Raw genomic sequence first — 144,179 nt, forward strand, 5'->3', positions numbered from 1 at the left:
GTGTATGCGCCTCCGCCGTCCTGTTGTATGTGGAGTCCGAGAATGCGGACGCGGTTTACTGTGGATATTTATTTGTCGTCGAGGGTGAGTGTGATGTGGGGTAGTTCATTGAGTTTTCTTCGCGATTTCTGTCGAACGACTAATAGTTCTGACTTCTCGGGGGAGCACCCGAGACCACTTGTTTTTGCATATTGCTGGACGACGTCGGTCGCTTGTTGAAGGGCGTCTTGTTTCTCTCCTTCGGAACCAGTGGTGGTCCAGATAGTGATGTCATCAGCGTATATTGCATGCCTGATTCCTGGTATTGCGTTGAGTTTGTCAAGTAATTTCATCATAGCAATATTGAAAAGGGAGGGTGATAGAACAGCACCTTGTGGGGTTCCTTTGTTGCGAGTAGGTAATGTCGGGGTTCTGAGTGAGCCAATGCCTATTGTGGCCGTGCGGTTGCTTAGAAAGGCGCGTATATAATTGTAAGTATTACGATTACAGTTCGTGAGGCTTAGGTTTGTAAGGATGGTATGGTGAGCCACATTGTCGAAAGCGCCTTTGAGATCGAGTGCTAAAATCGCTCCGGTGTTGTGCGGTGAGATGTGTTCAAGGACTTGCTCCTTCAGCTGAAGAAGGATGTCGTGGGTAGAAAGGTGGGGCCGGAATCCGAACATTGTTTCGGGAAAGAGGTCGCTGGATTCTTGGTAAGGTTGAAGCCGGTTCGGAATTACATGTTCCAGAAGCTTGCCTTGGCGTGAAGTCAGTGAGATTGGTCTCATATTTTCTAAGCTGGAGAGTTTGCCAGGCTTCGGAATGAGTATGACGTCCGCGTGCTTCCAGTCTGCTGGTAGCGTACCCGCTTCCCAGTGATGATTAAAGAGGTCAGTAAGAAATTGAACGGTGCCATCATCCAGATTGCGCAGGAGCTTGTTATTTATTTTGTCCTTGCCTGGGGTGGTGTTTCGTGTGAGTGCATGGAGTGCTTGTTGCACCTCAGTGATAGTGATCGGCTTGTGGAGGTCGTAATTGTCGCTCCCGCTGTAGGTTGGAGGTTGTCCTTGTGCGGGTTCGAAATCGCCTATGTACCGCGCCCGCAACTCCTCCAGGATTTCGTCATCAGAACCCGGATGGTTGTGGAGGATACGTTGAATTGTTTGCTGGCTAATTGCCTTGCTTTGTGTGGGGTCAAGAAGATGGCGTAGCAGCGACCATGTTTTGGCCGTGCTAAGATTACCCTGCAACTTGTTGCATAGTTGTCGCCAGTTGTGACGGGTGAGCTCTCCAGCATAACATTCCGCGGTTGCCATGAGTTTCGCTATACGTAGTTTCAATTTACGATTATGTTTTTGGTGCTTCCATCTCCTAACAAGGCCTCGACGTGCTTCCCAGAGGTGAAGAAGGTGCGGGTCTACGGCCGGTATGTCTGTGGTGAGTGTGAAACACTACAGGCATTTTCCACTACACATGGTGAAGCGACACGGACGTAGCGGATGTCCTTGCTTTGTTCCTTCGCAGACGCTCCCTGTCACTTGAGAGCGTAGAACTGTCAGCTCTTTAAGCAACGCAATACAGTGTGCTTGGAGATCACTGGAATGCGTATTTCTTGCCCGGGGCCAAAGATGAGGGCGACGGTGGTGGTGATGCTCCGGGGGAGTTGCCACGTCACACTGCAAGAATGTTCTTCTCTAGTTCTTCTCTAGTTCTTCCAGCGCGCCACGCACGTTCCGATAATGGGTCGTGGGATGCAATACCGGCGTCATTTCTGCCTGGCCACCTACGCGACTTCATGTACCGTCTAGGGTGGCAAGTGCTGCCAACGCGTGACAGACTGGAACGGTCGGCATAGTCCCGTCTTCGCGGTGCCTTAGATGCCCCCTTCAAGAATCCAACAAGCATGTGCTGCTGCAATGCATTGTTGCTAGAGTATTTTGGAGGACCGTCCATGCTCGTTTCCGTAGCATTGGAGTTAACCGCTTTATTAAATCTGGCCGCTGCTCACGTTGCCACATTGCGTGACTTTTGATTGCTGCGGGCGCTTTTTGTCTGTGGCGTAACCGGTGCGAGGCAGTTGCCACGGGACATCGTCGCCGCGCTCTGTTTCCACTTCTGGAGAGGCTCTACTATGAGCTAGTTTCGTTTCTGTCAGAGAAGTTGTTCTTCCTTGGGTAAGAGCAATTCCTTTCAACAGCGGTAATGCCGTTTCCTGTCAGTGGCCGATGAACACGTATGGCTTAATTTTTGACTAGCCTGGTACTTGTAGCCCGGCTATCAAACGTATTCAATGAATTTACATATATGTGGGTGCGCAGGATTTCTGTGTGCTCTCGTATGCACAATCATCATTGTGTATACACCTCTCATAGCATCGCTACAAAAGTATGTAAAGTCAAATCATCATTGTACTTAACCATTGTGTACACTGTATATATTAAACATCATTTTGTGTAACGTAAAAATTACTTTATGTTTAACTGTTCGTCTCCGTGGGTGGGCAAGCAGGGAGGGGATAAGGGTAAGCGTTTGGGAGCGATATATATCTTAAAGGGTGTAAACCTTATTCACAGTGTAGCCTTAAGATGATGTTTTAGCTCGGGTTAGGCCGACCGATTGGACATGTCTGGCTTTTTGTGGCAATATTTGTGGACGTTGCTTTATTCAGTAGGCTCGAAAAAGTAACTACTGCGCTAATACATAAAAAACGCAGCGTAAATGTACCTTTGGACGTTTCTTTCTCGAATCGTGGGCAGAAAAACTTAAACGTTGATGAAATAAAACAAAATGCGAGCTAAAACCACCCATATGTGGATAATGTGCTCCGTGCCAGACGCCATAATTTCTTTCACCCTAACCACGACTCTTCCATAGGACTCACACCCTACGTGGGCTCGATCGAAGTGCTGAAGTAGGATGTGTGTTACAATTGAGAGAAAAGAGTTGGAACTAGCACGCAGAAGTTGAGGTACAGCACTCATCTATAGCAAGATGTGTTGCTGCTGGCACACAAAATGTTCACACATCTCTTCACAGGAGCACAAACGCCGTCATGGTTTTTTCAGAAACAACACGCATAGATGTTGGTACAAACGAGGTTATAAATGCTACTTGAAGACGATGCAACAATCCGTGTACTTTCCATCTAACACCCGTGGTTCCACCCACGCAGAAACGAACAATAAGCTTTTCGTTAACTCATGTCGAACGGCCGTCGTCTCACTGGTGTCCTCACGCACGCACTCGCATCAAACACACAACTGCTCTCCTCACACAAACGTGCTCGCACCCTTAGTAACGCCTTGTGGTGCTTCAAACGGTGCTGAACCTTCAGAATACTTCGCGTAACATCGATTCCCACAACGCGTGAAATCTGCACCTCAGTTAAATGTTGAGGAAATATTTCAATGGAATCTCCTCTAAACTGCTGTGAAGCTCCTAAATGTAATTAAACTCCGGAGTTTTTGCTTGACAATTCAATGACCCGCATATGATGCACGCCGGATTAATTTAATGAGGGCTCTGGAATTATTTTTACCATAGGATGTTCCTTATTTTTCTTGTTGTAAGGAAACAATAGGCCAAAGAACCTTTACCCCATGGTCTGGGATTGCAGAAAGAACCCATAGGCCACTCCTATCCGAGCACCAACAGAAGACCAGTGGGACGCCCAGCTGACAAGCTGAAGCCTTGCGTCCCAGCTACGGCTGTTAAACAAGGCCACAGGGCCACAGCTACCTGGAATAGGGTGGACGACCACCATCGGGCATTAACAGCTTGGTCTCAGAAATGCAGTATTAATTCAAGTCCTCAACATCAGGAAACTCGTGACGCCGAAATTTGTGTAATTACAAGCCCTTGATAGAAAAGCATCCCGCTGCCAAACACGTAAATCAGGAGAATAGTTTTCCACGAAAAGCCTCATTTCACTGAAAAAAAAAATATTTCATCCAATGCGCGGTGCACGGACGCTTGTGCATTGAGCTGCCACTAGCGACTTTGTGCTCAGCAGCGCGACACTATATTTAATCAATGAGCTAACGTGGTAGATCGTGTGAGGCTGCCCTGGTGGGGCTGGTGCTCTCACCAGAACCAACACTTGCAGCTTAACTGTGCATGCAGTCGGTTATCGATGGTCAGTTAACCTGCTGGCGACAAGTCGAACCATTGTCACCAAGGAGTGCCACCGACGAAGCTCGGAGCAGTACAGAAGACGACGACGCTCACTGATGTTGCGCGGACTGGTTTCCATCTTGTGCGCCCTGTATGCCAGTGGACGGGTTGTGAATACCCTGCAATTATATATTAAATCTCTCTTCTCACCGTAGCAATATTGTCCCCGCCATTTTCGACAATCAAGTAATGAAACTGAATAGCGAAAGTTTCGAGGAGAAAGCTTTGGGGATGAACCTTAAGGTCAAGTCTTCAGCATCGGTCGTCTTTTTTTGTAACCCGACAGACGAGAGTGCGTGCTTTACATATTGTCCACCAAACTGCAGCGCAACCTTTTATTTATCGAACGTGTAGTGTTGAAAGTGTTCCTTTGATGCGTCTGTTCCGTGCTGCTGTTGCTAGTGCTTTTGGGTCTCTTCTAAAGCCATTAGAGTGATTTGAAATACTTTCGTAAAAAATAAACGTAAACAGCTTACGTGCGTAACAATATAGCGTTGTGCTCACCCCGCGTGCTCAGTACGCTCAGTACGACATTGTACAGTTCTAAAAAAACTGAAACCCGAATAACGGCTATGTGCATACGCTAAAAGAGCCTTGTTGAGCATTGCGTACACGATTGCTTCGCATATAATGCGGATTGATCCGACGGCTGTATTCTCACCGTCGTTAACCGCAAGTAAATAGTGAATTCCGCTTTTGTTTTACTCTCTGCTCTTCTGAATCGCAAGATATAAGCGGGTCAACCGAACCAATTCCGGCGATCCTATGGCGATTCTGGCGGCCGTAGGCCTTACGAGAGGCACCGGCGTAGGAATGGTAGCGTCTGTGGACACGGATGGTTTTGGTTTGTAAACATTTGACGCAAGGCACCCGGTGACCCTGAGGTTAAGGTTCTGTGATGATTGCGCTCCAGCACGTAAACTACATGTCATCGTGGGGACAACACCATGGTTTCTCACAAAGAGCTTGGGCTTCACGCAAGCTTGAAGGGTGAAACGTTATAAAAAAAAAGTTTATTTGTTTTGCCTATATCTTCTGTCGGTATCCGGCGTGCTGCTTTCTTTTTCTTCCGTTATTCCGTGGCTTTTCCCGCAATCTCTTTGGGCAACCAGCTGCTCTGGTAGCACACACATAAGCTTCAATCGCCCGTCTAAGTTTTCCTTTAAAAGGCAGCTGAATCTCAAGCATAAAACAACACAACGAAGCATAGTCAGTGAGCTGAATGGACGAGAAGCCAACGAAACCTTTTATTTACAAAAACAGTGAACGGAAGTGTGCGACACTTCGACTTCGAGAAAGAACACAATCGTGCACACAACACGGAGTGACAACACCAAGAGGCGCCCGCCACAATGGCATAGAACTTATTGATTCTTGTGAAAGACTGATATTTTGAGGAAAAATGGAGTGTCTACGAATTTTACGCAGTGGTAGAGATGTGTCAAGTATTCAGAAGTTAGGTAGGATTGCGTTTTCCGTATGCTTACTGAAGAAAACATGTTCCACGTCATAGCCTTCACTAGTTTCTAGTCCCCCACATGGCATGTGACGCAATGTGTGCTCGTGGAGCCAGCTGTTCTAGTCACTCTGCCGTTAGCGGCCAGAGGGTAACTTGTGATGCAAAATTCCTAGTAACTACGAGCATTAAAATAAGTTTCCCGCAGACAGATGTTGAAATTAAGAAGACTGTTACTTGGAAAGCTTCGTTACGGTAAAAGAAGTAGCTAAACATTTCCTAACTGACAAATGACTTTGGAAAATATGTGTAAATGTTACCGCAACTTTCGCACTGCTTAAGATATGAGGTTGCTTGTGTAGGATTAAAATGTTCAGCGTACGCATAATGGCGCCGTGTAAAGACCACTTGCTGCGTTCACCTGCTGGTGAGAGGAAACACTTTTAATTTGTGCACGGGATTCACATTTCTCCATTTGTCTACTCGTACGTTGGTTGGTTAGTTTGGGTTTAATGGCACAAAGCCAACCATGGCCATGCTGCGCCAGACACAAGACAAAATGAAATGCAACTTTAGAGTAGGTAAACCTGCGTTACATTATAGTTGGTGTAAATAACCAGATTTCTCTAAAAAATCAAACAGGTTAGTAAGTGACACTAGGGGGTCATCTGCTAGTAATAGGGCAGGGTGTAATAGAGTGTGCAAATTATAGAGGCTGTGTAAAAACCTCCCTCTCAGTGTGTCGATGTGTGGACATGTTATTAGGATGTATATGACTGTAAAAGGTTCACGATTGTCTATTCGTCTCCTCGTATGGTGTAGGAAAGCGCACACTTTTCTCGTTAATCTTTCTGGGTGTCTCATTCTCTTCTAATGTTGCTGCAGAAGATAAAATTCTTGGCATCTCTTTTATAGAGTGAAAGCGTTTCTTCAGCACCATTTCTTGCGTTAGTGCCAGGAAATATGTCGTATACTCAAGACTCGCGGAAATGAGTGAAATGAAACCAGCTTCAGAAATGAAGTAGTTGAGGTACCTATAAAGACACGGTGACTAAAATATACACACTGTCGTGAGAAAAAATAGGCTGACCCTGCAAGCATAAAAACAGTGCTCGGCGATCTTAAGAAGCGGTTGTGTGTCGGCATTTACAAGAGTGCACTATAAATCATATCCCTCTATAAAGCACTGAGAAAGCTAGCACTAACACTGCATTCCGATTCTGGCAAGTCGGAGTCCGACTGATGGTGAGAAATTGCCGACGACTTTGAAAGCACAGTAATTACGCGCCAGTAACGGACTTCTACTTATTGCGAAGAACAGAGGCCCGTGCCCAACTTATGCAGCTTATTTCTCTAACGTGAATGCATGTTTTTCTTAGAAGAATCATCCGTGTAAAAAAAACCATCTATACCTAACCTTAAGACGTTCGGTAAAGCGCGACCATCCCATAACCATTAGTTCAACCACCAAGACGATACCACTTGCCGCCTGTAACATGGCGTGCTGTATAAACAAACCGTTCAGGTCGAACTGAAAGGTCTCAGTTGCAGCAGCGTAACTACATTCAGCCTCATTTACCGAAAACAGCCGGCCTTCTTGAGTGGCAAGAAAGAATCTCTTCAGAGGTTTGTACGACGGCAGAGACTTACGAACTCTCAACCCGCTCAGAAGCATCTTGAAGTGCTGTCTGAACTCTCGAACGCCCGGAAATCGCTTGAGTATGGCGCATGGTTGTTCAAACGTGGTGTAACATACTCGGTCCTCTCTGTAAGCACAGGCGAGACAGTCTTGATCGCTTCTCGTGCTTAGTTCCTCGCGATCGTGAAGCACGAAAGCGGCTCGAAGCTTGCGTATCAGTGATCCGTGCGCCTCGCCGCCCACGTCGTCGGTGAGCTGCACGTAAGCGGCCGTGTTCACGGACGCGCACGGCTTCACGGCACCTCTGTCAAGGGCGTCTTCCAGCTTCTCCAGCGTGTCGATGCGGTCAGCGGGACGTCTGAGGGTAACGATCGAGGTCAGCTCGCTGCGGAAGTAGGCCGAGAGAGGCAGTATAGCCGCGAACCACAGCCCGAACAACGCCCTGCGAACGAATCTGCCACGCCGAGTGCTGGCAGGAGGTTCGGCAGCCGAAGTCCCTAGCACGGCAGCCAGTAGCAGCGTCACCGTGCCGACGGCACTGCGAGCTCTGGGGCGTACTCCTTCCTTAAGGAGTGTCTGGGTCGCAGCGACCAATCCGAGGAATGTCACCGTGACGGCCACGAGTCTCCAGGATTCACGACCAACTTCCCAGAGAGTGACAGTACGATGGGCGCTTTTACGCGAGAAGAATGTCTCGTGGTCTAAAACGACCAAGGGGAAATCAAAGCCAAGGACTTCGTTCTCTTTCATGAATGCAAGGACGTACGCCATGTCAAACCTGTGAGTGAACGTTCCGCGCACCATTCCTTCGGGCGACAACACCTTGTAAAAGTCAATGGAAACGTTTCTCTCTTTGAGCAGCCGAAAAATAGTCCATGCTGACGGATGATAGCAGGAATCTTGGTTGTGCCCGTAAAAATTCCGCTTGGCGCACGCCACTGCCAGTTTATGCCCGGCGAGCCGTTTTACTCCTGCTCGATGAGCTCCCTTATCCAGGAGCACACCTCTCCATTGAGGATTTGGAACAGCAGACGATGGCTTAGGCCACAATGCTTGATGAATGACGGTGTCGTTCGGGGCAATTAGACCGAGCGCTTGGCAAGTTAAGAGAGGAGGCCAAGAGCTGAGTGGCTGAGAGATGATCTCGGAACGAGGTCGAACGAAAAGCCAGGACACGCAGTGATGATGGAGCCCCGTGGCGTCCACAAGCTTTGGTATATCTCCGAGAGGCGTGGTGGGATCTGCGCCAACGAGCACGGATCTCTTGCCTTGCATGAAGTTTCTGGAAACCTGCTTAATGAGCCGGTCCTCTGGGACGTGCCACGTGGTGACTGTTCCGCCTAGCAGTCGGGCAAACAGGGCGTTTGCTTCGTTCCCGTGGTTTTCGAGAGATACAAGCATGACGTCTGCATTTCTGGTTGATAGCGATAACAGGCTAAATTGCTCAGTACTATTTGGCGTCGCTTCGGTGGTAGCTGCAATGCTGGCGAAAACAGGTATAAGCATCAGTGACAGAGACATTCCTGCTCGTGAAGCCCCAGCCACCGGGCTGGTGATCGCCACTGCTCCGGTGCAGACTTGTGCTAGATACTATACCTTTAGGTCGCTAATGGACGTCAAGGATATCACTCCTACAGCATGCGCCGAATCGCTGGCGTCTCTTGTTCGTTCTTACCAAAATCTGGTATTGAGACTCAGTGACCACCAGCAACACGCCGCCTTGACTTCGTTGCCGAAACAGGGTGCCCAGGAGAGGAGATGCACACCGTGTACGACCTTGATGAGAGAACTACGTTTAATTGAGCTCCTTTTGAGGACTCCGATTCACTTTCTGCTACTGAAATGAGCACCCCAGCACTGGCTCCTCATTACTGTCCTATCCCCTGTTGTACGCTTTAAAATAGTGCTGCCGTCGTTTGCGAACACCTTAATCGAAATCGTCAGGACGTTGTTCTGCGCGCCATGGTGTGTAAACACAGCCATGAAGTGCCGTGATGAACACACGTGCATTTTTCTTGTACGGAAGTTAATCGTAAACCCGGAAAATACGTTGGTCGCAATCAAAATACCCAGAAATTGCTAAAAATACTTAATTGAAAAACACCGCAACCATGACAACGACTCGCGACACCCAGTAAACGCCGAGAGATCGATGATTCCTAATTCAATTCGTCAGAGTTGTGAGACGCACTTTTGCTTGCACTCTCATCAGGCGATGACAGCACTTGACACAAAGTTGTTTGAGATAAGTCTGCTGGTGCGTTCGTTCACTGAACACGGAAATGACATTTCTCGCCTGTGTTGTGTACAAGGGCTTCGATTCTCCGTTTAAAGGAGTTGTCGCTCACGTATGTCTGCCGTAACTCCTGTTCCCGCTTGGCGTAGCTTACTACGCTCACGTTACTTCACTAATTTGCCCGCATTAAAAAAATTACGGGGTTTTACGCGCCAAAACCACTTTCTGGTTATGAGGCACGCCGTAGTGGAGGGCTCCGGAAATTTCGACCACCTGGGGTTCTTTAATGTGCACCCAAACCTAAGTGCACGGGTGTTTTCGCATTTCGCCCCCATCGAAATGCGGCCGCTGTGGCCAGGATTCGATCCCGCGTCCTCGTGCTCAGCAGCCTAACACGATAGCCACTGAGCAACCACGGCGGGTTGCCCGCATTTCCCATACGTAGGTGATTTTAGCGATCCTTGTGAAATTGCAATCTTGTAACGGCGCAGTAGGGATGCTATCGACAGCTGTCTTCGTAACCAGAATGATCGTAGTATTGAGAGCATAAATGTACGTCCGCACTAGAGGGAAAAACGCGCGCGGCTTACCGCAAGTAGCAGAACGTGTTAGCACTGGCACGGTCTCATTTTGCGGGCGTCAATTTACCAAGGTAAATATACCTCGTTCCTTGCATAGACGTCGATACGTTCAAAGCATGGTAGTTCATCGGGGTTCCATAGGACTTGAGCGCCCTCTGCGTTACCGAGGAAAACTTCCGGTGGAAGAAAAACTAATGTAACGCCATATCCGTTAAAAACAGATTTGACGTCACTTTTGTTCTCAAAGACGCTAAATTTGTTTTGGTGGTAGTCCATGAAAGCTGTATCTTCGAGTGCGCCGTAATTCGACACGATGGGCGTTTCGAGCTTGCTCGCAAAACGATGCAGCAAAGGGTCAGCCTAGCAAAGGGTCAGCCTTACGGGTGTCGAAATCGCACGCCTGCACGAACATTGTTTCTGTTTTGCAGGCCGACGGAAGCTTTGGATGTTAGTCGCATCGTCAGACGCGAAGCGCGCTGTCCAGCGCAGGCGCACGAAAAACAGCTAAACAATTATCTGGCGCTCGTAACTCACTACTTTTGATTGAAGACATTAAAAAAAAGATGCAACTAGATGCGCCACCAGAATTCAGACATATCATTGACAAGAGAAACAACACAACGTGTAAGGGGGGATACTGTTACAAGTGAACTGCACGAGCGAGCCTCTCTTCACTTTTCAAGAACCGCATTTCATTGCAAGTGATAGTTGCGTCAACGACCTCTTTCATAGTGGGCGTTGAAAAAGATGTATTCGTTGTTAATAATACGGTAACATAGCGTTGCCTTTTCTTTCCTTGCCGCCAGTACATAACATGGATTATGAATTTAATTGTCGTCGAATGAATCGAACTGAGCCTCGCATAAAATAAAAAATGGCAACCATTCCACTCTGTGAATATGAAATAGCAGCTAAAGCTGATGAATGTCAAAGCTCTCAAACGAAAAGAAGAGTGCTTTCGCTGCCATGCCATCTTCAAAGAGTGGAATGGTTGTCCACTGTTCGTTGGGGATCGCGGGAACGTTCTTCGTCGATGGTCGTTTCGCGCCGGTGTCGTTTACATTATCATTGTTGTTCCCTCCGGCGCTCCTCGTACGCATGTTGTTCTTCGGGTGTACGAACTGTACGCGTCCTTCCCCTCGGTAACTCAGTGGTTTTTAGTGTCGTTACCTCTCCTGCTTATATGCTGCAACAACCTTGACGTCACGCTATTTTTCATGGCGAGCGTTCTAATCTGTTCCGCATTTTGACATTTGCGCCGCCGCACTGCACCCGTACGTGATCACACACAAAGCAAACGACGAAAGCCATTGTGTATGGGTTTTTTGGAAATCGCCATGTCCGTTTCTATTGCCGGACACCGAAAAAACTACGGAAGCTTAGTCATATACAGCTTTCGCTGTAAAAGGCGCTTTTTCTGAGAGAGGAGCTATCGTGGAGGCCATGTGGCCGCAATGCGATTAGCCTACTCTGCCAGCACGACTTGGCGTTTTGGTCGCCAGTATGACTTCCTCCAGCCGCTGAGGAGAGCGAAGAAGATAATGAGCCTTACATCGTTGTTACAAACTGCAAATAGAAAGAAATGCTAATGCGTTTGAGCAACAAACAACGCGGGTATGTATAGAGCTATGTTGCTGATGATTCATAAACTTTACGTCTGCTCTCTTCTCGCATTCGACTGTGTTGTCTTTTTCAGGATGTGGAGTATACAAGCTGAGGCCTTTAACATGTATAGAAAGGCAAGTGCTGAGTCTTTGTCTTGCGCTGCCAAATTTTGTGGCTAAGACGTGCTTCATCTGGAGGCTGGGATTCTTCCACTTGAGTACAGATTTAAGGTATTTACTGTCCTGGCTTTTCCCGAAGCTTTACGTTGCATACGTTGGCTACGCTATCGACAACCACAAGTTGTTTGTATTGAGAATATGTTATCAAAACTGCATGCTCGGCTACCGTGCCTGATTTTTCCAAAAAAAGGTGTAAAAGTGTAACTGATTTTTGATATTTTTCTTGCAACTTCTTCCAGCGCGCATATTCGAATGTCTCCTTAGATCATCTTAGTTTATTTCCGTCTCACTTGGTGATTTCTACTCATGCAACACAAAATTTAGAGAAGGCCCAAGTTGGCACCTTTTCAAATAAGCTTAACGGGTCTTTTGTTCTCCTTGTTTCTAATTACGCCGCAGTATTTCTTGCACAATTTTTGGCAAATATTCTGGCCATCAGAAAATTGGGTCCACAGAAATTTTAATTAAAATACAGGGGTGCTTAGAAATTTCTAAGGACGTGAAGGCGAAAGCCTAGTTGGAGATTTTGTTGATTTGCTGCTTAACTTTGTGTTGTGCTTTCTGCTGATCTACTGTTCGAACTTTCTGTTTAATTTTATGCTGATCTGCTGTTGAACATTGTGATGAACGCTGCGTTGATGTGCTGTTGAACTTTCTGATGAACGGTTTGCTGATCACGTGGTGCCCTCGCTGGGATGCTTCCGCATCATTAACCATAGCCGATCCCTCCCGACGGCTGTTACGACGAGTGGAATTTCGAGCTGCTCTAGCCTCTTACGCCGTGGCGTACTTCCTCGGACTTCACCCCGCGTGACTTGGGCCTGGTGTTTCGTCACATGTAGCGCCTAGGAAGGAAGCTCTGAGCCCACGTGGCGACGTATAGAAGGGTGGCGAGCGCGCTGTGAGCGTGCTGCGTCCGTTTCCAGAACCTTCTAAGGACGCCGTCGTTGACATTTCCCGCCCCCTCCCCAGCGCCGACACCGGGCTTGACCTATAGCGCTGCAGCTTACATTTCCCACCTCCTCCCCAACGCCCACGTTGCCCGTTTCCTCAGGGCATTCCCTCAGCGCCATAGCAGAGCCACGTGCCGTGGCTGTGCTACAGTGGCGACTAGGATGGGATACCATCCATTCGGTGAGAGCACATCAGGAATCTACGGCCGCGAAGGCAGCCTTGCCGGTTTCTAGCATGGTTGATCATATGCACTCTGCATTCAACGAAGACGCAGATAAGTGGAAGTCATATCTCATTAATGCAGATGCCTACTTTGAAGCTAACGGAATCATCGATTCGGTCAAAAATGTGAGCACTGCTCGTGGCAGCATTGAGCAGGCAAACCTTGCAAGTATTAGCTAGGAAGGTCGCACAGCGAGCCCCAAACGCTTCGAGCAAGTTGTCGAGGTGCAGAACGAGTACTATGATCCGAAGCAACATGAAATAACGGAGAGCTTCAAGTTTTTTAATCTTTGCCAGATGAAAGGGGAATCAGTCACGCAGTTTCGTGGGGAAATGTGCCGCATAGCCGGTAAGTGCAATTTTGGCAACGCCCTGGATCGGATGCTAAGGGATCGTATTGTGTGCGATTGTCGGTCAACGACCCTAAAGAAGCAACTACTGGCAAAGGCCGACCTCACGCTGGTTGAGGCCGAAGCGCCCACTGAAACTGCCGAGAAGGACGCTTTGAAAATGTCCTCCGAGCTAAAGGCTCTATTGAAATTGCAGGCTGCTCTAAGAACGCCCTCAAGGAGAAAACAAAGGCCCAAGAATATCTGGAATGTGGAATGTATGTCAGATCAAAACATGATGTAAGTTGTGGATGGGCAATTGCTCGTTGCTATTGGCGTGGACGGCGGCGACACATTGCTAAGAACTGTCAAGGCCGCCCTAACCGGGAAAGCCTAATTGCCAGAGCGATGCACCCAAATGAACTGGCTATAACGGAAAACCCCTATGGATGATAGCAGTGACGAAGTACACCTTTGAAAATAGGTGTGGGAGCGTAAAAATATTCTCGAGTGACCAATACACCGCTAACTTATATTGGGCGGCGTTCAAGTAGCGAGGGAACTGAACACCGGGTCGCCAGTATGTGCCATTTCTCGGGAACTGCACAAGGAGCATCCGTACAATTGGCCGGCCCTGACGCCGTCGCACGTGAAGATGTCTTGCTACGCAGGGCGGTTACCAGAGTTTGGCGAACTGACATTACTTGTGGGCTTCAAAGACGTGCTCGTGAACTGTCCCCTCGCAGTGCTCGACTGAGCAGGGAGCTACTGAAGCTGCTGGACAACGCTGGCCCTCCGGTGCTACATGCGACTCCGGCCTGCGGAGCCACAAGCACGAGCAAAAGGGACACCTGCAAAGTTAAGGCGATTTTCGCGGACTAAGCGAGAAAATCTTCACTACGGAACTCGGCTCAATGAAGGGCCCTCCGTTATTGGAGGGCCCTTCATGTAGCCGAGTTCCGTAGTGCACCTCAAAGATGGGGTGATACCGAAGTTTTGTAGGACGGGGTCACTTGCTTATGCTCTACGCGAAAAAGTAGCTTTAGAGTTGGACCGACTTGTTTGCTTTAGTGTCTTTTCGCCAGTCAGCCATTTGGACTGGGCAACGCCCATGGTGCCGGTGCTAGAGAAAAATGGCTCAGTACTTATTTGTGGCAAATTTAAAGTTACATTGAACTCTATTTGCACAGTCGAACAGTATCCTACTATCGCAATCGAGGATATGTTCAGTTTGAACCGGCTGTGTGTGCCTCAGCACCCTCGACTTGCGCGAGGCTTACAGTCAGGTGCCTCTAAACGAAGCCGCTCGCAAGCTTTGCGTAATCAATATGCGCGAAGGCTGAGCAAACGTCGTCTGCGCCGTCAGTTTTTCAGAGAAAAATGGAGACGATGATTAGTGATTTATAGGGTGTTTAAACCTACCTTGATGATGTAATCGCGTCAATGAGAAAAAAAGCGATAACGAAGTTCAATTGGATGGCTTCTTAGAGAGTTTTCGGGAGCATGGTGTTAAGTTATGGCGTCACAAATGGAAATTTCGACAACCGGCAGCCATTCGCCTCGGATATATCACTGACAACGAGGACCTACATCTCATAGAAAAAAGATGGAAGCTATTATGCGCTCGCCTTATCCGCGGAATGTGGCCGAACTGCGGTCATTTATCGCAATGTTGACTTTCTACGCGAAATTTTTGTCAAACATGTCAACGCACCTTGCACAGCTGTCTTCTCTGTTTGGAAAACAACGCGCGGTGGCAATGAAAAGCACCGCCAGAGGCTGCATTCGATGAGCCAAAGGAAAGTCTGAAAAATGCTAGAATTCTTTTGCATTTCAACCCTGAAAAAAGAATTCAGGCTAAAGTGCGATGCGTCGTCAGTCGGCGTCGGCGCAGTTCAGTTTCACTCTATCAACAACGTACATACACCTATTGGATTTCGCTAAAGGACACTGACCTTAACTGAGCGGAACTGCTCCCACTTGGAACGTGAAGGGTTGGCATTCATTTTCCGTGTAACGAAATTCCGGAACAATCTTTTAGGTCGTGAACCACTGGTGGACTTACAGAGACCTGACCGCCAGACACCGACCGCAGCGGCGGCGCGAATTCAACGCTTGGTACTGTACTTCGGGGGCTACAAATACAAGCTTCAGTATGTTTCCGGGAAACAACTGCTCAACTCAGATGCTCTCAGCAGGCTACCACAGCAGACCTCCGCCAACGGAGGTGAAGGTGAGCCCCCTAAATATGTCCTCGCCCTCGAAAGCCTAGGTGAAGGGGGCGTCTCAAAGCGTGAACTGAAGGACCTAACAGCTGTCGATTCGGCATTGCCTTAGGTGCAACATTACGTGTTACGTGATTGGCCACAGAGCAAGACAAATATACAGCCTGATTTAGCACCATATTATGAACGTAGGCTAGAATTGTTATTGGCCCAAGACCTCGTATACTGGGGAAATCGCGTCTTCATACAAAGTGATGCTGAGGGGCGTTTCCTGCAACTTCATTACGAAACCCGCCAAGGATCATCGGCGATAAAAACCGTGGCACGCTCCCTATTGTTGTGACCAGGACTTCACCGCGACAGAGCTGTACGCACGGCGAACTGTGAAAATTGCATAGCAAATGTGCTTATGCCACCGGCTGCACCTCCTGTGAAGTGGCCGAAGACGCAAGAAAGGTGACCTCGGATCCATATTGATTTCGCAGGACTCGTAACCGGAAAGATGGTGCTAGTTGTATTGGACGCGTACTCCAAATGGATTAAAGCAATTCCTACGAAATATGCAAACTTGGAAAGCACAATAAGGGGTCTGAGGAGCATATTTGCCCGCTTTGATGTGCCACTGAGAATAGTATCAGACCACGGCACACAGTTAACGAGCAAGGAATTTTTCATATTGCGCGCCTGTGCACGGCACCGTTTCATCCACAATCGAACGGAGCTGCCGAAAGGGCGCTGCGAAAAATAGAGGCAATTCGGAAAACAAAGGGATGTGATCTCGACGAGAAATTAGCGCAATTACTGCTCAATTATAGACGAACATCTCTGAAGACTGGGCAATCACATTCAGAAATACTCCTCGGGTATCAAATAAGGTCGCATCTATAGACAGCTGCTTCTCTGTGAATGTTGCAGGTCCAGCTGAGGAGAGCGAGGACTGGACGCTACCGCCAGACAGCAGCGTGTACGTCCACAATTACGGACAGGGAGAGACGTGGATATCGTGGTCATGTCACTTCGGCGACAGGGACTCCGTGGAGACTCCCACATTCATAGTCAAGCGGCACGTCGATCAGGTGCGGCGCCACTAGGATTCATCACCAAGGTTTCCGGTCACCGATACGACTGCTTGTGGTCCAGGGTCCAACCAGACGCCTGGTCCCAGGACGGCCACGAATGGAACGATTCCCTCAGACGCGGCGGCCCCAGATAATTCTCGTGATAGAGCCCGAATTGCAGGCAAACCCATTCAATCTCGCACTCCTCCTCTCACAATTACCGCGAGTCCGGTCCAACCTTCGCAGCAAGTTCTGTGTCGGTCAACATGGCAGCACACGCTACTGCAGTGGTTATATTTTTGAGGAGAGGGCAGTGTTGTATTTACGTCATACAAGAGTACTGCGCATGCGCAGTACATTTCCTTTTTTCCTCGATCCCACTTCCCTTCCCACTTCGGGGAGATGTAAGTAATGATACGGTCCAAAATAAGCGCCCTCTATGTTCGAGCTGTCTGCTAGGTCCATTTAAATAGGTCGCGAAGCTTGGAACGAAATACGTGCCAAAACCTATCGCCAGAGATATATAAGCTTCAGCATACTGCAATGTCGATACCAGGTTTCAGTGAACATTACCACATCGAAACCCAGTCGCGTAAAAAGCAGCTCGAGATCGGCTGTTCAATGTTGCCCTGATTTGACTGGCCCAACAACTAAACCAAATCGACGGCGTACGCCACGCCATGTACGCCGACGATATCACTGTATGGGTCACCAAAGGCTCACTCAGGGAAAAGGAAGAAAGATTACAAGAAGCTGTGACATGCGTAGAGGAATATGTCAAGGCAAGAGGTCTAGCCTGCTCAACGGAGAAGTCCGAGCTCCTAAGAGTATGGCGAGGCAAGAAGAATCGCACCGTCCCAGAGGAAGTAAACATGAAGTTGAACATCCACCTCGAGGGACAGCCAATCCTGGAGAAGACGCTCATCAGGATATTAGGAATGCAGATACAATCGAACCAACGATGTACCCACACCCTAACACTACTTAAAACTGCAGCCAACCAAGTGGCCCGCATGATAACGTTGGTCTCGCGGAAAAGACACGGCATGAAGGAAGCAGACACACTCAAACTGGTCCGAAGCCTGGTGGTCAGTAGAGTGACGTACAGCCTCCCGTACTACCACTGTACGAAGCACGAAAGGCAACAGGCGGATAGCAATCCTGAGGAAAGCCCTCAAGACGGCGCTCCACCTACCGCAGTCAACCTCGACCGACAAACTCCTGGCCCTGGGGCTACACAACAGTCTCGAGGAGCTCCAAGAAGCGCAGATAATCGCGCGAATGCAAAGACTAAATCTATCGGCAACGCGCAGAAGACTCCTGAGCATATACGGCGGTGAAGCTACCATAAAGGAGACACAAAGCACGGAGACGATACCGGACGAATGCAGAAACACCATCAAAGTAGCACCGATACCCAGCAATATGGACCCGAACCTACACATGGCACGAAGACAAGCAAGAGCAGAGTATGTAGAAAGAACACTGGCAACTAGACACGACACAGTGCACGTAGACGCCGCTACCTACACTGAGGGCAGAAACCACAAGAAAAGCAAAGTCGCAACGGTGATCAACTCGGACCTGTAAGAAATCACCAGCGCATCAATTCGGAACTGTACGGTAGTTGAGGCCGAAGAGGCAGTCGTGGCTATAGCGGCAGCGGAGGGCTACCGATCCAACAGGTCCTTAACCGTACTCACAGACTCACAAGCAGCATGCCGCAACTACCTAAACGGCAGAATCAGCCACAGCGCGCTCCGCATCCTCCGCTCAAGTGGCAAAACCATCAACAACCAGGCCAAATACACGATAGTTTGGGTGCCGGGACATACCGACATTACGGGAAATCAGGAGGCGGATAGGATAGCTCGAGGGCACGCAACAAACCGAGCATCCAACAATCCCGACCCCCCTGAGGAAACCGAGCCGGTACTCCAAAGCTATTTAGAGATGCTAAACTACTACAGAGGGATCAGACGAAAATACCCGCCCCTTCACAAACAACTAAATAGAGAAGACGCCGTAGCATGGGCAACAGCTGCAAACGGGAACATTCCCGTGCCTGAACATGCTAAGCAAAATCTACCTCACGCAGTACGAGAGCAAGTGCCCATGGTGTGGAGACAAACCAACCCTATCCCATACGACATGGGCTTGCCAGAAAATATATGGGCTAGCCATAATAAAAAACCCGAGTGCGGAACAGTGGCGGAGGATGCTATCCAGCGACATCCTGAAAGTCTAACGAGGACTAGTAAGGCGTGCACGCAGGGCAGCTACACTCAGCGGAGCCCTGGACTAGGGGAACCAACCCTGAAAAGAAGATGGAAGGCTCCATCTGAAGCGGCAAAAATCACTGCAAAATAGAGCAAATAAACGTTTTTCATGATCATCATCATCATCATAATCATCATCATCATCATCGAGATAGACTTTGTTAGATACCGCAGACGGAGCATTTAAATGAAACACACTGTAAGATTGCAGTGTCTGCGATCTAGAAACATCAAAAAATCACGTGGCATTACACAAAAAGTTGCATTTACCGCCATGTGCAACGACGAAAGTACACTTTGCGTTGTAACTTGTGAAAAACTGACAAACAAGGAACAAGGAAGGAAACGAGACTATGCTATACAAATCTGCTGTCCAAGCAATATGAACTGCGTTTCTTCCGTCTCGTTGTCTCAAAAAATTTCTCCAATTTCTGTGCCACACATACTTAAAGTTGTTGTTCTTCGCCCAGTTCATTGCGTCTTTAAGCAACTCCTTGTTCTTCTTTGTCAAATTCTCGTTCATAAAACAGTTTGTCTTCAGCTGATTCAGTTCTCCCTTCTTGCTCAAGAACAGATCTTTCTGTGAGTGTCTTGCAAACCAGACAATAATCGCTGGGACCCTATGTTTAGGCGCTGTGAGCCGATGCACAGAGGCCATATCGTTCATAGTTAGCACGGGAAGCTCCTTACTTCCGGAATGCCATGGAATTAAAGGTTTAATTTCCTGCTTTGCCACTCCAGGTCATTGATATCCTTCGTTATCTGCTCAGAGTCAAGTGAACGTCCCCTACTCTCTATGACGTCCACTCGTTTCCTTAGCTCGGCTACGTCCTTATCTTGGCGGGTAATGTGCTGAATAATTGCGTCGCACTGATCAGACATTGTCTGCACTGACTGTTCAATGGTCTCCACCGTGTTTTTCAAAGTCATCAGCTGTGCTAGCTTGTCATTTATGCTCAGTATCTAGCAGGTATAATCAGTGTCCTGTTCAGTGTTCGACCTGCAACTCTGGTGGCTCTTTGTGTTTGCGGTCCGACATGTTGGACAGCGCCACGCTTTACGCCATGTTTCGCTTTTTGACCTGAACGTCGATTGCGCACCTCCCGCACACTTTCCGAAGTTATATACATAAGTACAACCCCCACACGCAAAACTCTCATCTGGAGAATCCTTACTGCAGGCAGGACAGACTTCCGGAGCCATGACAACGTAGGGCTGAACACAAGTTCACAAACGTGCTTTCTAGGAACGCACAACGAGAAGGCAAAAAAAAAAAAAACAGTGGCGGCGACAGCAGCAGCAAAGGTAACTAACTAAAGCAAAAAAATGATGCGAAGAAATTTCCAACTGGCGTGAGAAGTGCAGTTGAAATACTGTTGAGAGTCGGTCGATAAACATGCTGCCGCTGCTGCTGCCAAAATGTCACCAAACTGCGCCACTTTATTTTTATTTATCAAATTTGTAGTCTTGAAAGTGCTGTCTTGATGCATTTGTTACGTGGTGTTGTTGCCAGTGCCTTTCGGTCTATTTTAAAGCCATTAGAGTGCTTTCAAATACTTTCGTAAAAAATAAACGTAAACGTCTTACGCACGTTACACAACAGCGTTGTCCTCACCCCGCATACTCAGTGCGGCGTTGGGTTTCTGTGGCTTAGTTACGGTACGACATTGTACAGTGCTAAGAAAACAGAAACGCGAATAACGTCTGTGTACACACTGAGAAATAGCATGGTAGAGCATGGCGTCAACGATTGCTTCCCTTATACTGCGAATTGATCCGATGGCTGTATTCTCGCCTTCGTTCATCGCCAGTAAATAGTGAATTCATGTTTTGTTTTCTTCTCCACTCTCCTGAATCGCAAGCTATAAGCAGATCGGCCGAACAAATTTCTGCGATACTTTGGCGATTCTGGCGACCGTAGGCCTTATGAGAGGCGCGGGCGTATGAATGGCTGCGTCTGTGGACACGGATGGTCTTTGTTTGTAAACGTTTGGCGCAAGGCTCCAGGTGGCGCGCTGGTTAAGGTTCTTTTACGATTGCGTGTCCGCAGGTTAAAGTAAATGTCATCGGGAGCACACCACGGTTTCTCAAAAGAACTTGGGCTTAACGCACGCTTGAAGGGTGAAACGTTACCGAAAAAAGCTTTATTTCCTTTGCCTATATACCTTCGCAGGCGCTAGCTGTCCGTTTCCCGTGCGCTGCTTTCTTTTTCTTCTGTTGTTCCGTGGCTTTCTCCCGTAACCTCTTCGGGCAACCAGCTGCTCTCGTAGCCACACACAGAAGCTTCAATCGCCCGTCTAAGTTATCCTTTAAAAGGCTGCGGAATCTCAAGCAGCAGAACGAAGCACAGTCAGTGAGCTGAATGAAGGAGCAACCGACGAAACCTTTTATTTTCGGATACAGTCAACGGAGGTGTGTGACACTACGACTTGTAAAAAGAACAAAATCGTGCGTACAACACGGAGTCACAACAGCAAGAGGTGCAGGGTACTGTGGCCTATAACTAAATGAGTCCTGTGAAAGGCTGACATTTTGAGGAAAACGGGAGTGTCTACGAATTTTATGCAGCGGCAGAAATGCGTCAAATATTCAAAAGTTAGGTAGGATTGCGCTTTGTGTATGCTTACTGAAGAACACATGTTTCACGTCATAGGCTTCACCAGTGCCTACTTCCCCACAAAGCATCCCATCCACTGAGTGCTCGCGGATCCAGCTGTTCCAGTCACTCTGCCGTTAGCGGCCGTAGGGTAACTTGTGATGCAAAATTCTTCGTAACCATGAGCACCAAAATGATTATCCCATAGACACATTTGAAATTATAAGAAGAGTTTTCCTTGTAACGCTTTGTTTCGGTAACAAAAAGTAGATAAACAGCATTTTCTAACTGATGTCCTTGGCAAATCGCGTAAATATTACCGCAACTTTGGAATTCCCCAAGATATGAAGGTGCTACTGTAGGATTAAAATGTTCAATCTACACACAGTGGCAGCGTGCAAAGACCACTTGCTGCGTTCACCTGCTGGTGACAGGAAATACTTTTATTTGTGCGCGCGACTCACGTTTCTCCATTTGTCTACTCGTACGGTGTAGGAAAGCGCAGACTTTTTTTGTTAATCTTACCGAGTGTCTCCCTCTCTCATAAAGTTGCTGCAGAGGATAAAATTCTTGACATCTCGTGTAAAGAGTGCATGATTTTCTTTAGCACTATTTCTTGCGTTAGCGCCAAGAAAGAAGCAGTATCCTTATGACTCGCACAAATCAGTGAAACGAAACCAGCTTCAGAAATGAATTAGTTGAGGCGCCTATACAGACACAGAACTAAAAGATACACACTAGCGTGAGAAAAAGGAGGCTGGCCTTGCTGGCATGAAAACAGTGCTTGGCGATCGTAAGAAGCGGTTGTGTGTAGCCATTCACCATGGTGTATTATAAATCATACCTCTCTATAAAGGACTGAGAAAGCTAGCACTAACACAGCATTCAGATTCTGGCAAGTCAAAGTCAGCTTGATGGCGGTAAATTGCCGAGGACAGTGAAATCACAGTTATTACCTGCCAGCAAACCACTTCTGCTCATAGCGAAGAACAGAGGCTCGCGCCCGACTCACCCAGCTTATTTCTCTAATGTGTATTCTTTTTTTTTTCTTAGAAGAATAATCTGAGTAATAAACTCTTTATCTATATGCGCTCATGAGACGTTCGGTAAAGCGCGACCATCGCATCACCATTATTTCAACCAGAAGAACGATACCGCTTGCCGCCTGTAACATGGCGTACTGCATAAACAAACCGCTCAGGTCGAACTGAAAGGTCTCAGTCGTAGCAGTGTAAGTACATTTAACCTCATTTCTCGAATGCAGCCGGCCTTCTTCAGTGGCAAGAAAGAATCTCCTCAGAAGTCTGTATGCTGGCAGAGACTTGCGAACTCGTAACCCGGTGAGAATAATTTTGAAGTGCTGTTTGAACTCTCGAACGGCCGGAAATTTCTCGCGTAAGGCGCAGGGTTGCTCAAGCGTGGTGTAACATACTCGGTCATCTCTGTGAGCACAGGCGAGGCAGTCTTGGTAGCTTCTCGTGGTTACTTCCTCGCCATCGTGTCGCAGGAAGGTGGCTCGAAGCTTGCGTATCAGTGATCCCTGCCCCTTGTGATCCTTGCCCTCAGTGAGCTGCTCGTGAGCGGCCGTATGCACGTATGCGCAGGGCGCCACCTCGCCTCTGTCGAGGGCGTCTTCCAGCTTCTCCAGCGTGTCGATGCGGTCAGTGGGGCGTCTGAGGGTCACAATCGAGGTCAGCTCGCTGCGGAAGTAGGCCGAAAGAGGCAGTATAACCACGAACCACAGCCCGAACAACGCCCTGCGAATGAATCTGCCACGCCGAGTGCTGCCAGCAGGTTCGGGAGCCGAAGTTCCTAGCACGGCAGCCAGTAGAAGCGTCACTGTGCCGACGGCACAGCGAGCACTGGGGCGTACTCCTTCCGTAACAAGTGTCTGGGTCGCAGCGACCAGCCCGAGGAGTGTTGCCGTGGCAACCACGAGTCTCCAGGATTCCCGGCTAACTTCCGAGAGCGTGACGGTACGATGGGGGCTCTTTCGTGAGAAGAATGTCTCATGGTCTAAAAGGATGAAAGGGAAATCAAAGGCAAAGACGTCTCTGGCTTCCATGAAAATAAACCCGTACGGCATGTCAAACCTGTGAGTGAACGTACCGCGCCCCATTTCAGCGGGTGACGACACCTTGTGAAATTCGACGGAAACGTTTCTCTCCTTGAGCAGCCGAAAAATAGCCCACGCTGACGGGTGGTAGCAGGAATCTTTGTTGTGCCCGTAAAAATTGCCCTTGGCGCACGCCACTGCCAGTTTCTGCCCGGCGAACCGTTTTACTCCTGCTCGATGAGCTCCCGTACCCAGGAGCAAACCTCTCCACTGAGGATTTGGAACTGCAGACGATGTATTAGGCCACAATGCTTGATGTATGACGGTGTCATTCGGGGCAATTAGACCGACCGCTTGGCAGGCCAAGACAGGCGCCCAAGGGCTGAGCGGGTGCGAGATGATCTCGGAACGAGGTCGAACGAAAAGCCAGGAAATGCAGTGATGGCCGAGCCCCGTGGCGTCCACAAGCTTTGGTATATCTCCAGGAGGCGTGGTGGGATCTGCGCTAACCAGCATGGATGTCTTGCCTTGTATGAAGTTTCTGGCAACCTGCTTAAAGAGCCGGTCTTCTGGGACGTGCCACGTGGTGACTGTTCCGCCGAGCAGTCGGGCAAACAATGCGTTTGCTTCGTTCCCGTGCTTTTCGAGTGATACAAGCATGACGTCTGCATTTCTGGTTGATAGCGATAACAGGCTAAATCGCTCGACCCTATTTGGCGTCGCTTCGGTGGTAGCTCCAATGCTGGCGAAAACAGGTATAAGCATCAGTGACAGAGACATTCCTGCACGAGATGCCCCAGTCGCCGGGCTGTTGATCGCTACTGCTCCGGTGCAGACTTGTACCAGACACTATAGCTTTAGGCCGCTAATGGACGTCAAGGATATCACTCCCACCGCGACCGCGGAATCCCTGTTGTCTCTTGTTCGTTCTTACTGAAACCTGGTGGTGAGACTCAGTGAACACCAGCAACAAGCAGTCTTCACTTTATCGTTGCCGAGACGCGGCGTCCAGGAGAGACACTGCACAGCTAATACGACCCCGATTAAACTACCGCGTTTTAATTGGGCTCCTTCCGAGCACTTTCATTCACTTGCTGCACCTGAAATGATCACCGCAAAACTGGCTCATCATTACTATCCTATCGCCTATTGCAGGCTTCAAAAAAGTGCTGGCGTCGTTAGCGTACACCTTAATCAACATCGTCTGGACGTTCTTCTGCACGCCATGGTGTGCAAACACAGCCACGAAGTGCTGTGACGACCAAATGCGCTTTTTTTGTGTGCGGATGCTAGACTTAAGTCGGAAGATACGTTGGTTGAAATCAAGACAACCAGAAATGGCTAAATATGCCTAATTGAAAAACAATGCAACCGTGACGGCTCGTGATGCCCAGTAAACGGCGAGAGATCGATGATTCCTAATTTCATTCTGCAGATTTGTGGGACACACCTTTGCTTGCGCTCTCATCAGAAGACGACAGAACTTAACAGAACGCTGTTTGACAGAAGTCTGCTGGTGCAATCGTTCACTGACCACAGAAATGATTTTTCTCGCCTGTGTTGAGTACTAGGGCTTGGATTCTCCGTTTAAAAGAGTCCTCGCTCACACGTTTTTCTGCAGTAACTCCTGTTCCGGTTTGGCGCAGCTTGTTAGGCTGACGTCATTTCACTATTTTAGCCGCATGTCCCATACGTACGTGATTTTAACGACTCTTGTGAAATCGCAGTCTTCTAACGGCGCAGTAGCGATGCCATCGATAGGTGTCGTCGTAATGACAATTGCATAAATGTACGTTCGCAATAGCACCAAATGCACTTGCGGCACACCGCAACTAGTATAACGTGCTAGCATCGGCACGGTCTAATTTTGCCGGCGCCAATTTGCCAAGGTAAATACACCTGGTTGCTTGCATAGACGCCCATACGCCGAAAGCATGGCGGTTCATCGGCGGTTCATAAGACTTACCGCCGTCTGTTTGACGGAGGAACACTTCCGGTGGAAGAAAGAATAAAGTAACGCCATATGCGTTAACAGCAAAAGTGACGTCACTTTTGTTCTCAAAGACGCTAAATTTGTTTTGGCGTCTGGCCATGAAAGCTGTGTCGTCCAGTGCTATTCGACTCGACGGGCGTTTTTAGTCTGCCGAGAAGGCGATGCAGCAAAAGGTCAGCCTTACGTGTGTCAAACTCGTACGCCTGCACGAACATCGTGTTATGTTTTTTTGCAGGCCGACGAAAGCTTTGGATGTAGTGTGCTGGTCACATGGTCAGACGCCATGCCCGTCGGCCCGCGCAGCCGCACGAAAACAAATAAAAGAAACGATTGTCTGCCGCTCATATAGCTCACTACTTGTGACTGAAGACATTAAGAAAAAAGATGGAACTACGTGCGCCACCAGAATTCAGACACATCTTTTTCAACCGAAACAACGCAGCATGTGAGGGGGGGGGGGGGAAGGGGCATATTATAAAAGCTGAATGAACTGTACGAGCGAGCCTCTCTTCACTCTTCAAGAGCCGCATTTGATTGCAAATGGCAGTGACGTCCACGACCACTTTCATAGTGGGCGCTGAAAAAGATGTATTCATTATTAATAGTATAGTAAGATAGAGTGTCCTTTTCTTTCGTCGGCGCTTGTACATAAAATTGATTAGGAATTTTATTGTCGTCGATTGAATCGAACTGCATCTCGCTTAAAATAAAAAAAATGACAACCATTCCCCTCAGTGGAGATGAAATGGCAGCGAAAGCTGACGGCCATAGCGGCCGCATTAGGATGGTGGGAAATGCGAAAACACCCGTTTACTTAGATTTAGGTGCACGTTAAGGAAGCCCAGGTAGTCTAATTTTCCGGAGACCTCCACTATGGCGCGCCTCGTAATCGGAAAGTGGTTTTAGCACGTAAAACCTCATCATTTTTTTGTTTCCAGGTGCTACGCTTCTGCTGACTGCTGTGGCATTCTCTGGCTCAGTTGAAATGAAGCAGGTATTTCTTATCGCCCGACGATTGCCACTCGCTTTGTTCTGTTGCCCACAAATTCCATTACTTATAAGAAACTGTTAACCTATAATTACCTATAAGTAAACTGTTAACTATATTTACGCAAGACATTTCCCACTGCGTGACACTGACTAGCAAACACCTTTATTTATGCAATATCTTGCTCGAAAAATAAATGATAACAGAGTTTCTACATGTTTGCCACAATGTTGATGATTGCTAAGCGTGTTAAACACAGTTTATACAAACCTAGCTGAAAAAATTATTTGTTACCAAGGTAAAACGCACCACACCCAAAGTTGAAATTACGATGACCTGCCCGAATTAACAAAAATATATATTGCAATAAACCTTCGCTTCAGAAACGTTCCCCAGCTTGCTCTTTAGCCTATAAATGTGTCGGCTACTCTACGACTTACGTTTTTGATTAGATAAAATTTTCCGCGCTTGGGTATCGAGAGGTATGCGCCGTGTTTTGTTTTGTTTCTTTCGCGTCTTGCTGCACTCCTCATTCCCCTCGGTGACCGGTCTTTTGTGTCTATGGTATTTTGTTTACGGAAAGGTAAAATTTAAGACGAAAGTTAGTATAGTAAGATAGAGTTGCCTTTTCTTTCGTCGGCGCTTGTACATAAAATTGATTAGGAAGTTTATTGTCGTCGATTGAATCGAACTGCATCTCGCTTAAAATAAAAAAATGACAACCATTCCCCTCAGTGAAGATGAAATGGCAGCGAAAGCTGACGGCAATCAAAAGCTCTCAAACGAAAAGGGAAGTGCTTTCGCTGCCATTCCATCGCCACAGATTTGAATGGTCGTCATATGTTCGTTCAGCATTGCGGGAACGTTTTTCGTCGATGGTCGTTTCGCGCCGGTGCCGTTTACATTCTCGTTGCTGTTTCCTCCGGCACTCCTCGCACACATGTTGTTCTTCGGGTGTACGAACTATACGTGTCCCTCCCATCGATAACGCAGCGGTTTTTAGCGTCGTTACCTCTCGTGCTTATATACTGCGATAACCTTGACGTCAAGCTATTTTTCACGGCGAGCGTTCTAATCTGTTCCGCATTTTTACATTTGCACCACCGCACTACACCCGTACGTGATCACACACAAAGCAAACGATGAAACCGATTGTGCATGGGTTTTTTTGGAATTCGCTATGTCCGTTTCTGTAGCCGTACGCCGAAAACAACTACGGAAGGTTAGTCATATACAGCTTTCGCTGTAAAAAGCGCAATTTCGTTCAGAGTGTTTGTTCTCTCCTCACGTAGTCGCCCTTGAATCGCTTGCTCCCACAACCATAGAGTTTCTGACTACAACGCCTCGAGGGAAATGCGGCGCCACCGTCTGTGGGAGTTTCCTAAGGGGCGCTGTGCCGTCTTGGGAATGACGGTATGTGTGTCTGCGAGGCTTGCGTTCGCTGGTGTTCTGAGAGGCTTCGTCTAAAACGTAGATATGGCTACACAAATGACGCCACTTTAAAGTAAAATCTCCACAAAAGGTTTTCATTCGCTCATATTACGTCTTCCAATTAAGTTTACTCAGCTACAATGCATATCCAAGTGAAGAAAAGTAAGAACAGACGACAAACTGTTCCAAAGCATGCGTGAATCTTGTCGTCTGTGGTCAAACTTTATCGGCCCGCAGATCTTTTTTACGTGTCATATGATAGTACATGCCGTAACAAGTTCTCATAATAAAAAAATATTATGCTCTTTGTAATAATAAGGCTAAAACAAATTTTGACGTGCTGTTTTAGTACAAAACGAATTATTGTACCAGACTGAATGGTGCCTGTCTTCGAGGTGTCCTGGCTCACCGAGAACAGTGCAAATCCGAAGTCATAATATACCGACATTCCAACGTCAGTACTGCCCATGTATACAACTGTGCAGCAGCGCCAGATTTCCCTCTAGGGGATATAGTGAGAAACTCTATGCCCACAACCACCCTTGCTGATGTCTGTGACAATTGTTTCTGAACAGTCTATCGCCCGAAGCGAGAAATGAAGACGACGAATGCGGTGATGGGTGGGATGGGCTCCACATCTTGCTCCGCACAGAAGCCAATTTTTCTTTCGGCGCAATCACCTCGGCCACCAGTTTAATCTTAAACGTCATGTGTCTGAAGTCATCCATAGCAGGTCGACACGTGAACATGAGGGTGTTTAACTGCTGTATTGTGCATCTTTACGGTCACATCAGGTTTCGAAGCGGGGCCACTAGGCCAAACCCACCGCGCTAGCGGCGTGGTCTGTACAGCAAGGGCTCCGGCCGCCGAGCCGCTGCAGGTGTGGAACGCCCTGTTCAATTACGCCACCAGCTAAGAACGCCTATCGTCCACCGGGGCCTCGGAATACGAGGACATGAAAATCCACGAATCGCAAGACAGAGAGAGCGAGAGAGAGAGAGAGAAGTGAACTTCAAATCAGGCGTATCAATTATTGAGACCTTGGCAGCTAGAAGATCGAGCTAGCGTGGAGGCCATGTGGCCGCAACGCGGTAAGCCTACTCTGCCAGCATGACTGAGGAGAATGAAATAGACAACGAGCTTTGCATCATTTTTTACGAAATGCAAATAGAAACAAATGCTATTAAAGAAGAACGTTCAGTGAGATCGTTTTTGTGCAGTTACAGTAACAAAAAACGCAGGTATGTGTAGAGCTGCGCTGCTGCTGATTTTTAAAATTTATGTCTGCCCTGTTCTCGCATTCGGCTGTGTTGTCTTTTTTCAGGATGTGGAGTATACAAGCTAAGAGATTTAATGCTTATAGAAAAGCAAGCACTGCGTCTTTGTCTTGGTCTGCCAAGTTTTGTGGCTAAGACGTGCTTTAACTGGAGGCGGTAATTCTTCCGCTTAAGTACAGATTTAATCTATGCATCCTACTCACTTTTTCCAAAAGTTCACGGTGCATACCTCTCCCGTTTTTTTTATGAATTCAATGAATTCATTTTTTTCAGAGCACGTTGGCTGTGCTATCGAAAACCTCAAGTTCTTTTGTTCAGACGATGTTGGCAAAACTATGTGCTCGGCTACCATGCCTGATTTCTCCAAATAGGTATTCGTTACAGGCGAAACTGATTTTTAATGATATTTTTCTTTCAACTTCTTCTAGCGCGCATACTTGAGGTCTCCTTCAAGATTATCTTGGTTTATTTCCGTCTCACTTGCTTACTTCTACGCATGCAACACAAAATTTAAAAGCCGGAGTTGGCACCTCTTCAAATCAGTTTAACGGTATTTTCTTGCACCCCGTCTCTTTAATTATACCCCACTATTTCTTGCACAATTTCTGACAATTATTCTGGCCATCAGATGATTGGGTCCAAAGAAATGTATATTAAAATTACAGGGATGCTTAGAACTTGCCAAGGACGTGAAGGCGAAAGCCTATCCAGATGTTCTGTTGGTTTGCTGCTGAACTTGGGTTGTATTTTCTGCTGATCTACTGTTGAACTTTCTGCTGATCTGCTGTCAAACTTTGGGATGAACGCACTGCTGATGTGCTGTTGAACTTTCTGATGAACCCTCTCCTGATCTGGTGTCGCACTCAGGTTGGGCGGCTGCCGCAGCTTCAACCATAGCCGCTCCCTACCGACGGCGGTTACGACAAACGGCAACTCGAGCTGCTCTAGCCTCTTACGTCGTGGCGTACTTTCTCGGACTTGAACGCCCGTGACTAGAGGGCCTGGTGCGTCGTCACACGTAGTGATGTGGAATGAAGCTCTGAGCCCACGCGGCGACGTATAAAAATGGCCGGCGAGCACGCTGCGAGCGTGTGCTGCCTAAAGGGTGCCTTCTGTAGTTGGCTTTATTAACATTGGTAAGTCGTCGGTTGCTGTAGAAACATCGACATCACGAATGACGCCGACAGTGCCATTGCAGCCTGTAGGTATCACGGATCGCACTTGCACTTTGTCGATCTCCGTTACGTGCCGCAGGCTTTGCAGTGCACTACGGTGTAGAACATCTACTGCAAGGACATTCTTCCGTGCGTTTTTTCTCACGTCTTCTATCGCGTTTGGCGCGATTCCCTCAAGAAACGCAGAAAGGACTTGCCTGTTTAGGAGTCGCAGATTGGACACCGGGTCTACAGGCATGAAAAGCATAGTGCACAGCCAGTTCTGTGGGGTTGTCTTCAAGGTGGAGCCAGTTGCGACGATGACCTCCGTAGCAGTCTTCTTTTTGTGGTTCGGCTCATGACAAGCATCCACGTTTCCTGGAGGCAACCCCACATGACGGCTTGGCTCCAGGAAGGTCTTCGAGGGCTCCTTCATTCATTGCCGCAACAATGGCGCGGAGGGTCCCAGAGCTTGGAAAGAAACAAAGCGAGACAAAGGTACAAGCGTTCTAGGATAGACACACTTCGTCGTCGTGAAAAACAACTCAATACGCTTGGCCCCTAAAATAAATGCAATTTATCCATATCACTTTCACGCACGTAAGCCTCCAACGAGAGTTTCGCGCTTATAGGCTATAGTGTTCCTGTTTCTGCGAGAAAAACAAACGCGTGCGAGGACATATGGCAATCCTGCCGGTGCGCTGTTGATAGTGGCCTACCTTGTTTAAATAAAACGAATACCTACTTTATAGTTCAAAGAGAACTTAAAAAGGTGGCTGTGTGTGCGTACAAGCGCGGAAGTAGAGTGCGCCGAAGTAGCTGCTTTTAAGTCATTGTAGAAGAGCACCGACATTTTTTTGTAACCAGTGAAAGAATAGAATAAAGCTGAGTTGCACAGTAGCAGCGCAAATAGAGTGGACAAAATGCAAGCCGTGCACGCACAAAAACTAGAATGTAAGTATCCGGAACAGTACCTGTGGCATGCACTTCTTTTACGTATAGTGGGAACGTTTGGCGCGTTTCTTGCCGAAACGTGTCGTAAGAGGGCCATATCACATAAGTTCACTGCGCACTCTTCAAACGGCTGCACCTTTTGTGGCGTGCATTTGTGCCACAACGATAATAGTCATCTGTCTTGCTTGCGTCTCCTTTCTTGAAAACTCGGCACTCGCTACTTTCTTGTCGAGAATGCTGTGTCACACCGATAACGCGGAAGCCGTTTGTGACTGGGAAGTACCGGGCCCGCAGCGTTAAAGGAAACGCTAGGCAAGACAGATGACGATTATTATTGTGGGGCAAGATAAGTCCCAAAGAACGTAATTTTTTTTAAAGAGTGCAGTCAGGGCGTAGTCTTGGCGTAGACAATTGGCGCAAATGACCAACAGCAAAGTGCGAGTGTGTATGTTTCAATGCGCGCCGCGGAACGCATATCCACACTAACGCGGAGACAGTGTTTCCAAATCTAGCTCCAGTTTGTGGTCAGTGGAGGGTTTCAAGTAAAAGTCCAGCAAATGTTTGGTTGAAATCATGTGCAGTGATGCCAACACACCTCATCTTCCAGGGAAGTCAAGGTAACGTTTAGAATATAGATGGCGTATCTTGCGTTGAGGTACGCTTTTTCCTCTTGTCTCGAACTTTTTTTACTCCACAGACGCTTTGCGAGGCAAACTGCGTAACACTCGCGATGGGTGGGCGGAAAATACTGATAAGCAATGCGAACGTCGCACCACTAAAATTTCAATCACGAGAACGAGACAGTTGAAGACCTGCAGAACTGCGTACTGCAAAAAGAATCCGACGAGTTCTAATTCAACACCGTCAGATATCTCTCCATCATTGCATTCGGGGTAGTCTTCATTTATCAGGCGGCCCTCTTGAATGGCGTGAAAAAATCTTCGCAAGGGCCGGTACAGTGCCAGTGATTTATGCATCGGGAAACCACTTAGGAGGACCTTGTAATGTTCTTTGAACAGTCGTACTTCTCTAACTTGACGTCGCATATCGCAAGGTTCTTCAAACATGTGGTAACAGACACGCTCAGGACTGAGAGCACAACGAAGGCAGTCGATAAAATCGCGCTTGACCAAGTGACCGTGGCGTTTGAACGCCGTTTGTAACTTGGATAGAAGTGCGACTTCCGTCGAAGTGCTAAGCAGCAGGTCACCGTGCATGGCCGTGCGGAAGACACAGCAAGGGGCGACTTTGTGACCATCGAGGGCATCTTCAAGCTTTCGGAGCGTATCGATCCGGTTTCCGGGTTGTTTAAGCGTTACTTTCGATGTGAGCTCACTGCGGAAATACGAGGAAAGCGGTAGAATCGCCATAAACCACACACAGTACAGCGCTATTCCAGCTATCGCATGTCGCGAAGCGGTGCTTGGCTGTGAGACAGCGGTTGCCAGGACCGCTGCCAGTAGTAGCATAACCGTGTCGGCGATGCTCTGAAACGATAGACGCTCAATGTTCTCCGTTTTGGCTAGCACAACTGCAACTAACAAGAGAAGTGCAACGACAGATGCGAGAAATCGCCAGGAACTGTAGACCACTTCGGAGAGCGTGACGACGCGGTGGTCATTGAGTCGTGAATAGAACGTTGCGTGCGAGACAATTATTGCCGGAAAGTCCACATCCACAGCATCACTCTCGTGCAGTCTGGTCGCCAAGAACAGAATGTCCCAATTGTTAGCAACAATCCCTTCCTTTAAAGTTATGTAACGTCTAATGTTGTAAGCTAATTTAATGTTGACCGACACGTTCGCTTCGTGCAGGAACTGAAGAAAGCGTTGGAGAGAGGGATGGTTGCACGAATGTCCATCGATGCCATAAAAGAAGCCCTTAAGACAGACCACTGTCAATCGCTGCCCAGAAATATGTTTTGAAATGGGGCTCTCTATCTTCAACTTTAAACGTACTTCTCCTTCAGAGGGATTATGGCTTACGGATAATGTGAGAGGCCATGCAATGCGTGTCACGTGTGTGCCGTTCACTGTCAGGAGACCGACAACCTGACATGGGAAGAGAGTTGGCAATGAATTTCCCACATATGCCTGGGTTTCGTAGTGGAATCCTACGAACAGCCACGTGACGCAGATATTTCTAACCCCGACCGAGTCAAAAAGCGCTGACACATGTTCGAGGCGAGCGCTGGGATCGGCAACGACCACTATAGTTCGTTTGCCTTGAAATTTGTTCTTCTGGAGGTAGGAGAGCAGCCCTCTGTTCGGAACGTTCCACGTCGTTACCGTCCCGTCGAACAGTTGCGAGAACATAGTGTGTGTTGCTTTCCATGGCTGCTTGAAGGAGACCAGCACAATGTCGGCTTTTTTCGTCGACAGGGATGAGAGCTCCGCAGTTTCGTGTTTCTCCAGGGTTGATTTAGAGGTTACTTCCGTCCAGAATTGAAGTGTTACGAGGACTATTTCGGTCATCGTCACTGCGCTCAGCGCCATGTCACCAAGGTAGTGTTGTCGACTTTGGATCCAGGAAGAGGCACGCGATGTTCCTCTCTGCACTGCGTGGAACTGGGTCAGTGGGATCAATTAGTTTCCACAATCCAAGAGCATTGACTTCAGATGTGGCATTCTATAGACTTTGCTCTGGTGCCTGGTTTTTACGAAGGCCGAGGAAGAATCAACCGATCCGAGGTGTCCCGTTGTAGTCGACGTCAGAGGAAGCATCCCTAGGGTGCTTAGTGACGTTGCTACAAGAATAGTGGTTCCTTCGACCTCCGTCCCCTAGTCTCGCACAGATTCGTATGGGAACGGCATGTGCATGAAGCACGTCACATGCGAATCTTGTCTTCGGCAAGCTTTCGCGTGGAATTCTATAATGCAGTATAGTTGATTGCCAAGGCGGAGACGTCGAGTCAATAGCAGTCGACTTTTATGCTAGGTCGAAAGCCGCAATAACCAAAGCGCAGTATCGAGCTGCGGTAGCTTGAAGTCTACGCCAAGTCGTTTCACGCATATTCTATTCAAGTCTACGTGAAATTGCATTATCACAACATGGCGTGTGAAGTTCGTCGAGCACCGAAAAGCAGGACCACAAGCGACAGACTTGCAGCCTGACGGCGACAAAAGCATGTTGTTTCAAACTTCTAAAGCAATCTGGTTCGTGTGTACGTGATCAGGTACACAGAGAAGTTTGGCACAGAAGTTGGGCGTATGATACGGCCGGCACTTAAGCTCAGCACTCGTCCACTCCTTTACAAGCGTCTTCGTGATATTTTCCCTGCAAGTAATAAAAGGACGTAGTAGCGCGCAGATTATGTCGTTTTGGGGCAAATTGATGTTTGAGGCATACATATGCACAAGGAATATATCAATTTTCTGCGCTCCAAGCAGCTGGCTTTCTGTGTGGCAAGTGCAAGAGGCACTTCGTACTGCAGGTTGCTACCGGTGCAGGCAAAGTGTGTTGCGTCACTCGAAATTGAGAGTGATGGTTGCGAAGGACTCCAGAGAACCCGTGAGTTTAGCAGCGGTGAGGAACCCGTGTGAGGGGGGCGCTCGCCCATGGAGAAGGAGTGGTGGTATTGGCAATGACACAGGCTGACGGGCCGGTAAAAAAAATGAGTTGAATGAATAGAATGCAGTTGCAGGTGTAGAGCGTCACGACATGTCTGTCGAATATTAACTATTTTCTTTTTATTTCAACGTACTGCAACCCGAAAGGACTGTTGAGAAGCCTGTAGAGAGTGCAAGGTTGTGCAGAATGCTCAGCTAACTTCAAGTGATTATTAAAGATAGGTGGATCGTTTCAAACGAACAAAAACAAGTTGTTCCCAGTCGGATTCAGAGGGCACCAGTGATTTTTTGTTGGTTACATCCACTTAGATAAACACATTCACTAACTCTATAACTACCCTTCAAGTAGACAAGATGCCGGCTAAGAAGTTATGGAGTATCATCAGAAACATCGAAGTGGGACTTCATCAAGATACAATGGATGCCCTTGATCTCTTTAGCTGAGAGAGAAAGCCCACGAAGCATCAAAAATACCACGTGATTACGCGCCCACTCGCCAGTAAAGCAGCCATTCTAAACAGGTTCACTGGTAAACTTTACGAAATCAGCAATAAGGGGCAGAATTATCATTCCGCCTTTTGAGACAGCGCGTCACCTTGGTATTGCTAAAGGAACGAGCTCCGATAGCCCTTGGCGGCTCACGGAAAGAGCGCGTACTTTGTCATCTGCTGTGCCGCAACACCTTTTGTACCCAGTCCGCACGTTTTAGGGCGGTACTTTCTCGTTTCGGTTGGAAATACTGTGCAGGGCTCCCTTTAAGGAGCCAGAGTTGCTCTAAGGTACGCCATCTTGGGCTTCAAAGTTATGCGGTAAAGCCACTCCACGCACGCGTATACAAGCCGCGATTCCACGCGAATTTGCACGCACGCTTGCCGCGACAGCCACGCTTTTTTTGTCTTTTTTATTCATTATTGCGAGTACAGCTATTTTGCGACTACAGCCTTTGCAAGAGGCAGCTGAGGAAAGCAATGGGTGCGTCAACACGTGATCAAACATGGCTGCGCCCATGTGATCTCCATGAAACAGTTTTATACGGTATGTCGCTACATTGGTTCAATGCAAACCGCATAATATCGACATTCATCGTGAGGTGGGTTCCGCGTAATTATTTTCTCCATGAAGGGTGATCACGTTTGCAAGGTCGTTGATTGTGTGTCGAGCGTCCCAATCCGAAGCGCGCAACAGCACGGAGATAACATTTGAGATAACTTTATTTCGCACTTGAGAACAAAGTGTGATTTGCACATTAATATGCTGGGTTAAAACTTAAGCAAAAATAATAAATTGTGGAATTTATTGTTCCGACACAGAGCCATAGGTTACGAGGGAAGCCGGAATAATTTTCATCGCTCAGAGTTTTTAAACGTGCGCGGAAATGTAAGCACACGACTGTTTTTTTACCTTTCACCCTCACAGGAATGCGGCTGCCGTGACTTGGGGGTCAAACCCGCGACTTCCTGCTCGGCGGAATTATTCCAGAGTCGCTGAGCCACCATGGTGGATGCCGTGCAGGTGCAAGCGTGCGTTCAAATGCAATGTTGCCCGCTGACTTTTGTGCAGGTAGCTGATGCCGGTGAAACACGACGCCCATCTCGATGCCCAAAGCTAGGACTATACATGTTATTACGTGATGCACGTAACGAATTTTTGAGGGTCAGTGCTGCTGCAGAGAGAGAGAGACAGAATAAAGGGTAAAGGCAGGGAGGTTAACCAGATGGGAAGATCTGGTTTGCTACCCTACGCTGGGGAGAGAGCGGAGGGGGAAGCAATATAATAGCAAAGTAGAGTTAAACAAAGAAAGGAGCATACACATACAATCACAGTCGGTCACTGTCACCGCATGGCGTCACCGCACAGCACAGTAGCACTTGCAGCACTATTAACATCTTTTCAGACTAAAGCCGCTTGTCCAATTCTGATCAGTGCTGTTGAAGAAGCGTAAATCAGTATGGACACGGCAGATAGAGACGCGATAATTTCATTTCATTTGATTTTATTACCTTAAAGACCCCGTTCGGGGTATTACATAAGGGCTGGTTAACATGTGAACACAAGAAAAGGCAGGTGTTACATTGAAATACAGGTTTCAACAGTTTCTAGAAATTGTGAATGACATGTGATGGCAGCGACATTAATGGGTAGGTCGTTCGAGTCCTTGGCAGCTCGAGGAAAAAATGACGATTGAAAGGTGACAGTTCGTGTTCGAGGACGAGAAACTTCGAGTTAATGGCTGGTGCGCTGTGACATGCGTGAAGATGATAGCGTGACGTAAGGCGGGCGGCTTAGTGAGCTGTAAAAAATTTTGTGATAAAGAGAGAGCGTGGCGATGCGACGACGAAAAGCAAGAGATGCCAAGCTAGATTGTGCCTTTAAGTGTGAAATGCTGACGTTATATGAATATGAAGAATGGGTGAATCTAGTCGCACGATTCTGAACTGACTCGAGTGCATTGATGATATATGTTTGATGAGGGTTCCAGATGGGGGCGGCATTTTCCAGTTGTGGTCTGACAAATGATTTGTATGCGAGTAGTTTGACGTGCTGTGGAGCATGACGAAGATGACGCCTCATGAACCCAAGGGACTTGTTTGCTGACGAGATTACGTTAGTCGCATGCGCATTCCAGGAAAGGTCGTGGGACAGAGTTACGCCTAAGTACTTATAGGTTAAAACTGATTCTACTGGGACGTTTGCAATTGTGTAAGTAGACAGATAAGGATTACGACGGATAAGGATAAGGATAATGCTTTGAGAATGATACAAACATATCAAGCATATGGTTACGGATGGTTGAACGGAGTGAGAAAGAATATCGCGAGACGCTGGCTTCGGCGGGTTGTTCGTGGTCAGCCATCTCAAATACTCAGACCCATTTTGTATATATATTGTAAAAATGATCTTCTATACGTAGAGCCCGCACGGCCTGGAGTGCTTCGCACAGAAAGCGGAGCTCCTTCTGTACAAGCTAAACTGGGAAGTTCAACATCTTGGCCCCTGGTCACTCGGATCTGGCTGGAAACGAAGCCGCCCACGATGCCGCTTGACCTCTCGCACACCGGGCGCATCATCCTTCTCCTGAATGTTCCGATCCTGACCAGCCCTCTGTTCTGCATCACGGTCACGCAGGGGACCGAATGGTCACGTTCAGAGAAATCTTCCTCCACTACCGCAGAGAGCGGTTACGCTACCCCCAGCACACAACACACTGAATAAATCTCCATCCACCACTTGGTGACTACTTCAGACTCGAACTTTCCCGAACCCCTTGCTATACAACCGTATTTACCCCGATGCATACTCCCCACTCTGGAAAGCGTACGAGGCCCGCGCTGACCTCGATCACATTATCTGGCGATGCCCCTAAGCCACACCCACCGACACCTACCGCACTAACACTACACGCATCACAAATATGGCCGAGCAGTGGCGACTTACCTGCTCAGCTTGGACCCAGAGAAGCAGCTCTGGGCCGTCCGGACGGCCGAAGTCGCCGCCAGAAAGCAAGTACTGGCCGCCGTCTGAGGATGGGGTGGGGGGGACAGGGGGTTAGTCTCTTGACCCTCGCTACTTCGGACCCCATCAAGAACATAAAGTTCTATCTCTCTCTCACTTTGTGCTTAGAGCACAGGCGTTATTTTGGCACGTTTAGTGCAATAATTTATGTACTAAGCCCATACGCGTCGTTGCGCTCACGTTCCGATTTTTATAGCTTAGCTTAAAGTCCGAAGCAAACCTGTACAGACAGTTTTTCGGCCACCTCAAATGCATAAATCTTCCGAGAGATATGTTCAGTAGTAGGTGGGTTCGACTACGTCATAATATACTTGGCGGTAGCTTAGCTCGTTGCAACAACAACAACAACAAAAAAGTTCATCTTTCGTGTCAGCTTCCAGCGCGTCGCACATTTTGGAAGGTTGCAAACGTTGGCGTGGCATTTGACTTTCTGATACTTTTGTGAAAGTTGGTGCAATTCGGCACTTTCTTGTATACTAAGCGAACATGGGAAGGCGCGCTTGCTGTCTATCGAAAAGCAAAAAAATCCCTTTAAGCACGTCAAAAATGGCTCAGCCGGCACACACACACACACACACACACACTCTCTCACACACACACTCTCTCACACACACACACACACACACGCACACACACACACACACACACACACGCACACACGCACACACGCACGCACGCACGCACGCACGCACGCACGCACGCACGCAAGCACATTACGTCGTCTTCTGTAAAATAAGGTGTGGCGAATGGAATAAGAAACATACAGGATCGTTCTTCATTTTGTAGCCTAAAATTTGAGTTTGCGATAGAAGAAAAGGAACACAGAAACCGCAACAACCGATGAAATTCGGAGATGCTTTTACTGTTTACATTTTATAATGATGAAGAAATAACCTTTATCGAAAAAAGAAAAAATGCCGGCGATCTGCTGCATGTCGCCCTGAGGTGGGTGGCTTCCTAGGACCCGGATGCCATGAACATATTTACGTTGCTTTCTTTTTAAAGTTGATAATACTTACCCCATGCCAGTCGAGAAGCAATTCAGAGCTCATTTCTTCAATCAGTTTTAGCGGGCACGTTTCATATTTAGGAGGCAAAACAACAACAACAACAACAAAACAACAACAACAACAACAAAACAACAACAACAACAACAACAACAACAGCAAAAACAACAACAACAACAACAACAGCAACGCGCCGTTATTCGCGTGTCTTTCCTTAGGTTCTGAGATTCTGAGATTTTGGGATAGCCGGCTTTAACGCAGCCCACCTTCCCATGCTTCTACATATATAAAAAAAGGAAGATGAGAAAGAAAGGCACGAGGCTACCCTCTCATGCTTCTACATATGAAGTAATAAAAAGAGAGGAAGATGAGAATAAAGAAAGAGACTGGCCACGAGGCCCGAGAACGCGAGCTCGAGCCCAGTGAAGAAGATCGTGGAACCGCGCGTAGTGCTCGTATCGGTTGGGCGCTTGTTCGTGACTGCAGTAGCCTCGAAGAAAACCTCCCGATATGGACCTGCAGAAACTACGCAGCAAGTCCAAGGTAAGCACTCACTTTGAAGGACGAGACGGGGAGAAGCCGAATGCAGCGGAGCACGAAAGGCTAGTACTAGGCGTGTGAACTGCAGGCGCACATGCGAAAAAGAGAAGGCCCCGCGAAATGGACCTGCAAGCTATAGCACTGAATTACCGAACGATCCTTGTTCGTTATCCATTTCGTTTCTTCTTCTCTTATTACCAACAGTCGCGCAGAGTGACTGCTTCAGGTGATAACGGAGCCGTGAAGGTGTTTAGCTAGCATGTGTCGTGTTCCACATAATCTTCAGTAACGCTTCGTTATATATCACTATATAGGCTTCTGTAAACTTCCTTGCCTTACTATGTGATACGTCAGCAATTTATAAATGTTCATGAGCTAGACAGTAAATTGGTCGCTTCAAGAGTTTTTGTAACTCGTCCGCCTTCACACACACACAACGCAGGGAACGCTGTTTTTCTTTATTTTTTTTTAATTGAGACATTTGAGCATTCTCAGGAGACGCGCGGCTAAAGGTATCAATGTTCCTGACTGGGCTACATCATTCACATACATTTCACACTGTGCCCGGCGAAAGGGGAAAAAGTCGATACTTTTACAAAAGATTGTACAGAATACAAAAATGCAAAATTTTGTAGAAAAATTACGATTACAAACGCAGGCAATAGCAACGCTGAAGCATCTGCGGAATGGAAAGTACAGCGGGTATACAAATAACGTCAGCATTTCAGAGCAGCGCGCATGTCCTGCTCACAAAATAAAGAGATAAATAATTTAAGTTTTAACATGACGCTTGTGTGTTTAGCGCAAGTTGCAGGTTGCCCGGTAAGATTGTGCTTGCTGACCTTTTAAAGGCCCAAGCTGACGATATTGCGTTCAGTTTCTTCAGTAGGACAGAAATTACTGTTTAATAAAGAGCTAATTTGAGAGACTAAAGTTTGCGCTCCTTAGGGTTGCGCAAGGTCGCGTGGTCACAATCTTGTCTTCTCTCGAATTTTGTCTGCCTCATTTTACGCAGTCAGTAACATCGAATCGCTCGTGATTAAAATATCGTAGCCGGAGAGCCGCAAGGGCGAGACATGTAGTTAAACGATTGTTAAATGGGCAGTGTACTTAGTTTTTTAAAGCAAGGATTCGTGTGGTCAAGAAAGTCCAAGTTACAAATAGACCGTATAGACCTCTCAGTAATGTTAATAAGAGCGTAAGGTATACTTTTTAACATACGTTACCCCCAAAGGGGAAAACAATAATGCACGCAAGATTGTAACTGCCTTTTAAAACTGCTCGAATCATAAGTTTGTGCCATGTTAATTATTCCTGTTGTCCTACTAATGTCCTTGCAAATGAGTTGAACTTGGCTAGACAAGTTTAAGTTCACGTGAGAAGAAATAGCTCGAAATGTCATGGAAGCTACGCGCTTAGCAAAATTTCAGTTCTAAATTTCAGTTCTAAACTGTTAGGTATCGACTTATCTTTTGTTTTGACCGAATATGGCACGTTCTGTTTTGCGACTGTTTATGTACAGTTCATTTGCATATAACCGGCAGGACAGTTTATGAAACCATTTGTTTGCATGTGTAACTACAGCACAAAGATTTGAACCAAGAAAAAAAAAGAATAGGGAAGTGTATTGAGCATGATACAACAGAAGGAGTACTTCGAAAGTTAGCTATGTCGTTTATGTGCCATATAAATAAAGATGGGCGTATAATGGAACATTGAGGAATCCCACAAGGCACAGTTTTACAAGATGAATTCGCGCCGTGATAACACACAAATTGTTTCCGTGTCGTAGGCAGTGATGAAGACGGCAGACCTGGTATACCACACCAAGGCAACTTGTTGAGTAAAGCATAGCTTCTGACCGAAGGAAAACCTTTCCTCAAATTGAGAAAAACACCGAGCGTGTAAATTTGTTTTTAAATACTTTCTACTATTTTATCTGCGATGTATAGCAGTGCTTGCTCAGATGGATTTCCTTTTCGAGTTTAGTGAACTAAATTCTTCAATGACAAAAAGACAAAAAAAAAAAAAGAAAAACGAAGGTCGCTGCAGGACAGCGCACGTGCCCTTGCACTGCTTCTTTGCATCCGTGTTTGTGTTGCTCAATAAATGCTGCATAAAGGCTTTTTTATTCAAGCGGTAAAGAAAGCCCGCAAAACATGAAAAAGTGCCACGCGGCACTTTCCGCGTGCTTTTCCTGGTGTGTTTCAGGCTTGAAAACAAAAACAAAATACGTTTATGTAACACCTATAGCTCAACATCAAGATATATCGCAAATTTTTCATGATTGCCTACAAGTTTCTCATCAGCAATCGTGCTCTAACTATGCGATTTGAGAAGTTATTTAAGTAGTAATAATCACTTATAGAATTGCCGAAATTCAAGAAAGTAGTCTGACTTGCTGCAAACGACAGAAAACATTACTTTAGTTCTGTCCAGCTACGTGGCCCTTTCATATTTGTATCTACGGTACAAGTCACGCAGGACACACATGAACACACACACACACACACGCACACGCACACGCACACACACACACACACACACACACACACACACACACACACACACACACACACACACACACACAAAAGCTGTTGCGTACTCCATGGTATAGCCTATCGTACTGCTGCCGAAAAGTAGCGGTGCCTACCTATGGAAGCTCGACAGACGTTACTTATTGGGTAGCGCGGCGTTGTCGGCGGGCTGCAGGCATCCGGTAGACCATGGCGACCAAGCAAGGGCGAGACGATTTCTAGTGCGAAACTTGCACGGTTTATTCAAAGGTACATGAAAGAAAATGAGAAGAGCATGAAGTGTGTAAAAGTACATTTCGGAGCCCCTAAATAGGCTCTCTACAATTGTAGGCGGGATCTTGCTTCCGTCGCCGTCACGTGACCAGCACAGAAGGAGGGCCCCGCCTCCTCTGGTTATACCGAGCTTGCTGCAGAGAGGAGGTCGTCACGCCTCCTGGAATTATAGACGCCTGTCCGTCTCTTCTGGGCGTTGCGGGTTCGTGGAAGTTCTCCTCTAGGTCCAATTCGAGGAAAGGGCCTCTAAACTCGCACACCCACACACACATACACACACAAAAGAGGCCTGTACGCTGCGGGGATTCCGGCCGACAGGCAGACACTCGAAACGGTCATGGCGAATTAGGAAGTCACGCTTCATTTCGACGGGGCTGGGTGAGATGGTCGGTTGAAATTCTTCTCTGCACGTGGTGCCAGACGCCAACCCTAACAAAGCACACACACACACGCACGCACGCACGCACACACACCCACGTCCCTTCTGCCGCGGAGGTCACGAGAGCATCAGAAAGGATTTTCCACATCTGCCGCCAAGGTATGTGAGTAGTGGCGCTGGCTAACACTCCCAGTGTTAGTTCTAGTAGTAGCACATCAAGACCCCAGAAAGTCGATGGGAAGTCGGCGCCGCGGTAGCTTAATTGGTAGAGCATCGCACGCGTAATTCGAAGACGTGGGATCATTCCCCACACGCTGCAAGTACCTTTGTTTTCCTTAGTTTCTTTGTTTGCTGGCTTCTTACAATAAATATATATATATATATATATATATATATATATATATATTTATATATATATATATATATATATATATATATGTATATATATACCCCACTCCTCTAAGCTTTCCAATGCCATCTATATCGCTACCACGGGACCAGCTTCCCATTCTTCACACGCAAACACGTTTTCCCAATTTGGCACTCTTAATGCTAACGCATAAAAAAATGTAGCAACTGTTAGCAACTGTAGCATCTGTTAGCGTCGGAGCACATGTCGGTTACCAGCTTTGCGTCGATCGCCGTCTTAGTTATCTGGTGAATTTGCTGTCAGTGACAATTCTAGGTTAAAATTCTAGGTTGAAACCGAGTCATTAAAAAAAAGCGTTCAGGGTACTTTCTGTCTGTCTTTGTTTGTTTTTCGGCAAAGAGAAAACGCTGAACGATGTGAAACACCGGCAGCACCAAAAAGCCGTTTACGTCACGTCGCAGGCGTTTCAAACGCACTCCATGCGAAGCCGCTCGGAAGAGAAGAGCAAGCGAACGGAGCCGTCCCGTCACCGTAGAGGTCGCCGCAAAAGCGTAGCGGCGTCCAAGGGAGCCCCGTCTGCGCCTCCACCGGACCTCGCGGCCATCGTGGCCCAAACCAAGGCGTCGGCCAACCGTATGGTCGCCGCCGCATCCGGGAAAGTGAGTGGCCTTTTTTTTTTTCCACTCTGCTCCGTTCACGTTTCATGCGTTGACGAACTGGCTGCACAGAACTGGGTTGGTTTTGCCTTCTCTATAAGCGGCCAAACCACAAAAGAAAACTTGAGCTTGACCTTGAACGTTATTACCATATTGCAGAACACAGGATTACCGGGTACACGTGACGTGGTAGTAGCAACGATTTGAGTGCCGTCTTGCGGTCAAACTCCAGCTCGTAGAGAAGACGCACAACTAACGTTGTGGTGACCAACCAAACATAAACATCCGTATAGCTGCTGCCGTGGAGTATCGGCTACCATATAATCGTCAACTTGCATATTATTACATTTCTCTTTCGATAAGAACGCCCTTGCAACAACAACAACAACAACAACAAAAGAAACAAAGTCGCCGTTTTGCCTGAAATGCGAAGCATCGATTGTGATAGCAAATTAGTGGACAGCTAACTGTACGAAGCAAGGATTGTAGTTTTATCGGTCGTACAAACTTGTAAACATACGCACACTAACTAAATTAACAAGCATGGTGTCACGCGCGCACAAGCACACATGAACGCATCTCACTCGATGACCGCGGAAACTCGCTGTCAAAACGCTGCATTGTGGAACCGCGGCAGCAGCAGCGAGCGAATTGACCTTCGTGCTGCGTGTCGATTCAACGCGAACTGAGCCGCGAAAACACAGCGAGGCTGAAGTCCGTCTCTGTCTGTCTCTGTCTCCGTCGCCGAAGGCTTTCAACATACAACGGTCCGGGAGGGCGCTCGGGGCCGGGCTCATCTTTCCGACATAGTAACGCGACAGTAAAAAAAAAAAAAATGATAATACAATTATGTCAAGCGCACCGGGTGACATATCTATAGTGGGCAGAACTGGTGTCATAACACCGCTCTAAAGGGTACTCCTGATTGGTGTGTATAGGACTTTTCAAAAACTCTCGTAAGCGCTGTCAAAATTTCTCGTAAACAGCACGTCAAAGTTTTCCGGCTTAGGTGCTCTAATGGATGCAGCTAATAAAACTGCGATAGCTCCAGTTTTCCTTTAGTGCGTGCACGCGTGTGCGAGAGAGCGGGCGTTCGCGTGAAGACTCATCGACTTGTAAACTGAGCGCTTCATATCGCTTTTAATCTTACCAATTTTCGGTAATTATAGCAAACACTAAGAAGCTGTAATATGCAGCAACAATTCATTCGCATAGGTTTAGCCATTGTCTAATGAGAAAATTTAGGCGTTCGATGTTTAGCTAGTAGGAAAGAGACCCGCAAGTTAAAGAGCGCACTTATTAGTCGCTACTGAAAGTTTGCGACTGAACACCCGCCACGGCATTTCTCGAGCAACGTTAGATGCACATAACGCGCCTCCATTCCAGGATGTCGGGTCGCCGGCCCATCCCGGCGTGCTCTCCGGCGGAGTTTTCAGTCCATCCTCCCGTCGCAAATCCCGCCTGCGCACCATGAGCGTCGCCGTGGTCGCCTTGGCGATCATCTTCGCGACCGCCAGCCTGGTGACGCTGGCTCTTTGGCCGCGAATCGCCAAGAGATCGTCGACGTCCTGCGACACGCCGGGTTGCCAGGCCTTCACCAACGCCTACACGAAGAGCATCCGACGCGACGTGCCTCCCTGCACAGACTTCGCCGAGTTCGTTTGCGGAGGTCTCGCCGGCGAGAACGTCTCCGTCCGGCAGGAGGCTTACGAGGCGTTCCGCAACGACCTGGTGCTCCCCGCGCACAACACGTCCCTCCTGTCGTACGATTCGCAGAACACCCTCCAGAAGGCGTGGGTCTTCTACAAGAACTGCGAAGACGTGGTCGCGGCGGAAGTCGACAACACCAAGACCCTGCTCGACATGATGAAGGAAGCGCGGCTGGACTGGCCGGCGAGGAACGCTCGCCCGGATGCCGTGTACAGCATTCTGTACTTGCAGGTAACCTGCACTTTTATCCGGTGACGCGCAGGTAAGACAAGAGAGGAGCAGGTAGGAGTGCTGATTTGCTCGACACGGCTGTACAAATAACGGCTTGCCGACTCAAGCTTGTAGGATCATGTATGTGCTACTAAACCTTTGGCTTGTACAAACACTCGTTGAAGCAAAGCGTGGGAAGAGTTGGGGACAGGATGTTCATAAGTACCTTACAGGAAAAAGCAGAGGTACGGCACATAAAGCTTAATCAGCTCACGGAGGCTTGGCGTCCATTTCTTATTCTCACATAGTTGAAAGGGTGGCGACTGATGCAGTGGTGAGGATGATGATTTATTGGCATACCCTTTGAAACGGGGCGGTCACAAACAGCCTTCTTGAATTACTCGGGTATGCTATACAGCTTTTAATCCTAACGTTCTTGCACATATCTGCGTAATCTCCGTAAAGGGAATGTTTGAGTAAAGTTAGAAGTGTGTGGGGAATATAGTTAGGTGGTTTGTACACGTTACAAAACTTCTGCTAATTAGGCTATGGAACTTTATGTATTGGGTATATCATGAGTATCTACGCGTTCGCTACTATATTATGTTAGGTGACTGATGATGAGTGAAGCTGGCTAATAAAAGACGGAGTCACCAGAGCTTACGCTTAGAACCTGCAAAACAAATCGCCATCTTTGGAGGAGCGAAAATCGAGCAACTCACTTTACGCGAACGTGCTGAATGTACGCTAACGATATAACATCGATCGTTTCAACAGGGCAAACTGGCCTGGCCTGCGCCGCTCGAGTACACGATCGAGAACGTCGGCATCGGCGATCTCCACGTCACCTTCTCACCTTCGACGGACGTGGAGAAATACGCACGCGACCGAAGGCGGAGGCTGGACCGGAGGGCGGACCACGCCGCCTTCTTCAATGACCTGGTGAAGGTCTTCGAAAACGGAACGGAGGGTGTCGCCGTCGTCGACGACTTCGAGGGGACGATGCTGTTGGAAGAGGAGCACATCGAGGCCATCGTCGGCTCGGCCGGCGCTGGCTCGGGCGTGGCGGAAGCCGTGATGTCGGACTCCGGCGACGGCTCGGCAGAGCGCTGGCGCCTCTCTCTCGCGGAGGTGTTTTCGGAGCGAGCCCTTTCGGGCAGCACGAGGGTCGCCTTCTTGGCCACCGACCGAGGGTGGTTCGAGCGCCTCCTCAAGCACGTCGCGTCCAACGAGTCGAACGCGGTGCTCCTGCTCGGATGGCGCGCCGCCCAGGAGGCGTCCCAGTACGGCAACCGCGCGCTGGCCCTGGGCTACTACCGCACCGAGGAGCGGCCCCTGAAGAGCTACGTGGTGCACTGCTTCGACCTCTTCTCGGATCTCATGGGCCTGGCGTCAATCAAGGACTACGTGGCCACGCACTTCACCAAGGTGCTTCTTCCACACGGACGTGTTTTTCTTGTTTTTTTCTCTTCGTGAGCGTTAGGTGGTTCGGATGACAATAAGAAGCTACGACTAACCTGGTTGTGGTCAATCACACTGATACGACTAAGCGTACAAAGAAACCAGTGAGAACGCTGTGGAAATTATTTTTTGTAGGCACACAGGGGTGTAACACGAAAAATAAAAGGGGCGTAAAGATAACTTGTCGCAAGTGGGATCTTGCGACAATTAAGTTAATTTGCGCACGACTGGCCGCTCTATATAGGCACTTTATTCGCGGGTTTCTTGCACGCTTGGAAAAAAAAGAAACCTTTTAGGCAGCACGTATGAAACTACCGTTCGCCTGTTACAGACCAATGCATACCCCTTCCTCACACGCTATCACATTATATATCCCGACATCTACCCATGCCACACGAGCAAGATCTGTAAAACTCAATCAGCAACACTCCCCCACATGCTATGGGAGTGCCAACATCAATACTGAGACCTTGATCGCATGACCCTCTCGTCGAGATGGCACGCCGCCATGCGCAGCGCCTATCTCCCTGACCAACTCTGTGCTACCCAGCAGGCCTACGAAGCGGCGAAGAGGCAAGACTTCGACGTCCCATAGTGGGAGGCCTACGCCCTGCCACTAAACTGCTGGTTCTCATTAAAGTTCACGCCCTCTCTCTCCAAGCGACGGAAAACAACATTGCTTTGGTTCTGTCCAGCTACCTTTGTGTTCTCCCCCCCCCCCCACCCCCACTAGTGCGGCTAATACCTCAGATGTGGTCTTTAATAAAAGCACGGCACTGCGTCACTGAATGCCCGCTGCGGTAAAACATTTTCTCCTTGAACTGTAGTTCAAGTGCACACCGCCTGGGTGCGCATCTCTCTCGCCGCAGGCCACGCGCGACGACGTGACCCACATCGCTCAGATGGTCCGGCGCATCTTCTTCGAGAAGCTCACCGAAAGCGTCTACGACTGGCAAAACCTGTCGGTGCTCTACAGCCTGCTGGACAGCTCGCAGTCGCCGTCGCTGAACGCCGAGTTCCTCCAACTGCCGACCCTGGGCGCGAGCTTCCCCGAAAACCTGCGTCAGGTCAAGGTACTCCTGCAGGACAAGCCGGACGTCGCCGTGGCCCTGCACGCGCACCACCTGTCCTCGGAGCTCTACAGCAGGAGGGTCTACTACTTCCGCGAGCACAAGGACCGCTCGGTGGCCTACGCGATGCTGCCGCTGGTGCTCAACTTTCCCTACTACGAGCCGGACACACCGCTGGCAGTCAGGTCTGCGTGCCTTGCCATAGGCGGCTCCCGTACCTAACTTGAACGATAACCGTAGTCTGGGATCTGTCTTTGCCTAACCTAACCTAACTCGCGAACCATTAACATTCTCAGGCATTCGTTCAGAACAAAGAAATATTAAGAGGCTGTAAAGGGTTCGAAACAGGTTTGTTCGCCGCATACACATTCGCTACGACCACCCATCGCTAACTGCCCGATATCTAGGCCGAATTTGCGCACTTTATCTGAGAAAAACTGTTGTTCATATCTGAAATAATTGTACCAGGCCCTAACAGGGCATATTAGGACCGATGTCTTCTGTTATTTCGTCTTCCTGAGGTTATCACTCAAAGCAACTACGTGATGGAACATTACCATCGTATCAAACGTGTAAAAATTGCAGTGAAAATACTGTTTTCCCACAAAGCAGTAAGAGATTAGAATTCATTGAAATAGGAAAGTATTACATCCTTTTTCATCAACTTTTATGTCTAGTTCGCTGATATGACGTTGTTCCTGTAGTGCATTTTCATGCAGCTTAATTTTTCTTGGGCAGTCTTATGTTTCAGGTTTACTGCTGTCGTTTAGTTTCAGAATATCACATTTCGTATTTTCTTCTTTATGAAATATGTTGACAATGTCCATTTATTACAGCTATCTTTAGTACGCCAAATTTCTCTCAGAGTAGGTACCTGCGCTTCTTTCCCACCGTACTAAAATCCGGTCCCAGTATTCCAGTACTAATATATATTACGATGGTGGTTAAACGCATAAACACCCGTGTACCGTTCATTGGGTAAACTTTAAACGATACGAGGTGGTCAAAAGTATTCCGCCGTCTTTCACTACGGCGTGCCCCATGATTGCCAATCCTTGTTTTGGCACTGAAAACCGAAGCATTTAGTTTTAACAAGTAAATTGCGTGTCTGAAAGTAGCTGCTTCACGTTACCGTGGAGATAGACGCATATCGGGCGCCCGAATCTTATGAAAGACAATAAATTTCGGCGAAGCTCTTTGTTTTCTATAATAGAAGCCATGCTCCCATCGAATGATCGAACCTAATGTTTCTTTTGGCGGTTTTGAAATGCTGTTGTTCATGTCATGTTGCCATCTTCGTGATATCACCATATTCTATCTGCTGCTCCAACTTTGCCTTAATGTTAGTTTCAATAAGCGGTACTAAGAAGGTTACCATTCACTGACTGTTAGGTACCTTGATATCGAAGCATGGTGCAAGTGTCGTGCTTTTGGCAAAGTACGAAAGCCGGTTTCTGAGAGGGTAACCGGCTTGCATGGAACAGCTTGAACAGCCGGCAACTGACTTCTATGAACAGTTTTTCATAGTCGTAGTTCAACGAACGCGCTAGACAAAACGGGAGTATATAGGACCACTGCGGAGTAGGATTGCCAACTCTTTCGCGGAAAAAGTCGGGTTGGCGGCGAATGCGGAAGGAAAGGTGTCAGGGTGGTAAGGAGGAATTTTGGTGTGGTGGCAGATTATACACCGCACGAAACTGAAGCAGACACGCACACAAAGAAACAAAACAGACGCGATGGGTGCTGGGCTGCAGCTTTTTTTTTTTTGCGTGTGAAAGTGCTACTCACGGAGCGCGCACAAATTTGTCATGAACGCTGCCTATAACTACGGCATCAAAAATTTCCAAGATAGCCTGATGATTGCCCTTGCGTAGTTAAAGCTTGGCGGAGAAGGCGAAAGTACATAGGCACCGGCAACCCAATGATATGCCACGTGTACCCCCACTACCTGCGCCTCAACTGATGCGCGCTGCTCTTGCAACCTGTCATCAGATGGATGAGGATCGAGCAACCCCGTGCCATCTGTTGTCGATTTCTCTCGGTCTCTTGCCGACAATACCACATTTTCGATGCTTCCAAAATTATAAGTATATTGGTTACAGATCGGGCTTAAATCCACCTTTCCGTAATGTCCAACTGTGATGAAAATGTTTGACCGCGTAGAAAGGCATAGCTCAGGTAAAGGAGGTGGGGCGCAACCTCCGTTCAAAATTTTACATTTTTGAAGTACGAGTGAATGCGTCACGAAAAGCTCTTTAATATCACCAAAACTGAAAAAAAAAGAAAGAAAACGAGAAACGCCGAGATTTCCGCTCGACGGAAGTGACGCTGAGGACCAGTCCGGCTCCTAGGCGGGACCTCCGAGAATGCGTAACGCCTGCGGTGCACGGAAAAATCTGGGAGGCGACGTGTTGGGAATTACGTCATGTCTGCTAACCACCGAATGCGCGCTGCGTCTGGTTATGTTCTATTCAAATGTTTCTGGAAAACTGGACAAGTATCAGCCCTGCGGCTTTGCCGACCTTGTTCCAACATACTATAGTCTTCATTCAGAACGAATTTAGACAATAAGAAATTTCGTTGCAGTTTGTTCTTAGGCCCCACCTGATGGCGTGCCCAAGAGAGATTCGAGTCTTTCGTTTTTTTTCGACAAGCTCTTCACGATAGTGAACTCTAGTGATTGGAAAGCAGGCTATTGTTTTGTAGTTCCCAGCCTCACGTTCATAATTATGTTTGTGGCACATAGGCGGTTGCGACGAATAAATCTTGCTCAGAATCACGCCTGGCAGAGTGGGGCACAAATACCTGCTTCAATTCAGGGATCCGACATCTTTTTCTGAAATTTGGGACTGCTCAACAAGATACGGAACGCTTCATAGCGACTTTTTACAGCACCGCTCCCGCTTTCTATGTTCAGAACTCCTTCTGGCATACAATTGCAGCAAGGATAGTTTCTGATTCCGTTTATCAATGCGTTAACACTGTGGCGGGTCGAAGTGGGGATCGGAGAGCATATATATATATATATATATATATATATATATATATATATATATATGCTGCTAAACAGCCACTGCATTTTTATAATGCTTCGTGACATGCTCCTTTTGATAAGCAGGGTCACGTGAGATGTTTGCAACCCTCAAAGGGTCTTATGGGCTGCAGGTACGGTTCCCTGGGCACGTCATTGGGTTCACTCACAGCCGAGATCTTCTTCGCCGAGGCCCAGAAGTCGGCCACTCCACCGGCGATTGCCGCCTTCCTGGAGTGCGCTGCCCAGAACGCCGGGAAGGAGCTCGCGGTTCCAATGGCCGGCATCCACATGGCGCACAGGGTGTTTCTGGAGGAAATGCGAGAGGCGTCCGGCACCGAGAAGCAGCAGCTGCCCCTGGCCGGTCTGGAGGACCTGAGCCCGGGACAGTTGTTGTTCTTTGCCACCGTGTACCGCCACTGCGGCTCGGACGAATTGACCGAGGCCAACGAGCTTCTCCGCGTGCTCAGCGGCTTCAGCGAGGCCTACGCCTGCGCCAAGGAGAGTCCGATGCGAGCGGCAGTGTTCTGCAGCCAGCTGGACTGACGGGACGACGGCCGCGCTTGTAGGACAACGGCAGATTCTGCTCGAAAGTTTTTCCCGAGTTTTTCTGTTTCGTCTTCCTTCACGGTTCCGTGACGTCTTTGGAAGTCTTGTGGCCGTGTTAATTTGTGCTTTAGCCTGCGTTTCCGAAGAATTGGGTCTTGGTGCTCAATAACTTGTATGACAACCTCCGTTATCGAACTTGTAAGAAGACGTGTTAATTCTTTGTGTGGATAGTGTTGCTCATTTCTGTTACTGTCGCTAGCTACGGACGTGTCGAAGTGATTTGCTAAAGCTACTGCACTCTCGGTCGACGTGAGCCTCCGCTATGCTTGTGACTGTCACCGCGTTCGAGCTTTACGGGGTATACATGTAAAACTTAATGCGCGTCAGGATCTGCGCAGAAACACTGCTGAGGTGCACACTTTTGACAATCAGCTCGAGTGTGTCACAGGTGCCACTACGGGCTCTCGGGTCTGTGGAAATGGTGTCCCGACACTATTAGCTCGACACACTTTCTTTATTACTCTTTTTTTCGTGGTGACTTGGTCTCCTATGGTGAAGGCTACCAGACGGTCAAGTTTGGGCGTTTCGCACGTATTTTCGTGATGCTTCTGTTTTGAGAGTCTGGTGGCGCCTTTATCTGTGATCTAAACTTACACGTACTTGGTCTGCGAATTTCGAAACACTACAGGCATTTTCCACTACACATGGTGAAGCGACACGGACGTAGCGGATGTCCTTGCTTTGTTTCTTCGCATACGATCCCTGTCACTTGAGAGAGTAGAACTGTCAGCTCTTTAAGCAACGCAATACAGTGTGCTTGGAGATCACTGGAATGCGTATTTCTTGCCCGGGGCCACAGATTAGGGTGACGGTGGTGGTGATGCTCCGGGGGAGTTGCCACGTCACTCTGCAAGAATGTTCTTCTCTAGTTCTTCGAGCGCGCCACGCACGCTCCGATAATGGGTCGTGGGATGCAAAACCGGCGTTATTTCTGCCTGGCCACCTACGCGACTTCATGTACCGTCTAGGGTGGCAAGTGCTGCCAACGCGTGACAGACTGGAACGGTCGGCATAGTCCCGTCTTCGCGGTGCCTTAGATGCCCCCTTCAAGAATCCAACAAGCATGTGCTGCTGCAATGCATTGTTGCTAGAGTATTTTGGAGGACCGTCCATGCTCGTTTCCGTAGCCTTGGAGTTAACCGCTTTATTAAATCTGGCCGCTGCTCACGTTGCCACTTTGCGCGACTTTTAATTGCTGCGGGCGCTTTTTGTCTGTGGTTCTTCCTTGGGGAAGAGGAGTTCCTTCGACAGTGGTCATGCCGTTTCCTGTCAGTGGCCGATGAACACGTATGGATTAATTTTCGACTAGCCTGGTACTTGTAGCCAGGCTATCAAACGTATTCAATGAATATACATGTATGTGGGTGCGCGCGATTTCTGTGTGCTGTCGTATGCACAATCATTGTGTGTACACCTCTCATAGCATAGCTACAAAAGTATGTAAAGTCAAATCATCATTGTACATAACCATTGTGTACACTGTATATATTAAACATCATATTGTGTAACGTAAAAATTACTTTATGTGTAACTGTGCGTCTCCGTGGGTGAGCAAGCAGGGAGGGGATAAGGGTAAGCGTTTGGGAGCGATATATACCTTAAAGGGTGTAAACCTTATTCACAGTGTAGCCTTAAGATGAAGTTTTAGCTCGGGTGCTCCTTTACTCCTTTCTAATTGAACGGGAAAGGAGAAATAGCTTTTTTCGCGGCAACTGCAGCACCGAACGTGGGACAATTTACTTTGTTTAAAAGAACGCATAAAATGTGTCCGTTGCGTATAGGCCGTAGCGTGTATATTTCTGATTTAGGCTTGAGTTTTTATTTAATGTCCTTGAGAATTAAAAAAAATCTGGTCTATCACGTTTACAACTGAATAACTCAGAATTGAAACATGACATCACGATGCCGTAAACTACACTTAGTAATACATCTGAAGCGCACCAAATTGATTTATAATAATATGGTCTCAAATATAACATCAGTATCGGAATGGGATCGCTTTGTAAACATTGTAACAAATTCGTGCAAACTGTAAATTCACATATGAAAGCTTTGTGGGCTTTAGATGTTCTAACGGTGGCACTTTACAGAACTGCGATATCTGCTTATGGTGTAGAGTTACAGATTTCTAAACTTGGTACACCTATCTTGGAACTTTCATAAAAAAAAGTTCGAGCTACAACTAAAATATGCTTTGACGAAGTCACTAGAATTTAGCTTTCTCTCTCTGATGCAACAAATCTCGTTCAAATCGGTAGGGTGCGTGTCTCTTAAAAGCATTTCTGCGTTTTACATGTGTTTAAATAGTCCCGAGCTAATGCTATAGTTCACGCGTGGTAAACAAACGGGAGAAAAATACCCTGTATCCGCATACAGTGCAGAACGCCGACTGAAACTCACCGTGGTTGCTCAGTGTGTATGGTGCTGGGCTGCTGAGCGCGAGGTTGCGGGATCTAATCGTGGTCATGGTGGCCTCATTTCGATGGGGGCGAAATGCGAGAACACCCGTGTACTTGGAATTAGGTGCACGTTAAAGAACCCCAAGTGGTCGAAATGATCAGAAAGTGGTTTTGGCATATAAAACTCCCTAATTTAACTTCTTACCGCCGACTGAAGTCGCTGGTCGAATATCCGTAATGAAAGCAACCGCCCACGCTAAAAACAACAGCCAGTGATCGAACGTTTTTCATCGATGCCGGCCAATGTGGCAAACAAGCTCTACAGGACTGAGAAACCTTTACGACTATCGTCTTGACAACCACTTGAAAGTATCCCAGCAGATAAATTTTCTTGCTTGGAATGACACATGAGTCTGGCGGTCTCTGAAATGGCTAGGCGTGGTTTATTACTGCGCGAATCAAACGTCACTTCTCGCCGCCTTCCTCCGTGCTACACACACGTGCAGAGTTTAACTATATATGTAATGACCGGAATAACGTTAGAGAACATTAAAAGAAAAGAATGCGGTAAATTTTCAGGCCAATCTAAGTGGCAGTGTCTAATATTACCGTCTCGTTGATAAAGCAGTTGCGATTACGGTGACCTCGTCTATTATGCCAATTACATCTACAACGTCATAATTTAGGACTTCAACAACAGCGCATTGCAGGAGAAATGAGCACTTTCTCTAATTGAAACCGCTGACTCATAGTGTTCAAAGGAATAAGAAAGAACAACAAACTGTCTGGTATACGGGTTTTGCTGACGCCCTGCTCATGGCAGCAAAAGATGCCTAGGAAAGATAGGTAAGCAAACATGTTTCCATTAAGCAAATGTTTCTTTTAAAGGAGTACTTACCGTGTAATTTTCCAATTGTTATTGTTTTTTCGTCGCGTGCAGGTGCAGTTGCAGCACGCCCACCTAGCGTGTTTTTCTCATCGTCTCTAGCTGACGTCACTGTCTGACCGAGTAGACGCACCGGGGGGGGGGGGAGTTGTCACACAGCTGACGGCCGGAGAGGAAAAGCACGAGGAATCGTCGTTTCTTTATCATTGAGAATTTAGGAGACGAACTCGCATAGTGATCCTAGCTTATATGTCATTGATGGTGTTCGATTAGTTCAACGGCACCTCAGAGGTTTTTACCAACGTCTCGATTGAGAGGCGCAATTGGTCACGTCTCAATAAGGGGTCTGTGTGGACTGGCTAAACGTCACGTGTTACGATTCGTACATCTGAGTGCGCACACCTTTACTCTGAACGATAACTGCGGCGTGAGGCCAACAATACCTCGGTTCTGAAAAGTGTGATGGAAGCCGTCAATGAGTTCCGCGTCCACCTAATCCCACATTTCGTAGGAACCGCACGACTCATCTCCCCAAGTCGTCTTCACATTCGCAGCGTTTCGCCACAGCGACAGTCGCAGGAAATTGCAGCGTTTCTTGCGAGAAACTTAAACAGAAATAAAGGGAAAAAACGAAGTTTCGTATAATGCTTGCCTCATTTCAGTCGCACTGAGATAGGTAGTTTTTTTATTGCCTCCATTCGCATGTTCTCAATAAAAAGAAATACGTGGCCTGCGGTGGAATCGAAGCTTTCGTTTCCGGCAGAATAGCCAGGTACCTAACCATTAGGCCACGATCCCATTTCTTTTCATCTTTTCTGACTTACTTTACGTGTTAGGCCATGATGCCCACAAACTTTACTCGTGCCTAAGCCAAGGAACACTTTGTGACGTTTGGCGCCTGCGTCACGCGGCAGTTTATCGCATTCTTCGCTCTAGACAGCTAACACTTTCGGGATCAGCCAGCCTTCGGCAGTCCTGACGGGGTAGCAGCTTACGGTTCGTAGAAAGGTGCCTCCATGATGGGCTCAGGCAGAACAGGTTTTAACCCTTTGTATCCCACGAGCGTACAATTAGCTTAAACAGGATTCTCACGATTTTAGTTTTCTCTGCTACGTTATAAATGAGAAGAAATAATTGCCAGAGTGTCTAGAATACATTACTTTCAGTAAATGCAATTTCGTTCACATGTTTGTCAGTGTGGAACATCGATTTACTTCATGCGGATACATTTGAAGCAGTTCGACGGTTCGCCCTCTTAAAGTGACCGACAACCGCTCAGAACACGAATCAATATAACCCCGCTGATGGAATGATGGAAAGTCGCGAGAAATGACCTTTGGCGTCCCACGCGGCAAAAACATGAATGTGCATAAGACGTCCACCACGTGACCTTTTACTAGTGTACGCGATTACCGGTCGTTTTATTAGTATTGAAATGCAGTATACCTTTTATAATTAGCAGTTTTTCCTTACTTACAATGTGTAGATAAGCCTTTGTATGTAGTTAGCAGAAAAGTGGCGCTGTCGTCGCCTTCGTTTTCGATGAGTTGGCTTGGCTTGTCTATCGACAGAACGATGACAACGGCGGCCAGCCAGCCGTGTCGTAGGCGTGTACTTGGGCATGAACGCACTATAAATATAAGAAATGTCTGTGCAACAACGCGAACCTATTTCACGAGCTTTTTACTTTCAAAAGTGGTTGAAAAAATTCAAAATGTAGGTGGGTAACGACAGTTACGCTCATCCTATGAAAGCAGAACGATGGGTGGCTTTTACAATTTGCGAGGCGGGCTACCGACATCGCTCTAACTTCGTAGCGTTGCTGGAGGAGGGACTCTTACCTTTTTAGAGGCTTCTCCGATAGAAAAATGGTGCTTACTAACTATCGACGCGCTTATAGAAGTAACCGCTGCAGATGTAAGCACTACTGAGGGTGAGCTTTTCGTAGCGCCATAAAAAACTAGTTCCTCGAAAATCGGTTGTCAGTCCCCTTGAGTACAGAGGTGATATTCAATAAAAACGGAGCGTAAAGAAGCGCTATGCATTTTGTTATGTTATACTGATTGATCGCTGGTATGCTGGTAATTGATTTACAGCTGGGACACTGTTCGGGAGCAGTTTGACAGCCTTATGATCCGTGCCATTGTATCCAAAATAACCGGGTTTGTGTGAGCCTTTATTATTGCGATAGCAATTATATGGACTCTCCAAGACCATTTATGCCATCGCCGTCGCCGTGATCATGTAAAGTTCAAGGGTGATAACATCGACGCCGTGCGCTGAATGCGCGAGCGCAATCGTCCGAGGGTGAGCAGACGATGGAGGCTCAAACTCGCGCGCAAGGGAGGAAAGTGGAGAGGAAGCGCGCTGTTTTGCGTCGCGCGCAAAGCAACGGGGGCAGGGGAGGGAGAGGGCGTTCTACTCCGGCAGCGGCTGCCTATGGCGTGGCCGCGCGGGCTCTATCTTGAAAGCAACCTGCGATGGAGGCAGAGTCCGCCAAATGCTCGCAGCTTCGTGCACGCTATGTCCTCGCTGCTTAGTTCGCATTGAAGCAAGAGGCAGCGCGACTGTCTGTTCGCTCGCTACTGCTGCTGCACTTTCTCACTCCATCGTTTTGACAGCGAGTGTACGCGGTCATCGTGTGAGATGTGTTCATGTTTGCTTGTGCGCACATGACACCATGCTTGCTAATTTAGTTAGTGCGCGAATGTTTACAAGTTTGTGCGGCTGATAAAACTACTTTTTGGTACCACAATTTTGTACTCTCCACGGTCTGCGAATTGCATTTCGATTGCGCGTTCTGCTTTTGTGAGGCCAATAGCCAACCTGAGGTCGAGATTCTTGCAAGCTCTGTTTGGATGTAAGACCATATTTCAGTTATGTACAGACGTCAGTTCCCGGTACCATATTCAAGTCGACAATATATGACAAGATGGAGTGCGCCAGGCCGAGTAATGCATAGAGTAGATAACTGGGATTTATTCAAAAACAAACTGGTTGTCATGATAAAGAAAGTGCTCTCGAAGACAGCAGATGATCGTGTGGGGGGAACATATTGGAGGAGTCAGCTGACGCAAGACAGGAGAATATTGGAGATTGCTTGGTGACGCCTTCAACCAGCAGTTAATATTAAGCTGATTATGATGATCAGAGAATAATGTAGTTTTTCTCTAGGCAGGTAAACATATAGAGAGTGACATTCTTCACCTTCAAGAAGTTCCTCTACAAGAAACGAACTCCAGTGTGTCAACTTGGTTTATCCCACCCACTGTCTCATAAGCGTTGAAGTTGAGTCACATGTTTTGAAAATATTTGTTGCTTTTTACAGTCATGGCGGCTACACTCTTATATTGATTTTTAATTTGTCTGTTGTACCTCAGTGAGCGAATTCTCTTAGATTTGAGGCATTCCTGTATATTGGTTGTTTATTTTGCCTCGCAGCCGATGCTGCGTACGTTTTTGAGTTAGGCCGAGCGATTGGACATGTTCGGCTTTTTGTGGCAATATTTGTGGACGTTGCTTTATTCAGTAGGCTCGAAAAAGTAGCTACTGCGCGATTCCATAAAAAATGCAGCGTAAATGTACCTTTGGACGTTTCTTTCTCGAAACGTGGGCAGAAAAACTAAAATCTTGATGAAATAAAACAAAGTTCGAGCTAAAACCACCCATATGGGGAGAATGTGCTCCCTGCCAGACGCCATAATTTCTTTCACCCTAACCACGACTCTTCCATACGACCCACAACCTACGTGGGCTCGATCGAAGCGCCGAGGTAGGATGTATGCTACAATTGAGAGAAAAGAGTGGGAACTAGCACGCAGAAGTTGAGGTACAGCACTCACCTATGGCAAGATGTGTTGCTGCTGGCACACAAAATGTTCACACATCTCTTCACAGGAGCACAAACGCCATCAAAGGTTTTTCATAAACAACACGCATAGATGTAGATGCAAACGAGGTTATAAAAGCTACTTGAAGACGATGTTACAACACGTGTATTTTCCATCTGACGCCCAAGGTTCCACCCACGCAGAACCGAACAATCGGCTTTTCGTTAACTCACGTCGAACGGCCGTCGTCTCGCTGGTGTCCTCACTCCCGCACTCGCATCAAACACACAACTGCACTCCTCACACAAACGTGCTCGCACCCTTGGTAACGCCTTGTGGCGCTTCAAACGGTGCTGAACCTTCAGAATATTTCGCGTAACATCGATTCCCATAATGCGTGAAATCTGCGTCTCAGTTGAAAGTTGAGGAAATATTTCAATGGAATCTCCTCTAAACTGCTGTGAAGCTCCTAAATGTAATTAAACTCTGGAGTTTTTGCTTGACAAAGCAATGGCCTGCATATGAGGCACGCAGGATTAATTTAATGAGGACTCTGGATTAATTTCGACCACAGGATTTTCCTTATTTTTCTTGCTGTCAGGAAACAATAGGCCAAAGAACCTTTACCACATGGTCTGGGATTGCAGCAAGAACCAATAGACAACTCCTATGCAAGCACCAACAGAAGACCAGTGGGACGCCCAGCTGACAAGCTGAAGCCTTGCGGACCAGCTACGGCTGGTAAACAGGGCCACAGGGCCATAGCTACCTGGAATAGGGTGGACGACCACCATCGGGCATTAACAGCTTGGCCTCAGAAATGCAGTGTTAATTCAAGTCCTCAACATCGGGAAACTTGTGACACCGAAATTTGTGTAATTACAAGCCCTTGATAAAAAAGCATCCCGCTGCCAAACACTTAAATCACGATAACAGTTTTCCATCAAAAGCCCAATTTCACTGAAAAAAAAAATCTTTCATCCAATGCGCGGTGCACGAACGCTTGTGCATTCAGCTGCCACCAGCGACTTTGTGCTCTGCTGCGCGACACTATACTTAGTCAATGAGCTAACGTGGTAGATCGTGTGAAGCTTCCCTGGTGGGGCTGGCGCTCCCACCAACCAACACTTGCAGCTTAACTGTGCATGCAGTCGGTTTTGGATGGTGAGTTAGCCTGGTGGCGACAAGTTGAAATATTGTCACCAAGCGCTGCCAGAAACGAAGCTCAGGACAGTACAGAAGACGGCGACGTTCACGGATGTCGCGCTGACTGGTTTCCATCTTGTGCGCCCTGTATGACGGTGGACACGTTGTGAATACCCTGCAAATATATTTTAAACCTCTCTTCTCACAGTAACAATATTGTCCACGCCATTTTCGACAATCAAGTAGTGAAACTGAATAGCGAAAGTCTCCAGGAGAAAGCTTTGGGGATGAACTATAAGGTCAGGTCTTCAGCATCGGTCGTTTTTTTTCAAACGACAGACGAGAGTGCACAGGTCATGTGCGCTACACATATTGTCCACCAAACTGCATCGCAACCTTTTATTTATCGAACATGCAGTCTTGAAAGTGTTGCCTTGATCGTCTGTTCCGTGCTGCTGTTGCTAGTGGTTTTGGGTCTCTTCTAAAGCCATTAGAGTGATTTGAAATACTTTTGTAAAAAATATACGTATACAACTTACGTGCGTAACAAAATAGCGTTCTCACTCCGCTTGCTCAGCACGCTGTTGGGTTTCTGTGGCTTACGTACGGTAAGACATTGTACAGTTCTAAAGAAACTGTAACCCGAATAACGTCTAGGTGCACACGCTGAGAAATAGCATTGTCGAGCATGGCGTCAACGATTGCTTCGCATATAGTGCGAATTGATGCGACGGCTGTATTCTCACCTTCGTTAACCGCAAGTAAGTAGTGAATTCAGCTTTTGTTTTACTCTTTGCTCCCCTGAATCGCAAGACATAAGGGGATCAACCGAACAAATTGCGGCGATCCATTGGTGATTCTGGCGTCCGTAGGCCTTACGAGAGGCGCCGGCGTAGGAATGGTAGCGTCTGTGGACACGGATGGATTTGGTTTGTAAACATTTGACGCAAGGCACCAGGTGGCCCTCAGGTTAAGGTTCTCTGATGATTGCGTTTGAGCACGTAAACTACATGTCATCGTGGGGAGCACACCACGGTTTCTGACAAAGAGCTTGAGCTTGACGCAAGCTTGAAGGGTGAAACGGTATAAAAAAAAAAAAACTTTGTTTGTTTCGCCTATATCTTCGGTCGGTTTCCCGCGTGCTGCTTTCTTTTTCTTCCGTTGTTCCGTGGCTTATTCCCGCAATCTCTTTGGGCTGCCAGCTGCTCTGGCAGCACACACATAAGCTTCAATCGCCCGTCTAAGGTTACCTTTAAAAGGCTGCTGAATCTCAAGCATCAAGCAACAGAACGAAGCATAGTCAGTGAGCTGAATGGACCAGAAACCAACAAAAACTTTTATTTACAAAGACAGTGAACGGAAGTGTGTTACACTTCGACTTCGAAAAAGAACACAATCGTGCACACAACACGGAGTCACAACACCAAGAGGCGCCCGCCACAATGGCATATAACTTATTGATTCCGCTGAAAGGCTGACGCTTTGAGGAAAACGGGAGTGTACGAATTTCATGCAGCGGTAGAAATTTGACAAGCATACAAAAGTCATGAAGGATTGCGCTTTCCGAATGCTTACTGAAAATAACACGTTCCACTTCATAGCCTTCACTAGTGTCTACTCCCCCATAAGGCATGTGACCCACTGTGTACTCGCGGAGCCAGCTGTTCCAGTCACTCTGCCGTTAGCGGCCATAGCGTAACTTGTGATGCAAAATTCCTCGTAACTACGAGCATTAAAATAAATATGCCGCAGTGAGATGTATAAATTATAAGAAGACTTTTCCTTGGAACGCTTCGTTTCGGTAAAAGAAGAAGTAGCTAAGCATTTCCTAACTGACAGATGTCTTTGGAGAATACGTGCAAACGTTACCGCAACTTTCGCATTACTTAAGATATGAGGATGCTTGTGTAGGATTAAAATGTTCAGCGTACACATAACGGCACCGTGCAAAGACCACTTGCTGCGTTCACCTGCTGGTGAGAGGAAACACCTTCAATTTGTGCACGCGATTCACGTTTCTCCATTTGTCTACTCGTGCGTTGGTTGGTTGGTTGGTTGGTTAGTTTGGGTTTAATGGCACAAAGGCAACCATGGCCATGCTGCGCCAGACACAAGACAAAACGAAATGTAACTTTAGACTAGGTAAACCTGCATTACATTATAGTTGGTGTAAATAACCAGATTTCTCTAAAAAATCGAACAGGTTAGTAAATGGCACTAGGGAGTCATCTGCTAGTAATAGGGCAGGGTGTAATGGAATGTGCAAATTATAGAGGCTGTGTGAAAACCTCCCTCTCAGTGTGTCGATGTGTGGACATGTTATTAGGATGTGTATGACTGTAAGAGGTTCACGATTGTCCATTCGTCTCCTCGTACGGTGTAGGAAAGCGCACACTTTTCTCGTTAATCTTTCTGGGTGTCTCATTCTCTTCTAATGTTGCTGCAGAAGATAAAATTCTTGGCATCTCTTTTATAGAGTGAAAGCGTTTCTTTAGCACCATTTCTTGTGTTAGTGCCAGGAAATATGTCGTATACTCAAGATTCGCGGAAATGGGTGAAATGAAACGAGCTTCAGAAATGAAGTAGTTGAAGTACCTATACAGACACGGTGACTAAAATATACACTCTGGCGTGAGAAAAAATAGGCTGACCCTGCAAGCATGAAAACAGTGCTCGGCGATCTTAAGAAGCGGTTGTGTGTCGACATTTACAAGAGTGCATTATAAATCATATCCCTCTATAAAGCACTCAGAAAGCTAGCACTAACACTGCATTCCGATTCTGGCAAGTCGAAGTCCGAGTGATGGTGAGAAATTGCCGACGACTTTGAAAGCACAGTAATTACGCGCCAGTAACGGACTTCTACTTATTGCGAAGAACAGAGGCCCGTGCCCAACTTATGCAGCTTATTTCTCTAACGTGAATGCATGTTTTTCTTAGAAGAATCATCCGTGTAAAAAACACCTTCTATACCTAACCTTAAGACGTTCGGTAAAGCGCGACCATCCCATAACCACTAGTTCAACCACCAAGACGATACCACTTGCCGCCTGTAACATGGCGTGCTGTATAAACAAACCGTTCAGGTCGAACTGAAATGTCTCAGTTGCAGCAGCGTAATTACATTCAGCCTCATTTACCGAAAACAGCCGGCCTTCTTGAGTGGCAAGAAAGAATCTCTTCAGAGGTCTGTACGACGGCAGAGACTTACGAACTCTCAACCCGCTCAGAAGCATCTTGAAGTGCTGTCTGAACTCTCGAACGCCCGGAAATCGCTTGCGTATGGCGCATGGTTGTTCAAACGTGGTGTAACATACTCGGTCCTCTCTGTAAGCACAGGCGAGACCGTCTTGATCGCTTCTCGTGCTTAGTTGCTCGCGATCGTGTCGCAGGAAGGCGGCTCGAAGCTTACGTATCAGTGATCCCTGCGCCTCGCCGTCCACGTCGTCGGTGAGCTGCACGTATGCGGCCGTGTTCACGCACGCGCACGGCTTCACGGCACCTCTGTCAAGGGCGTCTTCCAGCTTCTCCAGCGTGTCGATGCGGTCAGCGGGGCGTCTAAGCGTCACGATCGAGGTCAGCTCGCTGCGGAAGTAGGCCGAGAGAGGCAGTATAGCCAGGAACCACAGCTCGAATAACGCCCTGCGAACGAACCTGCCACGCCCAGTGATGGTAGCTGGTTCGGCAGCCGAAGTCCCCAGCACGGCAGCCAGTAGAAGCGTCACCGTGCCGACGGCACAGCGAGATCTCGGGCGTACTCCTTCCTTAACGAGTGTCTGGGTCGCAGCGACCAGACCTAGGAGCGTCACCGTGGCGGCCACGAGTCTCCAGGATTCACGACCAACTTCCCAGAGCGTGACAGTACGATGGGCGCTTTTACGCGAAAAGAATGTCTCGTGGTCTAAAACGACGAAGGGGAAATCAAAGCCAAGGACTTCGTTCTCTTTCATGAACGCAAGGACGTACGCCATGTCAAACCTCTTAGTGAAAGTACCGCGCACCATTCCTTCGGGCGACGACACCTTGTGAAAGTCAATGGAAAGGTTTCGCTCTTTGAGCAGCCGAAAAATTGTCCATGCCACCGGGTGGTAGCAGGAATTTTGGTTGTGCCCGTAAAAATTGCCCTTGGCGCACGCTACTGCCAGTTTCTGCCCGGCGAGCTGTTTTACTCCTGCTCGATGAGCTTCGGTATCCGGGAGCACACCTCTCCACTGAGGAATTGGAACAGCAGACGATGTGTTAGGCCACAATGCTTGATGTATGACGGTGTCGTTTGGGGCAATTAGACCAACCGCTTGGCAGGTTAATAGAGGGGGCCAAGGGCTGAGCGGGTGAGAGATGATCTCGGAACGAGGTCGAACGAAAAGCCAGGACACGCAGTGAAGATGGAGCCCCGTGGCGTCCACAAGCTTTGGTATATCTCCGAGAGGGGTGGTGGGATCTGCGCCAACCAGCACGGATCTCTTGCCCTGTATGAAGTTCCTGGAAACCTGCTTAATGAGCCGGGTCTCTGGGACGTGCCACGTGGTCACTGTTCCGCCGAGCAGTCGGGCAAACAGGGCGTTTGCTTCGTTCCCGGGCTTTTCGAGAGATACAAGCATGACGTCTGCATTTCTGGCTGATAGCGATAACAGGCTGAATTTCTCGGTCCTATTTGGCGTCGCTTCGGTAGTAGCTCCAATGCTGGCGAAAACAGGTATAAGCATCAGTGACAGAGACATTCCTGCTCGTGAAGCCCCAGCCACCGGGCTGGTGATCGCCACTGCTCCGGTGCAGACTTGTGCTAGATACTATAGCTTTAGGTCGCTAATGGACGTCAAGGATATCACTCCTACAGCATGCGCCGAATCGCTGGCGTCTCTTGTTCGTTCTTACCAAAATCTGGTATTGAGACTCAGTGACCACCAGCAACACGCCGCCTTGACTTCGTTGCCGAAACAGGGCGCCCAGGAGAGGAGATGTACACCGTGTACGACCTTGATGAGAGAACTACGTTTAATTGAGCTCCTTTTGAGGACTCCGATTCACTTTCTTCTGCTGAAATGAGCACCCCAGCACTGGCTCCTCATTACTGTCCTATCCCCTGTTGTACGCTTGAAAATAGTGCTGCCGTCGTTTACGAACACCTTAATCGAAATCGTCAGGACGTTGTTCTGCGCGCCATGGTGTGTAAACACAGCCATGAAGTGCCGTGATGAACACACGTGCATTTTTCTTGTACGGAAGTTAATCGTAAACCCGGAAAATACGTTGGTCGCAATCAAAATACCCAGAAATTGCTAAAAATACTTAATTGAAAAACACCGCAACCATGACAACGACTCGCGACACCCAGTAAACGCCGAGAGATCGATGATTCCTAATTCAATTCGTCAGAGTTGTGAGACACACTTTTGCTTGCACTCTCATCAGGCGATGACAGCACTTGACACAAAGTTGTTTGAGATAAGTCTGCTGGTGTGTTCGTTCACTGAACACGGAAATGACATTTCTCGCCTGTGTTGTGTACAAGGGCTTCGATTCTCCGTTTAAAGGAGTTGTCGCTCACGTATGTCTGCCGTAACTCCTGTTCCCGCTTGGCGTAGCTTACTACGCTCACGTTACTTCACTAGTTTGCCCGCATTAAAAAAATTACGGGGTTTTACGCGCCAAAACCACTTTCTGGTTATGAGGCACGCCGTAGTGGAGGGCTCCGGAAATTTCGAACACCTGGGGTTCTTTAATGTGCACCCAAACCTAAGTGCACGGGTGTTTTCGTATTTCGCCCCCATCGAAATGCGGCCGCTGTGGCCAGGATTCGATCCCGCGTCCTCGTGCTCAGCAGCCTAACACGATAGCCACTGAGCAACCACGGCGGGTTGCCCGCATTTCCCATACGTAGGTGATTTTAGCGATCCTTGTGAAATTGCAATCTTGTAACGGCGCAGTAGGGATGCTATCGACAGCTGTCTTCGTAACCAGAATGATCGTAGTATTGAGAGCATAAATGTACGTCCGCACTAGAGGGAAAAACGCGCGCGGCTTACCGCAAGTAGCAGAACGTGTTAGCACTGGCACGGTCTCATTTTGCGGGCGCCAATTTACCAAGGTAAATATACCTCGTTCCTTGCATAGACGTCGATACGTTCAAAGCATGGTAGTTCATCGGGGTTCCATAGGACTTGAGCGCCCTCTGCGTTACCGAGGAAAACTTCCGGTGGAAGAAAAACTAATGTAACGCCATATCCGTTAAAAACAGAATTGACGTCACTTTTGTTCTCAAAGACGCTAAATTTGTTTTCGTGGTAGTCCATGAAAGCTGTATCTTCGAGTGCGCCGTAATTCGACACGATGGGCGTTTCGAGCTTGCTCGCAAAACGATGCAGCAAAGGGTCAGCCTAGCAAAGGGTCAGCCTTACGGGTGTCGAAATCGCACGCCTGCACGAACATTGTTTCTGTTTTGCAGGCCGACGGAAGCTTTGGATGTTAGTCGCATCGTCAGACGCGAAGCGCGTTGTCCAGCACAGGCGCACGAAAAACAGCTAAACAATTATCTGGCGCTCGTAACTCACTACTTTTGATTGAAGACATTAAAAAAAAGATGCAACTAGATGCGCCACCAGAATTCAGACATATCATTGACAAGAGAAACAACACAACGTGTAAGGGGAGATACTGTTACAAGTGAACTGCACGAGCGAGCCTCTCTTCACTTTTCAAGAACCGCATTTCATTGCAAGTGATAGTTGCGTCAACGACCTCTTTCATAGTGGGCGTTGAAAAAGATGTATTCGTTGTTAATAATACGGTAACATAGCGTTGCCTTTTCTTTCCTTGCCGCCAGTACATAAAATGGATTATGAATTTATTTGTCGTCGAATGAATCGAACTGAGCCTCGCTTAAAATAAAAAATGGCAACCATTCCACTCTGTGAATATGAAATAGCAGCTAAAGCTGGTGAATGTCAAAGCTCTCAAACGAAAAGAAAAGTGCTTTCGCTGCCATGCCATCTTCAAAGAGTGGAATGGTTGTCCACTGTTCGTTGGGCATCGCGGGAACGTTCTTCGTCGATGGTCGTTTCGCGCCGGTGTCGTTTACATTATCATTGTTGTTCCCTCCGGCGCTCCTCGTACGCATGTTGTTCTTCGGGTGTACGAACTGTACGCGTCCTTCCCCTCGGTAACTCAGCGGTCTTTAGTGTCGTTACCTCTCCTGCTTATATGCTGCAACAACCTTGACGTCACGCTATTTTTCATGGCGAGCGTTCTAATCTGTTCCGCATTTTGACATTTGCGCCGCCGCACTGCACCCGTACGTGGTCACACACAAAGGAAACGACGAAAGCCATTGTGTATGGTTTTTTTGGAAATCGCCATGTCCGTTTCTATTGCCGGACGCCGAAAAAACTACGGAAGGTTAGTCACATACAGCTTTCGCTGTAAAAGGCGCTTTTTCTGACAGAGGAGCTATCGTGGAGGCCATGTGGCCGCAACGCGCTTAGCCTACTCTGCCAGCACGACTTGGCGTTTTGGTCGCCAGTATGACTTCCTCCAGCCGCTGAGGAGAGCGAAGAAGATAATGAGCCTTACATCGTTGTTACAAACTGCAAATAGAAAGAAATGCTAATGCGTTTGAGCAACAAACAACGCGGGTATGTATAGAGCTATGTTGCTGATGATTCATAAACTTTACGTCTGCTCTCTTCTCGCATTCGACTGTGTTGTCTTTTTCAGGATGTGGAGTATACAAGCTGAGGCCTTTAACATGTATAGAAAGGCAAGTGCTGAGTCTTTGTCTTGCGCTGCCAAATTTTGTGGCTAAGACGTGCTTCATCTAGAGGCTGGAATTCTTCCACTTGATTACAGATTTAAGGTACTTACTGTCCTGGCTTTTCCCGAAGCTTTACGTTGCATCTTGCTCCCGTTTGCAATCAGTTTTGACCAATGCAACCGATTCGTTTTTCAGAACACGTTGGCTACGCTATCGACAACCACAAGTTGTTTGTGTTCAGACGCTGTTATCAAAACTGCATGCTCGGCTACCGTGCCTGATTTTTCCAAAAATGGTGTAAAAGTGTAACTGATTTTTGATATTTTTCTTGCAACTTCTTCCAGCGCGCATATTCGAATGTCTCCTTAGATCATCCTAGTTTATTTCCGTCTCACTTGGTGATTTCTACTCATGCAACACAAAATTTAGAGAAGGCCCAAGTTGGCACCTTTTCAATTTAGCTTAACGGGTCTTTTGTTCTCCTTGTTTCTAATTATGCCGCAGTATTTCTTGCACAATTTTTGGCAAATATTCTGGCCATCAGAAAATTGGGTCCACAGAAATGTTAATTAATATACAGGGGTGCTTAGAAATTTCTAAGGACGTGAAGGTGAAAGCCTAGTTGGAGATTTTGTAGATTTGCTGCTTAACTTTGTGTTGTGCTTTCTGCTGATCTACTGTTGAACTTTCTGTTGAATTTTATGCTGATCTGCTGTTGAACATTGTGATGAACGCTGCGCTGATGTGCTGTTGAACTTTCTGATGAACGGTTTGCTGATCACGAGTTGCCCTCGCTGGGATGCTGCCGCATCATTAACCATAGCCGATCCCTGCCGACGGCGGTTACGACGAGTGGAATTTCGAGCTGCTCTAGCCTCTTACGCCATGGCGTACTTCCTCGGACTTCACCCCGCGCGACTTGGGCCTGGTGTTTCGTCACACGTAGCGACTAGGAATGAAGCTCTGAGCCCACGTGGTGACGTATAGAAGGGTGGCGAGCGCGCTGCGAGCGTGCTGCCGCCGTTTCCAGAACCTTCTATGGACGCCGCCATTGACATTTCCCGCCCCCTCCCCAGCGCCGACACCGCACTTGACCTATAGCGCTGCAGCTTACATTTCTCACCTCCTCCCCAACGCCCACGTTGCCCGTTTCCTCAGGGCATTCCCTCAGCGCCATAGCAGAGGCACGTGCCGTGGCTGTGCTACAGTGGCGACTAGGATGGGATACCATCCATTCGGTGAGAGCACATCAGGAATCTACGGCCGCGAAGGCAGCCTTGCCGGTTTCTAGCATGGTTGATCATATGCACTCTGCATTCAACGGAGACGCAGATAAATGGAAGTCATATCTCATTAATGCAGATGCCTACTTTGAAGCTAACGGAATCATCGATTCGGTCAAAAATGAGAGCACTGCTCGTGGCAGCATTGAGCAGGCAAACCTTGCAAGTATTAGCTAGGAAGGTCGCACAGCGAGCCCCAAACGCTTCGAGCAAGTTGTCGAGGTGCAGAACGAGTACTATGATCCGAAGCAACATGAAATAACGGAGAGGTTCAAGTTTTTTAATCTCTGCCAGATGGAAGGGGAATCAGTCACGCAGTTTCGTGGGGAAATGTGCCGCATAGCCGGTAAGTGCAATTTTGGCAATGCCCTGGGTCGGATGCTAAGGGATCGTATTGTGTGCGATTGTCGGTCAACGACCCTAAAGAAGCAACTACTGGCAAAGGCCGACCTTACGCTGGTTGAGGCCGAAGCGCCCGCTGAAACTGCCGAGAAGGACGCTTTGAAAATGTCCTCCGAGCTAAAGGCTCTATTGAAATTGCAGGCTGCTCTAAGAACGCCCTCAAGGAGAAAACAAAGGCCCAAGAATATCTGGAATGTGGAATGTATGTCAGATCAAAGCATGATGTAAGTTGCGGATGGGCAATTGCTTGTTACTATTGGCGTGGACGGTGGGGACACATTGCTAAGAACTGTCAAGGCCGCCCTAACCGGGAAAGCCTAATTGCCAGGGCGATGCACCCAAATGAACTGGCTATAACGGAAACCCCCTATGGATGATAGCAGTGGCGAAGTACACCTTTGAAAATAGGTGTGGGAGCGTAAAAATATTCTCGAGTGACCAATACACCGCTAATTTATATTGGGCGGCGTTCAAGTAGCGAGGGAACTCAACACCGGGTCGCCAGTATGTGCCATTTCTCGGGAACTGCACTTGAAGCATCGGCCCGATTGGCGTGCCCTGACGCCGTCGCACGTGAAGTTGTCTTGCTACGCAGGGCGGTTACCGGTGTTGGGCGATGTGACATTACGTGTGGGCTTGAAAGACGTGCTCGTGAACTGTCCCCTCGCAGTGCTCGACTGAGAAGGGACCTGCTGAAAGAGCTGGACAACGCTGGCCCTCCGGTGCTGCATGCGACTCCGGCCTGCGGAGCCTCAAAAACGAGCGATAGGGACACCTGCAAAGTTAAGGTCATTTTCGCGGACTAAGCCAGAAAATCTTCACTACGGAACTCGGCTCAATGAAGGGCCCTCCAGTAAGCGTGCACCTAAAAGATGGGGCGATACCGAAGTTTTGTAGGGCGGGATCACTTCCTTATGCTCTACGCGAAAAAGTAGCTTTAGAGTTGGACCGACTTGTTTCCTTTAGTGTCTTTTCGCCAGTCAGCCATTCGGACTGGGCAACGCCCACAGTGCCGGTGCTAGAGAAAAATGGCTGAGTACTTATTTGTGGCAAATTTAAAGTTACATTGAACTCTATTTGCGCAGTCGAATATTATCCTACTCTCGCAATCGAGGATATGTTCAGTTTGAAGCGGCTGTGTGTGCCTCAGCACCCTCGACTTGCGCGACGCTTACAGTCAGGTGCCTCTAAACGAAGCCGCTCGCAAGCTTTGCGTAATCAATATGCACAGAGGATGCGCAAACGTCGTCTGCGCCATCGATTTTGCAGAGAAAAATGGAGACGATGATTAGTGGTTTACAGGGTGTTCAAACCTACCTTGATGATGTAATCGCGTCGATGAAAAAAAAAGCGATAACGAAGTTCAATTGGATGGCTTCTTAGAGAGTTTTCGGGAGCATGGTGTTAAGTTATGGCATCACAAATGGAAATTTCGACAACCGGCAGCCATTCGCCTCGGATATATCACTGACAACGAGGACCTACATCTAATAGAAAAAAAATGGAAGCTATTATGCGCTCGCCTTATCCGCGGAATGTGACCGAACTGCGGTCATTTATCGCAATGTTGACTTTCTACGCGACACTTATGCCAGACATGTCAACGCACCTTGCACAGCTGTCTCATCTATTTGAAAAAGAACGCGCGGTGGCAATGAAAAGCATCGCCAGAGGCTGCATTCGATGAGCCAAAGGAAAGTCTGAAAAATGCTTGAATTCTCTTGCATTTCGACCCTGAAAAAAGAATTCAGGCTAAAGTGCGATGCGTCGCCAGTCGGCGTCGGGGCAGTTCTGTTTCACTCTATCAACAACGTACATAGACCTAATGGCTTTCGCTAAAGGACACTGACCTTAACTGAGCGGAACTACTCCCACTTAGAACGTGAAGGGTTGGCATTCATTTTCCGTGTAACGAAATTCCGGAACAATCTTTTAGGTCGTGAACCACTGGTGGACTTAGAGAGACCTGACCGCCAGACACCGACCGCAGCGGTGGAGCGAATTCATTGCTTGGCACTGTACCTCGGAGGCTACAAATACAAGCTGCAATACGTTCCCGGGAAACAAGTGCTCAACTAAGATGCTCTCAGCAGGCTACCACAGCAGACCTCTGCAAACGGAGGTGGGGTGAGCCCCCGGAATATGTCCTCGCACTCGAAAGCTTAATTGAAGGGGGCGTCTCAACGCGTGAACTGAAGGACCTAACAGCTGCCGAGTCGGCACTGCGTTAGGTGCAACATTACGTGTTGCGTGGTTGGCCACAGAGCAAGACAAATATAGAGCCTGATTTAGCACCATATTATGAACGTGGGCGAGAATTGTTATTGGCCCAAGACCTCGTATACTGGGGAAATCGCGTCTTCATACAAAGTGATGCCGAGGGGCGTTTCCTGCAACTTCTTCACGAAAACCGCCAAGGATCATTGGCGATGAAAGCCGTGGCACACCCTATTTTGGTGACCAGGACTTCACCGCGACAGAGCAGCGCACGGCGAACTGTGAAAATTGCATAGCAAATGTGCTTATGCCACCGGCTGCACCTCCTGTCAAGTGGCCGAAGACGCAAGAAAGATGACCTCGGATCTATATTGATTTCGCAGGACTCGTAACCGGGAAGATGGTGCTAGTTGCATTGGACGCGTACTCCAAATGGATTAAAGCAATTCCTATGAAACATGCAAACCTGAAAATCACAATAAGGGGTCTGAGGAGCATATTTGCCCGCTTTGGTGTGCCACTTAGAATAGCATCAGACCGCGGCACACAGTTAACGAGTAAGGATTTTTCCATATTTGCAGTAAAAAAAATTGCGCAAAAAACAGGGCGCAGCGAAAAATAAGGGAGGGCATTCGGAAAATAAAGGAATGTGATCTCGACGAGAAATTAGCACAATTACTGCTCAATTATAGACGAACACCTCTGAAGACTGGCCAATCACCTTCAGAAATGCTCCTCGGGTATCAAATAAGGTCGCGTCTATAGACAGCTGCTTCTCTGTGAATGTTGCAGGTCCAGCTGAGGAGAGCGAGGACTGGACGCTACCGACAGACAGCAGCGTGCACGTCCACAATTACGGAAGGGAGAGAAGTGGATCCCGTGGTCGTGTCACATTGGGGACAGGGGCTCCGTGGAGACTTCAACATTCATAGTCAAGCGGCGCGTCGATCAGGTGCGGCGCCGCTCGGATTCATCACCAAGGTTTCCGGTCACCGATACGACTGCTTCTGGTCCAGGGTTCAACCAGACGCCCGGTCCCAGCACGGGCACAAATGGAACGACTCTATCAGACGCGGCGGCCCCAGATAATTCTCCTGATAGAGCCCAAATTGCAGGCAAACCCATTCAATCTCGCACTCCTCCTCTCACAACTACCGCGAGTCCGGTCCAAACTTCGCAGCAAGTTCTGTGTCGGTCAACATGGCAGCACACGCTACTGCAGCGGTTACATTTTTGAGGAGAGGGCAGTGTTGTATTTACGTCATACCAGAGTACTGCGCATGCGTAGTACATTTCCTTTTTTCCTAGATCCCACTTCCCTTCCCACTTCGGGGAGACATAAGCAATGATACGGTCCAAAATAAGCGCCCTCTATGTTCGAGCTGTCTGCTAGGTCCATCTAAATAGGTCGCGAAGCTTGGAACGAAAGACGTGCCAAAACCTATCGCCAGAGATATATAAGCTTCAGCATACTGCTATGTCCACCATACCAGGTTTCAGTGAGCATTACCACATCGAAACCCAGTTGCGTAAAAAGCAGCTCGAGATCGGCTGTTCAATGTTGCCATGATTGGACTGGCCCATCACTGTATGGGTCACCAAAGGCTCACTCAGGGAAAAGGAAGAAAGGTTACAAGAAGCTGCGACATGCGTAGAGGAAGATGTCAAGGCAAGAGGTCTAGCCTGCTCAACGAAGTCCGAGCTCCTAAGAGTATGGCGAGGCAAGGAGAATCACCGTCCCAGAGGAAGTAAACATAAAGTTGAGCATCCACCTCGAGGGACAGCCCATCCCGGACAAGACGCTCATCAGGATATTAGGAATGTGGATACAATCGAACCAACGATGTACCCACACCCTAACGCTACTTAAAACTGCAGCCAACCAAGTGGCCCGCATGATAACGCGGGTCTCGCGGAAAAGACACCGCATGAAGGAAGCAGACACACTCAAACTGGTCAGAAGCCTGGTGGTCAGTGGAGTGACGTACAGCCTCCCGTACTACCACTGTACGATGCACGAAATGCAACAGGCGGACGCAATCCTGAGGAAAGCCCTCAAGACGGCGCTCCACCTACCGCAGTCAACATCGACCGACAAACTCCTGGCCCTGGGGCTACACAACAGTCTCGAGGAGCTCCAATAAGCGCAGATAATCGCGCGAATGCAAAGACTAAATCTATCGGCAACGGGCAGAAGACTCCTGAGCAGATACGGCGGTGAAGCTACCATAAAGGAGACACAAAGCACGGAGACGATACCGGACGAATACAGAAACACCATCAAAGTAGCACCGATACCCAGCAATATGGACCCGAACCTACACATGGCAGGAAGACAAGCAAGAGCAGAGTATGTACAAAGAACACTGGCAACTAGACACGACACAGTGTACGTAGACGCCGCTACCTTCACTGAGGACAGAAACCACAAGAAAAGCAAAGTCGCAACGGTGATCAACTCGGACCTAAAAGAAATCACCAGCGAATCAATTCGGAACTGTACGGTAGTTGAGGCAGATGAGGCAGCCGTGGCTCTAGCGGCAGCGGAGGGCTACCAATCCAACAGGTCCTTAACCATACTCACAGACTCACAAGCAGCATGCCGCAACTACCTAAACGGCAGAATCAGCCGCAGCGCGCTCCGCATCCTCCGCTCAAGTGGCAAAACCGTCAACAACCAGGCCAAACACACGATAGTTTGGGTGCCGGGACATACCGACATTACGGTAAATCAGGAGGCGGATAGGATAGCTCGAGGGCACGCAACAAACCGAGCATCCAACAATCCCGACCCCGCTGAGGAAACCGAGCCGGTACCCCAAAGCTATTCAGTGATGCTAAACTACTACAGAGGGATCAGACGAAAATACCCGCCCCCTCACAAACAACTAAATAGAGAAGACGCCGTAGCATAGGCGACAGCTACAAACGGGAACATTCCCGTGCCTAAACATGCTAAGCAAAATCTACCCCACGCAGTACGAGAGCAAGTGCCCATGGTGTGGAGACAAACCAACCCTATCCCATACCACATGGGCTTGTCAGAAAACAGATGGGAAAACAGATGGGAAAACAGAAAACAAAAAACCCGAGTGCGGAACAGTGGGAGAGGATGCTATCCAGCGACATCCTGGAAGTCCAACAAGCACTAGTGAGGCGTGCACGCTGGGCAGCTACATTCAGCGGAGCCCTGGACTAGGGGAACCGACCCTGAAGAGAAGATGGAAGGCTCCATCTGAAGACGCAAAAATGACTGCAAAATAGAGCAAATAACCGTTTTTCATCATCATCATCATCATCGAGATCGGCTGTGTTAGATACCGCAGACGGAGCATTTAAATGAAACACACTGAGAGATTGCAGTGTCTGCGATCTAGAAACATAAAAAAATCACATGGCATTACACAACAAGTTGCATTTACCGCCACGTGAAACGACGAAAGTACACTTTGCGTTGTAACTGGTGAAAAACTGACAAACAAGGAACAAGGAAAGAAACTAGACTTTGTTATACAAATCTGCTGTCGAAGCAATATGAACTGCGTTTGTTCCGTCTCGTTGTCTCAGAAAAATTCTCCAATTTCTGTGCCACACATACTTAAAGTTGTTGTTCTTCGCCCAGTTCTTTGCGCCTTTAAGCAGCTCCTTGTTCTTCTTTGTCAAATTCTCGTTCATAAAACAGTTTGTCGTCAGCTGATTCAGTTCTCCCTTCTTGCTCAAGAACAGATCTTTCTGTGAGTGTCTTGCAAACCAGACAATAATCGCTGGAACCCTATGTTTAAGCGCTGTCAGCTTATGCACAGAGGCCATATCGTTCATAGTTAGCACGGGAAGGTTCACCCTGCTGCGTTAAGCTTCGATAGCAGGTCCTCATCCTTACTTTCCGGAATGCCATGGAATTAAAGGTTTAATTTCCTGCTTTGCCACTCCAGGTCATTGATATCCTTCTTTATGTGCTCAGAGTCAAGTGAACGTCCCCTACTCTCTATGACGTCCACTCGTTTGCTTAGCTCGGCTAGGTCCTTATCTTGGCGGGTAATGTGCTGAATAATTGCGTCGCACTGATCAGACATTGTCTGCACTGACTGTTCAATGCTCTCCACCGTGCTTTTTAATGTCATCAGGTGTGCTAGCTTGTCATTTATGCTCAGTATCAAGCAGGTATAATCAGTGTCCTGTTCAGTGTTCGACCTGCAACCCTAGTGGCTCTTTGTGCTTGCGGTCCGAAATGTTGGACAGCGCCACGCTTTACGCCATGTTTCGCTTTTTGACCTGTGCGTCGGTTGTGCACCTCCCGCACACTTTCTGAAGTTATATACATAAGTACAACCCCCACACGTAAAACCCTTTTCATCTGGAGAATCCTTACTGCAGGCAGGACAGACTTCCGGAGCCATGACAACGTAGAGCTGGACTCAAGTTCACAAGCGCGTTTTCTAGGAACGCACAACGAGAAGGAAAAAAAGAAACTGTGGCGGCGACAGCAGTAGCAAAGGTAACTAAGTAAAGCAAAAAATGATGCGAAGAAATTTCCAGCTGGCGTGAGAAGTGCAGTTGAAATTCTGTTGAGAGTCGGTCGATAAAGCTGCTGCCGCTGCTGCTGCCAAAATGTCACCAAACTGCGCCACTATATTTTTATTGATCAAATTTGTAGTCCTGAAAGTGCTGTCTTGATGCATCTGTTACCTGGTGTTGTTGCCAGTGCCTTTCGGTCTATTTCAAAGCCATTAGAGTGCTTTCAAATACTTTCGTAAATAATAAACGTAAACGTCTTACGCACGTTACACAACAGCGTTGTCCTCACCCCGCATACTCAGTGCGGCGTTGGGTTACTGTGGCTCACTTACGGTACGACATTGTACAGTGCTAAGAAAACAGAAACGCGAATAACGTCTGTGTACACGCCGAGAAATAGCATGGTCGAGCATGGCGTCAACGATTGCTTCGCTTATACTGCGAATTGATCCGATGGCTGTATTCTCGCCTTCGTTCATCGCCAGTAAATAGTGAATTCATCTTTTGTTTTCTTCTCTACTACTTATCTACTAATCGCAAGCTATAAGCAGATCGGCCGAACAAATTTCTGCGATACTTTGGCGATTCTGGCGACCGTAGGCCTTATGAGAGGCGCGGGCGTATGAACGGCAGCGTCTGTGGACACGGATGGTTTTTGTTTGTAAACGTTTGGCACAAGGCTCCAGGTGGCGCGCTGGTTAAGGTTCTCTTACGATTGCGTGTCCGCAGGTTAAAGTAAATGTCATGGGGAGCACACCACGGTTTCTCAAAAAGAACTTGGGCTTAACGCACGCTTGAAGGGTGAAACGTTACCGAAAAAAAGCTTTATTTCCTTTGCCTATACCTTCGCAGCCACTAGCTGTCCGTTTCCCGTCCGCTGCTTTCTTTTTCTTCTGTTGTTCCGTGGCTTTCTCCCGTAACCTCTTCGGGCAACCAGCTGCTCTCGTAGCCACACACAGAAGCTTCAATCGCCCATCTAAGTTATCCTTTAAAAGGCTGCGGAATCTCAAGCAGCAGAACGAAGCACAGTCAGTGAGCTGAATGAAGGAGCAACCGACGAAACCTTTTATTTTCGGATACAGTCAACGGAGGTGTGTGACACTACGACTTGTAAAAAGAACAAAATCGTGCGTACAACACGGAGTCACAACAGCAAGAGGTGCAGGGTACTGTGGCCTATAACTAAATGAGTCCTGTGAAAGGCTGACATTTTGAGGAAAACGGGAGTGTCTACGAATTTTATGCAGCGGCAGAAATGCGTCAAATATTCAAAAGTTAGGTAGGATTGCGCTTTGTGTATGCTTACGGAAGAACACACGTTCCACGTCATAGCCTTCACCAGTGCCTACTTCCCCACAAAGCATTCGACCCACTCAGTGCTCGCGGAGCCAGCTGTTCCAGTCACTCTGCCGTTAGCGGCCGTAGGGTAACTTGCGATGCCAAATTCTTCGTAACCATGAGCACCAAAATGATTATCCCATAGACACATCTGAAATTATAAGAAGAGTTTTCCTTGTACCGCTTTGTTTCAGTAACAAAAAGTAGATAAACAGCATTTTCTAACTGATGTCCTTGGCAAATTGCGTAAATATTACCGCAACATTGGAATTCCCCAAGATATGAAGGTGCTACTGTAGGATTAAAATGTTCAATTTACACACAGTGGCAGCGTGCAAAGACCACTTGCAGCGTTCACCTGCTGGCGACAGGAAATACTTTTATTTGTGCGCGCGACTCACGTTTCTCCATTTGCCTACCCGTACGGTGTAGGAAAGCGCAGACTTTTCTTGTTAATCTTACCGAGTGTCTCCCTCTCTCATAAAGTTGCTGCAGAGGATAAAATTCTTGACATCTCGTGTAAAGAGTGCATGATTTTCTTTAGCACTATTTCTTGCGTTAGAGGCAAGAAAGAAGCAGTATCCTTATGATTCGCACAAATCAGTGAAATGAAACCAGCTTGAGAAATGAATTAGTTCAGGTGCCTATACAGACACAGAACTGAAAGATACACACTAGCGTGAGAAAAAAAGAGGCTGGCCTTGCTGGCATGGAAACAGTGCTTTCGATCGTAAGAAGCGGTTGTGTGTAGCCATTCACCATGGTGTATTATAAATCATACCTCTCTATAAAGGACTGAGAAAGCTAGCACTAACACAGCATTCAGATTCTGGCAAGTCAAAGTCAGCTTGATGGCGGTAAATTGCCGAGGACAGTGAAATCACAGTTATTACCTGCCAGCAAACCACTTCTGCTCATAGCAATGAACCGAGGCTCGCGCCCGACTCATCCAGCTTATTTCGCTAACGTGTATTCATTTTGTTTTCTTAGCAAAATAATCTGAGTAATAAACTCTTTATCTATATGCACTCATGAGACGTTCGGTAAAGTGCGACCATCGCATCACCATTATTTCAGCCAGAAGAACGATACCGCTTGCCGCCTGTAACATGGCGTACTGCATGAACAAACCGCTCAGGTCGAACTGAAAGGTCTCAGTCGTAGCAGTGTAACTACATTTAACCTCATTTCTCGGATACAGCCGGCCTTCTTCAGTGGCAAGAAAGAATCTCCTCAGAGGTCTGTATGCTGGCAGAGACTTGCGAACTCGTAACCCAGTGAGAATAATTTTGAAGTGCTGTTTGAACTCTCGAACGGCCGGAAATTTCTTGCGTAAGGCGCAGGGTTGCTCAAGCGTGGTGTAACATACTCGGTCATCTCTGTGAGCACAGGCGAGGCAGTCTTGGTAGCTTCTCGTGGTTACTTCCTCGCCATCGTGTCGCAGGAAGGTGGCTCGAAGCTTGCGTATCAGTGATCCCTGCCCCTTGTGATCCTTGCCCTCAGTGAGCTGCACGTGAGCGGCCGTATGCACGTATGCGCAGGGCGCCACCTCGCCTCTGTCGAGGGCGTCTTCCAGCTTCTCCAGCGTGTCGATGCGGTCAGCGGGGCGTCTGAGGGTCACAATCGAGGTCAGCTCGCTGCGGAAGTAGGCCGAAAGAGGCAGTATAACCACGAACCACAGCCCGAACAACGCCCTGCGAACGAATCTGCCACGCCGAGTGCTGCCAGCAGGTTCGGGAGCCGAAGTCCCTAGCACGGCAGCCAGTAGAAGCGTCACCGTGCCGACGGCACAGCGAGCACTGGGGCGTACTCCTTCCGTAACAAGTGTCTGGGTCGCAGCGACCAGGCCTAGGAGTGTTGCCGTGGCAACCACGAGTCTCCAGGATTCCCGGCTAACTTCCGAGAGCGTGACGGTACGATGGGGGCTCTTTCGTGAGAAGAATGTCTCATGGTCTAAAAGGATGAAAGGGAAATCAAAGGCAAAGATGTCTCTGGCTTCCATGAAAATAAACCCGTACGGCATGTCAAAACTGTGAGTGAACGTACCGCGCCCCATTTCAGCGGGTGACGACACCTTGTGAAATTCGACGGAAAGGTTTCTCTCCTTGAGCAGCCGAAAAATAGCCCACGCTGACGGGTGGTAGCAGGAATCTTTGTTGTGCCCGTAAAAATTGCCCTTGGCGCACGCCACTGCCAGTTTCTGCCCGGCGAACCGTTTTACTCCTGCTCGATGAGCTCCCGTACCCAGGAGCAAACCTCTCCACTGAGGATTTGGAACTGCAGACGATGTATTAGGCCACAAAGCTTGATGTATGACGGTGTCATTCGGGGTGATTAGACCGACCGCTTGGCAGGCCAAGACAGGCGCCCAAGGGCTGAGCGGGTGCGAGATGATCTCGGAACGAGGTCGAACGAAAAGCCAGGAAATGCAGTGATGGCCGAGCCCCGTGGCGTCCACAAGCTTTGGTATATCTCCAGGAGGCGTGGTGGGATCTGCGCTAACCAGCATGGATGTCTTGCCTTGTATGAAGTTTCTGGCAACCTGCTTAATGAGCCGGTCCTCTGGGACGTGCCACGTGGTGACTGTTCCGCCGAGCAGTCGGGCAAACAAGGCGTTTGCTTCGTTCCCGTGCTTTTCGAGTGATACAAGCATGACGTCTGCATTTCTGGTTGCTAGCGATAACAGGCTAAATCGCTCGACCCTATTTGGCGTCGCTTCGGTGGTAGCTCCAATGCTGGCGAAAACAGGTATAAGCATCAGTGACAGAGACATTCCTGCACGAGATGCCCCAGTCGCCGGGCTGTTGATCGCTACTGCTCCGGTGCAGACTTGTGCCAGACACTATAGCTTTAGGCCGCTAATGGACGTCAAGGATATCACTCCCACCGCGACCGCGGAATCCCTGTTGTCTCTTGTTCGTTCTTACTGAAACCTGGTGGTGAGACTCAGTGAACACCAGCAACAAGCAGTCTTCACTTTATCGTTGCCGAGACGCGGCGTCCAGGAGAGACACTGCACAGCTAATACGACCCCGATTAAACTACCGCGTTTTAATTGGGCTCCTTCCGAGCACTTTCATTCACTTGCTGCACCTGAAATGATCACCGCAAAACTGGCTCATCATTACTATCCTATCGCCTATTGCAGGCTTCAAAAAAGTGCTGGCGTCGTTAGCGTACACCTTAATCAACATCGTCTGGACGTTCTTCTGCACGCCATGGTGTGCAAACACAGCCACGAAGTGCTGTGACGACCAAATGCGCTTTTTTTGTGTGCGGATGCTAGACTTAAGTCGGAAGATACGTTGGTTGAAATCAAGACAACCAGAAATGGCTAAATATGCCTAATTGAAAAACAATGCAACCGTGACGGCTCGTGATGCCCAGTAAACGGCGAGAGATCGATGATTCCTAATTTCATTCTGCAGATTTGTGGGACACACCTTTGCTTGCGCTCTCATCAGAAGACGACAGAACTTAACAGAACGCTGTTTGACAGAAGTCTGCTGGTGCAATCGTTCACTGACCACAGAAATGATTTTTCTCGCCTGTGTTGAGTACTAGGGCTTGGATTCTCCGTTTAAAAGAGTCCTCGCTCACACGTTTTTCTGCAGTAACTCCTGTTCCGGTTTGGCGCAGCTTGTTAGGCTGACGTCATTTCACTATTTTAGCCGCATGTCCCATACGTACGTGATTTTAACGACTCTTGTGAAATCGCAGTCTTCTAACGGCGCAGTAGCGATGCCATCGATAGGTGTCGTCGTAATGACAATTGCATAAATGTACGTTCGCAATAGCAGGAAAAACGCTTGCGGCACACCGCAACTAGTATAACGTGCTAGCATCGGCACGGTCTAATTTTGCCGGAGCCAATTTGCCAAGGTAAATACACCTGGTTGCTTGCATAGACGCCCATACGCCGAAAGCATGGCGGTTCATCGGCGGTTCATAAGACTTACCGCCGTCTGTTTGACGGAGGAACACTTCCGGTGGAAGAAAGAATAAAGTAACGCCATATGCGTTAACAGCAAAAGTGACGTCACTTTTGTTCTCAAAGACGCTAAATTTGTTTTGGCGTCTGGCCATGAAAGCTGTGTCGTCCAGTGCTATTCGACTCGACGGGCGTTTTTAGTCTGCCGAGAAGGCGATGCAGCAAAAGGTCAGCCTTACGTGTGTCAAACTCGTACGCCTGCACGAACATCGTGTTATGTTTTTTTGCAGGCCGACGAAAGCTTTGGATGTAGTGTGCTGGTCACATGGTCAGACGCCATGCCCGTCGGCCCGCGCAGCCGCACGAAAACAAATAAAAGAAGCGATTGTCTGCCGCTCATATAGCTCACTACTTGTGACTGAAGACATTAAGAAAAAAGATGGAACTACGTGCGCCACCAGAATTCAGACACATCTTTTTCAACCGAAACAACGCAGCATGTGAGGGGGGGGGGGGGGGGGGAAGGGGCATATTATAAAAGCTGAATGAACTGTACGAGCGAGCCTCCCTTCACTCTTCAAGAGCCGCATTTGATTGCAAATGGCAGTGACGTCCACGACCACTTTCATAGTGGGCGCTGAAAAAGATGTATTCATTATTAATAGTATAGTAAGATAGAGTGTCCTTTTCTTTCGTCGGCGCTTGTACATAAAATTGATTAGGAATTTTATTGTCGTCGATTGAATCGAACTGCATCTCGGTTAAAATAAAAAAAAATGACAACCATTCCCCTCAGTGGAGATGAAATGGCAGCGAAAGCTGACGGCCATAGCGGCCGCATTAGGATGGTGGGAAATGCGAAAACACCCGTTTACTTAGATTTAGGTGCACGTTAAGGAAGCCCAGGTAGTCTAATTTTCCGGAGACCTCCACTATGGCGCGCCTCGTAATCGGAAAGTGGTTTTAGCACGTAAAACCTCATCATTTTTTTGTTTCCAGGTGCTACGCTTCTGCTGACTGCTGTGGCATTCTCTGGCTCAGTTGAAATGAAGCAGGTATTTCTTATCGCCCGACGATTGCCACTCGCTTTGTTCTGTTGCCCACAAATTCCATTACTTATAAGAAACTGTTAACCTATAATTACCTATAAGTAAACTGTTAACTATATTTACGCAAGACATTTCCCACTGCGTGACACTGACTAGCAAACACCTTTATTTATGCAATATCTTACTCGAAAAATAAATGATAACAGAGTTTCTACATGTTTGCCACAATGTTGATGATTGCTAAGCGTGTTAAACACAGTTTATACAAACCTAGCTGAAAAAATTATTTGTTATCAAGGTAAAACGCACCACACCCAAAGTTGAAATTACGATGACCTGCCCGAATTAACAAAAATATATATTGCAATAAACCTTCGCTTCAGAAACGTTCCCCAGCTTGCTCTTTAGCCTATAAATGTGTCGGCTACTCTACGACTTACGTTTTTGATTAGATAAAATTTTCCGCGCTTGGGTATCGAGAGGTATGCGCCGTGTTTTGTTTTGTTTCTTTCGCGTCTTGCTGCACTCCTCATTCCCCTCGGTGACCGGTCTTTTGTGTCTATGGTATTTTGTTTACGGAAAGATAAAATTTAAGACGAAAGTTAGTATAGTAAGATAGAGTTGCCTTTTCTTTCGTCGGCGCTTGTACATAAAATTGATTAGGAAGTTTATTGTCGTCGATTGAATCGAACTGCATCTCGCTTAAAATAAAAAAATGACAACCATTCCCCTCAGTGAAGATGAAATGGCAGCGAAAGCTGACGGCAATCAAAAGCTCTCAAACGAAAAGGGAAGTGCTTTCGCTGCCATTCCATCGCCACAGATTTGAATGGTCGTCATTTGTTCGTTCGGCATTGCGGGAACGTTCTTCGTCGATGGTCGTTTCGCGCCGGTGCCGTTTACATTCTCGTTGCTGTTTCCTCCGGCGCTCCTCGCACACATGTTGTTCTTCGGGTGTACGAACTATACATGTCCCTCCCATCGATAACGCAGCGGTTTTTAGCGTCGTTACCTCTCGTGCTTATATACTGCGATAACCTTGACGTCACGCTATTTTTGACGGCGAGCGTTCTAATCCGTTCCGCATTTTTACATTTGCACCACCGCACTACACCCGTACGTGATCACACACAAAGCAAACGATGAAACCGATTGTGCATGGGTTTTTTGGAATTCGCTATGTCCGTTTCTGTAGCCGTACGCCGAAAAAAACTACGGAAGGTTAGTCATATACAGCTTTCGCTGTAAAAAGCGCAATTTCGTTCAGAGTGTTTGTTCTCTCCTCACGTAGTCGCCCTTGAATCGCTTGCTCCCACAACCATAGAGTTTATCACTATAACACCTCAAAGGAAATGCGGCGCCACCGTCTGTGGGAGTTTCCTAAGGGGCGCTGTGCCGTCTTGGGAATGACGGTATGTGTGTCTGCGAGGCTTGTGTTCGCTGGTGTTCTGAGAGGCTTCGTCTAAAACGTAGATATGGCTACACAAATAACGCCCCCTTAAAGTAAAATCTCCACAAAAGGTTTTCATTCGCTCATATTACGTCTTCCAATTAAGTTTACTCAGCTACAATGCATATCCAAGTGAAGAAAAGTAAGAACAGACGACAAACTGTTCCAAAGCATGCGTGAATCTTGTCGTCTGTGGTCAAACTTTATCGGCCCGCAGATCGTTTTTACGTGTCATATGATAGTACATGCCGTAACAAGTTCTCATAATAAAAAAAAATATTATGCTCTTTGTAATAATAAAGCTAAAACAGATTTTGACGTGCTGTTTTAGTACAAAACGAATTATTGTACCAGACCGAATGGTGCCTGTCTTCGAGGTGTCCTGGCTCACCGAGAAAAGTGCAAATCCGAAGTCATAATATACCGACATTCCAACGTCAGTACTGCCCATGTATACAACTGTGCAGCAGCGCCAGATTTCCCTCTAGGGGATATAGTGAGAAACTCTATGCCCACAACCACCCTTGCTGATGTCTGTGACAATTGGTTCTGAACAGTCTATCGCCCGAAGCGAGAAATGAAGACGACGAATGCGGTGATGGGTGGGATGGGCTCCACATCTTGCTCCGCAGAGAAGCCAATTTTTTTTTCGGCGCAATCACCTCGGCCACCAGTTTAATCTTAAACGTCATGTGTCTGAAGTCATCCATAGCAGGTCGACACGTGAACATGAGGGTGTTTAACTGCTCTATTGTGCATCTTTACGGTCACATCAGGTTTCGAAGCGGGGCCACTAGGCCGAACCCACCGCGCTAGCGGCGTGGTCTGTACAGCAAGGGCTCCGGCCGCCGAGCCGCTGCAGGTGGGGAACGCGCTGTTCAATTACGCCACCAGCTAAGACCGCCTATCGTCCACCGGGGCCTCGGAATACGAGGACATGAAAATCCACGAATCGCAAGACAGAGAAAGCGAGAGAGAGAGAGAGAGAGAGAGAGAGAGAGAGAGAGAGAAGTGAACTTCAAATCAGGCGTATCAATTATTGAGACCTTGGCAGCTAGAAGATCGAGCTAGCGTGGAGGCCATGTGGCCGCAACGCGGTAAGCCTACTCTGCCAGCATGACTGAGGAGAATGAAATAGACAACGTGCTTTGCATCATTTTTTACGAAGTGCAAATAGAAACAAATGCTATTAAAGAAGAACGTTCAGTGAGATCGTTTTTGTGCAGTTACAGTAACAAAAAACGCAGGTATCTGTAGAGCTGCGCTGCTGCTGATTTTTAAAATTTATGTCTGCCCTGTTCTCGCATTCGGTTGTGTTGTCTTTTTCAGGATGTGGAGTATACAAGCTGAGACATTTAATACTTATAGAAAAGCAAGCACTGCGTTATTGTCTTGGTCTGCCAAGTTTTGTGGGTAAGACGTGCTTTAACTGGAGGCGGTAATTCTTCCGCTTAAGTACAGATTTAATCTATGCATCCTACTCACTTTTTCCAAAAGTTCACGGTGCATCCCTCTCCCGTTTTTTTTATGAATTCAATCAATTCATTTTTTTGAGAGCACGTTGGCTGTGCTATCGAAAGCCTCAAGTTCTTTTGTTCAGACGATGTTGTCGAAACTATGTGCTCGGCTACCATGCCTGATTTCTCCAAATAGGTATTCGTTACAGGCGAAACTGATTTTTAATGATATTTTTCTTTCAACTTCTTCTAGCGCGCATACTTGAGGTCTCCTTCAAGATTATCTTGGTTTATTTCCGTCTCACTTGCTTACTTCTACGGATGCAACACAAAATTTAAAAGCCGGAGTTGGCACCTCTTCAAATCAGTTTAACGGTATTTTCTTGCACCCCGTCTCTTTAATTATACCCCAACATTTCTTGCACAATTTCTGACAATTATTCTGGCCATCAGATGATTGGGTCCAAAGAAATGTATATTAAAATTACAGGGATGCCTAGAACTTGCCAAGGACTTGAAGGCGAAAGCCTATCCAGATGTTCTGTTGGTTTGCTGCTGAACTTGGGTTGTATTTTCTGCTGATCTACTGTTGAACTTTCTGCTGATCTGCTGTCAAACTTTGGGATGAACGCACTGCTGATGTGCTGTTGAACTTTCTGATGAACCCTCTCCTGATCTGGTGTCGCACTCAGGTTGGGCGGCTGCCGTAGCTTCAACCATAGCCGCTCCCTACCGACGGCGGTTACGACAAACGGCAACTCGAGCTGCTCTAGCCTCTTACGTCGTGGCGTACTTTCTCGGACTTGAACGCACGTGACTAGAGGGCCTGGTGCGTCGTCACACGTAGTGATGTGGAATGAAGCTCTGAGCCCACGCGGCGACGTATAAAAAAGGCCGGCGAGCACGCTGCGAGCGCGTGCTGCCTAAAGGGTGCCTTCTGTAGTTGGCTTTATTAATATTGGTAAGTCGTTGGTTGCTGTAGAAATATCGACATCACGAATGACGCCGACAGTGCCATTGCAGCCTGTAAGTATCACGGATCGCACTTGCACTTTGTCGATCTCCGTTACGTGCGGCAGGCTTTGCAGTGCACTACGGTGTAGAATATCTACTGCAAGGACATTCTTCCGTGCGTTTATTCTCATGTCTTCTATCGCGTTTGGCGCGATTCCCTCAAGAAACGCAGAAAGGACTTGCCTGTTTAGGAGTCGCAGATTGGACACCGGGTCTACAGGCATGAAAAGCATAGTGCACAGCCAGTTCTGCGGGGTTGTCTTCAAGGTGGAGCCAGTTGCGACGATGACCTCCGTAGCAGTCTTCTTTTTGTGGTTCGGCTCATGACAAGCGTCTACGTTTCCTGGAGGCAACCCCACATGATGGCTTGGCTCCAGGAAGGTCTTCGAGGGCTTCTTCATTCATTGCCGCAACAATGGAGCGGAGGGTCCCAGAGTTTGGAAAGAAACAAAGCGAGACAAAGGTACAAGCGTTCTAGGATAGAAACACTTCGTCGTCGTGAAAAACAACTCAATACGCTTGGCCCCTAAAATAAATGCAATTTATCCATATCACTTTCACGCACGTAAGCCTCCAACGAGAGTTTCGCGCTTATAGGCTATAGTGTTCCTGTTTCTGCGAGAAAAATAAACGCGTGCGAGGACATATGGCAATCCTGCCGGTGCGCTGTTGATAGTGACCTACCTTGTTTAAATAAAACGAATACCTACGTTATAGTTCAAAGAGAACTTAAAAAGGCGGCTGTGTGTGCGTACAAGCGCGGAAGTAGAGTGCGCCGAAGTAGCTGCTTTTAAGTCATTGTAGAAGAGCACCGACATTTTTTTGTAACCAGTGAAAGAGTAGAATAAAGCTGAGTTGCACAGCAGCAGCGCATATAGAGTGGACAAAATGCAAGCCGTACACGCACAAAAAGTAGGATGTAAGTATCCGGAACAGTACCTGTGGCATGCACTTCTTTTACGTATAGTGGGAACGTTTGGCGCGTTTCTTGCCGAAACGTGTCGTAAGAGGGCCATATCACATAAGTTCACTGCGCACTCTTAAAACAGCTGCACCTTTTGTGGCGTGCAATTGTGCCACAACGATAATAGTCATCTGTCTTGCTTGCGTCTCCTTTCTTGAAAACTCGGCACTCGCTACTTTCTTGTCGAGAATGCTGTGTCACACCGATAACGCGCAAGCCGTTCGTGACTGGGAAGTACCGGGCCTGCAGCGTTAAAGGAAACGCTAGGCAAGACAGATGACGATTATTATTGTGGGGCAAGATAAGTCCCAAAGAACGTAATATTTTTAAAGAGTGCACTCAGGGCGTAGTCTTGGCGTAGACAATTGGCGCAAATGACCAGCAGCAAAGTGCGAGTGTGTATGTTTCAATGCGCGCCGCGGAACGCATATCCACACTAACGCGGAGACAGTGTTTCCAAATCTAGCTCCAGTTTGTGGTCAGTGGAGGATTTCAAGTAAAAGTCCAGCAAATTTTTGGTTGAAATCTTGTGCAGTGATGCCAACACACCTCATCTTCCAGGAAAGTCAAGGTAACGTTTAGAATATAGATGGCGTATCCTGCTTTGAAGTACGCTTTTTCGTCTTGTCTCGAACTTTTTTTACTCCACAGACGCTTTGCGAGGCAAACTGCGTAACGCTCGCGATGGGTGGGCGGAAAATACTGATAAGCAATGCGAACGTCGCACCACTAAAATTTCAATCACGAGAACGAGACAGTTGAAGACCTGCAGAAGAGCGTACTGCAAAAAGAATCCGACGAGTTCTAATTCAACACCGCCAGATATCTCTCCATCATTGCATTCGGGGTAGTCTTCGTTTATCAGGCGGCCCTCTTGAATGGCGTGAAAAAATCTTCGCAAGGGCCGGTACAGTGCCAGTGATTTGGTACAGTGCCGGTACAGTGCCAGAACTTGTAATGTTCTTTGAACAGTCGTACTCCTCTAACTTGACGTCGCATATCGCAAGGTTCTTCAAACATGTGGTAACAGACACGCTCAGGACTGAGAGCACAACGAAGGCAGTCGATAAAATCGCACTTGACCAAGTCACCGTGGCGTTTGAACGCCGTTTGTAACTTGGATAGAAGTGCGACTTCCGTCGAAGTGCTAAGTAGCAGGTCACCGTGCATGGCCGTGCGGAAGACACAGCAAGGGGCGACTTTGTGACCGTCGAGGGCATCTTCAAGCTTTCGGAGCGTATCGATCCGGTTTCCGGGTTGTTTAAGCGTTACTTTCGATGTGAGCTCACTGCGGAAATACGAGGAAAGCGGTAGAATCGCCATAAACCACACATAGTACAGCGCTATTCCAGCTATCGCACGTCGCGAAGCAGTGCTTGGCTGTGAGACAGCGGTTGCCAGGACCGCTGCCAGTAGTAGCATAACCGTGTCGGCGATGCTCTGAAACGATAGACGCTCAATGTTCTCCGTTTTGGCTAGCACAACTGCAACTAACAAGAGAAGTGCAACGACAGATGCGAGAAACCGCCAGGAACTGTAGACCACTTCGGAGAGCGTGACGACGCGGTGGTCATTGAGTCGTGAATAGAACGTTGCGTGCGAGACAATTATTGTCGGAAAGTCCACATCCACAGCATCACTCTCGTGCAGTCTGGTCGCCAAGAACAGAATGTCCCAATTGTTAGCAACAATCCCTTCCTTTAAAGTTATGTAACGTCTAATGTTGTAAGCTAATTTAATGTTGACCGACACGTTCGCTTCGTGCAGGAACTGAAGAAAGCGTTGGAGAGAGGGATGGTTGCACGAATGTCAATCGATGCCATAAAAGAAGCCCTTAAGACAGACCACTGTCAATCGCTGCCCAGAAATATGTTTTGAAATGGGGCTCTCTATCTTCAACTTTAAACGTACTTCTCCTTCAGAGGGATTATGGCTTACGGATGATGTGAGAGGCCATACAATGTGTGTCACGTGTGTGCCATTCAGTGTCAGGAAACCGACCACCTGACATTGTAAGGGAGTGGGCAATAGATTTCTCACATAAGCCTGGTCTTCGTAGTGCAGTCTTACGAATAGCCACGTAACACAGATGTTTTTAACCCCGTCCGAGTGAAAAAGCGCTGACACATGTTCGAGGCGAGCGCTGGGATCGGCAACGACCACTATAGTTCGTTTGCCTTGAAATTTGTTCTTCTGGAGGTAGGAGAGCAGCCCTCTGTTCGGAACGTTCCACGTCGTTACCGTCCCGTCGAACAGTTGCGAGAACATAGTGTGTGTTGCTTTCCATGGCTGCTTGAAGGAGACCAGGACAATGTCGGCTTTTTTCGTCGACAGGGATGAGAGCTCCGCAGTTTCGTGTTTCTCCAGGGTTGATTTAGAGGTTACTTCCGTCCAGAATTGAAGTGTTACGAGGACTATTTCGGTCATAGTCACTGCGCTCAGCGCCATGTCACCAAGGTAGTGTTGTCGACTTTGGATCCAGGAAGAGGCACGCGATGTTCCTCTCTGCACTGCGTGGAACTGGGTCAGTGGGATCAATTAGTTTCCACAATCCAAGAGCATTGACTTCAGATGTGGCATTCTATAGACTTTGCTCTGGTGCCTGGTTTTTGCGAAGGCCGAGGAAGAATCAACCGATCCGAGGTGTCCCGTTGTAGTCGACGTCAGAGGAAGCATCCCTAGGGTGCTTAGTGACGTTGCTACAAGAATAGTGGTTCCTTCGACCTCCGTCCCCTAGTCTCGCACAGATTCGTATGGGAACGGCATGTGCGTGAAGCACGTCACATGCGAATCTTGTCTTCGGCAAGCTTTCGCGTGGAATTCTATAATGCAGTATAGTTGATTGCCAAGGCGGAGACGTCGAGTCAATAGCAGTCGACTTTTATGCTAGGTCGAAAGCCGCAATAACCAAAGCGCAGTATCGAGCTGCGGTAGCTTGAAGTCTACGCCAAGTCGTTTCACGCATATTCTATTCAAGTCTACGTGAAATTGCATTATCACAACATGGCGTGTCAAGTTCGTCGAGCACCGAAAAGGAGGACCACAAGCGACAGACTTGCAGCCTGACGGCGACAAAAGCATGTTGTTTCAAACTTCTAAAGCAATCTGGTTCGTGTGTACGTGATCAGATACACAGAGAAGTTTGGCACAGAAGTTGGGCGTATAATACGGCCGGCACTTAAGCTCAGCACTCGTCCACTCCTTTACAAGCGTCTTTGTGATATTTTCCCTGCAAGTAATAAAAGGACGTAGTTGCGCGCAGATTATGTCGTTTTGGGGCAAATTGATGTTTGAGGCGTACATATGCACAAGGAATATATCAATTATCTGCGCTCCAAGCAGCTGGCTTTCTGTGTGGCAAGTGCAAGAGGCACTTCGTACTGCAGGTTGCTACCGGTGCAGGCAAAGTGTGTTGCGTCACTCGAAATTGAGAGTGATGATTGCGAAGGACTCCAGAGAACCCGTGAGTTTAGCAGCGGTGAGGAACCCGTGTGAGGGGGGCGCTCGCCCATGGAGAAGGAGTGGTGGTATTGGCAATGACACAGGCTGACAGGCCGGTAAAAAAATGAGTTGAATGAATAGAATGCAGTTGCAGGTGTAGAGCGTCACGACATGTCTATCGAATATTAACTATTTTTTTTTATTTCAACGTACTGCAACCCGAAAGGACTGTTGAGAAGCCTGTAGAGAGTGCAAGGTTGTGCAGAATGTCCTAGCTAACTTCAAGTGATTATTAAAGATAGGTGGATCGTTTCAAACGAACAAAAACAAGTTGTTCCCAGTCGGATTCAGAGGGCACCAGTGATTTTTTTTTTGGTTACATCCACTTAGATAAACACATTCACTAACTCTATAACTACCCTTCAAGTAGACAAGATGCCGGCTAAGAAGTTATGGAGTATCATCAGAAACATCGAAGTGGGACTTCATCAAGATACAATGGATGCGCTTGATTTCTTTAGCTGAGAGAGAAAGCCCACGAAGCATCAAAAATACCACGTGATTACGCGCCCACTCGCCAGTAAAGCAGCCATTCTAACCAGGATCACTGGTAAACCTTACGAAATCAGCAATAAGGGGCAGAATTATCATTCCGCCTTTTGAGACAGCGCGTCACCTTGGTATTGCTAAAGGCACGAGCTCCGATAGCCCTTGGCGGCTCACGGAAAGAGCGCGTACTTTGTCATCGGCTGTGCCGCAACACCTTTTGTACCCAGTCCGCACGTTTTAGGGCGGTACTTTCTCGTTTCGGTTGGAAATACTGTGCAGGGCTCCCTTTAAGGAGCCAGAGTTGCTCCAAGGTACGCCATCTTGGGCTTCAAAGTTATGCGGTAAAGCCACTCCACGCACGCGTATACAAGCCGCGATTCCACGCGAATTTGCACGCACGCTTGCCGCGACAGCCACGCTTTTTTTGTCTTTTTTTATTCATTATTGCGAGTACAGCTATTTTGCGACTACAGCCTTTGCAAGAGGCAGCTGAGGAAAGCAACGGGTGCGTCAACACGTGATCAAACATGGCTGCGCCCATGTGATCTCCATGAAACAGTTTTATACGGTATGTCGCTACATTGGTTCAATGCAAACCGCATAATATCGACATTCATCGTGAGGTGGGTTCCGCGTAATTATTTTCTCCATGAAGGGTGATCACGTTTGCAAGGTCGTTGATTGTGTGTCGAGCGTCCCAATCCGAAGCGCGCAACAGCACGGAGATAACATTTGAGATAACTTTATTTCGCACTTGAGAACAAAGTGTGATTTGCACATTAATATGCTGGGTTAAAATGTAAGAAAAAATAATAAATTGTGGAATTTATTGTTCCGACACAGAGCCATAGGTTACGAGGGAAGCCGGAATAATTTTCATCGCTCAGAGTTTTTAAACGTGCGCGGAAATGTAAGCACACGACTGTTTTTTTTACCTTTCACCCTCACAGGAATGCGGCTGCCGTGACTTGGGGGTCAAACCCGCGACTTCCTGCTCGGCGGAATTACTCCAGAGTCGCTGAGCCACCATGGTGGATGCCGTGCAGGTGCAAGCGTGCGTTCAAATGCAATGTTGCCCGCTGACTTTTGTGCAGGTAGCTGATGCCGGTGAAACACGACGCCCATCTCGATGCCCAAAGCCAGGACTATACATGTTATTACGTGATGAACGTAACGAATTTTTGAGGGTCAGTGCTGCTGCAGAGAGAGAGAGACAGAATAAAGGGTAAAGGCAGGGAGGTTAACCAGATGGGAAGATCTGGTTTGCTACCCTACGCTGGGGAGAGAGCGGAGGGGGAAGCAATATAATAGCAAAGTAGAGTTAAACAAAGAAAGGAGCATACACATACAATCACAGTCGGTCACTGTCACCGCATGGCGTCACCGCACAGCACAGTAGCACTTGCAGCACTATTAACATCTTTTCAGACTAAAGCCGCTTGTCCAATTCTGATCAGTGCTGTTGAAGAAGCGTAAATCAGTGTGGACACGGCAGATAGAGACGCGATAATTTCATTTCATTTCATTTTATTACCTTAAAGACCCCATTCGGGGTATTACATAAGGGCTGGTTAACATGTGAACACAAGAAAAGGCAGGTGTTACATTGAAATACAGGTTTCAACAGTTTCTAGAAATTGTGAATGACATGTGATGGCAACGACATTAATGGGTAGGTCGTTCCAGTCCTTGGCAGCTCGAGGAAAAAATGACGATTGAAAAGTGACAGTTCGTGTTCGAGGACGAGAAACTTCGAGTTAATGGCTGGTACGCTGTGACATGCGTGACGTAAGGCTGGCGGCTTAGTGAGCTGTAAAAAAATTTGTGATAAAGAGAGAGCGTGGCGATGCGACGACGAAAAGCAAGAGATGCCAAGCTAGATTGTGCCTTTAAGTGTGAAATGCTGACGTTATATGAATATGAAGAATGGGTGAATCTAGTCGCACGATTCTGAACTGACTCGAGTGCATTGATGATATATGTTTGATGAGGGTTCCAGATGGCGGCGGCATATTACAGTTGTGGTCTGACAAATGATTTGTATGCGAGTAGTTTGACGTGCTGTAGAGCATGACGAAGATGACGCCTCATGAACCCAAGGGACTTGTTTGCTGACGAGATTACGTTAGTCGCATGCGCATTCCAGGAAAGGTCGTGGGACAGAGTTACGCCTAAGTACTTATAGGTTAAAACTGATTCTACTGGGACGTTTGCAATTGTGTAAGTAGACAGATAAGGATTACGACGGATAAGGATAAGGATAATGCTTTGAGAATGATACAAACATATCAAGCATATGGTTACGGATGGTTGAACGGAGTGAGAAAGAAGATCGCGAGACGCTGGCTTCGGCGGGTTGTTCGTGGTCAGCCATCTCAAATACTCAGACCCATTTTGTATATATATTGTAAAAATGATCTTCTATACGTAGAGCCCGCACGGCCTGGAGTGCTTCGCACAGAAAGCGGAGCTCCTTCGGTACAAGCTAAACTGGGAAGTTCAACATCTTGGCCCCTGGTCACTCGGATCTGGCTGGAAACGAAGCCGCCCACGATGCCGCTTGACCTCTCGCACACCGGGCGCATCATCCTTCTCCTGAGTGTTCCGATCCTGACCAGCCCTCTGTTCTGCATCACGGTCACGCAGGGGACGGAATGGTCACGTTCAGAGAAATCTTCCTCCACTACCGCAGAGAGCGGTTACGCTACCCCCAGCACACAACACACTGAATAAATCTCCATCCACCACTTGGTGACTACTTCAGACTCGAACTTTCCCGAACCCCTTGCTATACAACCGTATTTACCCCGATGCATACTCCCCACTCTGGAAAGCGTACGAGGCCCGCGCTGACCTCGATCACATTATCTGGCAATGCCCCTAAGCCACACCCACCGACACCTACCGCACTAACACTACACGCATCACAAATATGGCCGAGCAGTGGCGACTTACCTGCTCAGCTTGGACCCAGAGAAGCAGCTCTGGGCCGTCCGGATGGCCGAAGTCGCCGCCAGAAAGCAAGTACTGGCCGCCGTCTGAGGATGGGGTGGGGGGGACAGGGGGTTAGTCTCTTGACCCTCGCCACTTCGGACCCCATCAACAACATAAAGTTCTATCTCTCTCTCACTTTGTGCTTCGAGCGCAGGCGTTGTTTTGGCACGTTTAGTGCACTAATTTATGTACTAAGCCCATACGCTTCGTTGCGCTCACGTTCCGAATTTTATAGCTTAGCTTAAAGTCCGAAGCAAACCTGTACAGACAGTTTTTCGGCCACCTCAAATGCATAAATCTTCCGAGAGATATGTTCAGTAGTAGGTGGGTTCGACTACGTCATAATATACTTGGCGGTAGCTTAGCTCGTTGCAACAACAACAACAAAAAAGTTCATCTTTCGTGTCAGCTTCCAGCGCGTCGCACATTTTGGAAGGTTGCAAACGTTGGCGTGGCATTTGACTTTCTGATACTTTTGTGAAAGTTGGTGCAATTCGGCACTTTCTTGTATACTAAGCGAACATGGGCAGGCGCGCTTGCTGTCTATCGAAAAGCAAACAAATCCCTTTAAGCACGTCAGAAATGGCTCAGCCGGCACACACACACACACACACACACACACACACACACACACACACACACACACACACACACACACACACACACGCACACACACACACACACGCACACGCACACGCACACGCACGCACGCACGCACGCACGCACATTACGTCGTCTTCCGTAAAATAAGGCGTGGCGAATGGACTAAGAAACATACAGGATCGTTCTTCATTTTGCAGCCTAAAATTTGAGTTTGCGATAGAAGAAAAGGAACACAGAAACCGCAACAACCGATGAAATTCGGAGATGGTTTTACTGTTTACATTGATAATGATGAAGAAATAACCGTTATCGAAAAAAGAAAAAATGCCGGCGATCTGCAGCATGTCGCCCTGAGGTGGGTGGCTTCCTAGGACCCGGATGCCATGGACATATTTACGTTGCTTTCTTTTTAGAGTTGATAATACTTATCCCCATGCCAGTCGAGAAGCAATTCAGAGCGCATTTCTTCAATCAGTTTTTGCGGGCACGTTTCATATTTAGGAGGCAAAACAACAACAACAAAACAACAACAACAAAACAACAACAAAACAACAACAAAACAACAACAACAACAAAACAACAACAACAAAACAACAACAACAACAGCAAAAACAACAACAACAACAACAACAGCAACGCGCCGTTATTCGCGTGCCTTTCCTTAGGTTCTGAGATTCTGAGATTTTGGGATAGCCGGCTTTAACGCAGCCCACCTTCCCATGCTTCTACATATATAAAAAAAGGAAGATGAGAAAGAAAGGCACGAGGCTACTCTCTCATGCTTCTACATATGAAGTAATAAAAAGAGAGGAAGATGAGAATAAAGAAAGAGACTGGCCACGAGGCCCGAGAACGCGAGCTCGAGCCCAGTGAAGAAGCTCGTGGAACCGCGCGTAGTGCTCGTATCGGTTGGGCGCTTCTTCCTGACTGCAGTAGCCTCGGAGAAAACCTCCCGATATGGACCTGCAGAAACTACGCAGCAAGTCGAAGGTAAGCACTCACTTTGAAGGACGAGACGGGGAGAAGCCGAATGCAGCGGAGCACGAAAGGCTAGTACTAGGCGTGTGAACTGCAGGCGCACATGCGAAAAAGAGAAGGCCCCGCGAAATGGACCTGCAAGCTATAGCACTGAATTACCGAACGATCCTTGTTCGTTATCCATTTCGTTTCTTCTTCTGTTATTGCCAACAGTCGCGCAGAGTGACTGCTTCAGGTGATAACGGAGCCGTGAAGGTGTTTAGCTAGCATGTGTCGTGTTCCACATAATCTTCAGTAACGCTTCGTTATATATCACTATATAGGCTTCTGTAAACTTCCTTGCCTTACTATGTGATACGTCAGGAATTTATAAATGTTCATGAGCTAAACAGTAAATTGGTCGCTTCAAGAGTTTTTGTAACTCGTCCGCCTTCACACAGACACAACGCAGGGAACGCTGTTTTTCTTTATTTTTTTTTAATTGAGACATTTGAGCATTCTCACGAGACGCGCGGCTAAAGGTATCAATGTTCCTGACTGGGCTACATCATTCACATACATTTCACACTGTGCCCGGCGAAAGGGGCAAAAGTCGATACTTTTACAAAAGATTGTACAGAATACAAAAATGCAATATTTTGTAGAAAAATTACGATTACAAACGCAGGCAATAGCAACGCTGAAGCATCTGCGGAATGGAAAGTACAGCGGGTATACAAATAACGTCAGCATTTCAGAGCAGCGCGCATGTCCTGCTCACAAAATAAAGAGATAAATAATTTAAGTTGTTAACATGACGCTTGTGTGTTTAGCGCAAGTTGCAGGTTGCCCGGTAAGATTGTGCTTGCTGACCTTTTAAAGGCGCAAGCTGACGATATTGCGTTCAGTTTCTTCAGTAGGACAGAAATTACTGTTTAATAAAGAGCTAATTTGAGAGACTAAAGTTTGCGCTCCTTAGGGTTGCGCAAGGTCGCGTGGTCACAATCTTGTCTTCTCTCGAATTTTGTCTGCCTCATTTTACGCAGTCAGTAGCATCGAATCGCTCGTGATTAAAATATCGTAGCCGGAGAGCCGCAAGGGCGAGACATATAGTTAAACGATTGGTAAATGGGCAGTGTACTTAGTTTTTTAAAGCAAGGATTCGTGTGGTCAAGAAAGTCCAAGTTACAAATAGACCGTATAGACCTCTCAGTAATGTTAATAAGAGCGTAAGGTATACTTTTTAACATACGTTACCCCCAAAGGGGAAAACAATAATGCACGCAAGATTGTAACTGCCTTTTAAAACTGCTCGAATCATAAGTTTGTGCCATGTTAATTATTCCTGTTGTCCTACTAATGTCCTTGCGAATGAGTTCAACTTGGCTAGACAAGTTTAAGTTCACGTGAGAAGAAATAGCTCGAAATGTCATGGAAGCTACGCTCTTAGCAAAATTTCAGTTCTAAATTTCAGTTCTAAACTGTTAGGTATCGACTTATCTTTTGTTTTGACCGAATATGGCACGTTCTGTTTTGCGACTGTTTATGTACAGTTCATTTGCATATAACCGGCAGGACAGTTTATCAAACCATTTGTTTGCATGTGTAACTACAGTAGAAAGATTTGAACCAAGAAAAAAAAAGAATAGGGAAGTGTGTTGAGCATGATACAACAGAAGCAGTACTTCGAATGTTAGCTATGTCGTTTATGTGCCATATAAATAAAGATGGGCGTATAATGGAACATTGAGGAATCCCACAAGGCACAGTTTTACAAGATGAATTCGCGCCGTGATAACACACAAATTGTTTCCGTGTCGTAGGCAGTGATGAAGGCGGCATACCTGGTATACCACACGAAGGCAACTTGTTGAGTAAAATATCGCTTCTGACTGAAGGAAAACCTTTCCTCAAATTGAGGAAAACACCGAGCGTGTAAATTTGTTTTTAAATACTTTCTACTATTTTATCTGCGATGTATAGCAGTGCTTGCTCAGATGGATTTCCTTTTCGAGTTTAGTGAACTAAATTCTTCAATGACAAAAAGACAAAAAAAAAAAAAGAAAAACGAAGGTCGCTGCAGAACAGCGCACGTGCCCTTGCACTGCTTCTTTGCATCCGTGTTTCTGTTGCTCAATAAATGCTGCATAAAGGCTTTTTTATTCAAGCGGTAAAGAAAACCCGCAAAACATGAAAAAGTGCCACGCGGCACTTTCCGCGTGCTTTTCCTGGTTTATTTCAGGCTTGAAAACAAAAACAAAATACGTTTATGTAACACCTATAGCTCAACATCAAGACATATCGCAAATTTTTCATGATTGCCTACAAGTTTCCGATCAGCAATCGCGCTGTAATTATGCTATTTGAAAAGTTATTTAAGTAGTAATAATCACTTATAGAATTGACGAAATTCAAAAAAGTAGTCTGACTTGCTGCAAACGACAGAAAACATTACTTTAGTTCTGTCCAGCTACGTGGCACTTTGATATTTTTCATCTACGGTACAAGTCACGCAGGACACACATGAACACACACATGAACACACACACACACACACACATGAACACACACACACACACACACACACACACACACACACACACACACACACACACACACGCGCACACACACACACACACACACACACACGTACACACACACACACACACACACACACACACACACGTACACACACACACACACACACACACACACACACACACACACACACACACACACACACACACACACACACACACACGCACACACACACAAAAGCTGTTGCGTACTCCATGGTAGCCTATCGTACTGCTGCCGAAAAGTAGAGGTGCCTGCCTATGGAAGCTCGACCGACCTTACTTATTGGGTAGCGTGGCGTTCTCCGCGGGCTGCAGGCATCCGGTAGACCATGGCGACCAAGCAAGGGCGAGAGGATTTCTAGTGCGAAACTTGCACGGTTTATTCCAAGGTCCATGAAAGAAAATGAGAAGAGCTTGAAGTGAGTAAAAGTACATTTCGGAGCCCCTAAATAGGCTCTCTACAATCGTGGGCGGGATCTTGCTTCCGTCGCCGTCACGTGATCAGCGCAGAAGGAGGGCCCCGTCTCCTCTGGTTATACCGAGCTTGCTGCAGAGAGGAGGTCGTCACGCCTCCTGGAAATGTACACGCCTGTCCGTCTCTTCTGGGCGTTGCGGGTTCGTGGAAGTTCTCCTCTAGGTCCAATTCGAGGAAAGGGCCTCTCTAAACTCGCACACCCACACACACATACACACACAAAAGTGGCCTGTACGCTGCGGGGCTTTCGGCCTACAGGCAGACACTCGAAACGGTCATGGCGAATTAGGAAGTCACGCTTCATTTCGACGGGGCTGGGTGAGATGGTCGGTTGAAATTCTTCTCTGCACGTGGTGCCAGACGCCTACCCTAACAAAGCACACACACACACACACACACACACACGCACGCACGCGCACACACGCACACGCACGCACACACGCACGCGCACACACACGCACACGCACGCGCGCACACACACACACGCACGCACGCACGCGCGCGCAGACATACACACACGCACGCACGCGCACGCACGCACACACACGCACACACGCACACACACACACACACACACACACACACACACACACACACACACACACACACACACACACACACACACACACACACACGTCCCTTCTGTCGCAGAGGTCACGAGAGCATCAGAAAGGATGTTCCACATCTGCCGCCAAGATTTGTGAGTAGTGGCGCTGGCTAACACTCCCAGGGTTAGTTCTAGTAGTAGCACATCAAGACCCCAGAAAGTCGATGGGAAGACGGCGCTTGGTAGCTTAATTGGTAGAGCATCGCACGCGTAATTCGAAGACGTGGGATCATTCCCCACACGCGGCAAGTACATTTTTCATCAACGTTTTATTACCGTTCCTTTCAATTAGTAAATACAAGTAATTTCTCCTTTGTTGTTCTTAGTTTCTTTGTTTGTTGGCTTCTTACAATATATATATATATATTTACCACTCTCCTCTAAGCTTTCCAATGCCATCTATATCGCTACCACGGGACCAGCTTCGCATTCTTCACAGGCAAACACATTTTCCCAATTTGACACTCATAATGCTAACGCATAAAAAGATGTAGCAACTGCTAGCAACTGTAGCATCTGTTAGCGTCGGAGCGCATGTCGCTTACCAGCTTCTCGTCGATCGCCGTCTTAGTTATCTAGTTAATTTGCTGTCAGTGACAATTCTAGGTTGAAATTCTAAGTTAAAACCGAGTCATTAAAAAAAAACGTTCAGCGTACTTTCCGTCTGTCTTTGTTTGTTTTTCGGCAAAGGGAAAACGCTGAACGATGTGAAACACCGGCAGCACCAACAAGCCGTTTACGTCACGTCGCAGGCGTTTCAAACGCACTCCATGCGAAGCCGCTCGGAAGAGAAGAGCAAGCGAACGGAGCCGTCCCGTCACCGTAGAGGTCGCCGCAAAAGCGTAGCGGCGTCCAAGGGAGCCCCGTCTGCGCCTCCACCGGACCTCGCGGCCATCGTGGCCCAAACCAAGGCGTCGGCGAACCGTATGGTCGCCGCCGCATCCGGGAAAGTGAGTGGCCTTTTTTTTTTTACACTCCGCTCCGTTCACGTTTCATGCGTTGACGAACTGGCTGCACAGAACTGGGTTGGTTTTGCCTTCTCTATAAGCGGCCAAACCACAAAAGAAAATTTGAGCTTGACCTTGAACGTTATTACCATATTGCAGAACACAGGATTACCGGGTACACGTGACGTGGTAGTAGCAACGACTTGAGTGCCGTCTTGCAGTCAAACTCCAGCTCTAGTAGAGAAGACGCACAACTAACGTTGTGGTGACCAACCAAACATAAACATCCGTATAGCTGCTGCCGTGGAGTATCGGCTACCATATAATCGTCAACTTGCATATTACTACATTTCTCTTTCGATAGGAACGCCCCTGCAACAACAACAACAACAACAACAACAACAACAACAAAAGAAACAAAGTCGCCGTTTTGCCTGAAATGCGAAGCATCGATTGTGATAGCAAATTAGTGGACAGCTAACTGTACGAAGCAAGGATTGTAGTTTTATCGGTCGTACAAACTTGTAAACATACGCACACTAACTAAATTAACAAGCATGGTGTCACGCGCGCACAAGTACACATGAACGCATCTCACTCGATGACCGCGGAAACTCGCTGTCAAAACGCTGCATTGTGGAACCGCGGCAGCAGCAGCGAGCGAATTGACCTTCGTGCTGCGTGTCGATTCAACGCGAACTGAGCCGCGAAAACACAGCGAGGCTGAAGTCCGTCTCTGTCTGTCTCTGTCTCCGTCGCCGAAGGCTTTCAACATACAACGGTCCGGGAGGGCGCTCGGGGCCGGGCTCATCTTTCCGACATAGTAACGCGACAGTAAAAACAAAAAAAATTATAATACAATTATGTCAAGCGCACCGGGTGACATATCTATTGTGGGCAGAACTGGTGTCATAACACCGCTCTAAAGGATACTCCTGATTGGTGTGTATAGGACCTTTCAAAAACTCTCGTATGCGCTGTCAAAATTTCTCGTAAACAGCACGTCAAAGTTTTCCGGCTTAGGTGCTCTAATGGATGCAGCTAATAAAACTGCGATAGCTCCAGTTTTCCTTTAGTGCGTGCACGCGTGTGCGAGAGAGCGGGCGTTCGCGTGAAGACTCATCGACTTGTAAACTGAGCGCTTCATATCGCTTTTAATCTTACCAATTTTCGGTAATTATAGCAAACACTAAGAAGCTGTAATATGCAGCAACAATTCATTCGCATGGGTTTAGCCATTGTCTAATGAGAAAATTTAGGCGTTCGATGTTTAGCTAGTAGGAAAGAGACCCCCAAGTTAAAGAGCGCACTTATTAGTCGCTACTGAAAGTTTGCGACTGAACACCCGCCACGGCATTTCTCGAGCAACGTTAGATGCACATAACGCGCCTCCGTTCCAGGATGTCGGGTCGGCGGCCCATCCCGGCGTGCTCTCCGGCGGAGTTTTCAGTCCATCCTCCCGTCGCAAATCCCGCCTGCGCACCATGAGCGTCGCCGTGGTCGCCTTGGCGATCATCTTCGCGACCGCCAGCCTGGTGACGCTGGCTCTTTGGCCGCGAATCGCCAAGAGATCGTCGACGTCCTGCGACACGCCGGGTTGCCAGGCCTTCACCAACGCCTACACGAAGAGCATCCGACGCGACGTGCCTCCCTGCACAGACTTCGCCGAGTTCGTTTGCGGAGGTCTCGCCGGCGAGAACGTCTCCGTCCGGCAGGAGGCTTACGAGGCGTTCCGCAACGACCTGGTGCTCCCCGCGCACAACACGTCCCTCCTGTCGTACGATTCGCAGAACACCCTCCAGAAGGCGTGGGTCTTCTACAAGAACTGTGAAGACGTGGTCGCGGCGGATGTCGACAACACCAAGACCCTGCTCGACATGATGAAGGAAGCGCGGCTGGACTGGCCGGCGAGGAACGCTCGCCCGGATGCCGTGTACAGCATTCTGTACTTGCAGGTAACCTGCACTTTTATCCGGTGACGCGCAGGTAAGACAAGAGAGGAGCAGGCAGGAGTGCTGATTTGCTCGACACGGCTGTACAAATAACGGCTTGCCGACTCAAGCTTGTAGGATCATGTATGTGCTCCTAAACCTTTGGCTTGTACAAACACTCGTTGAAGCAAAGCGTGGGAAGAGTTGGGGAGAGGATGTTCACAAGTACCTTACAAGAAAAAGCAGAGGTTGAGCACATAAAGCTTAATCAGCTCACGGAGGCTTGGCGTCCATTTATTATTCTCACGCAGTTGAAAGGGTGGCGACTGATGCGGTGATGAGGATGTTGATTTATTGGCATACCCTTTGAAACGGGGCGGTCACAAACAGCCTGCTTGAATTACTCGGGTATGCTATACAGCTTTTAATTCTAACGTTTTTGCACATATCTGCGTAATCTCCGTAAGGGGAATATTTGAGTAAAGTTAGAAGTGTGTGGGTAATATAGTTAGGTGTTTGTACACGTTACAAAACTTCTGCTAATTAAGCTATGGAACGTTATATATGGGGTATATTATGAGTATCTACGCGTTCGCTACTATATTATGTTAGGTGACTGATGATGAGTGAAGCTGGCTAATAAAAGACGGAGTCACCAGAGCTTACGCTTAGAACCTGCAACACAAATCGCCATCTTTGGAGGAGCGAAAATCGAGCAACTTTACGCGAACGTGCTGAATGTACGCTAACGATATAACATCGATCGTTTCAACAGGGCAAACTGGCCTGGCCTGCGCCGCTCGAGTACGCGATCGAGAACGTCGGCATCGGCGATCTCCACGTCACCTTCTCACCTTCGACGGACGTGGAGAAATACGCACGCGACCGAAGGCGGAGGCTGGACCGGAGGGCGGACCACGCCGCCTTCTTCAATGACCTGGTGAAGGTCTTCGAAAACGGAACGGAGGGTGTCGCCGTCGACGACTTCGAGGGGACGATGCTGTTGGAAGAGGAGCACATCGAGGCCATCGTCGGCTCGGCCGGCGCTGGCTCGGTCGTGGCGGAAGCCGTGATGTCGGACTCCGGCGACGGCTCGGCAGAGCGCTGGCGCCTCTCGCTCGCGGAGGTGTTTTCGGAGCGAGCCCTTTCGGGCAGCACGAGGGTCGCCTTCTTGGCCACCGACCGAGGGTGGTTCGAGCGCCTCCTCAAGCACGTCGCGTCCAACGAGTCGAGCGCGGTGCTCCTGCTCGGATGGCGCGCAGCCCAGGAGGCGTCCCAGTACGGCAACCGCGCGATGGCGCTCGGCTACTACCGCACCGAGGAGCGGCCCCTGAAGAGCTACGTGGTGCACTGCTTCGACCTCTTCTCGGATCTCATGGGCCTGGCGTCAATCAAGGACTACGTGGCCACGCACTTCACCAAGGTGCTTCTTCCACATGGACGTGTCTCTCTTTTTTTTTCCTCTTCGTGAGCGTTACGTGGTTCGGATGACAATAAGAAGCTACGACTAACCTAGTTGTTGTCAATCACATTGATACGACTAAGCGTACAATGAAACCAGTGAGAACGCTGAGGAAAATATTTTTTGTAGGCACACTGGGGTGTAACACGAAAAATAAAAGGGGCGTAAAGATAACTTGTCGCAAGTGGGAGCTTGCGACAATTAAGTTAATTGGCGCACGAGTGGCCGCTTTATATAGGCACTTTATTCGCGGGTTTCTTTCACGCTTGGAAAAAAAAGAAACCTTTTAGGTAGTACGTATTGAACAACAGAAAATTGTAGCGGGAGTTTTTCATGTTGCTCTACAATGTTCTCATTGACACTTTTCGCGTAGACATGTTATTATAGAAGTTGAATAAGACTTTATGTAATTAGGCGGAATACAAAAAAAAAAGATTATCTCCAAGCTTTGCGGTGGTTACCACAGCAGGCGGCTTGCTCCGACATGCTGCCGTCATCGTTACCCAAATGCCGAGACGGCCGAGGAAGTGGTCATCGCTCTGGCCACTCTTGACCCAGCCGGCCACACCATACTGAGCGATTCTAGCACAGCAATCAACTACATCGAGGGTTGTATTCGTTAACAATCATTCCATATCTTACAACATGCCCCCACATTCGTCTGAATATCAAATCACCCTCGTCTGGATCCCACCACACGCCGGCGATGTCCACCCGCACCTCACCAACCCCAACGAGCTTACACACCCCATAGCACGAGGAATAGTCAACCGTGGCGGAGACGGTGCAGGTGCACCCGCACGAAACGACCGCCTTACAAGCTACAACGACCTTGTGAAATCGTGTTGCCTCGAAAGAACCTTCCCCACCCCTCACCGCAAGTTAAAGAGAGCACAGGAAACTACCGTTCGCCTGTTACAGACCAATACATACCCCTTCCTCACACGCTATCACATTATATATCCCGACATCTACCCATGCCACACGAGCAAGATCTGTAAAACTCAATCAGCAACACTCCCCCACATGCTATGGGAGTGCCAACATCAATACTGAGACCTTGATTGCATGACCCTCTCGTCGAGATGGCACGCCGCCATGCGCAGCGCCTATCTCCCTGACCAACTCTGGGCTACCCAGCAGGCCTATGAAGCGGCGAAGAGGCAAGACTTCGACGTCCCATAGTGGGAGGCCTACGCCCAGCCACTAAACGGCTAGTTCTCATTAAAGTTCACGCTCTCTCTCTCCAAGCGACGGAAAACAACATTACTTTGGTTCTGTCCAGCTACTTTTGTGTTCTCCCCCCCCTCCCCCCCACTAGTGCGGCTAATACCTTAGATGTGGTCTTTAATAAAAGCACGGCACTGCGTCACTGAATGCCCGCTGCGGTAAAACATTTTCTCCTTGAACTGTAGTTCAAGAGCACACCGCCTGGGTGCGCATATCTCTCGCCGCAGGCCACGCGCGACGACGTGACCCACATCGCTCAGATGGTCCGGCGCATCTTCTTCGAGAAGCTCACCGAAAGCGTCTACGACTGGCAAAACCTGTCGGTGCTCTACAGCCTGCTGGACAGCTCGCAGTCGCCGTCGCTGAACGCCGAGTTCCTCCAACTGCCGACCCTGGGCGCGAGCTTCCCCGAAAACCTGCGCCAGGTCAAGGTACTCCTGCAGGACAAGCCGGACGTCGCCGTGGCCCTGTACGCGCACCACCTGTCCTCGGAGCTCTACAGCAGGAGGGTCTACTACTTCCGCGAGCACAAGGACCGCTCGGTGGCCTACGCGATGCTGCCGCTGGTGCTCAGCTTTCCCTACTACGAGCCGGACACACCGCTGGCAGTCAGGTCTGTGTGCCTAGCCATAGGCGGCTCCCGTACCTAACTTGAATAATAACCGTAGTCTGGGATCTGTCCTAGCCTAACCTAACCTAACTCGCGAACCATTAACATTCTCAGGCATTCGTTCATAACAAAGAAATATTAAGACGCTGTAAAGGGTTCGTAACAGGTTAGTTCGCCGTATACACATTCGCTATGTCAACCCATCGCTAACTGCCCGATATATAGGCCGAAAAACTGTTATTCATACCTAAAATAATTGTACCAGGCCCTAAGAGGGCATTTTAGGACCGATGTCTTCTGTTATTTTGTCTTCCTGAGGTTATCACTCAAAGCAACGACGTGATGGAACATTACCATCGTATTAAACGCGTAAAAATTGCAGTGAAAATACTGCTTTCCCCCAAAGCAGTAAGAAATTGGAATTCATTGAAATAAGAAAGTATTACAACCTTTTTTATCAACTTTTATGTCTAGTTCGCGGATATGACGTTGTTCCTGTAGTGTATTTTCATGCAGCTCAATTTTTCTTGGGAAGTCTGATGTTTCAGAGTTTCTACTGTCGTTTAGTTTCAGAATATCACATTTCGTATCTTCTTCTCTATGAAATATGTTAAGAATGTCCATTTATTACAGTTATTTCTTTTGTACGCCAAATTTATCTTAAGTGTAGGTACCTGCGCTTCTTTCCCACCGTACTAAAATCCGGTCCCAGTATTCCAGTACTAATATATATTACGATGGTGGTTAAACGCATCAACACCCGTGTACCGTTCATTGGGTAAACTTTAAACGATACGAGGCGGTCAAAAGTATTCCGCCGTCTTTCACTACGGCGTGCCCCATGATTGCCAATCCTTGTTTTGGCACTGAAAACCGAAGCATTTAGTTTTAACAAGTAAATTACGCGTCTTAAAGTAGCTGCTTCACGTTACCGTGGAGATAGGCGCGTATCGGGCGTCCGAATCTTATGAAAGACAATAAATTTTGGCGAAGCTCTCTGTTTTCTATAATAGAAGCCATGCTCCCATCGAATGATCGAACCTAATGTTTCTTTTGGCGGTTTTGAAATGCGGTTGTCCGTGTCATGTTGCCATCTTCATGATACCACCATATTCTATCTGCTGCTCCAACTTTGCCTTAATGTTAGCCTCAATAAGCGGTACTTAGAAGGCTACCATTCACTGACTGTTAGGTCCTTGATATAGAAGCATGGTGCAAGTGTCGTGCTTTTCTCAAAGTACGAAAGCCGGTTTCTGAGAGGGCAACCGACTTGCATGGAACAGTTTGAACAGCCGGCAACTGACTTGTATGAACAGTTTTGCATAGTCGTAGTTCAACTAACGCTTTAGACAAAACGGGAGTATATAGGATCACTGCGGAGTGAGATTTCCAGCTCTTTCGCGAAAAAAGTCGGGTTGGCGGCGAATGGGGAAGGAAAGGCGTCAGGGTGGTAAGGAGGAATGTTGGTGTGGCGGAAGCTTTCATTATTATACACCGCGCAAAACTGAAGCAGACACGCACACAAAGAAACAAAACAGACGCGATGGGCGCTGGACTGCAGCTTTTTTTGTGTGTGTGAAAGTGCTACTCATGGAGCGTCCACAAATTTGTCATGAACGCTGCTTATAACTAGGGCATCAAAAATTTCCACGATAGCCTGATGACTGCCCTTGCGTAGTTAAAGCTTGGCGGAGAAGGCGAAAGTACATAGGCACCGGCAACCCGATGGTATGCCACGTGTACCCCCACTACCTGCGCCTCAACCACGGTGGCCTCAACTGATGCGCGCTGCTCTTGCAACCGGTCATCAGATGGAGGAGGATCGAGCAACCCCATGCCATCTGCTGTCAATTTCTCTCGGTCTCTTGGCGACAATACCACATTTTCGATGCCTCCAAAATGATAAGTATATTGGTTACAGATCGGGCTTAAATCCACCTTTCCGTAAAGTCCAACTGCGATGAAAATGTTCGGCCGCGTAGAAAGGCATAGCTCATGTAGAGGAGGTGGGGCGCAACCTCCGTTCAAAATTTTACATCTTTGAAGTAGGAGTGAATGCGTCACGAACAGCTCTTTAATATCACCAAAACTGAAAAAAAAAGAGAAAACGCGAAACGCCGAGATTGCCGCTCGACGGAAATGACGCTGAGGACCTCCGAGAATGCGTGGCGCCCGCGGTGCACGAAAAAATCTGGGAGGCGACGTGGTGGGAATTACACCATGTCCGCTAACCACCGAATGCGCGCTTCGTCTGCTTATGTTCTATTCAAATGTTTCTCGAAAACTGGACAAGTATCAGCCCTGCGGCTTTGCCGACCTTGTTCCAACATACTATAGTCTTCATTCAGAACGAATTTAGACAATAAGAAATTTCGTTGCAGTTTGTTCTTAGGCCCCACCTGATGGCGTTCCCAAGAGAGATTCGAGTATTTCGATTTTTTTTCGACAAGCTCTTCACGACAGTGAACTCTAGTGATTGGAAAGCAGGCTATTGTTTTGCAGTTCCGAGCCTCACGTTCATAATTATGTTTGGGGCACATAAGCAGTTGCGACGAATAAATCTTGTCAGAATCGCGCCTGGCTGAGTGGGGCACAAGTACCTGCGTCGATTCAAGGATGCGACATCTTTTTCCGAAATTTGGGACTGCTTAACAAGATACGGAACGCTTCACAGCGACTTTTTACAGCACCGCTTCCGCTTTCTATGTTCAGAACTCCTGGCATACAATTGCTGCAAGGATAGTTTCTGATTCCGTTTATTAATGCGTTAAAACTGTGGCGAGTCGAAGTGGAAAAATATATATGTCTGATGTGGGGGAAGCGAGTCACCTGGTAGAAATAGAGATGGGGATAGGAGAGCATATATATATATATACTGCTATACCGCCACTGCATTTTGATAGTGCTCCCTCACATGCTCCTTTTGATAAGCAGGGTCACGTGAGATGTTTGCGACCCTCAAACGGTCTTATGGGGTGCAGGTACGGTTCCCTGGGCACGTCATTGGGTTCACTCACAGCCGAGATCTTCTTCGCCGAGGCCCAGAAGACGGCCACTCCACCGGCGATTGCCGCCTTCCTGGAGTGCGCTGCCCACAACGCCGGGAAGGAGCTCGCGGTTCCAATGGCCGGCATCCACATGGCACACAGGGTGTTTCTGGAGGAAATGCGAGAGGCGTCCGGCACCGAGAAGCAGCAGCTGCCCCTGCCCGGTCTGGAGGGCCTGAGCCCGGGACAGTTGTTGTTCTTTGCCACCGTTTACCGCCACTGCGGCTCCGACGAATTGACCGAGGCCAACGAGATCCTCCGCGTGCTCAGCGGCTTCAGCGAGGCCTACGCCTGCGCCAAGGAGAGTCCGATGCGAGCGGCAGTGTTCTGCAGCCAGCTGGACTGACGGGACGACGGCCGCGCTTGTAGGACAACGGCAGATTCTGCTCGAAAGTTTTTCCCGAGTTTTTCTGTTTCGTCTTGCTTCACGGTTCCGTGACGTCTTTGGAAGTCTTGTGGCCGTGTTAATTTGTGCTTTAGCCTGCGTTTCCGAAGAATTGGGTCTTAGTGCTAAATAACTTGTACGACAACCTCCGTTACCGAACTTGTAAGAAGACGTGTTAATTCTTTGTGTAGATAGTGTTACTCATTTCTGTTGCTGTCGCTAGCTCCGGACGTGTCGAAGTGATTTGCTAAAGCTACTGCACTCTCGGTCGACGTGAGCCTCCGCTATGCTTGTGCCAAGTTTCAGACTGTCACCGCTTTCGAGCTTTACGGGGTATACATGTAAAACTTAATGCGCCTCAGGATCTGCGCAGAAATACTGCTGAAGTGCACACTTTTGACAATCAGCTCGAGTGTGTCACAGGTGCCACTACGGGCTCTCGGGTCTCTGGAAATGGTGTCCCGACACTATTAGCTCGACACACGAGGTGTGCGAAAGTATTTCTTCAAACGAAGACAGCACACCAGATGCCCTTTATTTATTACTATCTTTTTCGTGGTGACTTGGTCTCCTATGGTGAAGGCTACCAGACTGTCAAGTTTGCGCGTTACGCGTGTATTTTCGTGATGCTTCTGTTTTGAGAGTCAAGTGGTGCCTTTCACTGTGATCTAAACTTACACGTGCTTGGTCTGCGAATTTCGAAACACTACAGGCATTTTCCACTACACATGGTGAAACGACACGGACGTAGCGGATGTCCTTGCTTTGTTTCTTCGCATACGATCCCTGTCACTTGAGAGAGTAGAACTGTCAGCTCTTTAAGCAACGCAATACAGTGTGCTTGGAGATCACTGGAATGCGTATTTCTTGCCCGGGGCCACAGAATAGGGTGACGGTGGTGGTGGTGCTCCGGGGGAGTTGCCACGTCACACTGCAAGAATGTTCTTCTCTAGTTCTTCTCTAGTTCTTCGAGCGCGCCACGCACGCTCCGATAATGGGCCGTGGGATGCAAAACCGGCGTTATTTCTGCCTGGCCACCTACGCGACTTCATGTACCGTCTAGGGTGGCAAGTGCTGCCAACGCGTGACAGACTGGAACGGTCGACATAGTCCCGTCTTCGCGGTGCCTTAGATGCCCCCTTCAAGAATCCAACAAGCATGTGCTGCTGCAATGCATTGTTGCTAGAGTATTTTGGAGGACCATCCATGCTCGTTTCCGTAGCCTTGGAGTTAACCGCTTTATTAAATCTGGCCGCTGCTCACGTTGCCACTTTGCGCGACTTTTAATTGCTGCGCGCGCTTTTTGTCTGTGGCGTAACCGGTGCGAGGCAGTTGCCGCGGGACATCGTCGCCGCGCTCTGTTTCCACTTCTGGAGAGGCTCTACTATGAGCTAGTTTCGTTTCTGTCAGAGAAGTTGTTCTTCCTTGGGTAAGAGCAATTCCTTTCAACAGCGGTAATGCCGTTTCCTGTCAGTGGCCGATGAACACGTATGGCTTAATTTTTGACTAGCCTGGTACTTGTAGCCCGGCTATCAAACGTATTCAATGAATTTACATATATGTGGGTGCGCAGGATTTCTGTGTGCTCTCGTATGCACAATCATCATTGTGTATACACCTCTCATAGCATCGCTACAAAAGTATGTAAAGTCAAATCATCATTGTACATAACCATTGTGTACACTGTATATATTAAACATCATTTTGTGTAACGTAAAAATTACTTTATGTTTAACTGTTCGTCTCCGTGGGTGGGCAAGCAGGGAGGGGATAAGGGTAAGCGTTTGGGAGCGATATATACCTTAAAGGGTGTAAACCTTATTCACAGTGTAGCCTTAAGATGATGTTTTAGCTCGGGTTACGCCGACCGAGTGGACATGTCTGGCTTTTTGTGGCAATATTTGTGGACGTTGCTTTACTCAGTAGGCTCGAAAAAGTAACTACTGCGCTAATACATAAAAAGCGCAGCGTAAATGTACCTTTGGACGTTTCTTTCTCGAAGCGTGGGCAGAAAAACTTAAACGTTGATGAAATAAAACAAAATGCGAGCTAAAACCACCCATATGTGGAGAATGTGCTCCCTGCCAGACGGCATAATTTCTTTCACCCTAACCACGACTCTTCCATAGGACTCGCAACCTACGTGGGCTCGATCGAAGCGCCGAGGTAGGATGTATGTTACAATTGAGTGAAAAGAGTAGGAACTAGCACGTAGAAGTTGAGGTGCAGCACTTACCTATGGCAAGATGTGTTGCTCCTACCCATCGTGGGTAGGAGCCACACGTGCCACAGGCTACAACAACAACATGTGTTGCTGCTGGCACACAAAATGTTCACACATTTCTTCACAGGAGCACAAACGCCATCACAGTTTTTTCATTAACAACACGCATAGATTTAGGTACAAACGAGGTTATAAAAGCTGCTTGAAGACGATGTTACAATCCGTGTATTTTCCATCTGACACCCGTGGTTCCACCCACGCTGAACCGAACAATCGGCTTTTCGTTAACTCACGTCGAACGGCCGTCGCCTCGCTGGTGTCCTCACGCCCGCACTCGCATCAAACACACAACTGCTCTCCTCACGCAAACGTGCTCGCACCCTTGGTAACGCCTTGTGGCGCTTCAAATGGCGCTGAACCTTCAGAATTCTTCGCGTAACATCGATTATCACAATGCGTGAAATCTGCGTCTCAGTTAAAAGTTGAGTAAATATTTCAATGGGATCTCCTCTAAACTGCTGTGAAGCTCCTAAATGTAATTAAACTCTGGCGCTTTTGCTTGACAATGCAATGACCCGCATATGAGGCACGAAGGATTAATTTAATGAGGACTCTGGATTAATTTTGACCACAGGAGGTTGCCTATTTTTCTTGCTGTGAGGAAACAATAGGCCAAAGAACCTTTACCACATGGTCTGAGGTTGCAGAAAGAACACATAGGCACCTCCTATCCAAGCACCAACAGAGGACCGGTGGGACGCCCAGCTGACAAGCTGAAGCCTTGCGGACCAGCTACGGCTGGTAAACAGGGCCACAGGGCCACAGCTACCTGGAATAGGGTGGACGACCACCATCGGGCATTAACAGCTTGGTCTCAGAAATGCAGTATTAATTCAAGTCCTCAACATCAGGAAACTCGTGACGCAGAAAGTTGTGCAATTACAGGCCCTTGAAAAAAGAAGCATCCCGCTGCCAAACACTTAAATCACGATAACAGTTTTCCATCAAAAGCCCAATTTCACTGAAAAAAGAAATCTTTCATCCAATGCGCGGTGCACGAACGCTTGTGCATTCAGCTGCCACCAGCGACTTTGTGCTCTGCTGCGCGACACTATACTTAGTCAATGAGCTAACGTGGTAGATCGTGTGAAGCTGCCCTGGTGGGGCTGGCGCTCCCACCAACCAACACTTGCAGCTTAACTGTGCATGCAGTCGGTTTTGGATGGTGAGTTAGCCTGCTGGCGACAAGTTGAAATATTGTCACCAAGCGCTGCCAGAAACGAAGCTCAGGACAGTACAGAAGACGGCGACGTTCACTGATGTCGCGCGGACTGGTTTCCACCTTGTGCGCCCTGTATGGCAGTGGACACGTTGTGAATACCCTGCAAATATATTTTAAACCTCTCTTCTCACAGTAACAATATTGTCCACGCCATTTTCGACAATCAAGTAGTGAAACTGAATAGCGAAAGTCTCCAGGAGAAAGCTTTGGGGATGAACTATAAGGTCAGGTCTTCAGCATCGGTCGTTTTTTTTTCAAACGACAGACGAGAGTGCACAGGTCGTGTGCGCTACACATATTGTCCACCAAACTGCATCGCAACCTTTTATTTATCGAACATGCAGTCTTGAAAGTGTTGCCTTGATCGTCTGTTCCGTGCTGCTGTTGCTAGTGGTTTTGGGTCTCTTCTAAAGCCATTAGAGTGATTTGAAATACTTTTGTAAAAAATATACGTATACAACTTACGTGCGTTACAAAATAGCGTTCTCACTCCGCTTGCTCAGCACGCTGTTGGGTTTCTGTGGCTTACGTACGGTAAGACATTGTACAGTTCTAAAAAAACTGTAACCCGAATAACGTCTAGGTGCACACGCTGAGAAATAGCATTGTCGAGCATGGCGTCAACGATTGCTTCGCATATAGTGCGAATTGATGCGACGGCTGTATTCTCACCTTCGTTAACCGCAAGTAAATAGTGAATTCAGCTTTTGTTTTACTCTTTGCTCCCCTGAATCGCAAGACATAAGGGGATCAACCGAAAAAATTGCGGTGATCCATTGGTGATTCTGGCGTCCGTAGGCCTTACGAGAGGCGCCGGCGTAGGAATGGTAGCGTCTGTGGACACGGATGGATTTGGTTTGTAAACATTTGACGCAAGGCACCAGGTGGCCCTCAGGTTAAGGTTCTCTGATGATTGCGTTTGAGCACGTAAACTACATGTCATCGTGGGGAGCACACCACGGTTTCTCACAAAGAGCTTGAGCTTGACGCAAGCTTGAAGGGTGAAACGGTATAAAAAAAAACTTTGTTTGCTTCGCCTATATCTTCGGTCGGTTTCCCGCGTGCTGCTTTCTTTTTCTTCCGTTGTTCCGTGGCTTCTTCCCGCAATCTCTTTGGGCTGCCAGCTGCTCTGGCAGCACACACATAAGCTTCAATCGCCCGTCTAAGGTTACCTTTAAAAGGCTGCTGAATCTCAAGCATCAAGCAACAGAACGAAGCATAGTCAGTGAGCTGAATGGACCAGAAACCAACGAAAACTTTTATTTACAAAGACAGTGAACGGAAGTGTGTTACACTTCGACTTCGAAAAAGAACACAATCGTGCACACAACACGGAGGCACAACACCAAGAGGCGCCCGCCACAATGGCATATAACTTACTGATTCCGTTGAGAGGCTGACGCTTTGAGGAAAACGGGAGTGTCTACGAATTTCATGCAGCGGTAGAAATTTGAGAAGCATACAAAAGTCATGAAGGATTGCGCTTTCCGTATGCTTACTGAAAATAACACGTTCCACTTCATAGCCTTCACTAGTGTCTACTCCCCCATAAGGCATGTGACCCACTGTGTACTCGCGGAGCCAGCTGTTCCAGTCACTCTGCCGTTAGCGGCCATAGGGTAACTTGTGATGCAAAATTTCTCGTAACTACGAGCATTAAAATAAATATGCCGCAGATAGATGTTGAAATTATAAGAAGACTTTTCCTTGGAACGCTTCGTTTCGGTAAAAGAAGAAGTAGCTAAGCATTTCCTAACTGACAGACGTCTTTGGAGAATACGTGTAAACGTTACCGCAACTTTCGCATTACTTAAGATATGAGGATGCTTGTGTAGGATTAAAATGTTCAGCGTACACATAACGGCACCGTGCAAAGACCACTTGCTGCGTTCACCTGCTGGTGAGAGGAAACACCTTCAATTTGTGCACGCGGTTCACGTTTCTCCATTTGTCTACTCGTGCGTTGGTTGGTTGGTTGGTTAGTTTGGGTTTAATGGCACAAAGGCAACCATGGCCATGCTGCGCCAGACACAAGACAAAATGAAATGCAACTTTAGACTAGGTAAATCTGCATTACATTATAGTTGGTGTAAATAACCAGATTTCTCTAAAAAATCGAACAGGTTAGTAAATGGCACTAGGGAGTCATCTGCTAGTAATAGGGCAGGGTGTAATGGAATGTGCGAATTATAGAGGCTGTGTAAAAGCCTCCCTCTCAGTGTGTCGATGTGTGGACATGTTATTAGGATGTGTATGACTGTAAGAGGTTCACGTTTGTCCATTCGTTTCCTCATACGGTGTAGGAAAGCGCACAATTTTCTCGCTAATCTTTCTGGGTGTCTCATTCTCTTCTAATGTTGCTGCAGAAGATAAAATTCTTGGCATCTCTTTTATAGAGTGAAATCGTTTCTTTAGCACGATTTCTTGCATTAGTGCCAGGAAATATGTCGTATACTCAAGACTCGCAGAAATGAGTGAACTGAAACCAGCTTCAGAAATGAAGTAGTTGAAGTACCTATACAGACACGGTGACTAAAATATACACTCTGGCGTGAGAAAAAATAGGCTGACCCTGCAAGCATGAAAACAGTGCTCGGCGATCTTAAGAAGCGGTTGTGTGTCGACATTTACAAGAGTGCATTATAAATCATATCCCTCTATAAAGCACTGAGAAAGCTAGCACTAACACTGCATTCCGATTCTGGCAAGTCGAAGTCCGACTGATGGTGAGAAATTGCCGACGACTTTGAAAGCACAGTAATTACGCGCCAGTAACGGACTTCTACTTATTGCGAAGAACAGAGGCCCGTGCCCAACTTATGCTGCTTATTTCTCTAATGTGAATGCATGTTTTTCTTAGAAGAATCATCCGTGTAAAAAACACCATCTATACCTAACCTTAAGACGTTCGGTAAAGCGCGACCATCCCATAACCATTAGTTCAACCACCAAGACGATACCACTTGCCGCCTGTAACGTGGCGTGCTGTATAAACAAACCGTTCAGGTCGAACTGAAATGTCTCAGTTGCAGCAGCGTAATTATATTCAGCCTCATTTACCGAAAACAGCCGGCCTTCTTGAGTGGCAAGAAAGAATCTCTTCAGAGGTCTGTACGACGGCAGAGACTTACGAACTCTCAACCCGCTCAGAAGCATCTTGAAGTGCTGTCTGAACTCTCGAACGCCCGGAAATCGCTTGCGTATGGCGCATGGTTGTTCAAACGTGGTGTAACATACTCGGTCCTCTCTGTAAGCACAGGCGAGACAGTCTTGATCGCTTCTCGTGCTTAGTTCCTCGCGATCGTGAAGCACGAAAGCGGCTCGAAGCTTGCGTATCAGTGATCCGTGCGCCTCGCCGCCCACGTCGTCAGTGAGCTGCACGTAAGCGGCCGTGTTCACGCACGCGCACGGCTTCACGGCACCTCTGTCAAGGGCGTCTTCGAGCTTCTCCAGCGTGTCGATGCGGTCAGCGGGACGTCTGAGGGTCACGATCGAGGTCAGCTCGCTGCGGAAGTAGGCCGAGAGAGGCAGTATGGCCACGAACCACAGCCCGAACAACGCCCTGCGAACGAATCTGCCACGCCGAGTGCTGGCAGCAGGTTCGGCAGCCGAAGTCCCTAGAACGGCAGCCAGTAGAAGAGTCACCGTGCCGACGGCACTGCGAGCTCTGGGGCGTACTCCTTCCTTAACGAGTGTCTGGGTCGCAGCGACCAGGCCGAGGAGTGTCACCGTGGCGGCCACGAGTCTCCAGGATTCACGACCAACTTCCCAGAGAGTGACAGTACGATGGGCGCTTTTACGCGAGAAGAATGTCTCGTGGTCTAAAACGACGAAGGGGAAATCAAAGCCAAGGACTTCGTTCTCTTTCATGAACGCAAGGACGTACGCCATGTCAAACCTGTGAGTGAACGTTCCGTGCACCATTCCTTCGGGCGACCACACCTTGTGAAAGTTAATGGAAACGTTTCTCTCTTTGAGCAGCCGAAAAATAGTCCATGCTGACGGGTGGTAGCAGGAATCTTGGTTGTGCCCGTAAAAATTGCCCTTGGCGCACGCTACTGCCAGTTTCAGCCCGGCGAGCCGTTTTACACCTGCTCGATCAGCTCCCTTATCCAGGAGCACACCTCTCCACTGAGGATTTGGAATAGCAGACGATGTGTTAGGCCACAATGCTTGATGTATGAGGGTGTCATTCGGGGCAATTAGACCAACCGCTTGGCAGGTTAAGAGAGGGGGCCAAGGGCTCAGCGGGTGAGAGATGATCTCGGAACGAGGTCGAACGAAAAGCCAGGACACGCAGTGATGATGGAGCCCCGTGGCGTCCACAAGCTTTGGTATATCTCCGAGAGGGGTGGTGGGATCTGCGCCAACCAGCACGGATCTCTTGCCCTGTATGAAGTTCCTGGAAACCTGCTTAATGAGCCGGTCCTCTGGGACGTGCCAGGTGGTCACTGTTCCGCCGAGCAGTCGGGCAAACAAGGCGTTTGCTTCGTTCCCGGGCTTTTCGAGAGATACAAGCTTGACGTCTGCATTTCTGGCTGATAGCGATAACAGGCTGAATTTCTCGGTCCTATTTGGCGTCGCTTCGGTGGTAGCTCCAATGCTGGCGAAAACAGGTATAAGCATCAGTGACAGAGACATTCCTGCTCGTGAAGCCCCAGCCACCGGGCTGGTGATCGCCACTGCTCCGGTGCAGACTTGTGCTAGATACTATAGCTTTAGGTCGCTAATGGACGTCAAGGATATCACTCCTACAGCATGCGCCGAATCGCTGGCGTCTCTTGTTCGTTCTTACCAAAATCTGGTATTGAGACTCAGTGACCACCAGCAACACGCCGCCTTGACTTCGTTGCCGAAACAGGGCGCCCAGGAGAGGAGATGTACACCGTGTACGACCTTGATGAGAGAACTACGTTTAATTGAGCTCCTTTTGAGGACTCCGATTCACTTTCTTCTGCTGAAATGAGCACCCCAGCACTGGCTCCTCATTACTGTCCTATCCCCTGTTGTACGCTTGAAAATAGTGCTGCCGTCGTTTACGAACACCTTAATCGAAATCGTCAGGACGTTGTTCTGCGCGCCATGGTGTGTAAACACAGCCATGAAGTGCCGTGATGAACACACGTGCATTTTTCTTGTACGGAAGTTAATCGTAAACCCGGAAAATACGTTGGTCGCAATCAAAATACCCAGAAATTGCTAAAAATACTTAATTGAAAAACACCGCAACCATGACAACGACTCGCGACACCCAGTAAACGCCGAGAGATCGATGATTCCTAATTCAATTCGTCAGAGTTGTGAGACGCACTTTTGCTTGCACTCTCATCAGGCGATGACAGCACTTGACACAAAGTTGTTTGAGATAAGTCTGCTGGTGCGTTCGTTCACTGAACACGGAAATGACATTTCTCGCCTGTGTTGTGTACAAGGGCTTCGATTCTCCGTTTAAAGGAGTTGTCGCTCACGTATGTCTGCCGCAACTCCTGTTCCCGCTTGGCGTAGCTTACTACGCTCACGTTACTTCACTAATTTGCCCGCATTAAAAAAATTACGGGGTTTTACGCGCCAAAACCACTTTCTGGTTATGAGGCACGCCGTAGTGGAGGGCTCCGGAAATTTCGACCACCTGGGGTTCTTTAATGTGCACCCAAACCTAAGTGCACGGGTGTTTTCGCATTTCGCCCCCATCGAAATGCGGCCGCTGTGGCCAGGATTCGATCCCGCGTCCTCGTGCTCAGCAGCCTAACACGATAGCCACTGAGCAACCACGGCGGGTTGCCCGCATTTCCCATACGTAGGTGATTTTAGCGATCCTTGTGAAATTGCAATCTTGTAACGGCGCAGTAGGGATGCTATCGACAGCTGTCTTCGTAACCAGAATGATCGTAGTATTGAGAGCATAAATGTACGTCCGCACTAGAAGGAAAAACGCGCGCGGCTTACCGCAAGTAGCAGAACGTGTTAGCACTGGCACGGTCTCATTTTGCGGGCGCCAATTTACCAAGGTAAATATACCTCGTTCCTTGCATAGACGTCGATACGTTCAAAGCATGGTAGTTCATCGGGGTTCCATAGGACTTGAGCGCCCTCTGCGTTACCGAGGAAAACTTCCGGTGGAAGAAAAACTAATGTAACGCCATATCCGTTAAAAACAGATTTGACGTCACTTTTGTTCTCAAAGACGCTAAATTTGTTTTCGTGGTAGTCCATGAAAGCTGTATCTTCGAGTGCGCCGTAATTCGACACGATGGGCGTTTCGAGCTTGCTCGCAAAACGATGCAGCAAAGGGTCAGCCTTACGGGTGTCGAAATCGCACGCCTGCACGAACATTGTTTCTGTTTTGCAGGCCGACGGAAGCTTTGGATGTTAGTCGCATCGTGAGACGCGAAGCGCGTTGTCCAGCGCAGGCGCACGAAAAACAGCTAAACAATTATCTGGCGCTCGTAACTCACTACTTTTGATTGAAGACATTAAAAAAAAGATGCAACTAGATGCGCCACCAGAATTCAGACATATCATTGACAAGAGAAACAACACAACGTGTAAGGGGCGATACTGTTACAAGTGAACTGCACGAGCGAGCCTCTCTTCACTTTTCAAGAACCGCATTTCATTGCAAGTGATAGTTGCGTCAACGACCTCTTTCATAGTGGGCGTTGAAAAAGATGTATTCGTTGTTAATAATACGGTAACATAGCGTTGCCTTTTCTTTCCTTGCCGCCAGTACATAACATGGATTATGAATTTAATTGTCGTTGAATGAATCGAACTGAGCCTCGCATAAAATAAAAAATGGCAACCATTCCACTCTGTGAATATGAAATAGCAGCTAAAGCTGATGAATGTCAAAGCTCTCAAACGAAAAGAAGAGTGCTTTCGCTGCCATGCCATCTTCAAAGAGTGGAATGCTTGTCCACTGTTCGTTGGGCATCGCGGGAACGTTCTTCGTCGATGGTCGTTTCGCGCCGGTGTCGTTTACATTATCATTGTTGTTCCCTCCGGCGCTCCTCGTACGCATGTTGTTCTTCGGGTGTACGAACTGTACGCGTCCTTCCCCTCGGTAACTCAGTGGTTTTTAGTGTCGTTACCTCTCCTGCTTATATGCTGCAACAACCTTGACGTCACGCTATTTTTCATGGCGAGCGTTCTAATCTGTTCCGCATTTTGACATTTGCGCCGCCGCACTGCACCCGTACGTGATCACACACAAAGGAAACGACGAAAGCCATTGTGTATGGGTTTTTTGGAAATCGCCATGTCCGTTTCTATTGCCGGACACCGAAAAAACTACGGAAGCTTAGTCATATACAGCTTTCGCTGTAAAAGGCGCTTTTTCTGAGAGAGGAGCTATCGTGGAGGCCATGTGGCCGCAATACGATTAGCCTACTCTGCCAGCACGACTTGGCGTTTTGGTCGCCAGTATGACTTCCTCCAGCCGCTGAGGAGAGCGAAGAAGATAATGAGCCTTACATCGTTGTTACAAACTGCAAATAGAAAGAAATGCTAATGCGTTTGAGCAACAAACAACGCGGGTATGTATAGAGCTATGTTGCTGATGATTCATAAACTTTACGTCTGCTCTCTTCTCGCATTCGACTGTGTTGTCTTTTTCAGGATGTGGAGTATACAAGCTGAGGCCTTTAACATGTATAGAAAGGCAAGTGCTGAGTCTTTGTCTTGCGCTGCCAAATTTTGTGGCTAAGACGTGCTTCATCTGGAGGCTGGGATTCTTCCACTTGAGTACAGATTTAAGGTATTTACTGTCCTGGCTTTTCCCGAAGCTTTACGTTGCATCTTGCTCCCGTTTGCAATCAGTTTTGATCAATTCAACCGATTTATTTTTCAGAATACGTTGGCTACGCTATCGACAACCACAAGTTGTTTGTGTTCAGAATATGTTATCAAAACTGCATGCTCGGCTACCGTGCCTGATTTTTCCAAAAAAAGGTGTAAAAGTGTAACTGATTTTTGATATTTTTCTTGCAACTTCTTCCAGCGCGCATATTCGAATGTCTCCTTAGATCATCTTAGTTTATTTCGTCTCACATGGTGATTTCTACTCATGCAACACAAAATTTAGAGAAGGCCCAAGTTGGCACCTTTTCAAATAAGCTTAACGGGTCTTTTGTTCTCCTTGTTTCTAATTATGCCGCAGTATTTCTTGCACAATTTTTGGGAAATATTCTGGCCATCAGAAAATTGGGTCCACAGAAATGTTAAATAATATACAGGGGTGCTTAGAAATTTCTAAGGACGTGAAGGTGAAAGCCTAGTTGGAGATTTTGTTGATTTGCTGCTTAACTTTGTGTTGTGCTTTCTGCTGATCTACTGTTGAACTTTCTGTTGAATTTTATGCTGATCTGCTGTTGAACATTGTGATGAACGCTGCGCTGATGTGCTGTTGAACTTTCTGATGAACGGTTTGCTGATCACGAGTTGCCCTCGCTGGGATGCTGCCGCATCATTAACCATAGCCGATCCCTGCCGACGGCGGTTACGACGAGTGGAATTTCGAGCTGCTCTAGCCTCTTACGCCATGGCGTACTTCCTCGGACTTCACCCCGCGCGACTTGGGCCTGGTGTTTCGTCACACGTAGCGACTAGGAATGAAGCTCTGAGCCCACGTGGTGACGTATAGAAGGGTGGCGAGCGTGCTGCGAGCGTGCTGCCGCCGTTTCCAGAACCTTCTATGGACGCCGCCATTGACATTTCCCGCCCCCTCCCCAGCGCCGACACCGCGCTTGACCTATAGCGCTGCAGCTTACATTTCCCACCTCCTCCCCAACGCCCACGTTGCCCGTTTCCTCAGGGCATTCCCTCAGCGCCATAGCAGAGCCACGTGCCGTGGCTGTGCTACAGTGGCGACTAGGATGGGATACCATCCATTCGGTGAGAGCACATCAGGAATCTACGGCCGCGAAGGCAGCCTTGCCGGTTTCTAGCATGGTTGATCATATGCACTCTGCATTCAACGAAGACGCAGATAAGTGGAAGTCATATCTCATTAATGCAGATGCCTACTTTGAAGCTAACGGAATCATCGATTCGGTCAAAAATGAGAGCACTGCTCGTGGCAGCATTCAGCAGGCAAACCTTGCAAGTATTAGCTAGGAAGGTCGCACAGCGAGCCCCAAACGCTTCGAGCAAGTTGTCGAGGTGCAGAACGAGTACTATGATCCGAAGCAACATGAAATAACGGAGAGCTTCAAGTTTTTTAATCTCTGCCAGATGGAAGGGGAATCAGTCACGCAGTTTCGTGGGGAAATGTGCCGCATAGCCGGTAAGTGCAATTTTGGCAACGCCCTGGATCGGATGCTAAGGGATCGTATTGTGTGCGATTGTCGGTCAACGACCCTAAAGAAGCAACTACTGGCAAAGGCCGACCTCACGCTGGTTGAGGCCGAAGCGCCCGCTGAAACTGCCGAGAAGGACGCTTTGAAAATGTCCTCCGAGCTAAAGGCTCTATTGAAATTGCAGGCTGCTCTAAGAACACCCTCAAGGAGAAAACAAAGGCCCAAGAATATCTGGAATGTGGAATGTATGTCAGATCAAAACATGATGTAAGTTGCGGATGGGCAATTGCTTGTTACTATTGGCGTGGACGGTGGGGACACATTGCTAAGAAATGTCAAGGCCGCCTTATCCGGGGAAGCTTAACTGCAAGAGCGATGCACACAAATGAACTGGCTATAACGGAAACCCCTAATCAATGATAGCAGTGACGAAGTACACCTTTGAAAATAGGTGTAGGAGCGTAAAAATATTCTCGAGCGACCAATACACCGCTAACTTATATTGGGCGGCGTTCAAGTAGCGAGTGAACTCAACACCGGGTCGCCAGTATGTGCCATTTCTCGGGAACTGCACGTGAAGCATCGGCACCATTGGCCTGCCCTGACGCCGTCGCACGTGAAGATGTCTTGCTACGCAGGGCGGTTACCGGTGTTGGGCGATCTGACATTACGTGCGGGCTTCAAAGACGTGCTCGAGAACTGTCCCCTCGCAGTGCTCGACGGAGAAGGGATCTGCTGAAAGAGCTGGACAACGCTGGCCCTCCGGTGCTATATGCGACTCCGGCCTGCGGAGCGTCAAAAACGAGCAAAAGGGACACCTGCAAAGTTAAGGCCATTTTCGTGGACTAAACCAGAAAGTATTCACCACGGAACTCGGCTTAATTAAGGGCCCTCCAGTAAGCCTGCACCTCAAAGATGGAGCAATAGCGAAGTTTTGTAGAGCGCGATGACATCCTTATGCTCTTCGCGATAAAGCAGCTTTGGAGTTGGACCGACTTCCTTCCCTTCGTGTCTTTTCGCCAGTCTGCCATTCGGACTGGGCAACGCCCATAGTGCCGTTGCTAGAGAAAAATGCTCGGTACATATTTGTGGCAAATGTAAACTTACATTGAACCCTATTTGCTCAGTCGAGCAGTATCCTATTCCCTCAATCGAGGATATGTTCAGTTTTAAGCGGCTGTGAGTGTTTAAGCACCCTCGACATGCGAGACGCTTACAGTCAGGTGCTTCTAAACGTAGTCGCTCGCAAGCTTTGCGTAATCAATATGCACAAAGGTTGCGCAAAGGTCGTTTGCGTTTTGGATTTTTCAGAGAGAAATGGCGACGATGATCAGTGGTCTACGCGGCGTTCCAACCTACCTTGATGATGTAATCACGTCCACGAAAAAAAGAAAAAGGGATAACGGAGAGCGATTGGATGGCTTATTAGAGCATTTTCCGGAGCATGGTGTTAAGTTACGGCATCAGAAATGAGAATTTCGATAACCGGCAGCCATTTACATCGGATATCTCATTGACGACGAGGACCTACATCCAATAGAAAAAAACATGGAAGCTATTATGCGCTCGCCTTATCCGCGGAAAGTGACCGAACTGCGGTCGTTCATTGGAATGTTGACTTTCTAAGCGAAAATTTTGTCAGACATGTCAACGCACCTAGCTAAGCTGTCTCATATATTTGAAAAAGAACGCGCGCTGACAAAGAAAAGCACCGCCAGAGGCTGCATTCGGTGAGCAAAGGAAAGTCTGAAAAATGCACGAATTCTTTTGCATTTCAATCCGGAAAAAAACTTAGGCTAGAGTGCGATGCGTCGTCACTCGGGGTCGGGACACTTCTCTTTCACTCTATCAACAACGTACATAGACCTATTGGTTTTCGCTAAAGGACACTGACCTTAACGGAGCAGAACTACTCACACTTAGAACGTGAAGGGTTGGCATTCATTTTCCGTGTAACGAAATTCCGGAACAATCTTTTAGGTCGTGAACCACTGCTGGACTTGCAGAGACCTGACCGCCAGACACCGACCGCAGCGGCGGCGCGAATTCAACGCTTGGCACTGTACTTCGGAGGCTACAAATACAAGCTCCAATACGTTCCCGGGAAACAGGGGCTCAACTCAGATGCTCTCAGCAGGCTACCACAGCAGACCTCCGCAAACGGAGGTGAAGGTGAGCCCCCTAAATATTTCCTCGCCCTCGAAAGCCTAGGTGAAGGGGGCGTCTCAACGCGTGAACTGAAGGACCTTACAGCTGTCGATTCGGCATTGCCTTAGGTGCAACATTACGTGTTACGTGATTGGCCACAGAGCAAGACAAATATACAGCCTGATTTAGCACCATATATGAACGTAGGCTAGATTTGTTATTGGCCCAAGACCTCGTATACTGGGGAAATCGCGTCTTCATACACAGTGATGCCGAAGGGCGTTTCCTGCAACTTCTTCACGAAACCCGCCAAGGATCATCGGCGATAAAAACCGTGGCACGCCCCCTATTTTCGTCACCAGGACTTCACCGCGACAGAGCAGTACGCACGGCGAACTGTGAAAATTGCATAGCAAATGTGCTTATGCCACCGGCTGCACCTCCTGTCAAGTGTCCGAAGACGCAACAAAGGTGACCTCGGATCCATATTGATTTCGCAGCACTCGTAACCGGGAAGATGGTGCTAGTTGTATTGGACGCGTACTCCAAATGGATTAAAGCAATTCCTACGAAATATGCAAACTTGGAAAGCACAATAAGGGGTCTGAGGAGAATAGTGGCCCGCTTTGATGTGCCACTTAAAATAGTATCAGACCACGGCACACAGTTAAGGAGTAAGGCATTTTTCATATCTGCAGTAAAAAAAAAACAAAAAAAAAACATTGCGCACCTGTGCACGGCACCGTTTCATCCACAATCGAACGGAGCTGCCGAAAGGGTGCTGCGAAAAATAAAGGAGGGCATTCGGAAAATAAAGGAATGTGATCTCGACGAGAAATTAGGACAATTACTGCTCAATTATAGACGAACATCTCTGAAGACTGGGCAATCACATTCAGAAATACTCCTCGGGTATCAAATAAGGTCGCGTCTATAGACAGCTGCTTCTCTGTGAATGCTGCAGGTCCAGCTGAGGAGAGCGAGGACTCGACGCTACCGCCAGACAGCAGCGTGTACGTCCACAATTATGGAAGGGAGAGAAGTGGATCCCGTGGTCGTGTAACATTGGCGACAGGGACTCCGTGGAAACTCCCACATTCATAGTCCAACGGCGCGTCGATCAGGTGTGGCGCCACTCGGATTCATCACCAAGGTTTCCGGTCACCGATACGACTGCTTCTGGTCCAGGGTCCAACCAGACGCTCGGTCCCTGGACGGCCACAAATGGAACGACTTCCTCAGACGCGGCGGCCCCAGATAATTCTCCTGATAGAGCCCAAATTGCAGGCAAACCTATGCAATCTCGCACTCCTCGTCTCACAACTACCGCGAGTCCGTTCCAAACTTCGCAGCAAGTTCTGTGTTGGTCAACAAGGCAGCACACGCCAGTGCAGCGTTTATATTTTTGAGGAGAGGGCAGTGTTGTATTTGCGTCATACCAGAGTACTGCGTATGCGCAGTACATTTCCTTTTTTCCTCGATCCCACTTCCCTTCCCACTTCGGGGAGATATAAGCAATGATACGGTCCAGAATAAGCGCCCTCTATGTTCGAGCTGTCTGCTAGGTCCATCTAAATAGGTCGCGAAGCTAGGAACGAAAGTCGTGCCAAAACCTATCGCCAGAGATGTATAAGCTTCAGCGTACTGCTATGTCCAGCATACCAGGTATTAGTGAACATTACCACATCGAAACCCAGTTGCGTAAACAGCAGCTCGAGATCGGCTGTTCAATGTTGCCATGATTGGACTGGCCCAACAACTAGACCAAATCGACGGCGTACGCCACGCCATGTACGCCGACGATATCACTGTATGGGTCACCAAAGGCTCACTCAGGGAAAAGGAAGAAAGATTACAAGAAGCTGCGACATGCGTAGAGGAATATGTCAAGGCAAGAGGTCTAGCCTGCTGAACGGAGAAGTGCGAGCTCCTAAGACTATGGCGAGGCAAGAAGAATCACCGTCCCAGAGGAAGTAAACATGAAGTTGAACATCCACCTCGAGGGACAGCCAATCCCGGAGAAGACGCTCATCAGGATATTAGGAATGTGGATACAATCGAACCAACGATGCACCCAGACCCTAACACTACTTAAAACTGCAGCCAACCAAGTGGCCCGCATGATAACGAGGGTCTCGCGGAAAAGAAACGGCATGAAGAAAGCAGACACACTCAGACTGGTCAGAAGCCTGGTGGTCAGTAGAGTGACGTACAGCCTCCAGTACTACCACTGTACGAAGCACGAAAGGCGACAGGCGGACGCAATCCTGAGGAAAGCCCTCAAGACGGCGCTCCACTTACCGCAGTCAACATCGACCGACAAACTCCTGGCCCTGGGGCTACACAACAGTCTCGAGGAGCTCCAAGAAGCGCAGATAATCGCGCAAATGCAAAGACTAAATCCATCGGCAATGCGCAGAAGACTCCTGAGCATATACGGCGGTGAAGCTACCATAAAGGAGACACAAAGCACGGAGACGATACCGGACGAATACAGAAACACCATCAAAGTAGCACCGATACCCAGCAATATGGACCCGAACCTACACATGGCAGGAAGACAAGCAAGAGCAGAATATGTACAAAGAACACTGGCAACTAGACACGACACAGTGTACGTAGACGCCGCTACCTACACTGAGGAGAGAAACCACAAGAAAAGCAAAGTTGCAACTGTGATCAACTCGGACCTAAAAGAAATCACCAGCGCATCAATTCGGAACTGTACGGTAGTTGAGGCCGAAGAGGCAGCCGTGGCTCTAGCGGCAGCGGAGGGCTACCGATCCAACAGGTCCTTAACCATACTCAGACTCACAAGCAGCATGCCGCAGCTACCTAAACGGCAGAATCAGCCACAGCGCGCTCCGCATCCTCCGCTCAAGTGGCAAAACCGTCAACAACCAGGCCAAACACACGATAGTTTGGGTGCCGGGACATACCGACATTACGGGAAATCAGGAGGCGGATAGGATAGCGTGAGGGCACGCAACAAACCGAGCATCCAACAATCCCGACCCCGCTGAGGAAACCGAGCCGGTAGCCCAAAGCTATTCAGAGATGCTAAACTACTACAGAGGGATCAGACGAAAATACCCGCCCCCTCACAAACAACTAAATAGAGAAGACGCCGTAGCATGGGCGACAGCTACAAACGGGAACATTCCCTTGCCTAAACATGCTAAGCAATATCTACCCCACGCAGTACGAGAGCAAGTGTCCATGGCGTGGAGACAAACCAACCCTATCCCATAACACATGGGCTTGTCAGAAAACAGATGGGAAAGCAGATGGGAAAACAGAAAACAAAAAACCCGAGTGCGGAACAGTGGGAGAGGATGCTATCCAGCGACATCCTGGAAGTCCAACAAGCACTAGTAAGGCGTGCACGCTGGGCAGCTACACTCAACGGAGCCCTGGACTAGGGGAACCGACCCTAAAGAGAAGATGGAAGGCTCCATCTGAAGACGCAAAAATCACTGCAAAATAGAGCAAATAAACGTTTTTCATCATCATCATCATCATCATCATCATCATCATCGAGATCGACTGTGTTAGATACCGCAGACGGTGCATTTAAATGAAACACACTGAAAGATTGCAGTGTCTGCGATCTAGTGTCTGCGATCTAGAAACATCAAAAAATCACATGGCATTACACAACAAGTTGCATTTACCGCCAGGTGAAACGACGAAAGTACACTTTGCGTTGTAACTTGTGAAAAACTGACAAACAAGGAACAAGGAAAGAAACTAGACTATATTATACAAATCGGCTGTCGAAGCAATATGAACTGCGTTTGTTCCGTCTCGTTGTCTCAGAAAAATTCTCCAATTCCTGTGCCACACATACTTAAATTTGCTGTTCTTCGCCCAGTTCTTTGCGCCTTTAAGCAACTCCTTGTTCTTCTTTGTCAAATTCTCGTTCATAAAACAGTTTGTCTTCAGCTGATTCAGTTCTCCCTTCTTGCTCACGAACAGATCTTTCTGTGAGTGTCTTGTAAACCAGACAATAATCGCTGGGACCCTATGTTTAAGCGCTGTCAGCTGATGCACAGAGGCCATATCGTTCATAGTTAGCACGGGAAGGTTCACCCTGCTGCATTAAGTTTCGATAGCAGGTCCTCATCCTTACTTTCCGGAATGCCATGGAATTCAAGGTTTAACTTTCTGCTTTGCCACTCCAGGTCATTGATATCTTTCGTTATCTGCTCAGAGTCAAGTGAACGTCCCCTACTCTCTATGACGTCCACTCGTTTCCTTAGCTCGGCTACGTCCTTGTCTTGGCGGGTAATGTGCTGAATAATTGCGTCCCACTGGTCAGACATTGTCTGCACTGACTGTTCAATGCTCTCCACCGTGCTTTTTAATGTCATCAGGTGTGCTAGCTTGTCATTTATGCTCAGTATCAAGCAGGTATAATCAGTGTCCTGTTCAGTGTTCGACCTGCAACCCTAGTGGCTCTTTGTGCTTGCGGTCCGACATGTTGGACAGCGCCACGCTTTACGCCATGTCTCGCTTTTTGACCTGTGCGTCGGTTGTGCACCTCCCGCACACTTTCTGAAGTTATATACATAAGTACAACCCCCACACGTAAAACCCTTTTCATCTGGAGAATCCTTACTGCAGGCAGGACAGACTTCCGGAGCCATGACAACGTAGAGCTGGACTCAAGTTCACAAGCGCGTTTTCTAGGAACGCACAACGAGAAGGAAAAAAAGAAACTGTGGCGGCGACAGCAGCAGCAAGGGTAACTAAGTAAAGCAAAAAATGATGCGAAGAAATTTCCAACTGGCGTGAGAAGTGCAGTTGAAATACTGTTGAGGGTCGGTCGATAAAGCTGCTGCCGCTGCTGCTGCCAAAATGTCACCAAACTGCGCCACTTTATTTTTATTTATCAAATTTGTAGTCTTGAAAGTGCTGTCTTGATGCATTTGTTACGTGGTGTTGTTGCCAGTGCCTTTCGGTCTATTTTAAAGCCATTAGAGTGCTTTCAAATACTTTCGTAAAAAATAAACGTAAACGTGTTACGCACGTTACACAACAGCGTTGTCCTCACCCCGCATACTCAGTGCGGCGTTGGATTACTGTGGCTTACTTACGGTACGACATTGTACAGTGCTAAGAAAACAGAAACGCGAATAACGTCTGTGTACACGCTGAGAAATAGCATGATCGAGCATGGCGTCAACGATTGCTTCGCTTATACTGCGAATTGATCCGATGGCTGTATTCTCGCCTTCGTTCATCGCCAGTAAATAGTGAATTCATCTGTTGTTTTCCTCTCTACTCTCCTGAATCGCAAGCTATATGCAGATCGGCCGAACAAATTTCTGCGATACTTTGGCGATTCTGGCGACCGTAGGCCTTATGAGAGGCGCGGGCGTATGAACGGCAGCGTCTGTGGACACGGATGGTTTTTGTTTGTAAACGTTTGGCACAAGGCTCCAGGTGGCGCGCTGGTTAAGGTTCTCTTACGATTGCGTGTCCGCAGGTTAAAGTAAATGTCATTGGGAGCACACCACGGTTTCTCAAAAAGAACTTGGGCTTAACGCACGCTTGAAGGGTGAAACGTTACCGAAAAAAAGCTTTATTTCCTTTGCCTATACCTTCGCAGCCACTAGCTGTCCGTTTACCGTGCGCTGCTTTCTTTTTCTTCTGTTGTTCCGTGGCTTTCTCCCGTAACCTCTTCGGGCAACCAGCTGCTCTCGTAGCCACACACAGAAGCTTCAATCGCCCGTCTAAGTTATCCTTTAAAAGGCTGCGGAGTCTCAAGCAGCAGAACGAAGCACAGTCAGTGAGCTGAATGAAGGGGCAACCGACGAAACCTTTTATTTTCGGATACAGTCAACGGAGGTGTGTGACACTACGACTTGTAAAAAGAACACAATCGTGCGTACAACACGGAGTCACAACAGCAAGAGGTGCAGGGTACTGTGGCCTATAACTAAATGAGTCCTGTGAAAGGCTGAGATATTGAGGAAAACGGGAGTGTCTACGAATTTTATGCAGCGGCAGAAATGCGTCAAATATTCAAAAGTTAGGTAGGATTGCGCTTTGTGTATGCTTACTGAAGAACACACGTTCCACGTCATAGCCTTCACCAGTGCCTACTTCCCCACAAAGCATTCGACCCACTCAGTGCTCGCGGAGCCAGCTGTTCCAGTCACTCTGCCGTTAGCGGCCGTAGGGTAACTTGTGATGCCAAATTCTTCGTAACCATGAGCACCAAAATGATTATCCCATAGACACATCTGAAATTATAAGAAGTTTTCCTTGTACCGCTTTGTTTCGGTAACAAAAAGTAGATAAACAGCATTTTCTAACTGATGTCCTTGGCAAATTGCGTAAATATTACCGCAACATTGGAATTCCCCAAGATATGAAGGTGCTACTGTAGGATTAAAATGTTCAATCTACACACAGTGGCAGCGTGCAAAGACCACTTGCAGCGTTCACCTGCTGGCGACAGGAAATACTTTTATTTGTGCGCGCGACTCACGTTTCTCCATTTGTCTACCCGTACGGTGTAGGAAAGCGCAGACTTTTCTTGTTAATCTTACCGAGTGTCTCCCTCTCTCATAAAGTTGCTGCAGAGGATAAAATTCTTGACATCTCGTGTAAAGAGTGCATGATTTTCTTTAGCACTATTTCTTGCGTTAGCGCCAAGAAAGAAGCAGTATCCTTATGACTCGCACAAATCAGTGAAACGAAACCAGCTTCAGAAATGAATTAGTTGAGGTGCCTATACAGACACAGAACTAAAAGATACACACTAGCGTGAGAAAAAGGAGGCTGGCCTTGCTGGCATGAAAACAGTGCTTGGCGATCGTAAGAAGCGGTTGTGTGCAGCCATTCACCATGGTGTATTATAAATCATACTTCTCTATAAAGGACTGAGAAAGCTAGCACTAACACAGCATTCAGATTCTGGCAAGTCAAAGTCAGCTTGATGGCGGTAAATTGCCGAGGACAGTGAAATCACAGTTATTACCTGCCAGCAAACCACTTCTGCTCATAGCGAAGAACAGAGGCTCGCGCCCGACTCACCCAGCTTATTTCTCTAACGTGTATTCATTTTTTTTTCTTAGAAGAATAATCTGAGTAATAAACTCTTTATCTATATGCACTCATGAGACGTTCGGTAAAGCGCGACCATCGCATCACCATTATTTCAACCAGAAGAACGATACCGCTTGCCGCCTGTAACATGGCGTACTGCATAAACAAAGCGCTCAGGTCGAACTGAAAGGTCTCAGTCGTAGCAGTGTAACTACATTTAACCTCATTTCTCGAATACAGCCGGCCTTCTTCAGTGGCAAGAAAGAATCTCCTCAGAGGTCTGTATGCTGGCAGAGACTTGCGAACTCGTAACCCGGTGAGAATAATTTTGAAGTGCTGTTTGAACTCTCGAACGGCCGGAAATTTCTCGCGTAAGGCGCAGGGTTGCTCAAGCGTGGTGTAACATACTCGGTCATCTCTGTGAGCACAGGCGAGGCAGTCTTGGTAGCTTCTTGTGGTTACTTCCTCGCCATCGTGTCGCAGGAAGGTGGCTCGAAGCTTGCGTATCAGTGATCCCTGCCCCTTGTGATCCTTGCCCTCAGTGAGCTGCTCGTGAGCGGCCGTATGCACGTATGCGCAGGGCGCCACCTCGCCTCTGTCGAGGGCGTCTTCCAGCTTCTCCAGCGTGTCGATGCGGTCAGCGGGGCGTCTGAGGGTCACAATCGAGGTCAGCTCGCTGCGGAAGTAGGCCGAAAGAGGCAGTATAACCACGAACCACAGCCCGAACAACGCCCTGCGAATGAATCTGCCACGCCGAGTGCTGCCAGCAGGTTCGGGAGCCGAAGTTCCTAGCACGGCAGCCAGTAGAAGCGTCACTGTGCCGACGGCACAGCGAGCACTGGGGCGTACTCCTTCCGTAACAAGTGTCTGGGTCGCAGCGACCAGGCCGAGGAGTGTTGCCGTGGCAACCACGAGTCTCCAGGATTCCCGGCTAACTTCCGAGAGCGTGACGGTACGATGGGGGCTCTTTCGTGAGAAGAATGTCTCATGGTCTAAAAGGATGAAAGGGAAATCAAAGGCAAAGACGTCTCTCGCTTCCATGAAAATAAACCCGTACGGCATGTCAAACCTGTGAGTGAACGTACCGCGCCCCATTTCAGCGGGTGACGACACCTTGTGAAATTCGACGGAAACGTTTCTCTCCTTGAGCAGCCGAAAAATAGCCCACGCTGACGGGTGGTAGCAGGAATCTTTGTTGTGCCCGTAAAAATTGCCCTTGGCGCACGCCACTGCCAGTTTCTGCCCGGCGAACCGTTTTACTCCTGCTCGATGAGCTCCCGTACCCAGGAGCAAACCTCTCCACTGAGGATTTGGAACTGCAGACGATGTATTAGGCCACAATGCTTGATGTATGACGGTGTCATTCGGGGCAATTAGACCGACCGCTTGGCAGGCCAAGACAGGCGCCCAAGGGCTGAGCGGGTGCGAGATGATCTCGGAACGAGGTCGAACGAAAAGCCAGGAAATGCAGTGATGGCCGAGCCCCGTGGCGTCCACAAGCTTTGGTATATCTCCAGGAGGCGTGGTGGGATCTGCGCTAACCAGCATGGATGTCTTGCCTTGTATGAAGTTTCTGGCAACCTGCTTAAAGAGCCGGTCTTCTGGGACGTGCCACGTGGTGACTGTTCCGCCGAGCAGTCGGGCAAACAAGGCGTTTGCTTCGTTCCCGTGCTTTTCGAGTGATACAAGCATGACGTCTGCATTTCTGGTTGACAGGGATAACAGGCTAAATCGCTCGACCCTATTTGGCGTCGCTTCGGTGGTAGCTCCAATGCTGGCGAAAACAGGTATAAGCATCAGTGACAGAGACATTCCTGCACGAGATGCCCCAGTCGCCGGGCTGTTGATCGCTACTGCTCCGGTGCAGACTTGTACCAGACACTATAGCTTTAGGCCGCTAATGGACGTCAAGGATATCACTCCCACCGCGACCGCCGAATCCCTGTTGTCTCTTGTTCGTTCTTACTGAAACCTGGTGGTGAGACTCAGTGAACACCAGCAACAAGCCGTCTTCACTTTATCGTTGCCGAGACGCGGCGTCCAGGAGAGACACTGCACAGCTAATACGACCCCGATTAAACTACTGCGTTTTAATTGGGCTCCTTCCGAGCACTTTCATTCACTTGCTGCACCTGAAATGATCACCGCAACACTGGCTCATCATTACTATCCTATCGCCTATTGCAGGCTTCAAAAAAGTGCTGCCGTCGTTAGCGTACACCTTAATCAACATCGTTTGGACGTTCTTCTGCACGCCATGGTGTGCAAACACAGCCACGAAGTGCTGTGACGACCAAATACGCTTTTTTTGTGTGCGGATGCTAGACTTAAGTCGGAAGATACGTTGGTTGAAATCAAGATAACCAGAAATGGCTAAATATGCCTAATTGAAAAACAATGCAACCATGACGGCTCGTGATGCCCAGTAAACGGCGAGAGATCGATGATTCCTAATTTCATTCTGCAGATTTGTGGGACACACCTTTGCTTGCGCTCTCATCAGAAGACGACAGAACTTAACAGAACGCTGTTTGACAGAAGTCTGCTGGTGCAATCGTTCACTGACCACAGAAATGATTTTTCTCGCCTGTGTTGAGTACTAGGGCTTGGATTCTCCGTTTAAAAGAGTCCTCGCTCACACGTTTTTCTGCAGTAACTCCTGTTCCGGTTTGGCGCAGCTTGTTAGGCTGACGTCATTTCACTATTTTAGCCGCATGTCCCATACGTACGTGATTTTAACGACTCTTGTGAAATCGCAATCTTCTAACGGCGCAGTAGCGATGCCATCGATAGGTGTCGTCGTAATGACAATTGCATAAATGTACGTCCGCAATAGCAGGAAAAACGCTTGCGGCACACCGCAACTAGTCGAAAGCGCTAGCATTAGCACGGTCTAGTTTTGCGGGTGCCAATTTGCCAAGGTAAATACACCTGGTTGCTTGCATAGACGCCCATACGCCGAAAGCATGGCGGTTCATCGGCGGTTCATAAGACTTACCGCCGTCTGTTTGACGGAGGAACACTTCCGGCGGAAGAAAGAATAAAGTAACGCAATATCCGTTAACAGCAAAAGTGACGTCACTTTTGTTCTCAAAGACGCTAAATTTGTTTTGGCGTCTGGCCATGAAAGCTGTGTCGTCCAGTGCTATTCGACTCGACGGGCGTTTTTAGTCTGCCGAGAAGGCGATGCAGCAAAAGGTCAGCCTTACGTGTGTCAAACTCGTACGCCTGCACGAACATCGTGTTATGTTTTTTTGCAGGCCGACGAAAGCTTTGGATGTAGTGTGCTGGTCACATGGTCAGACGCCATGCCCGTCGGCCCGCGCAGCCGCACGAAAACAAATAAAAGAAACGATTGTCTGCCGCTCATATAGCTCACTACCTCCACTATGGCGTGCCTCGTAATCGGAAAGTGGTTTTAGCACGTAAAACCTCATCATTTTTTTGTTTCCAGGTGCTACGCTTCTGCTGACTGCTGTGGCATTCTCTGGCTCAGTTGAAATGAAGCAGGTATTTCTTATCGCCCGACGATTGCCACTCGCTTTGTTCTGTTGCCCACAAATTCCATTACTTATAAGAAACTGTTAACCTATAATTACCTATAAGTAAACTGTTAACTATATTTACGCAAGACATTTCCCACTGCGTGACACTGACTAGCAAACACCTTTATTTATGCAATATCTTACTCGAAAAATAAATGATAACAGAGTTTCTACATGTTTGCCACAATGTTGATGATTGCTAAGCGTGTTAAACACAGTTTATACAAACCTAGCTGAAAAAATTATTTGTTATCAAGGTAAAACGCACCACACCCAAAGTTGAAATTACGATGACCTGCCCGAATTAACAAAAATATATATTGCAATAAACCTTCGCTTCAGAAACGTTCCCCAGCTTGCTCTTTAGCCTATAAATGTGTCGGCTACTCTACGACTTACGTTTTTGATTAGATAAAATTTTCCGCGCTTGGGTATCGAGAGGTATGCGCCGTGTTTTGTTTTGTTTCTTTCGCGTCTTGCTGCACTCCTCATTCCCCTCGGTGACCGGTCTTTTGTGTCTATGGTATTTTGTTTACGGAAAGATAAAATTTAAGACGAAAGTTAGTATAGTAAGATAGAGTTGCCTTTTCTTTCGTCGGCGCTTGTACATAAAATTGATTAGGAAGTTTATTGTCGTCGATTGAATCGAACTGCATCTCGCTTAAAATAAAAAAATGACAACCGTTCCCCTCAGTGAAGATGAAATGGCAGCGAAAGCTGACGGCAATCAAAAGCTCTCAAACGAAAAGGGAAGTGCTTTCGCTGCCATTCCATCGCCACAGATTTGAATGGTCGTCATTTGTTCGTTCGGCATTGCGGGAACGTTCTTCGTCGATGGTCGTTTCGCGCCGGTGCCGTTTACATTCTCGTTGCTGTTTCCTCCGGCGCTCCTCGCACACATGTTGTTCTTCGGGTGTACGAACTATACATGTCCCTCCCATCGATAACGCAGCGGTTTTTAGCGTCGTTACCTCTCGTGCTTATATACTGCGATAACCTTGACGTCACGCTATTTTTGACGGCGAGCGTTCTAATCCGTTCCGCATTTTTACATTTGCACCACCGCACTACACCCGTACGTGATCACACACAAAGCAAACGATGAAACCGATTGTGCATGGGTTTTTTGGAATTCGCTATGTCCGTTTCTGTAGCCGTACGCCGAAAAAAACTACGGAAGGTTAGTCATATACAGCTTTCGCTGTAAAAAGCGCAATTTCGTTCAGAGTGTTTGTTCTCTCCTCACGTAGTCGCCCTTGAATCGCTTGCTCCCACAACCATAGAGTTTATCACTATAACACCTCAAAGGAAATGCGGCGCCACCGTCTGTGGGAGTTTCCTAAGGGGCGCTGTGCCGTCTTGGGAATGACGGTATGTGTGTCTGCGAGGCTTGTGTTCGCTGGTGTTCTGAGAGGCTTCGTCTAAAACGTAGATATGGCTACACAAATAACGCCCCCTTAAAGTAAAATCTCCACAAAAGGTTTTCATTCGCTCATATTACGTCTTCTAATTAAGTTTACTCAGCTACAATGCATATCCAAGTGAAGAAAAGTAAGAACAGACGACAAACTGTTCCAAAGCATGCGTGAATCTTGTCGTCTGTGGTCAAACTTTATCGGCCCGCAGATCGTTTTTACGTGTCATATGATAGTACATGCCGTAACAAGTTCTCATAATAAAAAAAAATATTATGCTCTTTGTAATAATAAAGCTAAAACAGATTTTGACGTGCTGTTTTATTACAAAACGAATTATTGTACCAGACCGAATGGTGCCTGTCTTCGAGGTGTCCTGGCTCACCGAGAACAGTGCAAATCCGAAGTCATAATATACCGACATTCCAACGTCAGTACTGCCCATGTATACAACTGTGCAGCAGCGCCAGATTTCCCTCTAGGGGATATAGTGAGAAACTCTATGCCCACAACCACCCTTGCTGATGTCTGTGACAATTGGTTCTGAACAGTCTATCGCCCGAAGCGAGAAATGAAGACGACGAATGCGGTGATGGGTGGGATGGGCTCCACATCTTGCTCCGCACAGAAGCCAATTTTTCTTTCGGCGCAATCACCTCGGCCACCAGTTTAATCTTAAACGTCATGTGTCTGAAGTCATCCATAGCAGGTCGACACGTGAACATGAGGGTGTTTAACTGCTGTATTGTGCATCTTTACGGTCACATCAGGTTTCGAAGCGGGGCCACTAGGCCAAACCCACCGCGCTAGCGGCGTGGTCTGTACAGCAAGGGCTCCGGCCGCCGAGCCGCTGCAGGTGGGGAACGCGCTGTTCAATTACGCCACCAGCTAAGAACGCCTATCGTCCACCGGGGCCTCGGAATACGAGGACATGAAAATCCACGAATCGCAAGACAGAGAAAGCGAGAGAGAGAGAGAGAGAGAGAGAGAGAGAGAGAAGCGAACTTCAAATTAGGCGTATCAATTATTGAGACCTTGGCAGCTAGAAGATCGAGCTAGCGTGGAGGCCATGCGGCCGCAACGCGGTAAGCCTACTCTGCCAGCATGACTGAGGAAAATGAAATAGACAACGAGCTTTGCATCATTTTTTACGAAGTGCAAATAGAAACAAATGCTATTAAAGAAGAACGTTCAGTGAGATCGTTTTTGTGCAGTTACAGTAACAAAAAACGCAGGTATCTGTAGAGCTGCGCTGCTGCTGATTTTTAAAATTTATGTCTGCCCTGTTCTCGCGTTCGGCTGTGTTGTCTTTTTTCAGGATGTGGAGTATACAAGCTAAGACATTTAATGCTTATAGAAAAGCAAGCACTGCGTCTTTGTCTTGGTCTGCCAAGTTTTGTGGCTAAGACGTGCTTTAACTGGAGGCGGGAATTCTTCCGCTTAAGTACAGATTTAATCTGTGCATCCTACTCACTTTTTCCAAAAGTTCACGGTGCATCCCTCTCCCGTTTTTTTCTGAATTCAATCAATTCATTTTTTTGAGAGCACGTTGGCTGTGCTATCGAAAACCTGAAGTTCTTTTGTTCAGACGATGTTGTCGAAACTATGTGCTCGGCTACCATGCCTGATTTCTCCAAATAGGTATTCGTTACAGGCGAAACTGATTTTTAATGATATTTTTCTTTCAACTTCTTCTAGCGCGCATACTTGAGGTCTCCTTCAAGATTATCTTGGTTTATTTCCGTCTCACTTGGTTACTTCTACGGATGCAACACAAAATTTAAAAGCCGGAGTTGGCACCTCTTCAAATCAGCTTAACGGTATTTTCTTGCACCCCGTCTCTTTAATTATACCCCAACATTTCTTGCACAATTTCTGACAAACATTTTGGCCATCAGATGATTGGGTCCACAGAAATGTATATTAAAATTACAGGGATGTTAAAGAACTTTCTAAGGACTTGAAGGCGAAAGCCTATCCAGATGTTCTGTTGGTTTGCTGCTGAACTTGGGTTGTATTTTCTGCTGATCTACTGTTGAACTTTCTGCTGATCTGCTGTCAAACTTTGGGATGAACGCACTGCTGATGTGCTGTTGAACTTTCTGATGAACCCTCTCCTGATCTGGTGTCGCACTCAGGTTGGGCGGCTGCCGTAGCTTCAACCATAGCCGCTCCCTACCGACGGCGGTTACGACGAACGGCAACTCGAGCTGCTCTAGCCTCTTACGTCGCGGCGTACTTTCTCGGACTTGAACGCACGTGACTAGAGGGCCTGGTGCGTCGTCACACGTAGTGATGTGGAATGAAGCTGTGAGCCCACGCGGCGACGTATAAAAAAGGCCGGCGAGCACGCTGCGAGCGTGTGCTGCCTAAAGGGTGCCTTCTGTAGTTGGCTTTATTAATATTGGTAAGTCGTCGGTTGCTGTAGAAATATCGACATCACGAATGACGCCGACAGTGCCATTGCAGCCTGTAGGTATCACGGATCGCACTTGCACTTTGTCGATCTCCGTTACGTGCCGCAGGCTTTGCAGTGCACTACGGTGTAGAACATCTACTGCAAGGACATTCTTCCGTGCGTTTTTTCTCACGTCTTCTATCGCGTTTGGCACGATTCCCTCAAGAAACGCAGAAAGGACTTGCCTGTTTAGGAGTCGCAGATTGGACACCGGGTCTACAGGCATGAAAAGCATAGTGCACAGCCAGTTCTGTGGGGTTGTCTTCAAGGTGTAGCCAGTTGCGACGATGACCTCCGTAGCAGTCTTCTTTTTGTGGTTCGGCTCATGACAAGCATCCACGTTTCCTGGAGGCAACCCCACATGACGGCTTGGCTCCAGGAAGGTCTTCGAGGGCTCCTTCATTCATTGCCGCAACAATGGCGCGGAGGGTCCCAGAGTTTGGAAAGAAACAAAGCGAGACAAAGGTACAAGCGTTCTAGGATAGACACACTTCGTCGTCGTGAAAAACAACTCAATACGCTTGGCCCCTAAAATAAATGCAATTTATTCATATCACTTTCACGCACGTAATCCTCCAACGAGAGTTTCGCGCTTATAGGCTATAGTGTTCCTGTTTCTGCGAGAAAAATAAACGCGTGCGAGGACATATGGCAATCCTGCCGGTGCGCTGTTGATAGTGGCCTACCTTGTTTAAATAAAACGAATGCCTACTTTATAGTTCAAAGAGAACTTAAAAAAGTGGCTGTGTGTGCGTACAAGCGCGGAAGTAGAGTGCGCCGAAGTAGCTGCTTTTAAGTCATTGTAGAAGAGCACCGACATTTTTTTGTAACCAGTGAAAGAATAGAATAAAGCTGAGTTGCACAGTAGCAGCGCAAATAGAGTGGACAAAATGAAAGCCGTGCACGCACAAAAACTAGAATGTAAGTATCCGGAACAGTACCTGTGGCATGCACTTCTTTTACGTATAGTGGGAACGTTTGGCGCGCTTCTTGCCGAAACGTGTCGTAAGAGGGCCATATCACATAAGTTCACTGCGCACTCTTCAAACGGCTGCACCTTTTGTGGCGTGCATTTGTGCCACAACGATAATAGTCATCTGTCTTGCTTGCGTCTCCTTTCTTGAAAACTCGGCACTCGCCACTTTCCTGTCGAGAGTGCTGTGTCACACCCATAACGCGGAAGCCGTTTGTGACTGGGAAGTACCGGGCCCGCAGCGTTAAAGGAAACGCTAGGCAAGACAGATGACGATTATTATTGTGGGGCAAGATAAGTCCCGAAGAACGTAATGTTTTTAAAGAGTGCAGTCAGGGCGCAGTCTTGGCGTAGACTATTGGCGCAAATGACCAACAGCAAAGTGCGAGTGTGTATGTTTCAATGCGCGCCGCGGAACGCATATCCACACTAACGCGGAGACAGTGTTTCCAAATCTAGCTCCAGTTTGTGGTCAGTGGAGGGTTTCAAGTAAAAGTCCAGCAAATTTTTGGTTGAAATTTTGTGCAGTGATGCCAACACACCTCATCTTCCAGGAAAGTCAAGGTAACGTTTAGAATATAGATGGCGTATCTTGCTTTGAAGTACGCTTTTTCCTCTTGTCTCGAACTTTTTTTACTCCACAGACGCTTTGCGAGGCAAACTGCGTAACGCTCGCGATGGGTGGGCGGAAAATACTGATAAGCAATGCGAACGTCGCACCACTAAAATTTCAATCACGAGAACGAGACAGTTGAAGACCTGCAGAACTGCGTACTGCAAAAAGAATCCGACGAGTTCTAATTCAACACCGTCAGATATCTCTCCATAATTGCATTCGGGGTAGTCTTCATTTATCAGGCGGCCCTCTTGAATGGCGTGAAAAAATCTTCGCAAGGGCCGGTACAGTGCCAGTGATTTATGCATCGGGAAACCACTTAGGAGGACCTTGTAATGTTCTTTGAACAGTCGTACTTCTGGAACTTGACGTCGCATATCGCAAGGTTCTTCAAACACGTGGTAACAGACACGCTCAGGACTGAGAGCACAACGAAGGCAGTCGATAAAATCGCGCTTGACCAAGTGACCGTGGCGTTTGAACGCCGTTTGTAACTTGGATAGAAGTGCGACTTCCGTCGAAGTGCTAAGCAGCAGGTCACCGTGCATGGCCGTGCGGAAGACACAGCAAGGGGCGACTTTGTGACCATCGAGGGCATCTTCAAGCTTTCGGAGCGTATCGATCCGGTTTCCGGGTTGTTTAAGCGTTACTTTCGATGTGAGCTCACTGCGGAAATACGAGGAAAGCGGTAGAATCGCCATAAACCACACACAGTACAGCGCTATTCCAGCTATCGCATGTCGCGAAGCGGTGCTTGGCTGTGAGACAGCGGTTGCCAGGACCGCTGCCAGTAGTAGCATAACCGTGTCGGCGATGCTCTGAAACGATAGACGCTCAATGTTCTCCGTTTTGGCTAGCACAACTGCAACTAACAAGAGAAGTGCAACGACAGATGCGAGAAATCGCCAGGAACTGTAGACCACTTCGGAGAGCGTGACGACGTGGTGGTCATTGAGTCGTGAATAGAACGTTGGGTGCGAGACAATTATTGCCGGAAAGTCCACATCCACAGCATCACTCTCGTGCAGTCTGGTCGCCAAGAACAGAATGTCCCAATTGTTAGCAACAATCCCTTCCTTTAAAGTTATGTAACGTCTAATGTTGTAAGCTAATTTAATGTTGACCGACACGTTCGCTTCGTGCAGGAACTGAAGAAAGCGTTGGAGAGAGGGATGGTTGCACGAATGTCCATCGATGCCATAAAAGAAGCCCTTAAGACAGGCCACTGTCAATCGCTGCCCAGAAATATGTTTTGAAATGGGGCTCTCTATCTTCAACTTTAAACGTACTTCTCCTTCAGAGGGATTATGGCTTACGGATAATGTGAGAGGCCATGCAATGCGTGTCACGTGTGTGCCGTTCACTGTCAGGAGACCGACAACCTGACATGGGAGGAGAGTTGGCAATGAATTTCCCACATATGCCTGGGTTTCGTAGTGGAATCCTACGAACAGCCACGTGACGCAGATATTTCTAACCCCGACCGAGTCAAAAAGCGCTGACACATGTTCGAGGCGAGCGCTGGGATCGGCAACGACCACTATAGTTCGTTTGCCTTGAAATTTGTTCTTCTGGAGGTAGGAGAGCAGCCCTCTGTTCGGAACGTTCCACGTCGTTACCGTCCCGTCGAACAGTTGCGAGAACATAGTGTGTGTTGCTTTCCATGGCTGCTTGAAGGAGACCAGCACAATGTCGGCTTTTTTCGTCGACAGGGATGAGAGCTCCGCAGTTTGGTGTTTCTCCAGGGTTGATTTAGAGGTTACTTCCGTCCAGAATTGAAGTGTTACGAGGACTATTTCGGTCATCGTCACTGCGCTCAGCGCCATGTCACCAAGGTAGTGTTGTCGACTTTGGATCCAGGAAGAGGCACGCGATGTTCCTCTCTGCACTGCGTGGAACTGGGTCAGTGGGATCAATTAGTTTCCACAATCCAAGAGCATTGACTTCAGATGTGGCATTCTATAGACTTTGCTCTGGTGCCTGGTTTTTACGAAGGCCGAGGAAGAATCAACCGATCCGAGGTGTCCCGTTGTAGTCGACGTCAGAGGAAGCATCCCTAGGGTGCTTAGTGACGTTGCTACAAGAATAGTGGTTCCTTCGACCTCCGTCCCCTAGTCTCGCACAGATTCGTATGGGAACGGCATGTGCATGAAGCACGTCACATGCGAATCTTGTCTTCGGCAAGCTTTCGCGTGGAATTCTATAATGCAGTATAGTTGATTGCCAAGGCGGAGACGTCGAGTCAATAGCAGTCGACTTTTATGCTAGGTCGAAAGCCGCAATAACCAAAGCGCAGTATCGAGCTGCGGTAGCTTGAAGTCTACGCCAAGTCGTTTCACGCATATTCTATTCAAGTCTACGTGAAATTGCATTATCACAACATGGCGTGTCAAGTTCGTCGAGCACCGAAAAGCAGGACCACAAGCGACAGACTTGCAGCCTGACGGCGACAAAAGCATGTTGTTTCAAACTTCTAAAGCAATCTGGTTCGTGTGTACGTGATCAGGTACACAGAGAAGTTTGGCACAGAAGTTGGGCGTATGATACGGCCGGCACTTAAGCTCAGCACTCGTCCACTCCTTTACAAGCGTCTTCGTGATATTTTCCCTGCAAGTAATAAAAGGACGTAGTAGCGCGCAGATTATGTCGTTTTGGGGCAAATTGATGTTTGAGGCGTACATATGCACAAGGAATATATCAATTTTCTGCGCTCCAAGCAGCTGGCTTTCTGTGTGGCAAGTGCAAGAGGCACTTCGTACTGCAGGTTGCTACCGGTGCAGGCAAAGTGTGTTGCGTCACTCGAAATTGAGAGTGATGGTTGCGAAGGACTCCAGAGAACCCGTGAGTTTAGCAGCGGTGAGGCACCCGTGTGAGGGGGGCGCTCGCCCATGGAGAAGGAGTGGTGGTATTGGCAATGACACAGGCTGACGGGCCGGTAAAAAAAATGAGTTGAATGAATAGAATGCAGTTGCAGGTGTAGAGCGTCACGACATGTCTATCGAATATTAACTATTTTCTTTTTATTTCAACGTACTGCAACCCGAAAGGACTGTTGAGAAGCCTGTAGAGAGTGCAAGGTTGTGCAGAATGCTCAGCTAACTTCAAGTGATTATTAAAGATAGGTGGATCGTTTCAAACGAACAAAAACAAGTTGTTCCCAGTCGGATTCAGAGGGCACCAGTGATTTTTTGTTGGTTACATCCACTTAGATAAACACATTCACTAACTCTATAACTACCCTTCAAGTAGACAAGATGCCGGCTAAGAAGTTATGGAGTATCATCAGAAACATCGAAGTGGGACTTCATCAAGATACAATGGATGCGCTTGATTTCTTTAGCTGAGAGAGAAAGCCCACGAAGCATCAAAAATACCACGTGATTACGCGCCCACTCGCCAGTAAAGCAGCCATTCTA

The sequence above is a fragment of the Dermacentor andersoni genome, chromosome 11, assembly GCF_023375885.2.
Source record: "Dermacentor andersoni chromosome 11, qqDerAnde1_hic_scaffold, whole genome shotgun sequence".
NCBI lineage: Eukaryota > Metazoa > Arthropoda > Arachnida > Ixodida > Ixodidae > Dermacentor > Dermacentor andersoni.